This window comes from Gymnoscopelus braueri, assembly GCF_963280865.1.
Source record: "Gymnoscopelus braueri genome assembly, chromosome: 18".
In the NCBI taxonomy this organism is placed as follows: Eukaryota; Metazoa; Chordata; class Actinopteri; order Myctophiformes; family Myctophidae; genus Gymnoscopelus; species Gymnoscopelus braueri.
In genome coordinates this window covers 24109947-24245495 of record NC_137618.1, presented here as the reverse complement: position 1 = coordinate 24245495, position 135549 = coordinate 24109947, and the positions used below count along the sequence as shown (strand labels likewise).

Sequence of the window (135549 nt, the reverse complement as noted above, 5' to 3'; positions counted from 1 at the left end):
GAAGTGTAAGTGATACTGCACTTGGAATGCTGATGGCATTTGTCTAATGTCCTGTGGTGTAAAGTAATGGGCGGTGCTGCTGGGTTGATAAGTTCATTGTGCATCACAAGGACGCTATTCAATCAAAAACAGTCACTGGGTTTACCAGAGAGAGGGGCTTGTTTCTCTTCAATTCCCAGACGGTATGTTGAGGCTTATATAATGTACCTCAAAAGACTAATCATGTTTTCATACATACAAAACAGATATACAGTACAAAAGAAAAAAGAAAGAAAACTAGAAAATGTGCTCCTCGGAGCACAAGTCTCCGCCAGCAGACTATAGCAATTATATTATCATAGCAATAACTAATGAGATACAGTAGAGTAAAAGATATATACTGTAGTTAAATAAAAGGGTGTATGTTAAAGAAATATTTATTTAAAAAAAATGATTTAAAAATCATATTTTGTCTTCTAATGTTTAAAAATATGTTTAAATTTAAAAAAAAAAAAATGTTTAAAAAAAGATAGGATGAAAAAAAGAGATCAAAAAAATCTTAGTCTTCGTCTTTTGTCATTTAGCGATTTTTTGTCTCTGATTAATTTCATTCTTTCTTTATGATTCTTAGCTCTGTTTAATTGAAGCAATGCTCTGTTTACATTGAAGCAATCTATCATATGGGAGTCGTCATAATTGACTGGTTTGTTCAAATACTTGTCTGTCTTCTTCATCTTCATTGTCTTGAACAGTTTCAGCAGTTGATTGGTGTGTTTGATCAGCTTTGGCCTTCTGCGCCTTTGTTTGACCAATGTTAGGTGTTCTCAGAGGGACACACACACGCACGGACGGGTGATTTGGACTAGAAGATACTGTTCCAATCAAGACTGATTGATCCTGTCTTACCTCGCTTCAAAAACGTAAACGGTTTTTTGAAGTGACACACCTATTTATAGAATTGTATTTCGTCATGCATTCCTCTAGCCAATCAAAGGCATTGGTGTCAACATATTAATACGTATTAAGATTTCGGTCTTGTTGTGGGATCAATTCAACTCTAGTCCTCTTCTGTGTTACTGTTGTAGATGAGTATGCTTTCTTAGCTTTGGCCTTCTGCGCCTTTGCTTGACCAATGTCAGGTGTTCTCAAAGGGACACACACACGCACGGACGGGTGATTTGGACTAGAAGATACTGTTCCAATCAAGACTGATTGATCCTGTCTTACCTCGCTTCAAAAACGTAAACGGCTTTTTGAAGTGACACACCTTTTTATTATAGGATTGTATTTCGTCATGCGTCCCTCTAGCCAATCAGAGACATTGATGTCAACATATTGACACGTATTAAGAGTTCGGCTTTGTTGTGGGATCATTTCAACTCTAGTCCTCTTCTACGTTACAATTGTAGATGAGTATGCTTTCTTAGCTTTGGCCTTCTGCGCCTTTGCTTGACCAATGTTAGGTGTTCTCAGAGGGAAACACACACGCACAGACGGGTGACTTGGACTTACTGAAGGTACTGTTCCAATCAAGTCTGATTGATCCTGTTTTACCTCACTTCAAAAAGTAGAAGCTTTTTGAAGTGACACACCTATTTATAGAATTTTATTTCGTCACGCGTCCCTCTAGCCAATCAGAGGCATTGGTGTCAACAAATTGACACGTGTCACGTGGAGCTTGCCCAATGTTAGCTTGGCTAACAATGTTTGCTCACACAAAGCGAAAACATATTCTCCACCTTCGGCGGAGACAATAATGCATACTTGCAGCTTTGTCTGATGTTTGGCAAGTGCTTGTGTGGGTAGAACAAGTCATTCATATGTACCAAATGAGTATGTGTCATGTACAGTACAAGCATAGACATGGGTCCTGGATGCACAGACCATTTTAACTGCCTGTCATTGTGTTTTAAGGGTATTTCCAGGTTTCTGGTTTACACATACAAACACTGACACAAATACACGCTCACGCAAAAACACATCAGCTAACCAGCCGCTATGCAAGAATATATTGCACTACTCACATACGTATGTATGTCTGCATGTTGCCTTCAGTTCAAGCCCACCCATGGTAGTTTTGCGCTAGTTAATCAAATTCTAAAAGCAAACTCTAGCACAGGCAGGGTTGTGTCAGAGATGTCTCTCTTTCACCAGTGAGCTGCTCCTACATCAATGAGATTGCCTTTATCTGCCTGCTTGCAGCTTGGGCTCAGATTCTGCCCTCTGTATACAGGCGCTAGGTCGTGGGAGGCGAGTGGGCGAAGGTGTGTGGCATCCGGCCTAATGCACAGCCTGGAGAGAAATGTGAACACTTCATATTCAACCGAAGCCACAGTTGAGACTCTCGCATTTGGACTTTTCATTGGAGATTTCCATGAGTCACTGGTTTGAGAGACATTTCATGAGACATATAGTCTCATGAAATGTTGGTTAAAAGTGTAACCAACTGATTGGCGTGCATCCGTCTTGCATTTTCATGTGCACATGAGAGGGCACTGGGATTAGGAAAAGTGTCATCTGGCTGATTGCAAATGCAGTATTCAAAAGTTCTGCCACAAAGCTTTTCCTCCCCAGCCACCCAAACTGCCTTCTCTTTGACTCAGGATATTCCCTGCTGTACCACATTCCACTGTTGTTCCGTTATTCTGGCCCAGGTTCCTGCCTCTTCCTGCCAAAACGCTCCAATAAACACACGTCCAACCCTCAAGTCCTCACTCCGCAGGGGCATTCCAGAAGTGTTAGCTTTCCGAGCCCTCCTCCACATTCACGCGCGCACACGCACACACACAAGCCATACACACACACAAGCCGTGCAATTCCCTTTGCCCTGAAAAAAAAAAAAAACTTTCCCACTGTACTTACAGTGCACTTTTACAAAATAACTGACCATATCATCGAAAAAATAATACTCTGTTATTGTCCAACTTTGGTTCATTATATACCGTAGCCTGCTGCGTGATATCCTGTAGTAATATGATGCCAATATTTAATCCAAATGTTGGGGTCTTAAACTGTTTCAGTGAGCCCAACTAGGAAATTTAGTCTCTCACCCTGGGACCCATGCTCATTAAAACATATTAGTTCTCTTGTCATGTGGGGACCCACTGCCCTCTTCAGCCCTTGGCCCATGGTTAAGAAACCTGGCTAAAAAGTATTGTATGATACTAGTATGCACTACATTCGTATGTGATTTCCTACAGTGTACTGTACATTTGGTCAGTTTAATGTGAACTCACTGTACATGAGGAGTCATAGTGTCAATTGCCTACACCCCCCTCCACCCCCCCAAGTTCTCTTGTTTCTTGGCTCTCTTACGACAGTACCGCCCATGAGGTAATGGGAGTTGTAGGCCTCGTCATTTGGCCCTACACACAGCTCGCACTTGAGACACCGGGTGTCTCTTATCAGTCCAGTGGGTATGACTTCACTTCACCATCCTGTTTTCCTTCAGTTACAGTACATTTCCAGAGAGGCTTCAATTTGCTATCTAGTCATCTATTGCAATTTCTAACGTGACCGCCAATTATTAGTTCTACTTTGGTGCAGAACCTTTTTTTTCTTCCTTCCTCAGGAGTTCATGCGGTTACTCATAGCACGCTTATGGGGATACGGTGTGTGATTCTACATGGTACCAGGCGAACGGCTCACCACTTGCTCACTCAAATCTCCTCTGGAGCAAAGTGCACACACGGTACCCAATATGCACTCAGGCAAACTCCAAGGTGTAAAAGTTGATAAGTGAACTCCACACATCAATTATTCAGTCCCATCACCTAGCCTCCCCACTGTCTCCATCCTAGCCTGCTCTCCTGCTGCAGGAGGACCTGCCATGCAGACAGGCGTATAGTCAGGGAGGTGGGGGTAGCCCTGTAGATAGCCTGATTGGAGCCAGAAGAGGGCTGGAACAGGAGGATTCATTAAAGTCGCCCCGAGAGCACAGGCATAGGAGAGGATAACAAGACCCTAGGGTGGCTGGTGTGGGCCCTCACTCCTCCAAACCATAAATGTATTCTCCTTCATCCAGACAAATCCAGAGTCCTCACAGTCAGCAAAAACACACACAGAAACCACTGTCCCTGAAACATGGACTGTTCACTTTTTGTTTTACAGTGTATTCCGTTTTTATTATACTCGCCTTTTTACGGCTACAATAACGCAGTGAGAGACGCATAAGGCATTTGCATACAGTCTTTTTTTTCCTTCTCTCACATAGACTAATATCAGTGAGCAGACAAACTCCTGAAAACCAGAATATATTGTTTCTTTAGTGGGTTTTATATGGAGACATTGATTGGTTCTTATCCAATAACCCTCAGCTCCACGTAGTGAGAAAAGGTGGAGAGCAGCTTTTTAAAGAGCCATAACTCACCCAATCACTCCTGAGGGACCTCTCTGTCTGACTGACGTATGTGTCTCTGGGGTCGCCGCTCTTTAACTGCACTGGGCTGTTCTGCCTCATCTGGCCAGCGGCCTGCAAGGCCCCCGTACCTGGGGTCTACAGAAAGACCCCCGAGCGGTGCCGAGCCCAGTCGGACTAAGCGGTAAGCTGAAATTGAAGCCTTTTCACTGTGGTTAGTTAAATAGTTGGACAGTGAGAGCATAGGGTGGCCTGCAGTCAAGGCTAAGGCTGTTGGGGCTAGTGAGTGGAAACTCCGTACGGGCTATGGGGTAGGGAGGGGCGGTGGGGGGAGGGGGGGGGATAGGGGGAACATGCAGAATAATGGATTAGGAAAAACTCATATAGTGACAGGGTTCGATAGATTCACAGACATTTTGGTGGATAAAGAAGCTGAGAAATGGACATGATATATAGGGCTGCTATTCTGTTTGTTGGCAGTCACTGCTGCTCATGTTGGCTGGTATAGCAGCACAGTGGGAAGGGATATACAATGCATTACATAAGATGATAGACACAACACAGGATATACATAGCCCATGCTTTTCTTGAGATATATGTAAGAGCTTTACCATAATCAGCCCATAGATGAGATTAGACTGATTTTAAAGATTGTTTCCAACAAAAAGCTCTTCACTTCAGCAGATCTGTTTCCTCCTACATAAAAGCAGCGTGGCACCATCAGGTTCACATGAGTGAAAACAGAGTTGTCGCAGAGTTGACTCAATTTGCTTTCCCCCAAGAGCTTTATAATTGGTCGGTAATAATGCATTTGAAAATGCTGATCATATGGCGGTTGAAAGTTGGATGGCCTGTGGCTGGACCTCAGCAACAGAGTTGGGAGTGTTTATTGAATTACATAACTCTTTGGCAAAGGCTAAGGAGCAAGGGGGTGGGCTTACAAGGTCCCTCTACCCCCCCACGATTTGCTGGGTTTTTAACCACAAGTCCTGCCCACATTCTTCAGCCCCTGCTCCTTTTTTTTTTTTTTTTTAAGAAGATCTGTGTGCTTTTCAAGGGCTGATTTCTGCAAGGGGCGCAATCCAACATGAATAATACCACATCTAATTCATCACCAGCGAACTGCCTGAAAAAGTGATTTCATCCCTTGCCCTCAGACTCACTTCCAGAGTACACACTGAACGTATCATGCATGGTCGTAATCACGATATTGCCGTTTGCTTTTTCAGCGCACGTTATTTTCTATTTTTATGCACGTTGGAATCCCTACAAGAGAAACATTTTCCCTCATTTTTCCAGGCTACAGTGGATTGGCTGTACATAGTTACTGGAATGGTGGCTAGTGTTCCTGCGCCAAGTTCCTTTAAATCCATGGGGGTTCGTGCAGCGTATGGATCAGTCTTCCAACAGCAACAGGAGCCAAGACATCTGTGTGACTAGCGAGGACTGATCCACACTACCAGCGCACTGGGAATAGGAAAACCAGGATTATCTGGTCACAATGAATATTATGGGCGATAAATTCCCGCATTCAGTGGTGTGTGTCTCACCACGCTGCCTGATATCAATAAAGTACCTGGCACTAAAGTCATTATGCAATTCAAACAAGACGTAATGGGGGTCTTATTTGAATTGCATATAGGCCTTGATGGATTGTGAACACATTATTTGCAAGGTGGTGAACAGGCGTTGCAGTATCATGTGAGACCGAGTGAAGTATTGTGAGACAAAGGACACACTCAGGAAAATGTATCATTCCCTACAGGAATCCACTCTTTGTGTCGAGGTTTTCCACTATCCGCTGTGTGTCTGTGTGGCCAGTTAGAGTCTCACTAGCCTGAGGGTAGAAGGGTGGCAATGGGGAGGATGGGAGAGCAAGGCTTAACTATTTCACTGCACTCTATTTTACCCTTGCAATAATGATGTAAAAGCAGAGCATTATTTCATCACCGTGTTATGACGACTGCCACATTCCTTGTTTTTACGTTGTCGGCTTTGTAAAACACAGAAGAATTCACTTTCTGTTACTGTGGATTGCAGACTATTATTGTCATGAAAACACGGAAAATTGTGCTTTAGTGAAACAAAGAAATCAGCTGCTGTTATTGTTTTGACAGGGTGTTTTGAAAAGGGTTTAACAGAGATGTGCACTGTGGGTGCTGTGCGTGAGTGTGTGTGTGTGTGTGTGTGTGTGTGTGTGTGTGTGTGTGTGTGTGTGTGTGTGTGTGGGGGGGTTGGGGGGCTGGCGCTGTACAGTGTGCGCTTGCAAAGTGTGTGTATATAGTGTAAAGTGCATGTATACATTACGTGGATCTATGTTTGAGTGTACATTTGAATGTGCACACTGCACACGCAGGAGACTATACAGAAACGGTGGCTTGTGTTCTCACATACAGTATGTGACCTCCTGTGTCCTAGAATGCCGCCTCCACCCAACCACACCCCCTGGCGCACACACGCGCACGCACCCCCCCACACACACACACACACCCACACACACACACAAAGTAAGTATTCCGCCCTAGACAGGCCAGGTTGCCAGAGCTACACAAACTCCCACCCATTAGCGGCAGGATTCCAGGATAACCATGGCAACCAGTCTCTCACCCCCGGGGAGACGAGCAGTAGAAGTGAAAGGCTCCATTCAATTTCCACATCCCAGTACAGCACACACAAATGGACACACAAGTGCACTCGCATGCACCCGCACACACACACACACACACACACACACACACGCGCACACACACTGACACACGCGCACACACACTGACACACACACACACACACAGTATACACACACACAGTATATACACACACACACAAAGAGAAATGGACACATCCAACACAACCAAGTGCTCTACTAGCCTCCCAGTCACTCCAGCCTTCCCTGAGTGGGCGTTTGTTAGAGCGACCATGCACTACATCCTCACACCCACGCCCTTCTGCGCGCATGCGCCCACACACACACACACACACACACACACACAATAATAACACCTCTTTATTAGACCCACATTAAGAGATAGCTGACAGTCTCTGTATTTCACAGGCAGATTTTCCTGCTCTCTCCCGTAGAAACGACCCGTGGAATTGACAATCAAGCAACACGCTGGCTCATGTCACCTGAGGATCCGATGAGCATCTATATATTGACGACACGACGTGTCCGTCCCCGCTGTGTGATCACACACACACATGACAGCCGGCGTGCCCGTGTACGAGGAAGTGAGATCTGCATTGACTGGCTCCTGGTGCAGATGTGAACGAGAAAGGTTGAGATAACACAAGATAACACACAGGGCGGCATAATAAACTCATGTCGGTTGTATGATGAGAAAAAGCCAACTGTGGCTACGGCCTCGATTCAGCTTGCCTAACAAGGATGTAGCTATGATCTCTGGTGAAGGCACCCCCACCATACCACCCCCAGCCCACTTGAGTGAGTGTGATGTGCTCCCCCCCCCCACACACACACACAGGCACACATACACATTCTCCTCAGTCTGCAGCAGAAGATTTCACTCTGTGGTTTAACCAAGAGGAGAAAGAAAAGGTTAATGACGCACAGTGGGAAATCAAACTCTCCGAGTATCACACGGCGACAGATAGAAAGGAGAAAGACCTTGTTACGGCCGAGGGCAAGGAAGAGCACAGAAGAGAGCAGAGAGAGGAATACGGAGTGAGAAGGGAAACAGATTGCCGGGACCCTCAGAGAGGAAAATAGAGAGTGAGGGGATAGACAGTCAGACATACCAACAGACTAAATGACTGACAAACAGTGCCCTTCTCACTGCTCACATAAAAGTGCTCTGAATGGCTTGGGGACTGATTTCCTCACGCTCACATATGGGCCCAGACAGACCATCAGACGGCGAGCTTGACCCATTTTGGAAGCATTTATTCAATCTCATCCTTTACTTCACCGCTGCACGCGCAGGCGGACGGACGTGTGGTGTCCTCACCGCAAGCACCTGGCCTCACATGACCTTGAACACACAGAAAAACAAAGTCCATGGTTAGGTGTGGGGTTGTGGTTAGTTTTTTTCGGGTTGGCGCGAATCAGGAGGGTGATCATGGGAAAGCCTGTGAAGGTTTCATGTCTACTGGGATGGATGGATCATGGATGGAGGGGATTGCAATGAGAGAAGTCAACTAAACATTGAAAAAGGGTGTTGTGTGTCTGTGCGGCAAAGCAGGGACAGAGAGCCAGGATGAGTCTAGGACGGTGGAAGAGCAGAGTTTACGCAGGAACTCATAAAGGGTGCTCCCCGAGCCACAGACGTATACAGTACAGCTGTCTCCCCTCCCAATTTCAGCAGAAAGAGCATTCCACTGCCTGGACCGCTGGCGTAGCGGTCCACCTAGGCTCAGTGTAGCCTGACACTCTCTCCCCATTACCTGTCAGCCTACTGTCCTGTCAATAAAGGCATAAAAAATTATAATAAGAGCGTTGCACATCCAAAATCCAACCGTCTGAGCCTTAGCTCAGTTTCTGAAGCGGCATCTGAAGGGGGCTGGAAGAGATGGAAGGTGGCCGGTGTTGATGGTGAGCGTAAACACCTCTGGCCTCTCTCTGGCCTCTCTCTCCTCTCATGCACCGTATCACTGCGTTTTCACAGTTTCCCCAGGCTGACGTCAAACCATGTCGAGAGCACACTGACTCATTGCATGCATAAGCTCTGCCCACCGCCTCAGCTTTGTATCTTTGCCCTTGGTGGTCCTCCCGTGTTAAGGATGAACATGGAGACAATGCATGATGTCAATCACCTCACTGCACACGCCCCAAAGTCCCCTATCGCTGATGTCATGTACCCGAGTCTTACAGGCTTAACCCTGAGTACACAAAAATGTTGCCAGCAGATAATGTCAACTCCGGAATGGAAGAAATGAACGTGTCCGTGGCGGGTGTCTCCTAGGGACCTAATCCCTGTTATTTGCACTTTGATTTGAAGGGCCTGGATGTAGGAGGTAGGATGTGACTCACTCGTCGTCTGTCTGACCACCTCTTCTCACTTCATCTCCCTCTTGTTCCCTCTCGTGTTTGTGTTAACCCATTAAGACCGGGAACGCATCTGTGTAAACACTTTAACCATTATTTTATACTTTGGCTATTTAAAAGTAGCAGATATACAAGCTCATAGCGCGGCACCGAGTGCTGCGCTATGAGCTTGTAGATCTGCTATTTTTGAAAAATCATGAAAATGTGTGCAAATCTTTGAATATATATATTTTTTAAACGAACATTTGTTACTGAAATCTTTGCTTCTGGGGGTCCATGGAACAAAATAGTTTGAGATGGGGGTCCACCACCAAATACATATCCTTTTTGGTCCTTGACATGAAAAAGTTTGAGAACCACTGATATTATAGCAACATACGGTTTTCAGAAAACTGTTTATGATTTAGAAGACATTTGTAGATGCGTTCCCAGATCGAATGGGTTAATCATCGGTGAGATGATGCCGGCTAGGCAAGGCCAATGGGTAATGTGATTAGGGGGGGGGGCTCAGGCATGATGTCCCCGCTCTGATCACTCAGGTCACCTGGGACCGCAGCCACATTTGTCAGGAACCCTCAGCTGGAAAAGTGGCCTCAATAATATCTTGTGTCTCGTTACTTACGGTCTGTGGGCCTCCCCGCTTTTTCAACTTCGCTCTTATACAACGCGTTTCATGTGTATGTGTGTGCACCACGGAGCACGGAGGCCAGAGGGAATGGGGGCTGGGTAGCACTTATATGAGCTCTGCCTGTGTGTCTGTGTGTGTTCATACGTGTACATGGATACATTTGTGTGTGTGTGTGTGTGTACAAGGCACACTGTGTGTTTTTGCAGACCTCCAGAGTCCCCACAGACCCACAGATGAATGCAGCGTTGGATCAGGTAAGCCCTGCGATTCTCCCCCAGCCGGCCCCGGGGGATTATGGGTAGTGTGTCTGCCAGGCCGCTGAGGGGCGGTGGATGAGGAGGCGAGGGGGAAGAGTGACGTTCGTCAGGAGGAAGATGAAGAAGGATTCGACATGACAGGTGTGTCATTAATCACAAGATTCTCCAGGCAGTGTTAGCGGATCTACCTGCTCTCACTGGGAAACCAAAGCAAATGTAAAGCTGGACCAGTCATGGGAATAGTGAGTGTGTGTGTGAATAGTTCTGTGTTTCTTCTGTGGCTTCATTATTGTCCCACTCTCCATTCCTTGTGTCTTCTCCCGGTTTTGGCCGTGTGCCATCAGCCCCTCAGGCAGACACTTCCCTGACAGGTACAGGAGAGAGCAAAGCACTCCGTAGGAAGCTAAATCTGTCACCGTACTAACTAAAACATGTCATTGGAAGCACTGCGAGTGTATGCGTGTACACGCACTCGTGCATGTGCATGCTCCTGTGCGAGTGAGGTTCGTTGATTGGAATCCAAGACTGCAATACTGAAGAGTTCATTCCGTAGGCTTGGGTGACTGAGGAAGAGAAAGGGAACTCTAACAAGTCTATACGCACGCACATCTTATTTTTGTGGGGACACCAAACGCAACCTTTCATTCAAAATGCAATTTCAACTTATCCTGCTGGCCTAACCTAACTCTAATCTCAACCACGTCTAACCCTAATTCTAACCGCAAAATCCCTAATGAATATTTTACTTTCCTTATTGTAAACTTAACTCTAACAATCTTTTTGAACCCTTGACCCTTTTCCTCATGGGGATCAGAAAAATGTCCCCATGCAGAAGAACACTGGAGCTGGAGACAGAGGTTTATCGGCATAGAATAGGGGTTGGGCAAATGTGGAAAAGGAAAAGCAAAGGCAGTGCTCAACTGTGAGAAGGGGGGATTTAGGGGGGTATGTCTATGTGTGTGGCCCCTAGGGGGCCAGCTCCTCTCCCTGGACTAGATTGAGCCCACCTGAGTCCCTCCCGCCCCTCCAGCTGTTTCTACCCTTGTATCCCCACCCCCCCCACCCCCTCCATCCCGTCAACCTCTCCCACCTCCACCAGCAACTCTTCAACTACGAGAGAGCGGTTCTTTCTCATATGAGCTCGTTTGCCTCACCCGTGTATTGCTCCATTTGAGTAATGTGTGTGCTTGTGTGCGTGTTTTGCCTGAAACCCACATTATTGATTTGAATTGGAGATAACTGTACTGCCGTGTTGGTGTGTAGACTTTGTACCTGCTAACTGTATTCCAGTGTTGTCTGCTCATTTCACTCCAGCCTTCAGACTGCACCATGAAGCGGTGCATGCAGTTTAAATTCCCATATAAGGCAGGAGGACCCTTCCTAACAACGCTCCCTCCTCCCCACGCCCCACTCGTCTCTACCCTTTCACTCCTCTGTTCCAAACCCCTCTATAAGCTCTCCTCACTGCCAGCACCCTCTGCTCTTTCTACTGTGACCCTGGTCCAGTAACTTTCACTCACACACACACGCACACGCACGCACACACACACAAGCACACACCGCCCCATACACACACGCACACACGTTTGTCACCTGAAGCGCCGTTATGTTCAGCAAGTTATACACCATCACATGATGACAAAGACTAGAAAGTTGTGCTCTGTGGAACACATACTCCACCAGGCCGGGAGGAACTCCATATTTGGGTAAGTCTATGATGTCAATTATCCATGACGTTATCTATGACATACCATATACCAATACCAAGGCCCTCATTGGAAACAAGTCCGCAAGGACTTTTATGAACGGACCTGTTAGACAAAGTATTTTAAATGTAACTGTACTGTACATTTTTTTGCCTAATAAAATATTCAATCAATCAATCAAAACCATGATTATTTATTTTTATCTAAAAATATACACAATATGTGGAGGTACTTCCTTGGCCTACCAGCAGTGTGCACAAAAAGGTTGCCGCAGATTGGTCCAGCGGTGTGCGAGTTTAGCCCCAGAGAGACAGACAAACAGACAGTCGGAGGCAAAAGCATAATCTCTCCTCTTGCCTTTGGCCTGGCAGAGATAATTAGGACTGCTCCAAGCATGAGCAGAGAGACGTCTGACAAGTGTGTTGAAACGTCACGGTTCACAGGCCTCACGGAGTACTGATGTTTTGTTATGGCCCTGTTTAGCATTAATGCCCACCATCATTTTTTTCTCTGGAAATACCTGTCAAGAGAAACAGTATTTCTACAGCTGTGGGGGGTCCTCCTCCACGGCCTCGCAGCGAGAAAAGCATAAATGCACAGTAAATATTGTCGTGCCTAATTTCTATCAAAAGGCCTCAGATCAAAGCTCACATTTCCGAGGGGAACGTGAGGAGAGGGGAAGGGAGGGGAAGGCAGGGAGACAAGGAGGGAGGGATGGATTGAAGGATGAAGATAGGGAGGACAGGGTAAAAAACACAAACAGCGCTGATAAGGCCCTCGGCAGAGGAAGTGTCGTTCTTGGCCAATCCCCAGTGGAGTACCAGTATCCCACTGTTCCCCTGCTGCAGGAAGTGTCCGCGTGTGGGAATACGCCAGGAATGTGGCCTCTTTTGTTTAGTGTGCGATAGGCCCTGGATTTGGCGGTCATTTGAGTGTGCATGTGCGTGTGCGTGTGTGTGTGTGTGTGTGTGTGTGTGTGCACGCAGTGAGCTCTGGGATGTATTTGGCCTGTGTATGTGTGCGAACGCGTGTGTCTGTGTCTGTGTTTATGTGGGACAAGCTCTAGGCTTGGCGGTGGATGATCAGAGCGACACACCATTCTCCTCTGTGCAAACCCCTCCTATGAAAACAATGAGTGGGCACAGGACTGCTATCTTTCAAGCACCCCCCACCCCCACCTCTTTCCCTCCCATTGGCTGATTGGACCCTCCCTGGGTTCTTTCAGAGATTCATGTCCATAAAGTACAGATTAGAAAAAAAATCTAAGAAAGGAGCAACATGAAAGTGTTCTCAACAAACTCTGGAGGGTATCATTAGCAGTATGGAAAAACAATCGTGCATGTCCCATCGTGATAGACTTTCACTCGCATCTCAGCTGAATCAGGAGTCAGGCATCTGAAAGGTTTCCCGATCTTCCATTTACCACATTGAGAAGATACAGCTGTGCAGATGCTACCGTCTTCATTCATTGTATCGTTATTCTTACTATAAATAGCTACACCATTGTTGATTTTTACTTAATTTTTTATATTTATTATTATTTTATGTATTTATTATTATAATTTTGTTGGGGAAGCTATTAGTACAAGATTGCCACTGCAAGAAATGTTTCAAAGCTGTATTGTAACTGTGGGACAATAAAACCCTTACAGAGATTTACACTATAGAATGTTTGTACATTTAAATTGCTACAGACTTCAATGACAGCTTGAGTTAAATCGTGAAGAAAATTCTACAAGGGGATATTGCTTGTGTGTGTTTTTTTTTACCCCCACTGTTGTACCTGTACTGTACTTCTCTTTGCTCAAGGCATTTTAGAGAGAAGAAAATAAAAACCTCTTAAAAGGTCTTTAAAAATAGTGCACACACACACACACGCGCACACACACACACACACGCACACACACGCGCGCGCTCGGGGCTACATCCCCTACCTTGTAGAACTGTAAGGAAACATGATTTCTTTATGAGAGCTTATAGGAGATTAAAGACACTCAGAAATGAGTGGATAGAAAAAAAGGCATGTTGAGGTTTATTGAAGAACTTGTCATGATTTGTGTAGGCCCCATGTCAACAGAAAACACTCAATTTACATTGTCATGAGATGAGAGACATACAAATACTATTTAAAAGCGACAGCATTGAAAAAGCACCAGAAGAAAAATTAAGCGGTAGAAACCCTTAGCCAAGCAGAAAGATGTGCCTTATAAACAAAATTAACATCACCGTCATGTTCTTATATCTGCTGGCAATGGATGACAGAGACTTCCTCAAGTTTTGGCACGCACCAATAAGCTGAGAGAAGAAAATACATCTTGGGTTTGAAGGTTAAGCAAACCTGCTGATGGTCATGATTGTCCTTTTGATACACTCAAGTATTTATTGGCAGTATCTGATATTATTTCAAAGTAAGCAGGTTTTTGAAAATACAAAAAAGAACAGTGGTTGCACACGAATGATTTTGTCAAAGTAATTGTTGACTTTCAACAAGTCCAAAGATAAGCAGGGGTTTGCTTTACTCTGTACTGATAAAAAGGTTATTGCATTGTATTCAACAGTAACAGACAGAAGCCTTTGTGACACTCACAAATTGAGAAGAAAGCATCACATCTTTAGTTCCATAACAAAATTTGATGACGCAGACTGCTCCACAAATACTGTAATAATGCAAAACATATAGAGCATGAGCAAAAATAGAAGTATAGAATTGCATCCTACGCAGCCTTCAGTAACCTTTATAATGGACATTCCAGATATGTATCCACTTAAGGACAAACTGCAAAGAAAACCTACCATTCACTGTGGTTTCTAAAAAGGTTGGTGCAAACCTTTACAACGTCATCTCAATTATCGCAGAAACATTTCCCAGATGGAGATAATGTCAAGTTGGTTTTTATCAATTTAAAAAAATGTCCGGATTAGTTTCAGTATTTCAACAAATCTACAAGTGGGCTAATGTAAATCAGGTGAGAAAACAGCAATACCGGCTCTCAAATAGCTAATTAACACAGCTAATCAGAAGGTCAATTCCCAGGAATACATCCACTTATCTTTCTGTTTTATTAACTTCCTCAATTTGTTATCGTATTTAAATGTCCATTTATAATGTGATATATTTGTGTGTTAATGCTTAATGTTTTGTGTAAAGAATTTTTAATTGCCTTGTTGTTGAAATGTCCTATACAAATAAACTTGCCTTGCCTACGTTTGAAAACAAACAAAAAAAAGGGTGGGGCACACTGGTAGCTGACTGCATAGGGTGTCAACCACATTATGGCAACATAACCTGTTTGATTTCCACCTCAGCTTCCCTGTCAGTCTTTATTTTACAACAAATGTATATTTTCTTATCTTATTTTTACAGTGAAGAGCTTACAAATTGATTCATACAAAGTGACATTAATGGCAGGAAGATTTGATGGACACTGGACAGCCATGAAACAATCCACTATTTTTAAACAGACATTGACTTGGACAACAGGCGGTTTGGATGAAAATGGAGCAGAGTCTGAGCGTATTTCTTGCTTAAATCAGAATCACTGGAGATGATGAGTCAGACGCAGAGGTGGGATGAAACAAACTGAGTGGAGAGAGTGCCAAAGACACTCATGGAACATATTTGAACTCTGTGTCCATTGGGGTGTATGTTATATCAAGTAGGCCTATAGTGTCAGACGCATCTGAGTGTCTCAGACTCAGATGAGACAGCGAGAGGAACAACTTCACATTTTTGTTCTTCACATTTCCTGTTTGGCTTTTCTCTCTCTCTCTCTCTGTCTCAATCACTGTACACTGACACGCACGCACACACGTGCGCACACGCACACACACACACACACACGACAGCCCATGTGACCAACTGCAACGTAACCACATGCAGTGGTTGCCTGCTAGACTTGAGCAAGACAACATCATCATTAACCTCACAGAGAAATGCTGTCTGCTGATAGGCACCCCCCCCACACAGGAAGGATAGGAGTAAAGGATGATGATAGTGATCAATCAAATCTAGATCTAAAATAACATATTAGAAAATTGCCTTACATAATGAAGGCTATCAGGTCAGCGGACATTTGAGGCATAGCGTTTATATTCAGATCCTTTCTTATTCTGTTCTTTTAGTGCTTTTGCAGGGCTTGATGACATCTGAACAAGCAGCTGCCATAAGCGTCTGATTGTAGCCAAGACGACGAGGCGACACCTCGGTCAGTCACACAGGAAACTGAGAAGGCAGACAACCTCACATCCTGCCTGGGCTTTGGGGCGAAGCACTTCCTCCTGAGAATCAGCAGAAAGGAGTGCTAAGTATTTGGTTCTCTCACGCGTAAGCATGCAGCTAGAAGAAGTCCCTTTGTAGTGTGATACTGACAGAGGTGCCCCCCCCCCACACACACACACACACACACACACACACACACACACACTGAATAGTCTATAGCAGACGTGTGCCCAAGATGTAGCTATCCCAAGCAACATGAGGCAGTTGCAAAACTCTTTGGAGGGATCTTACATTCACATAATTTTCAAGTGTAAAAAACATGGTGATTAGAAGGCAGGGTGATCAACCTGTTGCATTGTCAATCGCATACACAGTCATAGGGAGTTCACAGACAATGGGGTATCTTTCGACTCCCAATATTATAGGCCTAACAGTTGCCCTTGAGCCAGAAGGATTGTGTGCCAACGGGCCACTGTAGTGCTACAGAACAGGGGAAAAGTGATTGTGAAAAAGTAAAGGCAGTGCATATGAAAGACTGGAGGAGGAGACGCATTTCTCACTTTCAGCAGAACCAGCAAACAGCCCAGTGATTACTCACAAAGATGAATAGCGATGCTGGGTATCTCAGTCTTTACCTTGTAACTGGCAGTGAAACGGATGAGACTGAGAGAACGGGGGAGGGAGGGGCTTTGGTTCACTAACAGCACCGTCTAGGGCTCATATAATTGAAGCAGTACTCCCACCACAGTCAGAGTATTGTCTGCTGACTAATAGCATACAGATATTTGCTGTACACTTTGCCTGTCTAAAAGGCCCAGACATCACACATTAATGAGAACCTTCCTGTCCTTTTTGTGCAGCAATAACAATGAAATAGACGTTGGGGCCTCACTGGCCTGCTTCAGAATTTCTCAGTTATTCAACCAATATTGGTTTGTTCGGTAATGTTACAGTCACTGTCTGTATGTCCATCTGCCTGTCTGTATGTTACCCCAGCAGCAGGCAGCCATCAGGGCTTCTTGGTGGCAGGTTTGGCTTTTCCGTTGGGCCCCGTTTTAATCTGGGTCATCTCCACATCTGCCAGGGCATCAGGAGGAAGGCAAGAACGCATACGCTCAATGGTCTTCTGGTAATTTGCCCTCTCCTGCTCCAGAGAGCGGATCATGTGCTTCATTTTGCTCTCCCGAGACAGGAAGCTCTCCACGTTTGTCTCCAACGTCTGGATCTTCTGCCGTGCTGCCTGAAGGACAAGGACACTTTAGCTCATTAAATGTAGGGGGAGGTGCTGGTACACAGCCAGTCTGGTGCAGGGGTGTGACAGGAAGTGAGGGAGCTATAAGGTATGTGGACACTTACTTATCAAGCACACCACCAATGTCTTGGAAATCAAAGCAACCAGGTGTACTTTAGTTGCAATTGACTTTGTGTTGTGGTGAGACACTTTTTATATAGTTCCTGTCGGGCAGAAACTTTCTATCTCCATTTTTTTCATAAATGAATTAATTCCATATTGTATATTTTGTTGTATGACAATATCACTCAAAAGTGGTGAACATAGCCAATCTACAAGCTTGGCGCGATGTGGCACGTTTTATTTTAAATATCTTTGCCTGTAATAACATGCATTTAAATTGGATACGTTTGTCTGTGGTTCTATAAATATTTAACAAATCGTAGTAAATAGCAGCATTATTGTGACCAAATAATAACTACATTGGATCCATTGGAACACTTTTTTCCATGCCCTGAAAAGTAACAGTTTTGGACATACAAGGTTTCCGCCCAACAGTGACAATATGTTGTACCAATAGCAACTAACCAACAGGATCAGTCTGAGTCCTTAGCAAGGTTTCGCTTTGTGAGTTAACAGAGGCAGACCAGGATTGTCTATTCTCCCCTGTTATCATTAGGCGCTTCGCTGCCTTATCTGATCTGGATCAATGATTAGGCCCTCAGTTGTGACTGTCACTGTCCTACTGTATAGATTCATCTATTATTACTGAGCCAAATGGAAGAAACATTTAGAAGGAAAGAAAAACAGAATATCATTCCTTTGTTTTTCCACACGTTAAACAGTTGAACTTTAGTGCCATCTATGGGTGGTCTGAGATAGTATTGGAGGTTGTTTTGTTTTTTTTAGTGAAAGGGTTACACACAGTTTGCACACAGTATGGCAGAAGCCGCTATCCAATCAACAGAGGGAAAATTTACAGGCATTTCTATACAGACTGACAACTCAGTACTATCTTACGCGTCAATCAATGATATACTGAGTCATTCCTGCCATCTTCCTAGTTCACTGAAACGTGACACAGACAGTAGGCAACAGAGCAAAAGGAAAGCTGGTTCTTTAGTGAGGGAAATGGAAAATAATGGTCCAGCTCTTTCTCACCTGCAATTTCTCCAGCAAGTCCATGTTCTGTTTCTTTAGCTGGACGTTGGCCTTCTCTAGCTTGTCTAGCCTCTCAGCGTCATCAGACAGAGGGCCGGCATCCACCATCTCATCCTGCAAGACGTGGTACTCCACCTCGTACGCATGCAGCTGCTTGGAAATGTCCATCTCCAATACCTGGCAACACACAGGTCACATAGTGGGACTTCATACGCCATCAATCCTCAAGTGGTTAAGTAAGTTACAACAGCTTTCATCCGTGTACTCCACCCAAAGGCGTCTATATGCTCATTTGCTGAATGGTGTAATTATCCACTCATTTCAATTTGGAGGAATTACACAACGAAAATGAATCATTGATATTTTTGACGCAGTAACTCTGTTGGGTGTACATAAAAACATCACAATCATGTGACAGTCCTGACATTGCCCCCCCGCCATGATGCGTCATGTGCTTTTTCTTTTCTTTTCTTTTTTTGTAAAATGGATTATCGCCATAAAACAGAATGGCTCCCTATGGAACTGTTGTTTTTACAGCCAGAGCTGAATACATAGTGCAATACTGCTGTTACCCAGAGGCACTGCACTGCAATAAAGAACACTCTTGTGCTTGGCCTTTATGACAAAAGAACAAACAGGGCTCAGAGGATATGTCTAAACAGGGTTATTTATGTTTTTAAGATTTTATTTCTTAATTTTTTCAGACAGCAAATAAATTAGACGCTACCAATTTTCAGCTCGCCATCAGAGCAATGTTAGTGTTAGACACTTGGTAGAAAAGCTACATTTTGCTTCATCGTACAAAGACCACAGACTCAGTTCCCCACAGCTCCTTCTCACAGTACCTTGGTGATGGTCTGCTCCATTTGTGTCTGAGTGAGTGAAGGGATCGTAGTTTTTAGGTAATCCACAATGGCCTCGAAACCATCACACTGCACTATCTGCCGTTCATGGCTGCTCAGGAGGCACAGGGCCACTTTGAAGATCACCTCAGTCCCCTGGGCAAACAGGATATCTAAAGGAAAATAAAAGGACAGCAGTGAAACACAGTAAATATTCAAACAATGCAGTGAAATTTTAAAGACCAGGAACTCATTCAGGCCTGGCCTTCCTCCTAGGGCATACCAAAGATACGGGAGACAAAGCTGAGGGGGAACTGGGAGGAGAAGAGTGTGAGGAACCAGGGGGCGGCGTAGAGGCTGGGGCAGATATCGTGCTCCTCCAGGTGTCTGTACAACTCCCGATGGTAGTCATGCAACAGGCGGGAGAGCTGGTACATCTGAATCTGCAATGACGCGTGCACAAGCACGTCCACACACAAACACACACAAGAAACAAGATGTAGACAGACAGCGGCACAGGTCAGTACACGCAGTCAATGCAACTGAGAAACTGGATCGGCAGGGCAAACAATATCAGAGAAAAAATTATCAATGTACTCATTTAGCCTTTACCTGGCCAGGAAACAAATTTAGCTGTAACAGTTTTGTCAGAGACTTGCTCAGACAGGCGCAGAGACAAAAAGCATTTCACAGCTATTGTGCAAATGAGTCCACACTGTAACATGTTAATGCTGTTTACAATGAAAAGGGAAGCAGAAGTTAGATCAAGTTTAAAACACACCCTTTTGTCAACACAATCTACTGTCAGTTAAGAGTAATAATACACTTTACCGTAACACGCTCGTACTGAATAATCACCAAGAGACAATGGAACAACTCTATGAACATAGGGTTGGTCTTTAAATACCACAAAGGTAGCACATTGCAAGAACTAGGCGGGCACTGGTTAGCTGAATGTCTACCTGATGAAGATTAAACATTACCATGCCTGCTGACGCTTCTAACCCTGTGAGGTCAGCTACTACATAGCTGAAACTAACAGAGCAAGCAGTTCTCTGTGGTTTGTACAAGGGGTGGGGACACCCGTACACTACTAGGGCAGGCTCCTATTTGTTGTTGATAGCTAACTGAATTCCTAATCCTTCACTCTTTCAAACACATTTTGAAAAGAAATTTGAGTGTGGTGTTCAGATTATACTTGTTTTTCAGTGGCATGCCTCCTTTAACTCTAACATCCTCAACATCGTTTGGTTTAAAGTGCAAAACTTGCCTGAATTCAGTTTGATTCCCTGTAAGTGAGGGTCACCCACTAAGGAAATGTAGGCATGTTTTATAACTACAATTCTAAATAGCTTGAAAGTTTAAATAGCTTCCACATTTTTATAGCAAAATTTATTTTCAGGATGCCTTTGCCAAAGTTCCAAAATGAAGCTTAAATAATCAAGCCATGACGGAGGTTGGTTAATTAGTTACGCTTGTTAATCTAGGCCTGAATTACAGTGCAATCCATTCATCCATGTACCTGTAGAGAGACCATGTCTGGTCTGTACTGGCGTCTGAATCCCAGGTCATACATCAGGAACTTGAGCATGTCAAAGGCATGCTCCTCACTCATGTGGAGCAGCAGCACACCAGCCACAAAGCTGATACCTTGGCAGTAGCCCACCTGTGCAATACAAAACAATGATTCATCTATGAGTCAGTGATGTGGCTGGACCACATCCTAGAGTCAAGATCTATCTATAATGGCCGATGGCCTAGTCTAGTGGTTAAAGGGCAAGACCACTTTGGTAGAGGTTTGGGTTGTGTATTTACCTTGCCATGGTTTAACATGTAAAAATAATTGCTCCATTGATTAGAAATTGATAATTCAAAATATGCTCCTCATTGACTTGTACGGTAAAACCACTCTCAAAGTCAATCTTTTAGCACATAAACGAACACAAACCAAGTTGATTCAGACAATATAGAACATCACCAAACCCAGTACTGTTTATTTTTTTGATAAAAATGTTAACTTCCTGCTGATTTTACTATTTGAAGATCCAGATCCGGATCTGCGGATCCAGTCCGGGTTTTCTTCTTAATACAAATCAACAAAATCAACAGGAAGGTAAATTTTTTATTAAAAAAACAAACAGTACTGGGTTTTCTGAGGTTCTATATTGTCTGAATCAACTTTGTTTGCGTCCGTTTATGTGCTAAAAGAGTGACTTTGAGAGCTGTTGTACCATACAATGTAAGTCAATGAGGAGCATATTTTGAATTATCAATTTCTAATCACTGGAGCAATTATTTTTTATTTCTTGTCCACCTTTGGAGTTACATCATGGCAAAGTAACTACACAAACCAAACCTCTACTAAAGTGGTCTTGCCCTTTAAGGTGCATACCACATATAGGCTCTAAAGCAGCCTGACAGCGAGTCATGGGTTCGATTCCCGAGTCTGACGACCTTTGTTGCGTGTCACTCCCTGTCTCTCTCTCCCTGTTTACATTCATGAGCAACAAAGCAACAAACAAAAAAAACCAAAACGAATGTTTGTCAAGTGAAATGTCGATTTATCCTGGTTAGCTTTTTCTCAAATTCCCTAACCCACCAGGGTTTGCAATCACCAAGTGGAATGTATAATCTGCAATAAAATGTAGATTACATTAACTTAAGTTACTGATAGTTGACAATTTTCCGGCCTTGTGGGGCGCAAAAAACTTTGCCCATTGACTCTCATTATAAGTTGTACATAATGCGATTAATCCTCTTCAATACAAGATAGGAGCTTGGTGGGTGCATGGCACCTGCACCCCAACAGCTCTGACTGCTGGTCACTTACACACTACCAACCACTGGATGGCAGCAGAGGGGTCTTCAGACATTCCACCTCAACTCATGGATAGCTTTGAATAATCAAAAATGCGCCGGAAATCCCACAATTCTCTGACATACCAACCCACCATTTAACTGCACACAACTTCCTCCAACAGCTTGACGTGTCCATACAGTATGTAACCACATGGAAAATCCCCACCCTGGCCAAGAGACATATGAGGCTTCAGGGCAACAGACAGCGCTACTCTACAACACATAGGCCACATGACTACTCTCTAGTGAGTGACTACCTCTGTGTCCAGCAGAGAGTAGGCTTTCAGGAGGTTGTAGAGGGACAGCTGCCCTGCTCCCAGCTGAGCTGAGAAATACTTGTGGGCGGGGAAGGTCCGTCCTGGGGGAGAAGAGAGAAGAGAGGTCACTGTTTCACTGTTCTTCGTGACCCTGTGAGGTACTGCAGGGTGATGCACTTTTCCATCAGTTGTTGCAAGTATAAAATGTTTCATATGATGTTTTGAAGTGTACAGTATACTTATTTATATGGTTGTATGCATGGTTCCTACTTTGTACATGAATCAAATCATCACATTTTATTTCTGAATTAACTGATTGGAGTGGGCCTGTTCTAATTGGGTTGTTATTCCCTTAAAAAATAACTGCAATGACAAGCGAACAAGTAAGGCATGGTGTTACGAAAGAAATGTCCATCTCCAGAACTCTTGGCATATGTAGCATTCTCAATAATTGATTTACACATCTGGAAAACTTTTGTTATCAGGTTTGTTGTGGCTGTATAAAACCTGTGTGTGCTGTGCAGTGTGCACACCTAGGTCCACCAGAATGGAGTGTTGCTGCGCACACAGCTGTTTCAGCAAGTCCTGGTAGGGGGTGTCTGGGGCTTGCTGGCGCAGGGGCAGACGGTGGCGCAGCCGGTGCTGGTGGGAAAGAAGAAGCCACACCTCCCCACGCCTGCTCTTAGGAACACCTGGAGACACAAGACAGGGAACAGGTGTGTTCCTGGAATGCATTTGCCACGTATATGACCCCCTGCGCAAAGAAACATGCACACACATGTACTGCACGTGTGTGCGTTCACTCTCTAGCCCCCTCACATGCACACACACACACAAACAGCTCTCTCACCCTGGCAGATTGCATTATGCATCTCCTCCTTGTCCTGTGGGACTGTGGTTCTGCCGGGAGCAGTCAGTTTCCTTTCCCATAATGCCTGGACATCGTTGGAGCACTGGCCTACTTCTTCGTAGTCCAGCTTCATCTTACGGATGTGCAGCTCGTCTCGGCTCGCTAGTGCAAGGTCAGCAAATGGAGGAAGGGCAGACAAAATACTTTTTTTAATTCTACGTGGTTTTCTGTGTTCACGTGGTGGAACTGCAGTAAGCACTTATAAATATAATGTGGTGATATGTCTCATGTGTCAAGTCATTAGTCTGGAGAACAGTTTCAGTTTGGCTACGATCAGCAGACCAGTTCATAATGGCTCAATGAGGAGGTAGGCCAGTAAATCAACACAGGAGGGTAACAGGAGATAAAACGGTACAAAGACACAAAATGCACTCTTGGTTGTGTGTTTGTGAAATGGAAGGTGACTGATTAAAAGAGAGGTCAGACTGCAGAGCAAGGAAGTCACCGTGGAGACAGCTCTTCTCGCCCTGCAAAAACCAGTTCCCATGGTAACCCACATGGACACAAGCTACAAAGCCACATTCATCTCACACCATTTCAAAGTTTTGACATGGGAGGCTGGGGGGTTGGTTGTCAAAATCAAGATAGAGGAGAGAGGTTCACAGAATGAGAGACACACCGACAATAGAGTATGATTGACCCTGAACATGCAAACACAAAGGGTTGATAGGAATATGAGAAACCTACATAATGTCACCAGCACCAATAAATAACTACATGCAAAACATCACCCTTGACCCAAGGGAGTATCTTTCATATTACTTACCTTCTATTCAAAAGGGTTATTCAGTTAGGTCCTCAGACCAGCATTGGTATCATAGCAAACAAACAAAGGGAGAGTTGTGTTGGTGCTAAGTGGAAAACAAAACTGCATGACAGTTGTTTACTCTGTGATGTTGGCCAACAGAGGGCGATATTTTACAAAGCTCTGTCTCGTGCCTCTGTACATTGAACATACTGTAGCTGCAGAGAACAATGCAATCGCTTTACATTTTAAATTAAACAGAATCAGTTCTGTGCACTTTAAATCCAACTGAGCATGTTTATGTCAGTGTGTATCTACTCGTGTGTGCATGGCATGCGCACATGTCTGGCCGATCCAAACATTCCTCTCTAAATATAGCCCCACTCCAGAATCCCAACAGGAGAAGGCAACGTTTGACTCGTCCCAAAATAAACAGTGGGCTCAAATGACACTTTAACGGGTAGCTAGCACTGGGCTTTCTATTGCTCTATCTCCTCTGAAAGCAGGCTACACATAAGAATAAAAAGGCTTCTAGTGTTACAGCATGTGTGTGGTGAAGAGTGACAGTGCAAACGTAGGTTCATCATGATGGAAGGCGATTAGGAACAGGGACGGTGGCAGGAATGGTTGCTGGAGTATTTCCATTTCAACAACTATTCTAAATGAAGGACAAGAAAATTCAAGAATTCATAACAATGGCAGCCAGTGTGTGCTGTGGATGTTTTTCATTTAAAAGTGCCCCTGTGACATAAAATATAAATACCTCCTACACTTTACATTCATTTTTACAGATATTTACAGTTATCATGAAAGGCCACTGAATGATCTAATGCAATAAAGAACATAGCATTCTTTATATGTGAGATTCATGTGACCGGAGAGCTAACTAAATCCAAGGACAATCATCAATAAGTCATGTGACCTGTGCCCAACTGTACTGTAACTCACCCTCCAGTCTCTGGTTCTCTTTCTCCATGCGAAGCAGCAGGATCTGCTGGTGAATGGCAGTCTTCCACAGGGCCCGGTAGTCAGGCCCGGTCCGTTTGGGCTTCTCCCCAGTCATGTGGACACCTGAGGGCTGGAGGAGCCTGCCTAGGGAGTCATGGCTCTGGTCCAAGGCACGAGGCGAGAGTGGCAACAGCATCTCTCTGACGTCACAGTGGTCTATAACAATAATGTCCAAATTACATCGGTAGACAGTACCTGATAGTTACTTTATGAAAGTGCAAAGTGCAAAAATGTAAATTTGGATTTGGTATATCAAGGTCTGTGGTTATTTTGGTGTGGGAATTAGCAGGGAGCCATCAAATGAACATACTTATTTTATTTATTTACACACATACATAAGTCACACTAATTCACTGCAAACTATTGTACTATACATTATCATTATTTTGTGACAATTAATTACACTGAATCTTTGAAAAGGTAAAATAAACATGCATTGGTAACACTTTCTCAATGGACTTTCCTGATATCTGACACTAATCTCCCAGCTGGTATTCCTCTGCGGTACATTTTAAAGAGGTCATAGTATTAGAAGAAATACAATGTGCTTTAGGCGAAAACAAGCAGACATATATCAGCGATAACTAAATACATATCATATTGCGTAGATATGGCTGAGATTTTCACAATAAGTCATTTTTCCGACAGCCCTTTGCGCTTTGTACTACTTCCTATATGCCTGTGGATTATTTAGTACCTGTTCTTTGTGTATCATGTTGTGCCTGGGGTAAATGTCAGTAGTGATTGTGTTACAGCAGGCCCTATGCGTGTCTAGAGTCACACCTGGGTGCTGCATGGAGGGCTTGTTCATGGGCGAGGCGACCCTCAGGAAGATCTTCTGCCTCCAGGAGACCCTGCGTGGGGTCAGTGGAGGAAGCCCTCCACTCAAAGAGTCGTTGCTGCAGCCCGATGATGTCCTCTTTCTGCCTTCCCCATTACTGAGAGACAAGAGAGCCCAGTCACTGACCATCAACACCCAATAAAGGTGTCATCTTACACTAGACTCTTTTAGCACCCTTTTAGAAGGCATACATTCAGGTGTGTGCGCGCGCACGCACGCACACACACACACACACACACACACACACACACACACACACACACACACACACACACACACACACACACACACACACACACACACACACACACACACACACACACACACACACACACACACACACACACACACACACACACACACACACACACACACACACACGACAGATGAAACCTTATACAGGTTTATCATCAACAACCTGAGTGAATGAGAAACAGTGAAGAATATTAACACCACTGCTGACAAAATGCTGGCAAAAAGGCCCACACATCATGTGACAGCATTACTCGTATTAATAAAGCACACAGGCTAGTGTTGCAGCACACATTAGTATATCACAGAACAACAATCAGACAGACAGCCAAGGGTGCGGTGCGTCATGCATGAAAGTCTGTTCATTTCCTGGAAAAGAGGTGGGTTTTGTGGGGAGAGTGAAGAGAGCATTGATAAAGAGCAGCTGGATCTGGTCATAAAGTGACTTGAACGTCCAATTTAACACGTCAACTCATATATGTCCACACACAAGATGCAAGAGCTGTTGAAATGTCAAAGACACACAAAGAGACGGCTGTGCTGTACAATGATTTGGAAGATCCTTTAACTTTAAATTAAAGGATTCTGCATGTTTCTGCATGTCCATCCACTTTTCAACACTGACGAGATTAAATGTAAATCCTTAATCCCAAGATCATCATGACAGGTCAGCACTGTTATGATCTGATCATGTGGATGATGAATAACAGGAAGTGATGTAAAAAAAGAAGCCAGGGTCATTGGTGTGATGTGGCTGTCCTGTAGAATTGACACCATTCCGTCTTTGGCTTCCCTTCCTCAACAGGAATGATCTGAATTCTTCACAGTCATTTGATACCAATCGAGGTAAAGAAAAAGTGTGAAGAAGTCACTTCAAAAGCACCACTGTGTGGGATAAGGCTATGTTCAGAAAGAGAGGAAAACACTGGCTACGTTTTTTCAGCTTTTCAGGTTATGGTAACCTAACCTTGCCTTTTAGACTTAACCAGGCTAAAGTGTCCTGAAATCTCTCCTCACCTCTTGCTGGTGACATTAACAATGCAAGAGCTTCTGGGATTGGACTGCCGTGAGAGAGGGAAAGCATCGCCAGGAATTGACATCCTACACTAGTCTGTAGAATGTCATTCATAATAGAAATGTTAACCTTTACTTTCCAACAACACACTGTCATTTCTTTACCATGCTAGACTGTGTGGGGCACGTGTCAATGTACAAACACAGCCAGGAGATGGTATAACAAATTCAACACTAATCCTTTGCCTTTTCCTTGTTAGAATGTTCACTGGATAATTACCACAGTTTAATGCCTAAGGGCAGGGTCACACATTCTCATTCGCATCAGCAATGTCAGTGTCCCGTTGCAGTGTGTCGAAGGCGTTGACCCGTGTCACGTAACGTTCAACGTGTCTGAAGCTTGGAATTCAACATTGGTGAACTTTGATCGGGCATCAACCAATAGCAAAGAAGCTCGTGGTTGACATGGTTATGGCAAAACTAAAACAAAAATTCAACGAGGCATATGTAACTCCAATACAGCATACAGCACTGCTCTCTGGCTGGAATATAGGGGTTCCGGTGCGTTTAGATGCGTTGGATGCATCCACGGTGAATGCACCATAACGAGGGGAAAATCAACTACCTGTGAAAATATTTCAGTAAAAATTCAACCTGAATTTGAGATCAATGCTGACAAGTAAAACACCAGTGAGGCCATAAGATGCAAAAGTGAAACCTGTCTTTAAAGCAGGGGTGGGAAAACACCAGTTTTGATCTACCAGGTAATCAGATTGGGCTATTGAGGTGATCAACTGAGTTGATCAAAAACAACCATTATTAACCAGTATTGTTTGTTGTTCAATACCTTTCTCCTCAGAGAGTCAGAATTTCTCTTACCTTTATTATTCAAATTAATTCATTCTTTGTTAGGTTTTATTATAAAATTATTGACTTGATGCTTGTATTATTCTATTAGCCACCTATAATAATAAGAGGCAAAATCAATGGTGGTTTTCACTGTCTGGCACTGGGTAATGATCCTGAGCCTTGGAGAACGGCTGGACCCAACACACCAAACCGACGTTGGCGTTGATAAGTGTTAGAAAGCGCGTGGGGACGAAAATCTATTGTTGAATAGGCCGTGTGAACACTGTCAGTCGGCTTCAATGATTTAAGCATGCACATGTTCACGTGTTCCTTGTTGAAAAGCCATATTTTTAGCACCTACTAGCCAACTGTCACCTTTCAACCAACTGATCTCCCGACTTCATTCGACTTAAAGTCTGTCTGTAGTAGTCTGGACAACAACGCTTAGTTTGTAGCCCTGCTTAAGTGATCTTGTGCCCGAAAAGGTTGCCCACCACTACTTTAAAGGATTAGGAACTGCTTTAGTTAAGGGATATCAGGAAACAGTGGCTGACAGTGTTAATGATAGGTTGATATTGACATTTTGCCATGCCTGCAAGAGAAACACATTTGCATGCAAATTAAACACAAGCACTAGCGTTGCAATGGAGCATCTCCTCCTGCTTCAGGGGAAAATAGGGAGCGGAAGTGTCCAGCGGACTGTAGGGAAAACAGCTGGAAACTCTTTTCTGTTAAGAAAAAAAGGCCGCAGATAGATAAGAATAGGTTCAAAGACGTAGGGACAAGAAGATAGATGTTAAAAGGTTTGACCAGACAAAACAAATATGGCTGCCACCATATGCACGGCCTTGATCACATACAGTAAACCCGCCCCCCAAACCCTTGGTCAATTCCCTGGCCGTTCCCTTTGGCTCTCAGCGGGGGGGTGGGGTGGTGACTGTGCACCTCCCTCTCACCTCTTAAGACTCCCACCGTCAGTCAGGGAGCTAAGGGAGCCCAGGGAGCCCAGGGAGCCCTGGTAAATGCTTTTCAGGAAAGTGGGAGCGGAGAAGGAGGAGGGGAGGCTGAAGGTGGAGTCACTCTCCGAGACGCTGCGCGTTCTCTCAGGGCTGGGAGAGCCAAACACATGAAACGGCCACAAGTCAAAGACAAAACACGTTATACAAAGAAAAGCCTCCGACTCCTACAGAATGCGGCATCAAAGAGTGTGAGGAAACCTGTGCTGCTATTGTTCAAGAGGACTGTGGGGCTGACGATGGGGAGATTTCTCAGAATAGATCACATTGTATGTGATCAAATAAATATTTCACATTAAGACAAAAGAGGTTGAGGAGAGGAAAATGATAAATGTTACTTCAAAACCAAACAAACAAAGATACTTAATTATACATTTTAAATGTATGATTCTAAGCCCCAGCAGAGATAAGAGCTGATCTGCTTCCTACAGGTTCACACTAGGAGAGGAAGTGACTTTGGGATATAGGATGAAGTGATGCTGTTGCTGTTATACCTCTGCAGTAGTTCGACGTTAACAGACTGCTGCCTGCGGAGCGGGGGTTGCCTGCCTTGGCTGGCCGGTTGGCCTTCGAAGGAGATGCGTTTCTTCACAGGGGGGTGGCTGAAGGTGTGGGCCCGCCGACGGAACTGAGGGGCGTCCGGATCATCATCAGGGAAACCAGAGGGAGACCCTGGAGGGGAGTGACCCGGGGATTCTTCGTCCTGCTGAAGGTGAGAGTGATGGGAGGCGGTGGGTCATATTTGTAATGCTCACACCGTGGCACAGATTTTTCATTTATTTATCTACTTGCTTGGGCATTGTTAACTTGACTTTGAATAGTTTTTAGTTGAACAAAATGTATAATAATAAATTGTATAACATTTAAAATAATATGTGATCAAAAGAAAGTCCAAAAAAAATAGCAAAATTTGTATTGAGGTGTAGAATAGCCTGGGTCTTCATCACCCTAGCCTCGCGAGCCAGTCTCTGATTCAACCTGCCAATATTCCAACATACAGTATATACATACACTGTACAAATACATGATATGTACAGAATACATTCAAATAAAGGTGCAAAGTTTCAATCCACATCATGCATATTAAAAATCCTACACAAATTCCTCCATGCAAATTCATACATGTAAGGCACATTAAAGTATGCTATTTTCAACAGGTCTGCACTCACCTACTGTAGCCCAGTGCCTTCTACAACTAGACTCAGTCCAGGTTCAACACAACACTTGTGGCCTTACTATCAACAACCTCATGCCTGACTCTCTCGGGCTCCCACGTCTATTGTATTCTAATCGCTGAGGTCCTGTGACTCATGGCGATACACACCATTGGCGGAGAGGCCCTTGATGGCTCAGCTCCCCACCAAAACCAGCCAATCTCCTCTCTTCACACTCTGGGACACCGCCCTCCCAGAGATGTGACATGGCAGCAGCGGGCGTAATAATATTTACAACATTTCCTATATTGTGCAAGAAGCAGCCGTGCCAGAATTGATGGAATTTGTAAAACACCACTATCTTAGAGCATGAGTACTACCTCAGAATGCCTTATCTCAAACACTGTGTTGACTTGTACCTAGCACTGTGCTGATCAGAGAAGACATTCCATCAGTGATTGTCTGGTTCCACTTACTCTAGGGTGCGCTAGATAAGATCGTCAAGCTTAGTGCCTTTCCGTTATACTGTATTTGCCTTCTGCATTGTATGGAATGAAATATGGGATAAGATAAAGAATTGCGTTAACTTTGTGTCAGGTCCTGTTTACAGGCTTCCACAAAGGAAGCAAGCATAGCCATGGCTCAGCAGACACACAGCACTGGACATCCTGTCCCATGTTTCCTGCCTGCCTGCCTGCATGGCGATCTGCATCCTGAAACGAACCTCGGACTATTACTTACTCAGCTCCACCACCGTGCAAAACAATTTTCTGTCGGATTCAACTGGCGGTCACAGGGATTAGACAACGGAGGTGGAGCTGAATGGAACAATAACATTTAAAAGAATAAGAATCATGTCTCAACATTTACACAAACCAGAAAGTAAAGATTCCCTCTGCATAGTGGGGTCTGTTTTATGTCTGTGTGTTCAGTATAATTCACATAGCCTCCCTGTATCCGATCTGTAATAAGTACCAATGGGGCCCTGGGGGAGACGCCATCACACACGCGCCTCACATTCTGCATGCCGGTGACATAACAGAGCCCACTGCCATCTAGCAAAAAAACTTGACAGCTCCACAAACACACTCCCTACCACGCTGTTTGTCTTCAGACAAGTTTACATATAAACTGTGGAGATATCTGGGGACTGACCCAACTGAACAACTGTGTGAGAGGATCACTCCTGGTAGCCACAATCAAAAGTGTCTTTTTAACCCATTAAGACCGGGAGAAGCATCTGTGTCATTTTTTGATTTGAGCTAAAAAGCATTATTTTACACTTTGGCTATTCAAAAATAGCAGATCTACAAGCTCATAGCACTGCACCGAGTGTCGCGCTACGAGCTTGTAGATCTGCTGTTTTTGAAAAATAGTGTTTTTTTTTGCAAATCTTTAAATATATATGTTTTTAAAGCAAACATCTGTAACTCAAATATTTGAGACCCCCATCTCAAAATATTTTGAGATGGGGGTCCGTGGCCAAATACATATACATTTTGGGGGTCCTTGACATGAAGAAGTTTGCAACAACTGTTTTATTTTTTTCAAAAAACAGTGTGTCAGATTTAGAAGACATTTTTGTAGAATCGGCCTCAGGTCTTAAAGGGTTAAGTGTGTAGCTCACGGCGGTTGTTGGCTTACCAACATGCCCTTTGCCGAGGACAAGTGGGATATAATACCTCCTACAGACCATGGTCTGAAGTGAGAATTCCCAGAGGTCCTGAGGGAAGCTCTAGGAAGAAGTCTCACAATCCCAGTCAAGGACACTTACTTTGTCAAAGCTGCCCATGCTTCCCATGCTTCCCAAGCGGCCTCGCATTCGACTGGCGCCCTGGTGAAACATATTATATAACATAAGCAAAAGTCAAACATGTTAGCAAAATACACATATAGTATGTCTATGCGAGGTAATTTCCGAGAAGAATGTAATGATGATTTCTGTCATAACACAATATTGAGTGCCCTTGAGGACAGGGTGCTGACAGGAAAATAGCCCAAAATGAATTTAGGGAAAGCTAAGCAACATGTATTTCAAGAATTGTAATGTACAATATTTATTTGTGATAAGAACTTTTCCTTTATTGATTTTTGAGATGCATAAACAACAATGTACACAATCAGAAAAATAATGGTAACAGAAGAATAACGCGGGATGCTGATGCTCAGCTAAGATCACTGTTAATGAGATACTAGTAATAGGATGACCTGACCACCAATCAACAGTGTGGGTAGTGTATTATTAAACATTGGGTTAGGGTTCCATGCAAAGGGGCAGCCACTCTCTGACGCCCTCCATAAAGAGTGCAACTGCGAAACAATGGGGGCGAACTCACGACACTGAGTAATGGGGAGAATAGAATACAGAAGATCTTGTATGGAGTAAATATGCTCTTCCAGAGCCCACCACGACACCAATGCCTCTGAAGCCTCCGACTGAAGCTATAGGTCAATAGGGGTCTAAGCTTACAGGCCCAATAATAGTGTTTACATTTCAAAAGAGAAAAACACCAGCCTGTCTCTCCTGATGCATTGCAGAGAGCTTGATGTGACGGTCGCTTACCTCACCATATATATTTTGTTACAGCTAATCTTACTCTAGTACTGGTTTGGTGACAACAGTACCATCTCTAGATTTGACGCTAAAAATATCAGAGAAATGTCTGTTGGTTACTCTGGAGACTCAGGGCCAGGAAAACAGCTAGGTCTTGTGTAGTGTAAGTAATAAGTCTATCTGGTTCTCTGCTTGAGAAATGATTCTCAAACGTGCATGGGAAGAGAATTAATTAACAAATCTCTTCACTTACTCCCACAAAATGCTCGGTGTCAGGTCAGAAACCGAACCCTTATGAACTCAGAACTTTCATCGCAAAGCAGCGAGTGATCAAAAACGCCATTAATGAACAAATGTTTACAGACTAATGTTGTTTACACAGTCAAGGCTCAGACACAAATAACAGATGGTAGCAGAGCAATTAGATTGCCTAAGATATTATTCTGCTGCCTCACTGGCAGCAGATATGGGTCAATCCAAATCCCATGGATGACAGTGACACAGAAACAGACGAATCGAGACAGAGGGCACAGACACAAAAACAGGGGAGGACGGCTATGTTCGATATGGAGCCAGGAGGGTTAAGGCTACATTTATCTTAGCGTATTAAAATACGTTGTTTTTGTGCAGTATACAGAAAATTTGCCTTATGAGACAGAGAGATGGGTGGACAGAGGGAGAGAAATAAATTAATAAATTTACTAGGCACAATATGACAATATGCGCCATATCGGTGTGAATGGTGCACCAAACATTTTGTTTTTAGGAACTTGTCAAATAGTTGCACATGTGAGAGTATCTGTTTACCCCTACTTCTGGCGCCCTTGCTTGGACCACACACATCTTTTAACCCGGCTTTCATCGCGATCTCAACTACACACAAGTTTTGTGAATTTTCTTGCGCGGCTGTGTTGACAGAATCTGTCCACAGACATATAAACACCACACACAGATTCACAAGGTGAAAACAATACCAGTCAGCCACGTTGTCTCGGCTGGTAATAACAAAGTAAGAAAAGAAAAAAAAGAAGACCTTTCTGTCAGCCGTAACATTACCCGTGAAAAGATGTTCTCCAGAGAGCTGGTGAGGGAGGAACGAGCTTTGTTTTTCAGGACATCTAGCTTGAAGCGTCCGCCTGTGGCAGTGCCATCTCCTCCCGTTGTGCTGTTTTGAGCATTCTGTCGCAGAACAAGAATGGACAGAAACAAGCTGTCAGAAGAAATGTACATGTAGTTGTGAAAATGTCTTCTGTGCAACAAAAACCTCACTACATGAACTGCAGATGTACAAAAAGTATGTGGTGGTTCTTGTAGCTTTTTTTATTTAATTTTTTTCATGCCAGACCAGCTCTAGAGTGAAACTTTCTTTTTTTGAGTCATGACAAATGAGTGGTTATCATACAGTAGTACACAAGCGCAGCTGGTCATATTAATATTATATCACTAGAGGGTGATGGAACAGAGGATATGCCAAGCTGCCACTGAGAATCACAACGTCAGACAGAGAGAAGAAGGCATAGAGGGATATTGTCGCTGTCGGGCAAACCTTGTATCTCGATCTATTATTTCTTGGACTGTATATATCGGCTATTTTAGCTACTTTTTTTTTTAAAAAGTGAAAGTAGTTAAGTCTGTCTGTGGGTTTTTATAAATATTTAATCAATGAAAAGTATTAAAAAGAGCTTGTGACTAAATAATAAAGTTATTATTGAGTTTTTTATTTTATTTTACTTTAATTCATCGGAAGCAGTTTGGGGTTCAGTCAGTGTCTTGCTCAAGGACACTTTGACCCTAAGCCAGGAGGGAATTGAACTGGGAACCTTCCGGGTCCCAGACAGCCGCTCTACCTTCTAAGTCACTGCTGCCCCATCTGCACATGTTGCTTTCCTGATTTGACAACTATCTTTTGAATCACGGACGTTTTTTAAGTTTATTTTACATTTGTTGGGATGCTGAAGTAAATCTTGACACCGATTTACTGTCAACTATGTTGGGACTCTTGGGAGGCAGCGCCCTATAAAATACACTGTCACTGTGACTGTTGTGGTGGTAAATTGGGCACTCTGCTTTACTACATATTTGAGTATTTGTGGACCTAGTTCAAAAGCTAGTCTTATGCACATAAGAATATAATCTGTCGCTGGTGCAGGACAAAGTAAAACATGTCAAAATAAAGGAAAGGTCTGCATAAACAGCTTGATATTACGAAAAAACATTCATTCAGCAAAGAACATTCTGACCAAACTTGGTCAAAGTGCTGTTTGCTCAATTTGCACAGTTTCACACGTTACACAACTATGGCTGACAATTTCAGACAGTGACGGAACCTTCTTACAGGTCAGGACACAGTTGGCCATCTGTGATCCTATTGACACAATGAACGATTTGACACAACTGTTACAACAGTGACCCATGCTTAATTTATGCCTCCACGGACCACTGGTGGTCCGTGAAGGTATTTCATGTGGTCCTCTGGTCATCCTTTCAATAATGTATAAAATGAAGATTGTTTTTGTTTGTTTGTTTGTCAGTTTATTTTGTTTTATTTTGGAGAAACTTAGTAATTTGGTATTTGTGTGATATGAGGACAGTGGAATTAAAAACCTTATCAGTGGTCATTGGAGGAGGCTTGTGTTTCAATTTCCGAACGTACTTCAAGCTTTACTACAGAAGAGGATCAGCTCATTGTCCACTGACTCTTTCAAGAGACATGTATAAAACACAGTCACTTGTGAAGTTCTGGATGAGTTTTCAGACAGTAAAAGGGAAATGTAATTTACGTTTTGTAACGATGTATCTCTGTGAGAGTGGTATTGCCACACTGGCATACCTGAAGAATGTTAGTATTATATAACAGTATTATGTATACAGGGCAAGGTTGGAGCCAGAAAATGACATGAGACTGTGCCTGACCACAACTATAGCCAAGAAAGGACAGACATGGACCACCTGTAATCATGCCATGGACCATTAGTGGTCCATGGACCACTACTTGAGAAGCAGTGCACTAAATGACCTGGTGACCTGTTTCAAAATCAGTTGAAAACCCCTGGTCTAAATGACAGCATATAAAGTGCAAATAAAAAAAAATATATAATACAAATATAATGAAGAATAAATAAATATATGAACTAGATATAAACAATTGCGTTTAGGCATGTCAATGTCAATGTATTAAACTACCATTTACTTTCACCCTTATCATTTTGCTAATTAAACATCAAGCAGTAAGAATGCATTCAATCTGAAAACTGTCATCAATAATGGTAGGTACAAGTTTAGCCTCTACCAGCTTAACCACTTAAAATAGCGAGAAAAGGCGATCTACTAGCTCACAATACGTCGTAATGCGACACAGGGTGTTCCAACACTGGTCAACCCTTTTACAACACTCGACCTGTTTATCCACCTAAACCCTTTACTTAGTTGACTGGATTCCCAATGACTCTATACTAGGCCCCCTCCTGTTTTCACTGTACACTAAATATCTTATTCGAATAGCCGCTAAACAAGCTCATTTTGCTATTTTCGCCGAATGTTAGCCCCAGGATAGGGACGCTAGGGTTAAAGTGGTTAAAACCCCAGTCGAGAGCTTTGTGTATAAAGGATTTGAGACAACCAAGCGTTGTTCACAATGAGAGACCACGCCCCCAACATGACTGCGGCGTTAGTGAGCTCCAGTGGGGACCAGGGATTAGACATTCAGTCACAGATTAAACTACCTGAGGGGCATCTCCGATGTGGAGGTGGGTCTCCTGCTTAGTTCCACACAGCTGTCTCAGATGCAGAATCACCAGCTCATTCTCCTCCTGATCGGACCCAGGCTTCATCCTCTGCAGACACGGACACGCGTGCATTTATTTGTACGGTAAAATGTCTTTACACACCAGGAACATAGCGACTAAACGATCCAAAAATGCATCGCTGACTATTTCGCATCAAACTATTCATATAGTTGACTCCTGCCTCATTCATACAGGTTAATGCCCTTTATTCGTGGTGAAGAATCAACCTTGTATCGAATACACATTTTTATACTTTATCGCAGCATAATATTTGCTGTGTGGATGTACTCACATATTGTTTTGTGACACAAACATTAGTTCAAAAAGTTATTCACACGAAAGCATCACTGCAGTGTGTAAAAACCTTCAGTGTATAAAATACAAACACACACATAGACACACTTCAGACGAACATTTGGTAACATATTACCCACAAGCAATAACCTATGCATTACAATTAACAATAAAAATGTTTTTAAAAAGTAAACATCACCAAGTTAATATGACATGAAGAGTTAAAATGTCACTCATTTTGCCAGTGAAGAAAGTGTCTCAACTGGCAGTAAGACATTACCTGAACACGCTCAAATATATCAGCTTGCTCATTGTCACTCAGCTGGGAGAGGTATTTTTGGATGGCTATCTTTGCCCTGGGTGGATAGAGACCTGGGAAACACAAAAAACAAAATGGAAAAAAGGATTGCCTCGCTTATGACCCTTGCAGGTAGACACTAAATGCATTCATGACATGTAGTCATGACTAAAGATAGTGAGAGTGGTATTTGTCAATGTACATTTGCACAAGTGGTTACAATTATTGTGTCCTTTCTGAGAGCAGTTCAAACAGCCTACCTTCGATCCTCTCGCACAGTTTGTGCAGGTTGTGCATGGGACAGGCTTCGCACAGCTGGATCTGCGTCGTGTTGCTCTGCAGGGCCTGTGCCGTACTGAAGGCCTGCTTCAGGGTCAGCATCACCTCGTCCACCTGGGACACACACAAACACAGTGGAAAAAGCTTGTAGTCACTGAAAACAGGGGCTTAAAGGTTAAAAGAAAGCCTGAGTTCCTCTCATTTTGCATGCTCCACACAACTCACCAGGGACTCACTGGCACACTGGAAGACATAGCAGACATACTGACTCGGACCAGTCTCTACGGGCTCCCGACAGATGAATCCAAAATGGTCGGTCTGCTTTACGCCCTGTATACATTTTGAAAACAATTAGAAAAAGAAACTAGCAAAGACTTCAATCACACTAGACCCTTGGGGGCTTTTGAATTCAGCCCCACAACGAGCATGGATGATAAAAGTGTACTAATGGGATCTCTACACTCTGCTAATGTACAGCTATGTTGTGATGCACAAACACACATCAATTATTGTTTATTATAGGTTTTCAGATTCTCCATAATGTTGAAATGCCAGTGGTAATCGATTCGCGAGAGCCAAACATGAGGCTGACTTGGTGACGACGAGCACTAATGCACAAGTAAACAAAAACAAAACAAAACAAAAAAAGAACACAGGTTTCTTCTGCAGAGAAGAGCTTGTCCTCTGAGTATGAATCTAGCTGGGAGAGGGGACACTTGTGACACTAGTGAAAACAAACTGACCTGAGAGCAGGACGAGATATCTTTGAAGACCTTTTCCAGCACAACAGTTTTACTGTCTGGACTGATGAGGTTCACTTCAAAACGCCCCACCTATGAAACACAGAACAGTATAGTACGATCAGAGGCAGAGAGACCACACATGCATGTACAGACAGACAGACAGAGAGAGAGAGAGAACAGTACAGTATGGTCAGAGGCAGAGAGACCACACATGCATGTACAGACAGACAGACAGACAGACAGACAGACAGACAGACAGACAGACAGACAGACAGACAGACAGACAGACAGACAGACAGAGAGAGAGAGAGAGAGACAGAGAGAGAGAGAGAGAGAGAGAGAGAGAGAGAACACACACACCCATTAGCACAAAGGGAGGTTAATAAGCAATCTGGCCTTCATGCATAGTTAATGTGGCAATTGTGGCATGATGTGGTACAGCAACTTTCAGGGACCCATTCAATGAAACACATACTGTAGAAACGCACATGCAAAAACAAGGTCAGTAGTCCGCAGAAATGATTTTTCCCTTAATTGACTGCAACAGGGAGTATTGTATTGAGCGCTGTGCTCTAGTTTTCTAAATTAGCTTCATGAGAAAATGGCCATAGTGTGCGAGGAATGGCAGCGACTGGCTATGATATGATTTATTTATTTTTTATCACTTATTCTTGTGCTTCACTTGACAAATATACATTTCTTAAGTAGCTGACAAGGTTTTTCACATTTTCTCCCCCCTGGGGGAATTTTTTTTTAAATGTTTGATGACTCATCCTGCACTTGGGTCCAATCCTCCAATTAAATAATGGTATAGAAGTTTTTTGGCCCGCAATTATTTATATAAAATCTATCTGTGGATCAAATCCCCCCTCTTCCCTATTTCTCCCATTCTTCCCTACAGTATGTAGTATGGGAGAAAACATTCTCTACCATACTACACTAAAACCCGGAAATACTCTCTACCTTGGTTTTCTCTTTTTAGTTGTTAATCTGTGTATATAAAATATATTTTTCTAAGCAAATATCTTAGTTACACCAACATTGTTCTTGTGAAGCAGTTTGTTTATGGTTATTTATTAAGATGATAAAGATCTCTAGTGTCATTTTGCAGCGCACTCATTTTAGCCAATAAATAGGTCATGTAGTTGCTCAGTATGATTGATATCACGTCTACAGCTGCTAATTTAAATCTTTGTTTTCAAAATGCGCTACTTCATACAATCCATCTGGCTGTGTCATGGGATCTTTATGTGAGAACCCAAAACAAACTGTCATCATGCAAGCAACAAAGCTTCAACAAATTCTACGATTGAGAGTTACTAACTCTTTATAAAGGGCAGTAACACAGAGTCTAGTAACTGACACCTGGTTTCACATTAAAATGATTTGCAGTACTGAGTCCTGAGGAGTCTAGGCTAAATGTAGGAGGAGATTGAATGACAAACAGTGCTGAAGCAAGCAAGCTTGTGTGAGTGTGAGTGTGAGTGTGAGTGTGTGTGTGTGTGTGTGTGTGTGTGTGTGTGTGTGTGTGTGTGTGTGTGTGTGTGTGTTTCTTGTGTGACATCAAGTGCATAGACCATCAAAACATACCACCAGTGAGTTTTAGAATTTACAGAGTCAATTAATCTCATTGTGGTTTAAGGGAACCAACAATTGGACACATCACAGCTCTCGCCTCTATTATAATTTTAACAAAAGCTGACGGTTGTCTATTAAGAGAGCAATTAAACACCTCAACATCACATCTGCCATCAAGCCCATGAACAAACAATACTGTACGTATTGTCTTCCAATCACTGGAATTCAAATGGAATTGATTCCTTGTGACTGCCGAAGCATGCAAGTGAATATGCAGAGTCACATGTTCGACCACGTTCCAATACAAATGTTGAGATGAGGCTCTTAGACCCCATGGGGATTCTCTACAGGCTGATGTGTGTACCTATCAGCCTTTGCTCTTCTTACAGTCAACTGGACTGTAAGAGAAGAAAGAAGTTCTACAGAATGATCAGTTTGAAACCAAGACGAGTAAACGCTACCATTATGTTATACGACTTGTGGCATTTTTTGTCGCATTGCTAGACAAGTGCGTCGCACATTGTTGTTTTGGTGTACCTGAAAGAGCATGGTGCGGTTCTTGTCTGTGTCGGAGGGCTGGACGTTGTTGGGCGCACTGGCGTGTCGACGTCGCGTGGGAGGGATCATGGCCCCATCTCTGGGCTTCCTCTGCACACTCCCTGCCAGGCTGCTGCAGCGCGTGCGGAACTCCTGCTGCTCCTCGTAACCAGAGTCCTCCAGGATGCACTCTGGGAAAGCTCCCCTCAGGCTGCTCTGGCTGGCGCTGCTGGAGAGGCCCTTACCTGAACCGCACACCAGCCTCACACGTTATGGTCATGGCTGCTGCTACAGAATATATGCCATTTTCTGATGATTTGTTGATATGCAAGTTTACATGGAAATATACAGTACTTTCACTGTACATGTTCATGTTAGGATGGATTAAATGCAGAGGTCAAATTATGTGTAAATGTACTTGGCAATAAATACACTTAAATTAACACTTATCTACCAGTAGCTGTTTCTGACGCTAAATCAATTAAAAAAAGCTGGCTTAAAACCCGTGCAACAAGGGGTTCATTCATACCTCCACCGTTCCACATGTCATCCACTCCGAGGCCGTTGGAACTATCCAGACTCTCATTCAGGACAGAGGACAGGGGGTCTACATCTCCCCCGACGATAAACTCCACCGGGTCATTTTCGATGGAGCTCCGTTGGCCGTTGAGCAAACGCAGGCGCTTGCGCTCCAACTCATGCTGGCGGAACTTATCGATGCAGTCATCGATGAGGGTGCCTGGAGCCTTTTTATGTCCAACTGTCACCTGGGGTTATTTTTATATCAGACGAATAGAAATGGATTCAGTTCACTTATCAGCAGGAAAGGTAAATAGTACACTACACTGTAACATTCTGAGAGTTACCGTAGTTTAACTCTGAGAGAGTCCAAATGGACCTGAAACAGTCAACTTGTACACTCTCAGGGCCACATTTTAACACGAAACTTTGCGCCATGGTGCATGGTGTTAAAGGAGAATTCCGGACAAATTAAGTGTTATCTTTGATGTCTCGTTACTCACCTACCGATGTGAAAAGTAGCGTTCTTTTTTTTCATATATTCCCCTGTCGTCATTTTTTAAACACCCTCCGTTGTTATAATGGGAGCCGCTGGGTTAGTGAAGTTCGTCTATTATAACCGATGCAATGTTATTTTTTTCTCTACTACGATTCATTGTAGAGTCTCATGATAGTCAAACATGCGCTGAAAATTCCTGCGAGCCTGCCGTTAATGGCGAACGATTTAACACTGGTTGCTTGTTTCTTCCAGAACCTGGCAACTCGTGTTGCCAGAATCTGGAAACAAGCAACCAGTGTTAAATCGTTCGCCATTGACGGCAGCCTCGCAGATAGTTTCAACGCATGTTTGACTATCATGAGACTCTACTATGAATACTAGTAGTGAAAAAAACAACTTTGCGTCGGTTATAATAGACGAACTTCACTAACCCAGCGGCTCCCATTATAACAACGGAGGGTGTTTAAAAAATGACGACAGGGGAATATATGAAAAAAAAGAACGCTACTTTTCACATCGGTAGGTGAGTAACGAGACATCAAAGATAACACTTAATTTGTCCGGAATTCTCCTTTAACTTAACAGCGTAATAGCTATTTAAAGGACGCTAAATGTGGCCTCTACAGTAAGTGTCTGCGCCCGGTGCTAAGGGCCCTGAATTAGTCATAGGTGTGTTTTGGGCATTACATTCATAAAACCTGCCGGGCACGTTGTGAGCTTGTGGATATTTTTGTTGCATATGGCACGCAACTACTGCAAATGAGGCATACGTACACTGTATTTATTTCCATCACCGCTCATCTAACGTTTTCTTTTAATTCATAGTGTCCGATGTTTTGCTGCCGAAGATTTGCTGCTCCATTCACTTCTTGGTTAACTTATTACTTAAAAATGCTGTATCTCGGCTCCTGTGTACTTTTCTTTTTTTTACTATGTATTTTTGGCCGAGACATGCTGTTTTCAAAGGCGTATAAAAGCGAACGGGAGGTCGCGATGTTTTTTGTTTTTTTTTGCGGAAGCACAGTGAAACCCTCTGTGATTAGCAACCATCAGGGGATCGATCATACTGGAGATAAATATTCTGTGACTAGTTCAAAAGGTAAGAAAATCGCTGGCAGTGGGTGCACGCAGCTAGAAATAAGTCTGTCAGTGAAAGAGTTAAGACCAACACGCCCCCACGCGCAAAAGTGATTTGGTATCAAGACAACGTGGGCGCAAAGCACTTGCATCGTGGGGATGGCACCATAGCACTCGACGCTAAACCGGTTTAGCGCCGTCTTAGATAGAACATAGGACCCTTACAGTTAAATTACCTCTCAGGATTCTACTATATACGTAAGATGTGCTTAATGGGTTCTACCTTGCCGCAGTAGAGCACCTCAAACTTCTGGGAGTTGTAGAAGGCCTCATCCGTCTCCTGCTTGGGTTTATCTTCCTTCAGTGCTGATTTGGATGCCTGGCGAATAGTACTGATCACCTCTGGAACCTGAGAGACAGGGGGAAGTACATGAAGGTGAGATTAAAATGATAAATGAGGTACAATTTTAAAAGACAAATGAAAGCAAACAGGAATTATAGTCAAGTCAGGTTTATTTATATACTGGAGCACATTTCATACGACAGGTGTAGACTCTCTGTTGTTATAAACACAGCACCAGAGGTGGAGCACATTTATGAGAATAGTTTAACATAAGTTCTCTTCAGTAGGTTTGCAGGAAAGGATAGCAAAATAAAACAACAAAATGCTACTTTAAATGCTACATGCTCCTTACTTTGCCTGAATTTACATACTTTTTATATGCTGGATGTTTTCACCTGCACAAGAAGCATTTCTGCCTTCTGTAGTGCCATCTATCCATTGCTAATGTTTAATTATGCACCTTATGTATACTGGACTTTGTATATTTGATTTGACCGTGCCTTCCTGCTATTTGTTTTGTGTTTCTTTCTTCTCTATTTTCTATTCTAACTCTTCCTGTAACTGCAAAGTTGAGCTTGTACAAAAAGGAATTTCACCCACTATTGTACACCTGTAAGAGTGCATGATGTGACAATAAAGTTGATTCTGATTCTATATATCGAATTACAGGTTGCCCGATCTCAAAAGACTAACTTGTAAAGCCTAAATAAAGGATAACTGAATAGAATACATAATCTCAATAAAATAGTCTCAATTAAAATAGGCATGGCCATTTGGGAGTGTTTGACCCCTTATACAATAAGGACTTGAAAGTAGTGCAAGTCACCTGGGTGGCAATGTACTGCAGATACACAGTAAAAGCCTTACATGTCCATTTTTACTCTCATAGTTAACCACACTAACCCAGGCGTCCCTATTTTGGGAATGTCATTAGGGCTAAAATTAGCAAAAATAGCCTAAGCCTATATACTTAATAATTCATACTGAAAATAGGCAATCTACAAGCTCACAACGTGTTGCAACTCAACGCAAACTTGTAGAATGGCTATTTCTCCATGTGACATCGTTGTACAACAAAGTATAGAAAAGATTTAAGTGGTTAGACTAACACTCAAGTTCTTACTTTGTATAAGCATATAAAAAGACTGGACATGGTCAGATCTAAAGCTATTTGTATAGTCGAATTGCTATTGATTTGCACTTGAGATGTGGTCTGGCTGCCGGGTATGTCGTCGTAAACAGAAAGGTTTTCTGAGTGTACAGTTTTTCTAATAACTTGAAATAGTTGAAGGCCAACAGAATAGCACACATTTTCACTGTAACAAAGGACTAGTCAACAAAGGACAGGCCAAACAGCATAATGTTGTCAGAACTGGGAGAAAGGCCAGGGAACGCCCAGGCTCATTACTGACTCAAGACAAAACAGACCTAGGCTAGAAGAAACAAGAGAACTGAAGGTCAGCCGCACTGCTTCTGCTTCCCTGCTACACAAACTGAAAGTGCAGACTGTTGCATCCATGCCAGAGAGCACAGGGAAATTCTTTGAATCGAGTCAAGGAAGGAAGGTAAACGGCACAAGTCAAGGCAGAGAATATAAGACTTCTCTGGGCCATTCTTTAGCAATACTGTGGAATGTGTGAACTGTGATTCCACTTCTTCATTCATTTGTCCCTCATTTGTCTTGGTTTGTCAGACAGGACAGAACAGAGACAGGAAATCTAGCGAGGACAGAGGGGGAAAGACATGCGACACGTGCAGGTCTCCAGCCGGAAGTGAACCGGGGACGTTGCGATTATGCAGTTGATGCAGTATCCGGTCAGCTACCGGCGCGTGCCCCTTCAAAACATTTTCACTCCTGTAGATGAAATGAGAAAGGTCTGACGTCAAGAGACCACAGAATCAATACACTCTTGATTTAGCAGGCACAGCGGAAGAGAAGGGAGACACTCGTTGACACTCGCTCCTTAAAAAGCAAGAGTGATCTGAGCCAAGGTTAACTGAATAACTTGTTTTAGCACCAATGAGCGCTAAAACAAACAGCTGCTCTGCATTCTGCACACAAATCTATCACAGTATCTGATAACAACTACAGGTGGCCTGTTGCGCAAATATGCTTTGGTTTTAGAGGAAGAGAAATTACGTAACAACTACAAAACTGCACTCTTCTGAGTGCAGATCTTTGCCAGGCAACATACGCTGCAACTTTATGCATTTGTGCATGCCCAGTGCTTTTGGACGTGTGCTCTATAGAGGCCCGTCAACATGCGGGTTGATTGGATGTTGCATTAGTGATATATAGCATTTTTTGTATCAAAACCCTGTTTGATGGTCATTGTCACATGACTCACCAAACTATTATGGTGAAAATAAAATAACATTTCTGCAATAAACAGTGACATTTGTAGCATTTGTTTTGCCCCCTAGGGATGTAAGTGATGTCGCTTTTGGCTCTCTGCTGTTTAGAGGCCCCTCGATGTGTAATTCAAATTCGGGGTAGATCGGTTCAAGATCTTTGGCATTTTTTGGAAGGCAATCATAGCCAATCAGAATGGAATATGAAAAATCAGAATGATACATGTTGATCACAAATCCCCAGAGATGATGTGTACCAATCTTTGTTAGTTTTGGACAAAATCTGCAGAAGTAAAATGTTTGTTTTGAATAAAAGGTTACGCGGAAATGGCCGTGATCCAAGGAACCCAGGCAGGAAAAATGTTTTGACCTATGAGTATAGGCCAAAACGTAGAGTGGGCTATTATAGTGCCACCATTAGACTGATTTGAAATATTTGGGGTAGAGGTTCTTCCTTGACCTGGCGAGTGAGCGTACGTGTAATATTTGACACAAATTGGTCCAGTGGTGAGCGAGAACAGCTTTACACATACAGATGGACACACTCACAGCCACCCACATGGACAGGGGTGAAAACATAATCTTCCTGCCTTTCGAAGATCAAAATGCCTCAATCCTACTCTGATGGTATGAGCATAGCAATACAGAATGCAGGAAATAATACAGGAAAAGGTAGGGAAACAGAAATCTCCAGTAAAAGGTGAATGAGAGTTTTTGTGTGGGAAAAATAAAATGCACCCCCCCATCTACACACAAGAAGCCAATTCATCCAAACGAGACAGGGAGATCAAATATTTTGCCTGACCGACTCCATGTTGTTGCTGTGGCTACTTGGGCCATTTTAAGGTCAAACATTTAAAGTGCCTGCCTTCCCCAGAGCATGCAGGGCTCGAGACAGAGGAGTGCTTTAAGATACCGAGAAAAGGGGAGTACATCATGTACATATACTAAACCATCTCTCTTTGCTGACACAAAGATCTGACTTGTCGAAGTAAAAGTAAGGGTGTGGTTACGTTGCATTCTGTCAACTGGCTTATTTCCCAGGAGTACTTGAAGTTTTCCAGTCAATATCTGGAGATCACAGCTAGACACAGGCTGTAAGACAAGACTCACACCCAAACATGTTATTAAGAATTACCACTGGAAAAAGAAAACAAGCTAGGCTACATTTTGGGTTTCCCTTAAACCTGATTTATGCTTCAGCGACAAAGTATGGCGTGACGTGTCACTCGACAAAAATTATGTATAATCAACTGAAGAAAGTGTTATGTCGTGTTGAAAGAACGTTGTGAGTGACACGTTGCATGACTCTGTCTCAGAAGCATAAATCAGGCTTTATAGGACATAATAGTCGAACTACATGCACAAAATATGGTGGCATCAGGAAAAATTGTCCTTAGATTGTCTGTGCGAGTTCTACTGTGTGCTCCTCTGTCTGACGAAATAATCAAATACATTAAGTGCAGCATAAAAATAGTAATAATCATAAATCTGCTAAACTTAACATAATTACACAAACAAGTAACTTATTTGGTTACTTCGAGCTTGTGAAATTAAATGCTTCCAAAAACAGATCAGTTTAATGTTATATGCCATCAAGATAATGCAGAGAACCCTGTCGGGGAAATCACAGTCAAGGCAACAAAGCACTGTGTTATGTCTTGCACCACTTTGCCGTTGATATAAACATGACACATGGTGTCAGCTTAACATTTAACAACCCAGGTGTATTATTCATAAGTAAGATGACGCCACAGCAGCATTTGATCTGATTAATTATTTGCAGTAAACCGAATACAAGGACAGTGGAGGCAAGGGCAGAAACAGAGGCAAAAATGGTGTGTAACAACAAAGGAACAGCGAGAGCTGCGTTAAAAATGTGTTCAAATGCATCCTCTCACTGCAAATGTTCCCCTGGTTGTCTTTAGTGCCAACCTGCACCCACGCGATTCTCTCCCTTTAAGCTTAAGAGAACATAAGCACAAGGAATGGCAGAGCCGTGAATGCCTTTAGTAAGTAGTTTATCTCTCTTTACTTCCTTACAATAGGCCTAATGGTTGTTCTTTCTACCTTTATCAACACCATCATGCCACTTCACAGGGAAACTCAAAACCCACAAGGTTTCTCTACAGAACCTGTAATTAACCAAATGAGACTTTTTCAACATCACTGGTTTATTGTTTTCAGTATAATGAGGTTGGAAATAAAGGCTGAGGAAGAGAGAATTCTTGTGTATGAGACCAAAGGGCCATCCAAAATTCACAATAATTAAAATAAAGCACCAACCGTGTACAGTACTAGTGCTACTGAAACTAATACAACAAAATCAAATCCTGTTGCCAAAGTTAATTCATCCAGAGTTAAAACCTCAAAGACATTTTTAATGAGCAAAAACTACACTACATACATACTGTACAGAGATTCCTGGAATGTATAAGCGTGATTGCCTTCGCTTAAGTAAACTTAAGCACCTTACACTAAGCACAAGAAAGATCTTGCTTACTTCTTGTGTCCATTGTTTAAGAAAGATATGATTTATCCCCCAATGTGTACTAACTAACTACTGTAGCTACTAGCCACCCTAAACAAAGAGGCAAGTTGGCCAATGTAAGATAAGTAATCCCCGTCATTTGTAGCATAGTGAGAAATTTAAAAAAATTGTCTTTTGCACCTTAGCCACAATGGGAAAATGATGTTCACAGAAAACATATATTAAATGCTGAATTGAGGTTAAAGACATGTTGTTTTGGGAAATAGCTGACAAGTCAAACAAGTCGATTTTCTCAACAAAGAATACTTTTTGTCTGATGGTGGTGTCAGACTCACTGCCCTGTGTAGGTAGGGAGGACCTTAAACGCACCTGTTTTACGGCATGCTTCCAGCTGCACCTCAAAACAGTCACAACACCCACTCAGTGCTTTTCCACCTGTCTGAGTGGACACACCAGAGGAGGCAAGATGACAAACATCTTGTCCCAAGTCAACACAAAACAATAAGACACAGGCTCCCGTCTCACCCTGATGAGGGTCAAAAGCTCATATCAGACAGAAAGTTCTCTCTACATACCTTTGCACAGATTATTCATCTTACTGTGGCCTACAGGTTTTGTATCATATAACTATTAACACGTTCAACTTGGTGTCCCTATTAGCGCATGTCCATTATAGGTGAACATTTTCACAAATAATTCAAATGTTTTCAAAACCTTTCAAAAAAGAAAAGCTAAAATAGGAGATCTATAAGCCCACAACGTATCAGAAATAGAGACTTGCGTGTCATTCACTATATTCAAATACAGCAAATAGGATAAACACTGAATTTTTGAATACAATTTGTATGGCTTTGGACAAATTGGTTTGCATTTGGGGAAATCCACCACTGTAGAGTCGACAAAAACTAGAAAAAGAAAAATAAATACTCTGATTTACACTCTGTGACAGCAGTACTCAGGTTACAAAGTCCACCGTCCTACCGTCCATACATCATGTCATGTGTCAAGCTTGGTTCTCTTTATTCGTATATTGGCAGAAGAGGCTTCTTCAGGTTCACAAATACTGACCACACTAGGATTGGTAAATAAAATGGTAAGGTTTCCAGAGGAGATTGTGTGCACAATACATCTTGTACCTGTATTTAGCCCAGGTGCTGGACATCAAGGCAAGAATCAAGAAGGTGAAACTAGATTTTTGCCTGATGAAGACCTATAAGGTCGAAACTTTGCGCCATTAATAAAATACGTTTTGGGAGCTTTAAACCAGTGTGCGGATGTTTTACCTTCTCCTAAATTAAATGGTAACCCATTTGAGTTTTTCCATGGACAACAAGCAGTGGTTACTCTTTCAAACTGTAAGCCATGGCTTAATAGGCAAATTTGGCTTGTGAAATTTGGCATTTCACAAGCATACTATATAGTTATCTTCAGTGGCCAGTCAGGCTCTTCATTGTTGCCCTCACTTGGCTATTTGACAATCTGCTAGTGTCACTGGGTCCCTTATGGCACCGGCTCAAAAAATGATTTTGGAACACAGCAGGGAGTAACTCAGTCAGAGGTCTTGGGAACGGGAGAGATTCAACAGTGGTCCTGTTCCAAGTCAGAGCACAGGGGAAAAGCCGGTGGAAACAGTTTAGACTGCAGACAACCTCAATCTGTCCATCACGGAATTAATACTGGCATGAATGCAGTGAGTCAATGTTCTATTTGTACCTGCGCTGCTATGCCAAGATCTAAGTGAGTATCTCAGACTGTGAGTCAGGTAAAAGGTTACAACCTAATGCCAAATGGCAGTCTGGTCTTTGTGGTACCAAGGAAGAGTGGGCACCTCAGTGATAAATTGGCTATTTTTTCCAAAATGTAAAACAATAAAGTATTTGGAAAATGTTTTAAGTAAAGTAAAGTATACATGATTAGATAGAACATGCTTAAACATTCGTCAATTAAGGTCTAATATTTCTACAATTGCTACAAAACTTCATTTTGGGGCATCAACAAGAGGTTGAAGGACAACATTTGGTCTGATAATGATGTACCATGCATGTTCACATAGTGTATTTACATTACTTAAGACCATTTTTCAAATATATATATTTTTTACATTTTGGACAAAATAGCCAATTTTACATCGAGGTGTCCAGATGCCCCTAGTGCCCACCTATCCTGTATCCCTTGGTGTGTGTGTGTGTGTGTGTGTGTGTGTGTGTGTGTGTGTGTGTGTGTGTGTGTGTGTGTGGCACTAAATGTATTAGTGCTGCAATGCACTGATTTTCAAAGTTCAACAAACCAGATTTGTGCCCGCCGATGGCATGAAGTTTAAAGCACTTTCCTTCCTCCCATGCCTCCAAAGGAAACGCACCACAAGGCATGGTACTTTCATGCAAAGCTTATTGTCTGTCAGCAGTTGTTCACATTGGACTTTATTGTGCCCAATTGGTTACATAATATAATTGCGTTCCATGAATCATTCCTCCTGTCAAGTGAGCCCCTTTCTTCAGCAAGACATCCTCTGACAGCCAACCAGACTTAACCTTTCATATCTTATCGACTGATGGAACAAATATGCCTTCAAGCTTTATACACTCTATACCCCTGTCAACTACCGAAAGCTAATAATAGATTCACAAGCATGACCCTCTCCTCCTATCCCTCTGCCTAAAAATAAAGTAATACTGTGGTGTAACTTAAAAATAACATAAAAGTACATCAGCAAAAATAACTTGATTTCACAAACTGGCGTACACAGATTTTGCTGTGTAATGTTCTGCTCTGTGACAGTGACAGTGTGGAGTACGGTTCTCATTGGATGAAGGTGCATTCCTTGTGTTCCATCCTGCACGTGTTGCTACAGTAGCAGCTGAGCTACCAAACCAGTTTTTCTTGCGTAACAACACACAGACTGAGGTGACTTTGTTACATCCATAGTATACATTCATGTCTGAAAAGAGAGAGTCGGCCTTAAACATTAATCTGTCTCAAAACATGTTGCCCCTACTCTTCTCAGCTTTCAGCAGTAGACAAATGGTGGACTCTGGTCTTGCACCTACCACAGGAAACTTCATACTGACTTTTAATATCCTTAAAATATGTGGCTATTGCTATATGTTTGCATAAAAGCAATATTTGCTGGTTCAAATGGAAAAGCATGACAGTTTGACTGATTGAAGTTTAGTTGTGTTCCTGATCTTGACATGGCTCCTCACCACGTGATGCATGTATAAAAAACAGAATAAACATGCATAGAAGCCTTGCACCATACATGTTATTAACCACGTGTTCATTCTCTCTCCCTCACACACACTCCTAGCCATGGTTCACATGACGACAGTCATGTTTCAGGGCTAACACACTCCCAGACACACACACACACACACACACACACACACACACACACACAGACACAGACACACGCACAGGCAGCTGCTTCAGTACAGTCTTGTCTTGTTATGTTTCATACCAAGCATTTCTGCTGAGAATGCTTGCATACAGACAGACTGCATGCTATCTACTCCCACCTTATTGAATTTCAAATGTGTAAAAGATATTTGTTACTCATTTATTAAGCACTGGTGATCAGTGCAGAGAAAGTTGCCGATTCAATATTGTGAGTGTGGTGCCAGGGATTCCCTACAAGGGGAACATAGGGGTAGATTAACTTTTCAATAAATCCAGGGTGCCCAGTTGCCCACTGCATTATCCATACAAACAAATGGGTGGCCTAAATACTGTTAATACCAAAAACAAACATCTTTTGTCCTCTCAGTAATCTCCCCAGCGCATTGGCCTATATGAAATTTCCTTCTTGAGATACACATCCTGGTTTTGCATGACATTGACATCACTTTTGGTACGAATTAGTTCATTTAAACACTACCATAATGAAAATAAAGCAAAGCCACAGGCAATGGCTTACACTTCCAATTGTCCCACGTGTGTTGCATGTAGGCCTATTATTGTTGCGAGCCACATTTGATGAAACGTAGACTTTCATCCTGTACTGGGGAAATCCCTACCTGGTTGGGGTCACAGGCCTTGAAGACGTGACAGGACATCTCGGACTCGGGATTGTCAGGCTGGGCGCGGATAAGGTAGGCGAAATACGTCTGGTCGTTGCTGTTGTGAATGAATCGAAAGATGAACTGCACTTTGTGCTCGAATATGAAGACCGACGAGTTGGCGTTGTTGCAGGGGACGCATCGGATGACCGGGGGGTTGAGCACCAGCTGGACCTCTCTGGCCTGGACGGGACCACTGGAGTCGTTCGTCTTCTCGCTCTTCCTGCGGATCTCCGCCACCAGCCACGGCAGCATGGGCAAGGTGGACCGTCTGTCCAGCGAGGACCAGCCGATGTACCATAGATTGAATCTGTGGACCTTCGCCTTTTCATCCTGACACTCCATGTCGTCGGCCCACAACAACAACAACAGCAGCTCTGTGTCTGAAGGTTTGATGACAGCGATGCCAAACTGTCTTGCTCACTGAGAGAACTTGGATCAAGGCTGTGTTCAAAGATGACGCCAGGCTATCATTTCATTTTCGTAAAGTGCATATTACCCGAATAGGTGACCTGATCCAGAGCTCCACGTTTGTGCCGACTATGTGACAACAGTCATCACGTCCATGTCCCAGAGGAAAGTTACAGCAACAAAGGCGAACATGTGCTCATCAACAGTCAGGAACAGCGCAGTCCTTCACCCAGCACACCAAAACCTCTCAGGATTTTGTGTTATTATTTTTTCCAGGGTGACATTATGTACTTATAATTTGGTCATCTTAATTACAACTCTCTCTCTCTCTCTCTGCTCTGGCGATTAGCTATAGGAATGAGTCAATGTGAGTGAAACAAAGCCCAAGTTTCACAGCTTGCCTGCAGCTAGAACGTGGCGCTGGCAGCAGCCTCCAGTGTAAACAAAAAATGTGACTTCTTGAAAGCCTTTCTCTCTCTTCTAAACGAGCGTAGAACTGGACGGAGTGAATATAGTTCTAGTTCTAGTTTAACATCCCGCCGTGGACCATCCCTGGCTATTGTCTGTGCCCGTAGACTAGTGCAGAAGACATCATTTGATGCTTGTTTATCGCGTTGCTGCAGTCTGTCTCCCCTCTCTGTGTGATCCATTCCCTTCATCCACAACGCCGCCTTGCAGGAGGAGTGGCCGGAGCGCGCTACGAACCCGCCCACCCCGCTGCATGCATGTGCACGACAAGTGGCTTGCTTGTGCACATGTTTTTTTGTTTTTCAAGTGACAGGACCAGTGGTGGAAAAAGTACTCAAATGTTTTACTTTAAGTATCAATGCTGCAATATAGAAATACTCTGTTACAAGTAAAAGTCCAGAATTCAAAATGTACTTGAGTAGAAGTGGAAAAAGTGCTCAATTTCTTTAAGTAGCAATACCACATTATAAGAATACTCTGTTACAAGTAAAAGGCCTGTGTTCAAAATGTTACTTGAGTAAAAGATGAAAAGTACTGGCATCAAAATATACTTAAAGTACCAAAAGTAAAAGTACTAAAATGTTTGAAAATAGCAGATCTACAAGCTCGATGCGACGCGTTGTGAGCTTGTAGATCTGCTATTTTCAAATAGCCTATGTATAAATAGGGCTGAAGTGGCTATTTATATATAATAATGTATATCTGCAAAGTAACTAGTAACTAAGTTTTCAAAAAATTGTAGTGGAGTAAAAGTGCAATATTTGCCTCTGAGATGTAGTGGAGTAGAAGTAAAAGTATTGGAAATTGGAAATACTCAAGTAAAGTACAAATACCTCAAAATTGTACTTAAGTACAGTATTTGAGTAAATGTACTTAGTTACTTTACACCACTGGTCTCAGGGCCACTGGCAACAACAGACTGCTAAAAAGTGTCTTTCCCCGTGTATATTCACCTGTTTCCTAGGCTGTGTGTTTTCCACTTTTTTTTCGATTTGATCCAATGAAATCCAATGAAACTGGTCAGATGACCAATGATATCCAATGAAATTGACAGGAAGTGGAAAACACACAGCCTAGGAAACAGGTGAATATGTCACAGGGAAATTGGCATTCCAGGGAAATTGAAAGAGGAGCGCTCGCTTTTAGGCGCGGGGCTTCGGCGCGAGGCGGGGCTTTTCGAGACAGGGTTTTTTACGCGAGGCTCGCGAGGAGGAGGAGGCGCGAGGCGGGGCTTTGATACGAGGCAGCACAAGGAGGAGGAGGAGGAGCAGGCACAAAGCGGGGCTTTGATACGAGGCGGCGCGAGGAGGAGGAGGAGGCGCGAGGCGGGGCTTTGATGGAGGCCGACCTAGCTTTTGTTGTTCCCCCCACATAGCAACCAGGAAGCTACGCTAGGGGAACGCTGAACACGCGTTCACACGCACACGTGATAATAGTTATTGTCCATGACGGAGGCGCGCCGACTCAGCAGAGCTTGAGGCCGAGGAGGCGCGCGAGTGCCCGCGCCGACCGTCCGAAGGTCTGCTAGTCGAATCTGCGCCGTCCGAGTTGTGAACCGATAGGGGGAGAATAGATCTTTTCATGGGTTACAGTCTATGGTTACTATCCAGTGTCCACGACGACACACATGTGTGTGTGTGCGTGTGTGCGTGTGCGTGTGCATGTGTGCGCATGCACACACGCACACGCGTGCACATGCACATGCACACACGCATGTGCATGCGTGTGGCTTGCATTCATTGCCCTCTAGTGTTGGTTATACAGAATTGCCTGGGTGGGTGGTAAAAACAAGCGCTCCTTTTTCAATTTCCCTGGAATGCCAATTTCCCTGTTACATATACATAATCAGGCACATGAACAATCTGACAAGAATAAAAAATAAAAATAAAAAAAAGGAAATGCTACCCCCCCTTCACACCTCCCCTCTCCTGTCTTTCTCTTGCACTTTAATTGAACTGTTAAACAAAAACTAAACTAACTGTTAAACTTAACTGCTGTATATAGAATATAGGCTACTGTGAAGTTGTTTACAAAAGTAAAGTGGCAGCTATATAAAAACGCTGATATGCTTTTATTGTTTTTATTATTATCATCCTACAAGTGTAAAACTACTGACTTTTTTTTGCTCTTGTGTTTTCACTCTTTTTTTGTTCTTGACTTATTATACAGACTATTAGGCTGCTGCATTGTCTGAAGAAAGCTTCACCTGTATACAAGATGTAACAATCAAACTGAACCTTGAACAACCTTATGACCCATGCCTAGGGAAAGTAAACCATGGAACATAGCAAAAACAAGGGAGACGCAGTGTAAAAAGTAACTTTAGTGTTAATTAATGATCAAAAGACAAATCAAACAAACTAGAAATAAAGAGATGAGGTGTGGAAATCAGTAGTCAGTAATGTAATGCGTGTATTGATGAGTGGATGGTGTAGTGTGGGTGCGAGTGTTGTATGTATTAACATACATGTTGGAAGGCGTGCGGGTCAGATGGTGCAGGAGAAGACATGGATCTGCCACAAGAACGGGGAGCAGGCTTTTTAAAGGGGCGTGAGCACTCGAGCCCAGGTGCACGCCAATTAGCCTGATGACCTGCACCACTCTGCTCCCCAAATCCTAGGAACCAAATAGAAACAACAATTAGAAGGGCCAAGCAAACACAACTCATAACCACATAACCTAAGTGAAACATATGAAGGTGAAATACATATAGCAACTACACGACATATAACCTTTGATTGATTGATTGATGTACTTTATTTAGTAAGACATGAGAACAACAGTACATGGAAGTACAAATTCACAATACAAGGTCTACTAAACTGGAAGACTCATAAAGCACTAAGCTTGTTTAAAATGAGATCCCCATGCACACAAATCATGATGACATATAAGAGACAGACAGATATACACACTACTATACAGAACGTCATACAATCAGCTTACAGGTTACTGGTATGAATGTATGAATGAGAAGAAAAAAAAGGGGAGGGGGGGTGGGTGGGGGTAGGTTAAGACTTAGACAGGGGCCATTTTCGAATTGCAGCCTCCTGAAGGTGTATCTTTAGGGCAGTTTTGAAAGTGAGTAGGGTTTTATACTCCTTTACTCCTTTTGGTAGGGCATTCCACATTTTTGTTGAATAGCATGAGAACGAGTTCATTCCCTTTGTTGAGACAAATCTGGGTTGAACATGATTCGTGGAGCTGCCTCTGGTGTTATGTTCGTGGACTTCATTAACGCTTTGGAAGTATTTTGACAAATACAGGGGGATCCCAATGTTGTGGTGTATCTTGAAGACCAGGCCCATAGAGTACAGAAGTCCTGACGTCACTCGTTCATCCCCAGGTTCGTAAAGTAATTTCGCTATGGAGAATAACATTGGGTCATCATAGAATCGTCTCATATAAGAATTGTGGTCCAAAAATAAACAAACTGTCTCGGCGATATTGTCAGGGAGGAGGTTCTGTATCGTTTATGATAGTCAGTCACTTATATTTGATACAGTCTGTTTCTGGCGAAAATTTTACTAATTCGGCGGAAGTAACATTAGCGTTTTCTCACCGTCAGTTGATGCTTCATATCCATAAGAGTAAAACCGCCGGGGTCATTCGTTTATTTTTGGAACACAGTTCTTATATTCAGAATGGGGGTGGAAAACCGCGAACCAGGTAGACAAACCTAGGATGTGTAAATTACGTCAGACTTCGGTGCTCTATTGCAAGTTGCTGTACTCTGTCCTCAACCCTAAGCCATCCAATCCTAGCAAAATGAGCAGGGGTTAGATGGGTTTTGTGATTGAGGCCAAGAAGTAGCCTTACTAGTTTGTTTTGGGGTGTTTGGAGCCTTGTTTTTAAGGCCTTGGTGGTGTTGTGATACCATGAGGAGCATGCATAATCGTAATAACCTTGTATGAGGGCCCCTGCAAGAATCTTCAGAGTATTCTTACTGACTAGACGGCCAATCCTATACAAAAAGCGTGTTCTTTGGTTGACCTTTTTGATCACTCTTTCGGCCATTTTGTCACCGGAGAGGTTTGCCTCCAAGATGGAACCCAGGTAGGTAATTTCCTCCTTTCTTGTGATAACATCATCACCCGCTTTGATCGTGAAACTCTCAGCCTTGCTAAGGTTAGAACTGGACCCAAAGAGGATGGATTCAGTTTTACCCAGGTGTAATGATAGTTTGTTGTCGGAGAGCCAGATACAGATCGTGTCAAGTTCAGAGCTGAGTTTTCTCAACCTGCAACCTGCTGGTCTCTGTCCGAGACCAGCAGAGCAGAGTCATCTGCGAACAGGAGCAGTTTGCAGTCGCAAGCTGAAGACATATCGTTCACATATATCAGGAACAGTAAAGGTCCTAGTATACTTCTTTGCGGAACACCACAAGTCACCACCACAAGCCTAATATAGGGAACCGTCACACCAGTAACTTGTGTTGTCTTTCAGAGATGGGACATTTAATATAATGAGTAAATAAAATAGTATAGTCTATCTACTGTTTATACAGTATATAACTATCACAACAGTTAATATAATGAGTAAATAATAATATACAGTCTATCTACTGTTTATACAATATAACTATTACAACAGTTAAAGGTAGGATAAGTGATTTTCTTTGGTTAAAATAAGTGTTAAATAGCTCTATATTCTGATAGAACTCATTGCTATAGAGTCATTAGAGTGTTTGTTCAGTAAAAGGAGTCTCCTTGTCTCTACAGCTCTTTATTAAACAGAAAATGCATTTTCGTTTCAGTTTCAGTTTAATTTCCAATTTTATCCAATCAGGATAGAGAACTCAACAATCAGGATATAGATTAAACAAATGCAATTGGAAGTGATGACACTAAGAAATGAGCAGGCAAAATTGGAACTGGAACACTATAAAAATGAAGCTTAAAAATGGGTACTTTCTCCTGATTGGCTGAGATTTTGACACCTACCGGAAAATGTATTTTCTGTTTATTAAAGAGCTGGAGAGACGGGGAGACTCCTGTTACTGAACAAACACTCTACAGCAATGATTACTATCAGAATATAGTGCTTTAACCTTTTAACAAAATACTTTTTGTTTTATCCAAAAAATATCACTTACCTTCAATATAATGAGTAAATAATAATATACAGTCTATCTACTGTTTATACAGTATATAACTATCACAACAGTTAATATAATGAGTAAATAATAATATACAGTCTATCTACTGTTTATACAGTAGGCCTATATAACTATCACAACAGTTAATATTAATGAGTAAATAATATACAGTCTAGCTACTATACCAGTGTTGCTCCCTAACTATAGTATAAACTAACTAACTAACTAACTATAAACGAACTAACTGACTGTAATCACTTTGCAAACATCTGAATCCGTTCATCTGTCTATAGTCAAGGGCCTTTGTCGCCCTCATGTGGACAAAATGAGTAAATACAAGTGGAAGTCGTCAATAAATAACTCTTTTTATAAAACATTAAAACGAGATGAATGCAGCATGACACCAGATGAGACGCATTGTGAGCTTGTAGATCGGCTATTTCCGGCGTGAGACACCGTCGTAGAACAGAGTATTTAAGAATAAAAACTAAATTAAAAATATTTTGAAAAAAAAAAAGGAAGCGCTCACGTTGCGTTGTGTGTGAGGCTTGTCCATAGGGTTAATCAGAATACTGATATTATTGATTTCAGCTGTTACTGGGCACCAAAACATTCTGGCCACTAGGGACAACAGGGCACCTTGGACATGTGGGCACCTGGAAGAGTGGGTACTTCGGGGTGGAGAAGACTGGACACTAGGAAGAGTACTATGGGTACTGTGCCAGTACCCACACATCTGAAGGTAATCGTAAACTCCCTTATACATACATGGGACACATAGTATGGAATCATTAAAAAAAAGGTTTCAAATATTTATTTTTACTATTTACATGATCAAGTTACAGTGGATACAAGTATAAGAACAAACAAAAACAAAGGCTGCAGAGGTCTGTTCAGGATAATATCCATATCACATGACCTGTTATCTGACAAAACACACAGTGACTTATAAACTTATGGCATACTGTATCTGTAACAGTCATCTAAAGTGGCAACAGTCACTATAAGTAACTTCTCCATAAAGGAGGGCAGTTTTTGAACGACAATCCAGAGCCTTTACCTCATATTGTTGTCCAATAATGATTCCTTGTAGGAAGGGGGTTAAACTAGCCAAAACAAAAGCAAACTGAGTTTTTGTAAACAATAGATTTTCAAAATCCTTTCTTATAAGCTATCCAAACTAGAGAAACGGTACCAAACTAGTGCAAAGTAGTAAAGTATATTCTTATATTATTTAAGTCTTTGTCTATCTGTGGTGTAATACGTAGGTAGTATGCAGTGTATAGCTGGAAAATTGCAAATAGATTACAAACAAAAGTAGTCCATTGTACAAAATAGAAGCACTCAACAGTATTGTCTAAATGCATTTTCCTTCTTTTACAACTGAAAAGTACACCATGTTAAAAGCAAAAGTACTGATCAATGCAAACTATGTCATCATAATCAATGTAAACCTTATCAATGTGAGACATAGCCGTTGAAACTAATGTCGCTCCTCTGCAACATAGATCAGGGTTCTGTAGAAGCAATATTTCAGTAACATGAGGAGATGTTCATCATAGAGCATTCTACTATATTTTGCATATTAGGGACACATAAAACTCATTGACACTATAATGTAGAGCCATGCCAATGAGTAACAATATTAACAATATATATTTATAGTCGTATTTGAGCAATGCTTTTGTCACAGCAAAAATACAGCATCTTATGTCAAACATGTGTCACACGTTCATTAATAACGAAAGGTGAATTCTGCAATCTGCAGTTGCAATCATCACACAGTCTCCAAAACAGCAGCCATCTCCTTGAACTGCTTGTGAAAGTTCTGCAGCGGATGTAAAGAAAAGATCGAAGTCAGGCATGATGTTTATCAAACCGATTAAGGCTTTCAACATTATATCATATTGCAATGCTAATTAATGATGCAGATGCTTTATAAAATTGTACTCAAAGCAAGCACTGGATTCATAGGGCACATCCACTCAGATACGGACCTGAAACTGGGGAATGGTCATCTCAAAAGATCTCTGACAGATGTGTCCAGAGGGATGTGCGATCTTCAGCAGTAGAGACACGTAGGGAGAGTTGAGAGACCGACAGGTGTCAGAACTCACTGCCATGCCAAGTTTCCACTGCATGTCCACTAACTAGATAGAAACAGCAAAACACAAGACATATCAACACCAGTCATCTGCCACTCTTATGTCAGAAGAAGATGTGCAAAATAATATAGCAATATCTGTGTTCATGTTTATCAGTAGTACTGTCAATTGCATTCATCTACAAAAATAAATGATGTCATACCTGGCCAATGCTGAGAATGGCTTGGGCATCTTGTTGTGCATGGACTAGCGCCCCCTGATCACTCCACAGCCTGTGCATCACTTGCAGAGAGGCCCTGGGCCACTTCGTGCAACCGTCTTCCAGCCTCAACACTAGTTCATCCCCAGAAAGGTTACTTTTCCCAGCAGACCTAATACAATACATAGCAATCAAAATGTTTGGTATCGGCTTATGCAAACAATTATGTGTGATTAACCTGTGAAGCCAGGGAAAAAAAGCACACTTGATATTAAAGATCATCAGTTTTGTTTGGGACCTCCTAATAAATAATGCAATCTACTCCAACTGCACAAACTCAATGCATATCACATTGTGATGCCTTTACTATATCAAAATAAATATAATGCCAGTAAGTACAGTAGGACACCTTGCCATTACATTCTGTAGGTGGCTAGGGGCCACACACCATTACATGGGACAAATACAAGAGGGCAATTACCTGAATGTTAATAAGAGATATCTGGTAACATTTTGTATAGTGTCCTGGTCGAGGCTAACTCCAGCTCTCTGAAACCTCTGTCCAGAACAAGAAAAGAACTTATGAAAGAGGGACAAGTGAAGATAATGTGCTGAGAGCAAAGAAATGTTAAGACATTTTTACTCACATCAGCGATTTCTGTTGAATCTACACCCCTAGTGTGTCCTTGAAGATAAGTTAGAATCTGCTGACACTGGAGATGAGAAGATTAGTTCTCAGAACCAACATCTCTGAAAAGGCAACAATCCACCATGCAATGCTAATTCCACACTGCATGAATACCTGTTGCGCTATACTGTAATGCCAAGCAAGATTTTATATTCAACAAATCAACATCACACGCACTGCTACTGAGGTTGTTGCTACATGCCATGGATATATAGCCAGTTTTCACCAGAACCATCAGTGGACAGTGTTTTGCAACGATTTGTCAAGCAGTGTCACATGAGCATCATACCGTTGCTATATGCAAGCTTAGCTGACTATTACGTCTAATGTGTGGGAAAAGGGTAGCAAAAAGTAACGTGGGAATGAAATCTAAGCTTAAATCTATAACATAAATAACACCAGGATTTCAGTGCCTGGCTTTTCAAGCCATGATACTTAGTGCTTGTTCTATAGTTGCTATCTAAAAGGTGTGTGTGTGTGTGTGTGTGTGTGTGTGTGTGTGTGTGTGTGTGTGTGTGTGTGTGTGTGTGTGTGTGTGTGTGTGTGTGTGTATATGTATATGTATATGTATATATATATATATATATATATATATATATATATATATATACACACATATATGGAGAGAGAGAGAGAGAGAGAGAGAGAGAGAGAGAGAGAATATTCTCACTGTTTCAGCCAACAGATCTGGAGAAAGCCTTCCAATGTTTTCCACAAGTTTGTGTACATCTACAAAAGAGGAAATAAAAGGTAAAGCACGCGCTTAAATGTGTGGACGCTGACAAACTTAACAAAGTTACACACGAGTCATGACAACAAATGAAATAAATACGTCCTTGACAGACAGTGACACCGTTATAACCATCAGGTTCTGGTATTATACAGCTGTTAATCTATCACTCCATCATCTCACAGACAGTGTTGGTCTCAGCCCAAGCTAACGTTACCATCTAGCTAAGTTATTAGCTTTGTTTAGCCAAACCCCAAGTTATAGTAAGATCAGGTGGTGTATTTTGCACTACTGAATGCATACGGATTAGAAAACGTCTTCGTTAAGTAGGGTCACCTAAAACGTAAGTTAAAACCCACCATATGATGTGTCTAGCCCAGGCATCTTCTCTGAATAACACCGCTCACAGAAAACTGAAGCAGACAGCAGCAGAGTGTTGCCAGATTCTGGGAGACAAATAAGCAACCAGGTCCAGGAAAACAAGCCCAAACGAAGCAACTAGGCCACAAGAAAAAAATCTTGAAGAAAATGTGAAATGTGGATTGTGGATTTTTTTTAAATGTTTTAACAACACAAATCTTGTATATTGATGATTGGTATAAAATATTTTCAGATGGGGGTCTGCAGACAAATACATATTCATTTGGGGGACCTTGACATGAAAATGTTTGAGAACCACTGGTTTTAAAACAACATTTAGAAAGCAAGCCCAAAATAAGCAACCCGCAACTCAAATATTTACATGCAACTTTACAGTCATACTTCCGGTACGTGGATTTCAAAATAAGACTCAAGAGTTTGTTTTATGTTTTTATAATAATAATAATTATTATTATTACATTGTTATTACTGTATTATTATTATTTTACTTTACTGAAAAACTAAATTAATGATAAAATATTACTACCTACCAAAAGGGGAGGTAAACTCCCATTGAAAGGTGATGGCATTCACTGCCTACAGTTTCTTTTTTCTTATTTTTTCCATTTTTCTACTTTGTACATTTGCTGTCTTATATTTGTTGATGATGGCCTATGGCTTATTTCCATTGAGATCCAGTGTATTCAATTCATCGAGACATTTAAAGACAAATAATAATATACAATAATATGCAAAACATCATATATACGAGTAGTAATGAAAAAGCAAAATATGGATTTAAGTCCCCAGACCTTTTCTGTGTTATCCTTTTAGCTCAAATGTCTGACTTTACCTTGTGCTGTTTACATTTCTGTCTAATAAAGTATTTCAATCAATCAATCATATCATATTTTTCGTTTTTATTTTGAAAGCAGATTGGTGGCACTCAGTTACTCAGTACTCAACAGCAACAGTGCCTAGGCCCAACAGAAGAGTACAACAGCTCCATCTTGTGGATTCCCTGCGTCAATGCAACATAAAATTTCGCACATACACTTAAAAAAATATGAATATAACAAAAGAAAACCTAATATTAGAATATCGCAGAAACAAGGATAAATCAGTGGTGTAAAGTAAGTACATGTACCCATGTACTTAAGTAAAATTTTGAGGTATTTTTACTTTATTGGAGTGTTTCCAGTACTTTAGTTTTACTCCACTACATGGGGCAAATATTATACTTTTACTCCAAGTCCACTAGACTGATTTGAAAACTTTAGTTAGTTACTTTGTAGATTTGTATTATTAATACAAAACGGTCATTACCCAGATGATCAGCCTATACATTTCGGCCATTTGAAAATAGAGCAGGGGTCTTCAACAGGGGGTCCGGGACCCCTAGGGGGTCCTCAGAGCTACTATAGGGGGTCCGCCATATCTTTGTGTGATAGGATTTAGTTTTTTTTTACATTAACCACTTGAACCTTAGAATTCCTTTTCTGAGGGGAACATATTAGCCAAAAATAGCAGATCTACAAGCTCTCAACGCCTTGCTTGTAGATCGGCTATTTTTGTAGAGGGAAAAAAGAGCAGACTAAGTTAAAAAATAATACTTTATACAATATAGAGTAGTAGGGGTCCCTGCTTCATCTCTCTCTCAGCTAGGGGGTCCTTGGCCTGAAAACGTTGAAGACCCCTGAAATAGAGGATATACAAGCTCAGAATGCGTCGCATTGTGTGTAATAATACATTTGAACTTGTGAAATGGGACATTCTGCATAATGATTACTTTCTACTTTTGGTACTTTAAGTACATTTTGATACCAATACTTTTGTACTTTTACTCAAGTAAATTTTGAATTCCGTCTTTTACTTGTAGGGTATTTCTACATTGGAGTATTGATACTTTTACCTAAGTAAAATAATTGAGTAGCCTACTTTTTCCACCACTGCAAGTACACCGGTAATGAATGGAAGAATGAAGAGACAGGCAAGCGAGTGCCCCACACAGTCTGACTGTACTCTGCGCGTCACGCCCATGACCCCGGGATGTTCCATTGTTGGTATAGCATGGGTGTATTTATAATTAATAACGTATCTTTCCCTCGACAAAAACTCAAAGAAGAGCTATTTTTGCGTAAGAATATATTCAAGAGTGTACTGTATGTTAAATATATGTCTCTGCCGTACACAACTATGGTCTATTAATTAAATTGCAGAGTTATGCATAAAGTCACCACCCTTTGTGGTACTCGGCGTTCAGTTCACTTCAGTGGTGCCATGTCCTTTTATTATAAGCGACTTTGGGCTTATTTTTCTTGTTGCTTGTAAATATTGGTAGTTTTTTTGGGCTTGTCTCTAAAGTGTAGTTGCTAATTTGGGCTATAAATTATTTTAACCAGTGGTTCTCAAATAGGACCCCCAAATTAGTATTTGTCCCCCATATCTGAAAATGTTATGTGCAAGGGTATCCCTAGAATGTCTGTGATCTTACATACATTTCATTATTATATTTTGAATATATGAAATGTAGTAAGATCACAGACATTCTAGGGCTAGTGCCAGGGTAGCCCTAGAATGTCTGTGATCTTAGTTTACATATATTTCATATATTATATTTGAAATACATGAAATGTATGTAAGATCACAGTCACAGACATTCTAGGGCTAGTGCCAGGGGAGCCCCGTACCAGATTTGTACTGAGAATGTTTCAAAAATATTCCAAATATTCCACATTTTATTTCACGATTTTTTTTTTAAATTAGCAGATCTACAAGCTATGCGACGCGTTGTGAGCTTGTAGATCGGCTATTTTCAATGTATACAGTATATTGGTTTAAAGTGCCCAACTGCCCATATAAAGTGCCATAGTTGCTTCTTTTGGGCATATTTTCCTAGACCTGGTTGCTTATCTCTCTCACAAAATCTGGCAACAATGGTTCACTTCTAGAAACACGGAAGCGCGTGTCGATCAGCTGTCAAACATACACAGTCATCTGCTTTGCTGCCTGAAAGTGTAACGTTGCTCAAGTCAAGTCTAGTCTGTTGAAAGAACAACTGTTCGTTCAGAATGGATGGACAACGCTGGTTGCCACTGGAAGCCAATCCGGAGGTATGTATTGTCAGTTTTCACATGCGTAAAACAAACTGTACAAAGGATATTAATTCACAGACGCGTGAGTGAATGCTAACTCATTGCTAACTATTCCTAGCTGCCGCTAGCGTGAGAACAAAAGCTGCAGTGGGTCGGCGTGGCTGGCTAGTCTGCTGAAATAAAACGTGTTGGTTAATACCGTTTTATTGGGGGCTGTTATTAATTTGTTTTTCTGTTTTTCCTTTCAGGTCATGAACCAGGTACGTGTCTCTCTCTCTGCACTGCAAGAAGGTTAGCCAATTATAAATTAGCCTACATTCCCAGGTGTGTTTTGAAATGCCATCTTTATTTTAAGATTATGCTAAAAAACGATGCGCTTTCTTTAGCTGTAGTATACAACCCTCGTAGACGTATTTATGATTCTGACGTTTTCAATCTACGAGAGTTGTAGGGTGCACTTCCCATAGTGACCTGGACTTTCTGCACTATGCCCCGTAGACACTCCAAACATTGTACAAAATGAAAATAAAGGCGCTTACCGCTGAGCCCCAAATGTTAACTGGCTCTACGGGGTAGTAGTGTAATGTAATAATCCATATCTTTCAATAAAGAAGTGTTTTAATGCCGTCTGTGGCCGATTCTGTCGGAAGTTCCCAATGGGCGGTAGTGACGTGAAGTGAGGGGGCGCATCCGGTGAAACCCGGAATTACACTAAATGTAAACAGGAAGTAAACGAGGGTGAAAAAATGGCGTTCGGCCACAGACGGCATTAAAACACTTCTTTATTGAAATAATGGATTATTACATTACACTACTACCCCGTAGACCCAGTTAACATTTGGGGCTCGGCGGTAAGCGCCTTTATTTTCATTTTGTACAATGTTTGGAGTGTCTACGGGGCATAGTGCAGAAAGTCCAGGTCACTATGGGAAGTGCACCCTACAACTCTCGTAGATTGAAAACGTCAGAATCATAAATACGTCTACGAGGGTTGTATACTACAGCTACGCTTTCTTATAGTTGTATAATCGGTAAACGTGGTCATCATTTCCAGGGTAGATATGTCATGTATGTATAGTATAGTTAAATGAGACTCTTTACTAAGCTACATTATGACAAAGTAAAAAGGGAAAGTGGTTGTTTTCTTTATAGTATAATCGCACTACTAAGCTTAACGTTCAGTGTCTCTTTAGTTCCTGTGTCAGTTAGGTTTGCTTCCAACCTGGCAGTTTGGGGATGTATATGGTTTGGATCCAGATCTCCTCGGCATGGTACCAAGACCAGTGTCTGCGGTTCTCCTGCTCTTCCCTGTCACAGAGAAGGTACGGTCTCGTTTCTGCTTTCAGGTGGCTAACAGTAAAACCCTGAGTGTTTAACTCTTGAGTGACATTGTGTACAAATGTACTCAATGAAAAAGGTGTCACAAAGTGACAAAAGGCACGCACATGATCCTGTCCTGCTGGGCTGGGTGCTGGATCAAAAAATTTGACATGAAATAACAATAAAAGGTCGTGCACACCAAAATGCTGCTCCCATCGTGGGTGGGTCAGACCTTCAGTAAGGTCTGAGGAAGAGCTTCCCTCGAAACGTTTCCAATAAAGAAAGAAAAAAACACGATGGGAGCAGCATTCTGGTGTGTGGATTTTATTGTTATTTCATACAAATGTAATCAACCCTACACACACTGCCTACATAAGGATGTGCAAATGTTGACTCTTCGTTCCCCTGTCCAGTATGAGTCATTCAGGCTCGAGGAGGAGGCGAAGATTAAGACACAGGGACAGGAGGTGTCTCCTGCAGTCTACTTCATGAAGCAGACCATTGGAAATGCGTGTGGAACAATAGGCTTAATTCATGCTGTGGCGAACAACCGAGGACATCTGGAATTTGGTAAGTGCTTAACAGTAACAAGTGTGTCCCTTCTTAGGTCGACATTCACTCTCACATTGTTGTAACTTAGTTTGAACAGCATGTTGTTGCCCGGGAATTTGAATTTGGGAAGATACTGTTCTGTAGGTATGAGAAAATGGGAGTTTAATAAAACGATACATTGGGAACTCCAGTGATGTTTTTGCCTTTTTAAAGTTGTCAATTCCCCTCAGAGCCTGATTCTCCACTGAAGAAGTTCTTGGAGCAATCCTCTAAAATGAGCCCAGAGGAAAAGGCTGTCTTCCTGGAAAAAGATGAGGTAAAATTAAGAATAGATTAAATAACAATTCCATTACTAAAACTGCATTAATTAACTATATGATAATTCACCTGCTTTGTCATTTGTGACTTAAAGAAACCCCCCCTCCCCTTCTCTTCCAGAGTATTCGTGTTACACACGAATCCAGTGCACAGGATGGACAAAGTGAGGTTAGCATTAAAGGACCGTTTCAACCATTTTCAACCTTTCATATAATTGGTCGTCACTATTGCTCATTATAAGATAAGATGGTACCATTTCTGTCTACTCGCTCTCTGTCTCAGAGGAGGGCTGTGGACAGTTCAGATACCTGCTTACCAGTGACATTATTGTTAGGCAGATTTCCCAAATGAAAAAAAGTGTTCTAGCTTCTATTTCAGTATGCTAACTTTACAGGAAGAGAGAGGCTGGATTGATTGAGCACTTTATTGAAAATGAATTCAAAAGGATAAATACACACGAAAGCCAGAGGGCTTGTTTCTATTGTTGTCCTTTTTGGGGAAATGTAAACTAAATGGTTACTATTAGCTTGGAATCCCCATCAATTATGTCATTGGTGCGAGCAGCGTTTTACTAAACGTTCGCAGTAGCCCCGTAGGGGCCCTACTGGGTGAGGCCCCGTAGGAATGGTGGGTGTTGTCAGATTCTAATACAGCCCGAATACCCGACCTTAGTACCGGTCTCAGCGGCTTGCCTCGTTAATCACTCGCCTCCCAACCCACACCTCCTGGGTTCAACTCCCGCTTAAGACATAACTTTTTCCAACAACCGTGGAATACTTTTTTTTCGCCGAAGTATAGTTTTGGACCGCGACGAAGGGGCGCAGTCTCAAGCGAACTTGAGCCACGAGAAGCACCACCGAGCGTGCGAGTTGCCGTGCTGAACGTTGCGAAGTTAGCTTGAGCCTACTCAGCCCAGTCAGAGTTATGTACCGATAGGCACAGAAATGTAAATTATCGCCCCGCCCCCCCCCCCCCCCCCCCAAGGCAATGCCAGCGCCAAGCATCATTTTCCACCACGGAGTACTGTCCTCCTGGCCCCGCCCCCCGCTACTGAGAGCGGTTAGTAAAATGCTGGTCGCGTCATTGGTAGGCAGGTTTCTGAACTGTCCATAGCCCACCAACGAAGTGCTCCTTAAGCTTCAGATTATCTGTATTTTCATTTATGTGGCTTTTAATTAAGTAGAATCATTAAGTCATCTATCTATTGTCTAATATACATTTACAAGCTTGATTAAATGGTAAATTATTGTGAGGTATGTCCTATGTGTAAAACACCTTGTGGAAAATGGCCACATGCATGTAAGATGTGTGCATGGAACTGGATGCATTCATTTAAAAATGCTCTCAATTTTAACTGCAGTGTAAATGTATTACACTTCAGAAACAATGACTTGATCTCTGTTTATTGTTTATCTTAGGCACCAAGTATAGATGAAAAAGTAGATCTACATTTTATAGCATTTGTGGATGTTGGAGGACAATTATATGAACTGGGTAAGTTATCAGCTTCTGAACTTTCTTTTTTGATATTACAAAGATCCAATATTTTTTTTGTTTAAATTATATGACTGCTTAAGGGAGCCAATTAATGCCCTCTGCAGTGATATTAATCAGATTCGAATACGACCCTGTCTTGTCTCACATACTGTATCTCTCCTCTCTGCTCTTGGTTTTCAGTCTCTCCACACTGACATATCTGAAATAAAACATTAAAATGCCAAACATAATTCTAAAAACGCAAAAACTGCTGACTACTCAACTTGAACTACCCTACGATTAATGTATTTGGTTTTAACAGGTTATTTACTGCAGTAAAACATTAACATGTCTACCTTTCATGTATGCAGATGGCCGCAAGCCTTTCCCTATTGTTCATGGGAAAACCTCTGAAGATACCTTCCTTGAGGTAAGAAATTAATGTAATGACGTAATAATTACAAGTACGACAGTGAAAAACATGATATCGTTGCCTGTTTAACAGCAATTCATCAATTGTTTCTCTTGATCTGTGTTCTCTCTCTACAATAGGATGCTATAGGGGTGTGTAAGATTTTTATGGCTCGAGACCCTCAGGAGCTTCGCTTCACCGTTGTTGCCCTTTCCAAAGCATGAAGCTACTCTTCTTATGACACTCCCTTCTGATCACAGAGAAAAGCAAAGAAAAACAACTGCCAATCATTCTGAAGTGCTGACTTTATTAGAAGGTTAGATTTTTTTTATTTTATTAGATTAGCCTGTGATGTGGGGATCATGTTCAAAAGAAAGGGAAATCATTCTAAAGTAATGTTCCACACTTGTTATGTTGCTGTTAAGTTGTGCACTCAGCAAGGGAGTTAAAATGTTGCCATGCAACAAAAATTCGTTGGTGTACGATCAAAGTTTCCCATATTACTTGAAACCTGCACTAAAGTTTGTTGATGTAGTGTGTTTGGCACTAGTTGTTAAGGCAACAAAGGTTTGGCAATATTTTCTTGATGAGGCTGTGCGAAATTGATTTCATTGCTATGGGCTTGAAAGAATCTGGCAAGAATTTCTTGCATGTCTCTGTCTGAAGTCAATGGCATACAAATCAGTTTTGTAAGATGTTGATAAATAAGTTAATTAGAATACTTGCTTTGAAAAGACGTAGGCTTAAAGCTACTGTGTGAAGTAATGGTGTTAAAGCTGATAAGTCTACCTGCTATGCGAGGCTAACTTGGGGATTTACAAGATCAAAATGTAAATGATACATCTATGCGGAATGTGCCTAAAATTTTGTAATTATAAGAATTGGATGTTCTGTCAAATAAACACAAATTTATAAAACGTTTCTCTATGCTTTTGTACTTTAAGATGGACAGTATTTCAGGTTGTATTAAAACTACTAATAATAAATGGTATTAACATGTATATATTGAGTAACTTTATATAGTTAGTGTATCTAGTGTAGATTGGAAGAAGACTGCCAATGTAGTAATATTTTTGATTGCCACCATTACCTCGCAGTGGCAGACGCAGTGATCTCAGCAGTGGAAGAAAATCCAACTTGAGAGAGATCTTCTATCCTACCTGTAATAAATGTGACATGTATTAATTTGCATGGCAGCTTAAGTAAAGAAGTCTAAATAATGGTTGGTTATATATAGCAAACATTAAAAAGCAATAGCTTGAGTGTCGACATGCTGATTCAATTAATGTCATATTTTGTACATTCTTTCCAAAAGAAAATGTTTCTTGTCATTACTTTATTTCAAATCGTGGTATTAAATAGCCCTGAAACATGACTGTCATAAGCATCATGTGAACCATGGCTAGGTATTAAATAGACATGTTAGTTTTTTTTTAAGGTAACTGAAAAGGACAGCTACTTCTCACTAATAAGATATTTATTGCAACAAGCATAACATTTGTGAAGTAAAGATTTATGTCTGTGTTTGTGTATATCCATTGAAAGCTGGCCATTTAGTGTGACCTCAAAGAACAGCACAGCACCACATAATTGCCACTGGGCGGCGTCTCAGGAGAGTACTATCGTGCATGGAGTTTTCAGGAGAGAGCGAGAGAATTAATGCTGCCCTTTTTTAGAGTCCCGTTGTCTGCAACGCAACTTCAGATGAATAGAGTTAGCAGCTCCACTGTCTCCCACTCCTTTAAAAAACCAAGTATTTAGCCTACTTCTTTACTTCTGCGCGTCCCCGAAGACCCGTTTGGTTGCGGAAAGGTGGAGCGGGCATAAGGGATTGTCAAAGAAGTAAAGGTGCGTCAGAGCAGAGGAAAGCAGGTAGGCAACAGAAGTTTAATACACCTCATGCATTGATCTTGTTTCATGATTAGCCGAGCTAACTCAACTTAACGAAAACGTAGTTCATCAGTATTTAGTAGGAGAGGGCAGGCTAGTAACCCCCAGGTGTTAATAGGGCGATGGCTGCCTGTCACCGCTTGATGACTGAAGGTGTCTATGCTTGTTTGATTTACAGTGTGTTACACTCAGTATTGCCAGATTCTGCGAGAGAAATAAGCAACCAGCTGTATGAAAACAAGCACATAAGAAGCTACACGAGCACTTAGTTTGAACCCGATACATAATACATCAGCCATTTGAAAATAGCCGATCTACAAGCTGTGATGTGTTGTGAGCTTGTAGATATGCAATTTTTTTTAAAGTGATAAAACAAATATATTTTTTACAAATTTTAACAACACAAATCTGGTACGGGGGTCCCTGGCACAACATATTTTAGATGGGGGGGGGGGGTCCGTGGCCAAATACATATTAATTTGGCCAATATACCAATACTACCAATATTTACAAGCAACTTTACAGAAAAACAAGCCCAAAGTCGCTTATAATACGCGGACATGGCAACACTGGACCACACTGTCACTGATAAATGCTGGGTCGGTAGCTGCTCGGTATGAATTGAGATCGCACTTCGGTCACTTTGATGTTATTCAGGTGGATAATTTCTTGCGATGGAGTGGCGTGAGCAATCAACTGTCGGCTGCGACGAAGCCTATCTGGAAGCACAGAGATGGGTTGAGGTAAGAGCAACACGCAATCGTCATATAGCATACTTTTTCTCGGTTGAGTTACCCTTACTTTGTACCATGTTTACAGGTGTAGGTGTGGGGACTCAACAACACCTGTTTGTTTATTTAGTTTATTTATTGAGACTGAGGGGTAGGCTGCATTGAGACCCAGGGGTAGGCTGCATTGAGACCCAACGGTTACAATAGGCCTACTTATTATAAATGTATAATGTTATTAACTACCTAAAACTGTGGTTGGTTGCTTGCCTTACCTTACTTACTTTTCCCTCTTACATTTGTGAGCGACCTCAGATTCAGAATGTAACGTCACAACAGCTGGAAGTATAGGTTTTGATTGATTGATTGATTGAATACTTTGATTAACTGTTTGCAAAAACAAAGCACAGAAAGTATAGTTCTATACAAGGTCTGCTAAAAGGATTAAAACCCAAGAAAGCACTATGGCTTGTTTCTATTGGGGTCCATGTGTTCATTCAATTCATCGAAACATTTAATGACAGACAAATACAATACTAAACATCATATAAACGAGTTATAATCAAACATATAAATATATATGGTAAGCTGTTGGGGGGGCCTGCTGGTTCAGGCTTGGACTTTTTACAGGGGCAAGTTCCGAATTGGAGCTAGATACACACGGTACATCAAACAGTGTATAAAGGCCAATGATGTTTACTTCACCAAGCATTGTGATATCTTATTTAACTATATTTTGTGTATTCAGCACAGTGGTCTTTTCTTTTTACCCTACTGTATATTCTGCATCTGTCTGTCTGTTCGTTCTCTCTCTCCCTCCCTCCTTCTGTAGTGCATTATCCTTAGTCCTTCAAACAGGTATTTGTCTTTGACCCCAGTTATCATTAGTGTGAGCCAGGTCCTTTGTCAGATCTTGCCTAGACCTGCTCATCAGATCTTTGAATGTTTTCAGCTTATGGCTTTGAGGCTCCAAATGCAAACAAACAGTGAGGAAGAAAAAAACAGACCATTAATTCATTTGGTAGATGAATGATAAAGCTGTTATGCAACAGAAGATAAGTTTATGTGGAAAGTCAGCCTGACTCAGTAGAGTTTCTGGGGTTTGGATTTTTGCCTAGTTTATGTGTTACAATAAACATTCACACTCAAATACAAACACAACTAGCGTATTGTAATAACAATGGTTTTGAACTTAACTTAACTTAACTTATTTGAGACAATGACACAATATGTCATGTTTGATCATTTTGTGAAACATGCATGTGTGTATTCATGTACAAGAATTGTAACGGATCAAGAAGTAGAACTGCAATATACATATCCTGTGCTTTCAATTACACTTTTCTACCTTTTAAAATGTCAAATTATCCCAAGTTTCCATCAAATATCCAGCCAGCTACCCATTCTTTCTTTTTTTTTTTCCCCGTTCCCTCTCTCTTTCTTTGTAAGAGAGTGAAATTATGTTTCCTGGCCTCATGAATTCCCTTCTCAGCAGGGCGTCAGGGAGCCGGTGCACCGGCTGTAACTAAACAAATATTGTTCTAATTTCATGAGGGGTGAATCTGAATACTTTCTATGTGACATCAGCGTCTCTCACACTTGCACACTGGCCCATTGTAGCGGCTTGGCTCATGGACTTTGGCAGGGGCATGATCACAGGCCGGAGCAGGGAGGGGGGGTAGTGTGTTTTCTTTTTTTTGGGGGGGGTCAGGTAAAAAAGTGTGGGCTGAATAGCTAGTATCGATATATCTGCACTGACGGGAGCAATACAATAGTGTGTTGAGTGATTTCTGTGGCAATTTTAGAGAATCTATTCCTTCAAAGGCAGAGTTTCGCTGGCCGTGGGGTCTTTGCTGAATGATTTACAGGGTGCTTGGCTTCACAGCACTTTTTTAACAGTGGCATGTGTTCATGGCTAGGTAGGTGGTGGTGTTAAAAACTAGACTTAAATGGTCTGGAGGTCTGTCACATGGATGCATTCCTGCATTGGCTTCCATGGCTGTGAGCATAGCCCTCCTCCTCCCCTCGGTGCACGATGGCTGTCAGGCAGTTCACTTCACTGTTCCCTACAACCACAGGGCTTTGTACGATAATGAAGGTCCTTGTTAATTGAATAGAAAGGTCTTTGACAACTTACTGTTAGTGTCAGCTCAGAAGAATATGCATACCGTGACAAGTAACATTAAACCATTGTTTGTGTGTTTTCAATAGTGTATTCTTATTACTGTTAGCTTCCTATTGAGCTTGACATGTGATACTAGACTTTGGTGACACAGTGCCGTTTTGTAATTATGTTGCAGTAAACCTTTTTTCTATGTGTTTGGAACTGTTCTTGTTGCAGTTTTTACTGTTTGTGAATGTTCTTATTACATTTATTACAAATATTGTGTCTTAAAGTATAGGTGTCTTTAGCAACTGTGAATTGACATACATTTTGTTCTCAAGTCAATATTTGAATGTTAATTTAATTGTAAAAATTCATAGGTCAATGTTTACACCTTCAGTGTTAAATTAACACAGGATTTTGCTGTATATGCTGGAATACTTAGAATAACCCTTAAAACAATCTTGGGCATTAGGCAGGAGTTTGGCATAGTCAAGATGGAAGGCAATTTAACAATGCAGGGGCTGATCTTTTCAATATCAAGTTTCACATCTAGCTTTGATTATTATTTTCCTCCTTTTGTGTCAGAGCGGCTGTTTGAAATGGCCTGTAGCTTCCTCAGATTCCTCGTTAGATTGTAGGGAATTAAGCCATCAGAAAGAACAATGGTATTATCCTCCTGTTATGTGGAATTCCTCATGTTGTTGTAATGGAAATATGCCCAACCCAACACCTGCAGTAATGGTTTTCAAACATTAAACATTTTGTGCCCAAGGCTCACCAAAGGGCAAGTCAAAATGTTTTAAATCAAATATGTCTACCCCTTGTAGAATATTTGAGTAATGATCATAATGATTTTTTTAAATATCTTTCCATAATCCATTCACAACCCAAATACATCTGTCTCTTCGGGTACCCACACTGGCAGTTGATATAAAAGGCTCGTCCAGTGACCCAATCTTATAAATGGCCTATACATGACATAAAGTGTTGTCTTTCACACTATGAGTTGTGTGGTCCTCAATAATGTCATTATATGGCTGCATTCTGTTTGACGACTCTTTTGACTGAACGCAATGACCAGTCATCTATGACAACATCCATTCAGATGTACTCATGTGAGGCAGGGCCTCACACAAGTAGACATGTACTACTGTATACAACAACTCTGACAGAGACACTGGACATCGCGTTCACAGTTTGTGTGTCCTGCAATGATGTCACTACCCATAGAGTTATTTGTCACACTATCTCTCCTCCAAATTGGTATTTATTGATGGTAGTGCCTGAGCTATTTGAACCATGCCTTTAGTTGTACAGCAATGCCACTTCTCTGCCCTCTGCGGAAGGAGTAAAGAATTTTGGAATAATTAGTGGTGGGCTGCATTCCGTGCGTCCAAACAAACCTTGAATGCTGAGTTGCCTCAGTGCCTTGCATGAATAAACAATAGCTGTGGTCAGAGACCCAGGACCCCCCTGTTCTGTAATGATTCACATCTACTGACACACAATACCACGATTTACGACTGACTTGGTGCATTTGCGCATTATTGGATTTACAGCACGTTTCTCACATGGGGTCATGCAGTGCCGACCCTGTCCATCTGGGGGCCCGAAGCAGGTTTAGGCAAGTCAGATTTAAGACTTTTTCAAATAAAATACTTTGCTAATACCACTTTAAATGATGGGGTCATCCATTTCTGTTCATCGGACAGAGAAGTGGGGGATGTCCACATCGTGCTCCCAGTGCAGTAGCCCTCAGTACATTTGACAGCATGCCTCTGGAGCACATTGAGGAGAGTTGAAGGGTCTGAAGGAGGGCTGTTTTTTCATATCTCTGCCTCTGCTCTAAGTCTCCCATGTTTGGCCAGAGCAGTGGTATGTTGCTGCAGATTAAACTTCTAAGCCGACATGGCAGGTTCAGCAGAGGAGGGAGGGTAATGTAGGCTGTGTCGTAGGGGACTTTAAACCAGTGGTTCTCAAACTTTTTCATGTCAAGGACCCCCAAAATGATATGTATTTGGCTGCGGATCCCCATCTCAAAAATAGCAGATCTACAAGCTCATATCTGCTATTTTTGAATAGCCAAAGTAGTAATTTTTTTCTGGGGACCCCCTGGTACCCCCCCAAGGTCCCCTGGGGTCCCCGGACCCCACTTTGAGAACCAATGCTTTAAACTGCTAATGATGACGATACAGAGGAGTAAAGGAACTCATACAGGTTAGTCACTGCTCAGGAGGTAGAGCTGCCGCTTTGGAATCGCAAGGTTCCCGGTTCGATCACCTACGCCTAAGTGTTCTTGAGCAAGACACTGAACCCCTAACTGCTCCGGATGAGCAGATTTGTGCCTTGCATGGTTTCCTCTGCCGTTGGTGTGTGCATGGGTGAATGTAATGCACACTGTAAAGCGCGTTGCATAAAAGTGCTATATTAATGTACCATTTACCATTTAGGTAGGTGCAGCTGTACAGTATGCGTCACTGCCAGGCGTGGGTCATGCCTTTGGGTCAGGAGATGGCAATAGACAATTCCGCTCATTTGATACAGTTACAGGAGTTAAGTGACTGGAATTTGGAATAATGGCAAACAACATAGTGTCAAGGACATACAGTAAGAAGACAGCACTGTTAGATGGAGAAAAAAGTGTTATGCTGTCTGCCCTCAATCATGTTTTTTTTCTCTTCATAACAATAATAACATATTAATAATAATAATAATAATATTCATGTTTAGTGTTTATGATCTTTTTGTTGTTACTTCTCTGAATACAGAATAGTTACTGAGTGAAACCCAATGAAAGCATGTTTTCGAAAGTAACAGTAGGGGTCAGGATTTCATCTGCCAAAACTAGGGTGTGACTGGTGTCATAAGTTACTGCTCTGTGTGTGTGTGTGTGTGTGTGTGTGTGTGTGTGTGTGTGTGTGTGTGTGTGTGTGTGTGTGTGTGTGTGTGTGTGTGTGTGTGTGTGTGTGTGTGTGTGTGTGTGTGTGTGTGTGTGTGTGTGTGTGTGTGTGTGTGTGTGCGCGTGCGTGTGTGTGCGTGTGCATTTGAAGCAGTGTGTATATGCATGTGTCTGCATGGGTCTTCTGTGTGGCTGCCTATTTGTCTGTTTGTCTAGGTTTTTAGCATCTGGTTCTGTATTTTTGTCAATGGAAGGTGGGAGGGGGGTTAGTCCAATTCCTTGGTGTGTTATGGAAAGACAAGTATTTCATAACAATGGCTACATCATCAGTCACATCATCTATTCTATTTTAAAGACATTTGAAGTCTGAAATGTTTGCAATGAAAATAAAGTGGTCCTTATTCACAAATAGACTTACTGTACAAGCAGATCTATCTGTATCTGGCAACATTTCCCTGTATGCATGCTACAGTGCACATGTACTGTGGCAAAATATGAATCTTATAATCAAATATATTACGTGGAGAGGGGGTGATAACAGAAATTAAAGGTATCCGGGTGGCGCAGTGGTGAAGCACTTGGCCACCACCAACGCCGAGGCCTGAATTTGAATCCCAGCAGCAGTGGCTCCAATGTACACAAATACACAAGCCAGGAGGGGATGGTGTCCTTATCAGGGCACCTGTTCAGCAGGGCGGGGAATTGTGGAAGATAGCGTGAACCTCTGTGCAGTGTGCACGTTACGATTTCCTGGTGAATCACCTCTGTCAGGAGACACATGGCTGTCTACGCCCTCCTCAGGATTACTTTGGCGTTTAAATAATTGTCACTGCAACATATTTGAAAGCCAAAAGGACAAAAGCTTACAACGAGACAGAAGCTGATGAATTTGGTTTGTGTGTATTGTTGACCAGTGTATGCCTGTACTTACTGGAATGAGCATTGCATTCGCATCATTTGTGCATAATTTGTATCTCTGTGAATGTCAGGGTAGTAATTCCCACACTGTCAGAGGCAAACACAATCATTGTGTCTTGTGTTCTTTAACTTTTTAGACGAATAAATAAATGGTTGCTGGGATCTGCCCTTTGAGCAATGGATTTCTTTTTTACAAATGTATTTATTTTAACAAAAACTAAACTAAAAACACAGTATGTTCATAAATGATGGTAATTGTTTTGGAAATTAATACTCAAAAGGTAGGCATTATCAGTTGATGGAGTAGTGCACCTCCTCCAGCTGTAGCTACTTGTTGTTTTTAAAACCTCAGGTATTGGTGCTCCTTGAGGGAAAATCCCAGAACAGGGAACAGGAAGCTGTTAAGGAGTGGTTATTGGCGTCAGTTTGACATCCTGTAATCCACTCCCACTTTTGTATATTATAATGTCTCTAGTCACGTTAATTGCCTTAGACGTGTCTAAATTCCACATAGAATAAATAAGTCTTCCACTTTTGCGAAAAAGTTGAAGAAATGCCAGCTGTTAAAGTTTTTAAAATGCAGTTATTGTCATCAGTGGCCATTACATGTGCAATTAGGTCTTAAAATCAAGGATGTAAACACTGTGTGTGTGTGTGTGTGTGTGTGTGTGTGTGTGTGTGTGTGTGTGTGTGTGTGTGTGTGTGTGTGTGTGTGTGTGTGTGTGTGTGTGTGTGTGTGTGTGTGTGTGTGTGTGTGTGTGTGTGAGGGTGCATGTCATGCATGCGATGCGCGTATGTTTTCCTGCCTAATGGGTCTTAGTGGTTTGAGATCATGGGAAAGGCATGAGGCTATAACACGGCACTGTGTTTCTCCAGCCCTCCAGATGCTCTCATAGCCTTGTGGTTCGGGCTGCCTGGCTCCGACTCTGTTTAGCAAAACTCTCCTGTTTACCAAAGTCTTCTAGCACTGAAGTGAGACAAGCTCAGCTATGCAGGACTCCAGGAATACCTGAGGAACTCTCAACCCTGTGTCCTGGAGAGACACTGTAGGAACGTGGGAGGAAATACCACTGACTTCCGTAGCTACTGTTCTCAACATCCTACCTTTCTTCTCCAACCACCGCCCACCCCCCCAATCCCCGTACCCCACCCCTCTCTGTTTTGCTCTCTATCTTTCTGTATCCTTTATTTTTCCAGGCGGTAACCAAGAAAGAATTTGGGGGCACCAACTTCCGATCAGCACTGGAGAATGGAGTCCTGTTGTGCGAGTGAGTACTACGCTTTTTTCCCAGCCACCTTTCTAAAGCCACTCATTCATTGGGAAGTCCTCTCTCCTCTCCAGATCTGCTCGCCACAGTAAGTGTTACTGAGATTTCCCAGGGCGCTTGGCAGATCCCTGCTGGGCGAACATTATTTGTTGGCCATGCTAATTGAACCAATGTTTTCAGACTACACAACAGAGGTTGCATTGTAGTTGTTGATGTTTTTAGTGTCAAACCAATGTGGGCTTGTTTGAGATTAGGCATTCTCTGATCTATTTCAAGAGGGATCGCCTTGCCTTGTTTGACAGATGTTGCTGAGCTGTGGATGGGAGTTCCATTTTTACTTTAATGAGTGCTGTGTGAAGCTGCGTGGTAATTGGAAATCCTCTAGCTGAGACCACATTGGAGAGCAAGGGAACCCTGCTTTCTCATTAGACTGAGTACATTACAAATCAGTAGATATGATGGGACAGAGAAAGAAATAAATTTAGCTTCACAGAACAGGCTTAGCATCGTTTGACTGGCCACCATTCTAAGTTGTGTGTGCGTGTGTGCGTGCGTGCGTGCGTGAGTGCACATATACGTGTATGTGCACATTTATGTTTCTGTGTGTGTGTGCGTGCGTGTGTGCGTGCGTGCGTATGCGTGCATGCGTGCGTGTGCATGAATATGTGAGCCAGTAGATGGACACAATAGTGTACTTTGGGTGAGTCAGCAGGATGCAGTAATTACCACAGGCCCATGCAGAATATCCCAGACCTCTCCTATCTATTCTAGGAACTGTTCTTCATTCTGCTGATCTGAGCCTGACTCCACGGTTTCATCATTCCCAGAGAACAGCAGACACTTTCAGGGAGCTCTCCATGTTTTCTCAGGGTGAGATAGAGGAAGCAAAACTACGGAAGATATAACTTCTGTGGCCCGTCACTGTGGCATTGTGGTGTGCTTATCACAAGTGGTCGGAAACAATTGTTCTATCAGACCTTTGTAAGCATGTCACTTAGGTCTTTATTAAGTATTTTCTATGGTTTATCATTACATGAGCCATCTATATGTGTTATCTGAATGACAAAACTCTCATTTGTTTTTTGAACAAATGTTTCTTTATAGTTTCTGTCATGATGCTGATTAACTTGGCCCATAATGTTATCAGTAGTGGCAAAACAAAAGTCAACAAAGGGGTCTCAACCCCCCTCTGAATCTGTCTGCAGATTGAACTGTAGAGATACAGTATTCTTAAGTGTCAGACACGGTTGTCTGGAGAGAGTTCTTATCACATCCATTACTGCATTGTTAGTTGCATTTGCTATTAGTCACTTGTTCCTATTTTGGCAGTTCTCCACTTAATCAGTAGCATAATTTCAATGCAACATATAGTGTGATAGACTATAGAGTCTGTGTCTACATTGCATCCTCCCATTCAAGGAGGTTGTGGAAAGATTATCTTAAAGGGATAGTTTACCCCAAAAACTTAGTCACCCCATGGAGATTTGAATTCATGGATATTGTTTTGTTTTCGTCGCATTCCTAAGCCAATCATTTGATGACCGGCAGTGTTTCCGGCACTGGTCATCAAATTATTGGCTTAGGAATGTGACAAAAAATAATATGTCCATGAAAAAATATCCATGAATTCAAGTTTCCATGGGGTGACTGATCGATAGAAAAAAAGATTTTCTTTGGTTGAACTATCCCTTTAAGCACATTGAAAGCGTATGTATTTTTGTGTGGTGGTTATGTTTCAGCAACAGAGATCTTCGTGTTTACTTCGTGGTGCTGCACTGGCCATTTACTAAACTGGAGCCAGGTGGCCACCATTAAAGAAACTCGTAAACACACGGCACAGAGACTTTGCAACTGTTTTCATCCATTCCCTGCTAGTTGTAGCAAACTAACCAACGACCAACAACTCTGACTCACTCTCTCTCCTCTCTGTTTCCCTCCCTTTCCCTCCAGTCTGATCAACAAAATCAAACCTGGTATTATCAAGAGGGTAAACAGGCTCTCCACGCCTATCGCCGGACTGGTGAGGAAAACCTACCACTCATACATTCATACTAAATTTGACACTATTTTTTACATAGAATGCATTTGGCTGGCTTAACTTGACTAACTTGATTTTCTGTTAAAAATGTCAGTTTAATATTAAAACATTACTTCAGTGTGTTTAGTGCCTGATCGTGTCTTTAGGGCCTTTAGTGTCTGATGAAGAGCGTGAGCTCGAAACTTCACTCTGGCACTCACTGGGTGCAATTTCTTTTTGAACTGTGAACAGTTTTCTTTCGTTCTAAAACATGATTTGTTAGCTTAACTTACTTCTTACTTGATAAAAAAATGTCCTTTCGCCACAATTTTGTCTTTTGTCATGTACAACTTTTCCATGATGTACTGGGGCTATGTCTGTGGCACAGGGTGTGGTGAGATCTAAGAGAGGGTAGTCTGGGTCGCAGGGCTTGGGTTGACGGATGACAGAGGCATGGCTGCCAGTGAGCAAGAGATGTGTGCCTCAGTGAATTGTCTGTCTTCATATCCATCCACACTAATAAGCACATTGAATGTTGAGCTGCTTGAAATGCCAGTGGGCACATTGGAGTGCACCCTAAATGTGATGTCTGCCATGCTTAAGGCTGTGTTCAATCAAAACCTTCATCCAAGACAAAAAGTCTTTGTACTGGGGTGGCAATTAGTGTTTTGACTGAGTAGTGGCAGGTCAGGCTGGGGTAGAGTTCGGTGTGAGTAATTACCTGTGATGAAATCAGCGCCTCTCAATCTTTTGGGCAGAGCATCCTTGAGAATGCACTTATATCACAGTTGTTGAGTTGAAATAAATGTTTGGCAATTGTCTGCATACAAGCACTTTAGAAGTTGAGGGTTGAAACTAAGTCACCTTAAACCCATCCTTCTTGTGGGTGTAATTGAGTCCAGCTGCATAGGGAATAGTAGCAAAGAGCCTGGGTGAGTCTGGGTACTTGACAGTAGGCTCAGGAACTCAACATGTTTGGCAAGACTGGCAAGTTGGCGGTAGTGGAAACAGACTGGCACACAATCCCAGTTCCAGAGGGCTAAATGTACACAGTAAACACTGTATTTACTCGGCCAAACAATGTACCACCACATCTGTGGTATGATACAAATCACATTGGCGGGCAGTTTGTTTTGGAACATTTTTCATTTAACTAGCTGGACACCTGCGGATTTAATGAAGATAAGTATCTTCTTTATCAGTAGCGTTGTGTGAGTGGTATTTCGGAGGCTTGGACTCAAACCCAAAACCACCTGACCATAAATTCTTCAGCAAATGGAGGAGCTGCCTATTGGCCGAGGGCTATCAGTTACTGCAGACCACATGGGCAGTAGTGGAGCACACTTCAACTGAACATGACGCACTCTGTTTGCTGTGGGAATATCTCCCTAAGTAGTGTGTTGGGAGTGTTTTCCCCCAAGTGGTTAATAGTGCTCGGTTATATCTGTCTTCTCTATAAATAGAAAAGTGTCTGTTCTTTAAATGCAGTTGGTAATACTTTTTTTGTATCTAAAGGCTTGGAAGTGATTGAGGTCTGCCTTTTCTCAAATACCCAATTCTAAGATTCCTGTGCATTCTTTCTGATGGCTGAGGCTGAAAGGGTATTGACTAAGGCTATGAATGCTCTTAGAGTGGAAAGAGCTGGGAAAATATTTTTGTTCTGGGGTGCTGAACTTACATTAGTGCATATGGAGGGAAAACACAATGGACAAAGAACAAGAGGAATGCTGTCGGGATTTTTTTGTTGTTTGTAGCTTGGATATGATTTTAATCAGAGCTGAATGAAAGCCTCTTTACAAGCATGCCTCATTAACGCTCAAATATGAAAATATGCTGCCATTATGGTCATATCTGTCTTTTTTAGTTTTGCCTTCAGAATAATTTCACCACTTGAAATCGATACCAGGCTCCAGCTTTGGCAGAATCAAAGCTTGGGGAGGCAAAAAAAAAGGGAGAAAAAAAGGAAATCTCTGGTTTTGTGGAATATTTAGCAACATCGGCCCCAGATCCTGGTCCATTCTTTGGTTTCACTTGTATCCAAGAGTATGTTTCCCATGTCAGCACACATCTCTCCTTGTCCTATCCACGCTGAGCACTCAGTGAGCTGTGGGTTTGGGTCTTGGTGCCCTGGTGCATGATGGTCCTGCTTTTTTACCAGTGCTGCAGAGGAAGCCTGCAGTTGTGTGGTGGGGCTGCCGGCCACATGAGAGGGGCCCCCAGATTGAGGCCCGCTGGGCTGAGCCCAAGGGGACGGAGTTAGAGATGACTCCATAGGCTTCTGCCCACCGTAAACACAATGTAATTGACGTGGTGCAGGATGTTCTTGCACACACTAAACTCCTCTGTGAGTTGAGGGCTGCATAAAATAAAAGATGGAAGCAGATAGACAGACATTTTCATTGGCCCCTGAGGGCATTCTCTGCTCATTCAAATGTCTATGCAATAATCTTTGTAATGACAGGCATTTGACCATGTTTTGTTACAGTGTTTTTGTTGTATGGGTCCGTGTTTTGCCTGGACCTAACAGTTGGGACAGGAGGGTTTTTATGGTGTCTCTTTTGAGAGAAAGAGCATTTAAGATATTCCATCTCCTCTCGGTTTATTGTGACAGGATTTGAAAATGTGTAGCCTGATATTTTAACTACAGTTTAGATAGACTTATGAAAGCATTGCCTGCCAGGGGTCAGCTGAGGATAATTGCAGAGTTGGTCCCTCCTAGAAAAGAATTTAGTGGAATGAATAGAATGACCACAATTTTAGCAGAAAGCATGGTGGTCTTTTGATACCAAATGTGACACCTAATGCGTAAGACCCCTTCCCGGTTTCTTCCCTCAAATCAGGATCCTCTCATACTGTATGAGTGGATTAGAGTCTGCTGTATGGGAACAGCATAATTAGCAGGATTAGATGCAGAAAAATCAGAATAACATTCCTTCAACATCATTATCTTTGCAATGGCCTCACACTGACTGGAGGCCTTTCTGGCTAGCTCGTGAATCATTTCCAATTAATTTAGTTTGCCTTTGTTAGAGTTCTTTAACCACTTACTTTGTACTTTGAAAAATTGTGAAACATATCCACAAATCTTGAATATTTTTTATCCTAGAGGATATATATATATATATATATATATATATATATATTATATTATATAATATAGAACGTCTAGGGTGGTTAATGTGGGTGAGAACTTGGGTGCTGAGACACGAGAGGGTGTGATAAGTACAGAGCACAAAGAGACAGATTGAGTTCTATGTTCGTATCAAGTGCAATGAGCCAGGAATTGGAAACTTAACATGCATGTTATCTGTAGTTCCTCATTGTTTTATGGTGCAATATTGTCGTGTCAGTCAACATGATAGGGTGAGGTAGGTGCGGTGGATTCAAACATGTACTCTTGGCTGTGTCACCTGTTAACTGTGGTCACTGTACATACCGTACCTGTGCAGAGTCATAAAAGATGGTGTCACTGAAGAATGTAGGAATTAATTATGTTACACACAGTCCAACAAGTCAGTCAGTAATGTTTTATTTGTTTGTATAAATGTTTTACATAGTTACGGCTCAGCCATCAGAACATGGAACTAATGTGCTGCACCTGGCTACAACAATGTTTTTCCTCTTACCCGAGTTAGGCTTTTAAATATACAGTATATTTAAAAGTAAAACTACAAAAGTGCGCTCCTTAGAGTGCAGATCTCCACCAGGACCTGCTTCCCTACCAAGGGCTGTGTCGTGGGGTGCAGTCATCAGGATACGAGGGAGCTATGGGGGAAAATAGTATGTATGACAGAAAAACTGTTCGAGTTCGTAGCACCCCCTATGGGCAAAAGTATAAGCGGTTTTGGAGGTGCGCTCTATAAAGGCCCCTCAACATGTAATTCCAATTTGGTTTATGATCATGATATATGGCGTTTTTGAACGGTATATGGGTTATCAAAAAACGGTTTGATGGTCATTGTCACATGGGTAACTAGACCATTAGTAGTGCCCCCTATGGGTGAAAGTGCTTTTGGCTCTGCATTGTTTAGAGGCCCCTCGATGTGTGAATCTTCGGCAGTTGGGATGCTGCATTCTCCTCCCCCCGCAAACGTTGGAATCTCATGATTCCAGAGATAATTTGTACCGATTTGCATGAGTTTTGGACTAAATCTGTTGGAATAGTAGCAAAGGGTGTGAATAAAGATCTCGGAAAATCTTGTCAGGCGGAAATGGGTGGGCCTATATGAGGAGTTGCATCATGATCCAAGGAATCGTGGGGATTTTTTATGATTGTATGACCTACGGTTCAAGAATTACAGGCCAAAATGTAGTGCCACCATGAGGCCTATTTGACCTGGGGTGGAGGTTCTTCCTTGGACTACTGGGAGTGTGTGTGCAAAGTTTCACAGCGATCGGATCGGTCTAGTGGTGCCACAGACGGCCAGGGGTGAAAGCATAATCTCCCGGCCGTTCCAGCCTGGCAGAGATAAGAAAAAAAGAAGAAGAAAGTATTCACTTAAATAAAAGTTACAAAAGTTAATTGTACTATTCATCATGTCTGAGGAGGAGGGCACCAGCCTTCCATGTGCTCTTATCTGTTCTCAATCTGAGAACAATCAGAAAACAGCATACAATGTTAAAATGATGGTTGGCTAAAGTCCAGATACAGCTCTGGTTTGTTTTCAGCCAGCACTTAACCTTTGTAGTAATTACTTTTATTGTTTATTAATTCTGCTAGCACCTGTTCCTGTTTAGACGTAGCAAATTAGATCATCCCTCTCATAGCCTAAATAAAACCAGATAAGTGAAGAGCTAGTGTATCATTAGAAGTAAACAGTAATGCCTGATTACTTTGCACACCATGTCACACACTGAAAATTGTAGATCTACAAGTTCACAAATATGAATCAGGTTTAACCCCAGTTGGCCCCGACTTAACAGGAATGGGGTTTGACCTTTGGCATCTAGGGGCCCCGCAAACCGATGTTTTGGCACAAGCAATAGCTGTTAAGAAGAGTAGCCGACATGGAGAGGTCAACTGCCATTTGCTAATAAGCATGTTTGCCATTTAAAAATAGAACTAGCTACCCCTTAATTATTTCAGCCCATGTTGAAGCCATGTGTCATTACATGACAGCCTGTTGGAAAGTAGTGTCCCAATGGGAAATGCAGTAGTAAAAACAAGGCACTTGGGAGTTTGACATAACATATATATATGATATACATAACCATGAAGAGGAGTGGTGCTGCGTGCTTGAGAATTGTTTGACACACAATAAACGTTTTAAGGCATGTAAACTGTAATTATAGAGCCATGTGGAATTTCATCACCTTCCAGTGTACTCTCTCATTTGCATATACACAGAGAAATATACAGACACACGCACACACACCACTATAATCCAAGAGAATCAGCAAAGTTTAAGAAGAGAAACTCAGCTTCCACTCCCTCGTTTTGCGCTCGGGGGAAATATTTGTCAGTTTCTGTCACCCGACCTCCTGTTTCATAGCAACCGCATGTCTCCAAAATACTCCACCACCCCATAGATTCCACAGGTATTCTCCAATAAAGGATTTGGCAGGGAGGGGAGGGGAGTGGATGGTTTCAGGGTGTGAGTGGTAGCATACTTTAGGCTCCTGGGTGGCAGCCCTTTGCCTTGCATGGCTGGGTGGGTGGGATCTGTGTGTCGCTCTGATGTCATTCCTTCCTAGCTCAGGCTCCATGTCCACCCTAACCCAGCCCACAGGTAGTTTTAGCACTGTCAGTCACAGCCTGTCACACAGCCCTGCCCCCTCTGTATTTGTGTGTGTGTGTGTGTGTGTGTTTGGCATTGTGTCACTTTTTATTTGCTACACACACATGCTCCTCCCTGTCCCCGCTGGCTCCCTGGCGATATGAACTTTGGAAGCAATGAGCTGTGGGCTGTGTCTCTGCCGGAGAATTCCTGAGTGATTATTCTTTTTGCCTCAGACCGTGGACGAACCCTTCTCCCTGCTCTGCTCTCTCTGTGCAGGACAACCTCAACGTCTTCCTCAAGGCCTGTGGGAAGATCGGATTAAAGGAGGCCCAGCTGTTCCACCCAGGAGACCTGCAAGACCTATCTACAAGAGTCACAGTTAAGTAAGTCCTAAATGACATGAACACACTGACAACATGAGAATGTTGGCTGTAGCATTTTTGACCCATGTTCTGGGTTGTAGCGTGGATTAAGACTTGTCTGTTACTGCGCTGACAAGTCTTACTTAACATACTGTGCTGCCCACTGATGTGCACAGCATGGGGAAATCCATGCTTCTGCCCTCAGGTTTACATGAAACTTCTACACCGTATTTCACATCTCGTGGCTCCTCATGTGCAGTATGTGTTATGTTGACTAGAAGTTTGCGGGGGGTCAACGGAAGACATATTTGCTGGTATTTTCAGCAGGCCCGCTTGCACCTGCGCTGTTGCTAGGTGTTGGTAAACACATTTCAGCGTAGTGCTGCTGCATGCAGCCTACTGTATTGTAAACATTACAAGGGAACAGTGAAACCACACAAACCAGTGGAGCAGGGAGAAGGTAAAGAGAATGGTCCCTTGCCTGTATGGCACTGTTTGGTCTGACAGTGTCATGGAGGAATAATGTCCCATTGCTTTCACTTCCTTGTAGTTTAAGCAAATCATGACCTCTTGTCAGTTGATGTCTGAATAAACAAAGCATTTCATTAGTGTCAGGTGCACTTGGTGAAGATTTGAAATAGTGTCTCTTTGAGGGGGAGGAGGAAGTAGAGATACAGTATCACTATGTAGTATCACTATGTGTAATAGTTATTTTAAAATGGCATTGTGCCTGTACTGTTTATTGTTTCTGTGTGTTTTTGTCAGTTGCTCTTGTGTCACCTGCGTGTCGAGCAAGGATGCATGCGGTATGTTGAACAACCTGTTCAGTTTTCACACAGGTGTGCCCTCAGGAGGGTGGCGAGGTGAGGCGAGGCACAGCCCTCCGCCCGGTCCATCCGTTCTGACACGTTCTCCAAGGCAGCACACCGCAGTGCTCCACCGTGCCAGCATAATGGTTCATTTATACATATGAATGAGTCTTTAGTGAGGCTCCTTCAACAACAATACTGGCAGTAATTGAACTCACAGTTCACAGACGCTATACAGCAGTACTTCACAAATGCACTTCAAATGGTGACGGAGTGATGTTATGAAATAGCGATCTGGTATGAATTTGATTGTCTTTCAACAGCACTCTAGCATGAGTCATTCAGTATTGCCCAATAATCTAATTATGCTCATTTTAACCACTCCTTTGATATGTTGGCACAACGTGTGTCATGATATTTTTTCTTCCCATGATCCACTCTAGTCAGCCACTCTGGTCCCTGGTCCCACAAAAAATGTGGTCTACACCACACTCATACCAAACACACGCACACACACGCACACGCACACACACACACACACACACACACACACACACACACACACACACGCACACGTGCCTGTACACACACACACACGCACACACACACACACACACACACACACACACACACACACACACACACACACACACACACACACACACACACACACACACACACACACACACACACACACACACACACACACATTACAACATCCACACAAAGTCAAAATTAACAACTCTGCTTAACTATGGCCATGATGGCGCACCCTTTAACCAGCCCTCGCAGGGCATTCTGATGAACCATACAGCATGATAAAGCAGTACTAGGTTATGCAATTTATTTGACCAATGACCAAAAGTTTTGTGTACACTGGGAGACACCCTCTCTTTAATATGTCATTTTGCCATAGCAGGGGTAATGTTGGGTGAAAAAAAAGCTAGCTAGATCTGTGAAACCCCTGGTCTGAAGCTAAACGCCCACTGCCTATGTTCTCTTGGAGTTACTGTAAGTTCAGCTCATCCCCCTCTTCTAACCGGCATGTGTTAGGGGTCTTGTACAGAGAGGCTCACTGGGTTATTATTAGGATGTGTAGGGTCACTTTGAGCCATTGGATTGATTGGAATGGTGACAGGACCCATGGGAGTGGGCCTTTTTATAGAGTTCACTTTCTCCTCCCACTGCATTCTCCCCTGTATCAGGTGGTCTTGAGTCTGTATGGTGTGACAGGTTACATGTGTGCCCGTGGTGGGTGCATCTGCGGCATTTGGAAACTTGAGTCGGGTTGTTAGTTTGCAGGTTTGCACGTTTGGGGTTGAGGAACCATTCATGCACAGCTGTGGTCCACTCACACTGAACAGGACATGAATAGGTTGTGTGTTGGAGCTGATCACTGGAGCGCAACTTTTAATGTACTCAACCATGCAGGGCATCCACGGTCTCTTATCTTTTAGATGACTTTAGCTATGGCCGGTCACTGGCCATAATACAATAATGTGTGATTAGTCAGTGGATTGATCATGATGTGTTTTAAGGATGAGATGTCTTCATTGTCTTGGAATGTGACTCCTCAGGTTAGAGTTGATAATTACAGCTGACCTTGTCAGACCTCATCAGGCTAAATCCTCCTGCCCCACAGAATTCTTGTCAAACGTAAAGAAGTTGAAAAAATGTAACCCTATAGCTCTCTGTTGTTCTCCGACCGGGGAACTTACAGCCCTTAAGGAGATACCAGACATAATGTCAAAGGGAGCAACATGAGGACATACACCTCACTCTGATCCTTCAAGGCTGCAGACAAGCAACCAGTAGCTTGGTTGACTTTTTATCATCAGGGCCTAAGCCAGAGAGAGACAGAGAGACAGAGAGAGAGAGACAGAGAGAGAGACAGAGACAGAGACAGAGACAGAGACAGAGACAGAGACAGAGACAGAGACACAGACATGTTTCTACCTCTGGTGTATATCCATCCCACCTGCAGTTCCTTTAACTCAGGCTGACAGGTGCTCTGCATAGCCTCCCCTTCCTGTACCATAGCACCAACAGCAATATGTCTGCTCTCATCCCATTGGTATGTTGTATGTAGGCCAGTGCAGCATGTTCTTGGCAGCATCCTGTACTTGACATGGAGCTGAATTAATGTGGTACCGCGTGGCGTAGAAAATGGACAGCCGTTCACAGACTGTGGATTGACAGGCCTCACTTTAAAAAATCGTGCTCGTGGGAAATACTGAAGTTGTTGTTGTGTTGACTGTAGATTGTGTATAGCTGTTGATAACACCGTCCTTTACGCCGTAACTTCGTTTCCTGTGTTGAATTGAAATGATGCATTTGCCACTGCGACGTCGACTGCGATCGCAGTCAGTTCACTTCACACAAGTTCACAGTAGTGCGTTTGTTGTCACGACAACCATAAAAGGTAATAGCGGAGCCTGCTTTGACCTTTGAGCTTCACCAGTTTGTTGTGGTATTGGCATTATCCACCTGGTGCTTATATTGTTCTATTGCCTCATGTTATGCAACCTGTCCTCTGATAAAGACGGTTATCTGTCATAGCCTGCATACTTCGAATATCAAAATTGTCGTATATCATGCAAAACTGTTGTGATAGAGAAGATAGAGACTGATAAGAGTGCCTGAGATGATGTGGGGCCTCAATATGATGTGTGAGCCATACGTGGAAAGGTCTGGAAGATTTCCCGGCTTCATCCACCTGTCATATAACAGAGTGGTCCTGTGCAACTGCCCAGTGAATACCCAGAGGTGTCATGCTGACCAAATTGGATTTGCTTCATCATTGGAGGATATGATTCACAGACTACTTTGGACCATGCCTTCCAACAGCTGCCCAGGAAATGAGGCCATTTGAGTGCATTTAAGTGCTATAGACGAATTGTGGCTTCTGGACAGACCCATAGCACAGAGGACTACTCTATTTTAGCTTTAGCCACTTCCTTTTGACCCTGTTTTTAGCTGGCACACTGTGATCCATCAGCAATAGCCCAGAGTTCAGACCAACCCAATGTCACAGGCGAGAGCTGCTGAGAAGGAAAATACATTTTTTTTACCCCACTGACCCTCTCTGTCAACCCCATTGCTTTATGTACCTGACCTCAATGCATTATTTTCACTCATCTAATTGTTCACTTAATCTTTTTTTTTTTGGGGGGGCGTAAAGGGCAGAAATTACAGCAGACAGTGCCAATCATACACAGTTATTATCCCATTACACACTGTTCTGTTGGAGCTACTGAGGAATTCACATGCTTACTCAGCTTAAGTGTGTGAGCTGAAATAACCCTTAGCCGCCGATGTAAGTTCAGACATACAGTGTTTTCCTCGCCCCTATACTTAAGGTTAGGAAGGAATTATAGCATATCTGATCCTAGATCAGATGTGTCTGTCTATTTGACTGACGTGTGAAGTGTAACTGTCCCTCAGAGTCAGCTTCTGTTTTGTGACCGGCGAGCGGTAACTGACAGAATGAACCCCCCACTGAGAGAGAGGTTCAAAGTCTCTCTAGTGGCGGTCGTCTGATTGAGCAAATTATTGACAAGAACTGGATACCTTTCAAGTCAAAAGTAGGGAGCTGTGCGGGACATAGATCAAAACTGTTTGGCCTTTGAGGAATTTGAATGTTCCCATCTCAACAATAAATAAAGAGGAGTGTCTGTTATAACCTGATTTGATTATGAAACTCCATACCTGGCTGTTGACCAAAATTACTGTTTGAAAATACCTGAAGGAATGTCTTGTTTCCCACGCGAGGGTGAGCTGACTGGCTCATGGTTATCATAAGAAGAAACATCTGCACACTGTGCAGACAATAAGCTCCTTACAGTATTTCACATTAGGATGCCTATTGCCTGACTGCCTGTCTGAATGCCTGTCTTTATCCTGCACCTGAACCCAGTTAGGTTGGATGCGCAAACCAGTTCACCTTTTCTGATATTATAATTCATTGAACAATGTTCCTCAAGCATGTGCATTTTGTCATTTCAACCATGTTGGCAGTCTCATTGTTTGAAAACGTTTAACTTCACATGAAAGAGAAATAGACCAACCTGTCTTATTAGTATTTGGGGTGTGGCACACTGTGCTGGCACTGCACACTTTCATGGCTGCAAGTATGGCACCACCGTCACTTCTTAAGCAGTGATGTGTGCAAACTGTGGGCAGATTGTGAAAGAAGCCAAAGGACTGATGATGGTGAACCGCCGTTAAAGTCTCCCCTCCATGGTTACGGCCCTGGCTGAAAAGGGCCCAACACAAGGACTATATTTGTGTTCGCTGGCTGTCTGGAGAGAGAAATACCAGCCTCACCCAGTGTCCCCGCTCACAGTGGCTGCACTGTCTCTGATAAGCATGACACAATGCTTCCCAACACTGTCTCTAGCTGATGCCTTTATTTAATCGGACTCGACTTAAATGCTTGCCTTCTAAGCTCAGTCCAGCGCTCCTGAAAAGCGCTCATATTTTCTATAACTCCTGATGAATGCAGAGTGACAGGGCAATTTCAATGCGGGGCGTTTTATTTTCTAAGAGGCGGACAGAGAACATTCCATGTGGTATTGAATGCAGCAGAGCAAAGTGATCTTCATTGCACAGGTATGCTCATGAGTGTGCACACCCATTAATTTTAAGCTTTGGTATTGGGTTGGTGATTGCTCTGTTATTCCTAGAGTCTAGGGAGTGGGCAGCAATGGGACTTGGCTCAAGGTCTTATCCTGTCTTTGTCCTTGCAATGTTGTTGTCTTAAATAAGGGCGTGGCTGGACTGGGTTGTATTTATTAGCATTACATAGATTAACACTTCTTGATGGGCTCCCATGCAGTAGTATTGTTGGTTAATGAATGTGTTCAATAGGTCTGCAGTATCTGTGGTTCTGTGCAAAAACACAAGCAAACTACAACGTTTTGACCATGACCATATTCCTTTTGATACTGTTATTTATTTTGTCCTGCACCAGTGTCAAAACTGGATCTGCATAACATTTTCTTTTGATCTGTGGTTCTACCTCTATTCCAGAGTAGCCAGAGAGCCAGTGGGAGCTGACTGACTAATGTGACTTGAGTAAGATCATTATCAGGCATTACTGGTGGATGTGCCAAAATTATTTACTTTGGATTTTGCTAAGACGTTATTTGTCTAATATTTGAATATTAATGAGCCTTTGAAGCTAAAGTTTAAATAGCATTTTCATCACAGTATTCTTTAAACAGACAACAAAAATTATAACTAACGCACGTAAAAAGGTTGAAGATAAATAAAGTAAGACTATAAGATAACATAAAACAGAACAAAACAGGCCCTAACAACACAGTAACGTAAATCTTATTTCACGTACAGAATCATGTAACGTATAAGATCCTATAGCAATTAAACTGTTTACGCATAAAGTTATCAACTTTGATTGATGGATCCGGTGTGATGCAGTAGGTGCCTGTGTTAACATAGACCACAGAAGCTTGTATTTCTCCCTTAGGGGTTGAACTACTTAAGAATGCTGTCTGGTGTCTTTATACTTCCACTGGCGGTTGGAGGACAAGGAAGGATGTAACAAACCTGTGCGGGTGATTGGTTGCCGGTAACCCTTCGACCTCTCCAGGAGCGTGGAGATGTGAAGGCTCTTGTAAGCAAGCAAAGGTTGAGCCGCGTGACTCAAAGGAGATGCTGGAGGAAGTGATGAGAAGTTCCTGCTAATCTGTCAAGCTGAATACTGTTCTGTCAAGACCACTGTGTATCTAGAAGACCACAGGTTAAAGGTGTGGGTTCACAGCCTTGGCAGATCTGTTTGTTTTCGTGGCTGAGCTCAGTAGGTGATCTTTTCACTCGATCGTCAAAGAACAAGGGTTCACGTTCAGGACCGTGACGTTTTAATTGCTAAATAATTGTTAAACCACCTTAAACCACTTACTGTCACAAACGTTGTGGATTATGAGATGAACATGTTGACACCTGCTTCGTTACAAAGGTCAACAACTCTTTTGTTCCTTGTACCTGAGGTGCACGGAAATGAAACATATTACATATTGTGGAAAGCAAAATAAAATATCTTCAAATTCCTTTTAGGCTTTTTGACAAAATCATCAGGACAGGCTTTTTGAAATAAAGAGCATTTGTATATGGAGATGAATTGAAAGATTGAACCAGCCTCGTGGCCTATGCGGGTTTCTAAAATGTTCAATGATCCCGGTTTCCCTTTGTTCAGGAGTCACAGTGTTATTCCTAGTCCACCCTGTCAGTACAAAACCTTGCGTATCAGACTATAGCGACGCCTTTGATCGTTGTCTTCCTTCATGTGAGCGCTCAGCTGATGCAGACTCCTGCACAGCCCTGAAGCTCGGCTGGCTGAAGAATAGCCTTCTTTATCCTCTGTTCCCCTAAACAGGCCCTCAGCTATTACCACTAAACATAAATTAGCATTAGGTAACCAGTGCTGTGGTAATTTGGTCCGCTACACCCTCCCTTTGGACCAGGCTAGTACTATAATTGTCGATGTTGTGACTGTGTTCCAAGCCACACAAGAGGAGGTGGCTTTACGCTCCCACTACTTTTATTGGGCCCATAAATTTGCAAGATGTGGAATTGGTGTACTTTTATTTCAATTTTCTCTTGAAGTTCTTCTGCGTGATGGATCACCCTGGTGTGAAATGACGCACATTGGTGGGCGGGTTGATCACACTCTAATTCACTCTGCTGCATTGCTTTGTCAATGCTGACTTCTGTGATCCTCGTGAAAGCAATAGCTATCATGTTATACCATGAACAATGTGATTTCAGTTGCACCTTTCTGCTTTCTCCCAGCTGCTTTTCCGTCGCTCTGAGCACCTGTAGGAAATATGAATATTTTTTGATCGACTGGCAGCCGTCTCAGCCCTCAGAACAGAATGTTCACTAGATGCCCAGCAGGTGCTCCCCGCTTTACCCGTTACATCGCATGCTGAGAAAAGGCTACAGGATACCCAAGTACTCAATGGTGACGCATGTGTGACTATTGTATTACTGTATGATGGGAGGAATGTGTAGCATGAAGCTGCGAAGTAGCCATAAATCTCCCTCTGTCACAGCAGTTAGTTAGTGTAGCACCTTATCACAGTCAGTAATGCCTTTTAAATAGATTACACTGGGGCCCCCGAAGCAGTAGATTGATTGTCTACCTGTGAGATGGTGTTCTCAGGTTAACAGGGAAGCCTGTGGGCTGTGTTACTGTATTTTCATTTTTCCGGTGTAAAGTGAGCTGGCAGTTCACTGGGAAAGTGATTTAACGACACCCAGGTCAATAGCCAGACCCAAGAATAGAACTTCTATAAAGTCTGACTCTTGAAGCTGTGACAGAGGAGACCTTGTTTGGTTTTTTAGAGAATCATTTGTTGAACTGATATTTATCTATTATGTTATTTATCTGTTATTTATCATATCAGTAACATCAAGAGCTCTTTCTGTATCACCAATTATTTGTATGGCTTCATGATTTTGTGATAGTTACAGTATACACTCCATTATACAGATTTAACTAATGTGAGAGTTCACAAGGTCTTGTATTCAGCTTGGTGAGGATATCTGGAAAAACACAGTATGTGTACATGAGCGTGCGTGCGCGTGCGTGCGTGCGTGCGTGCGTGCGTGCGTGCGTGCGTGCGTGCGTGCGTGCGTGCGTGCGTGCGTGCGTGTGTGTGTATGCATGCATGCGTGCATGTGTGGGCGCGTGCCTGTGCGTGCGTGCGTGCGTGCGTGCAATCCGTGCATGCGTGCGTGCGTGTATTCCCTCAGCCTTTGTGTTGTTGTGTGAGGTAGAAGGGGTGATGCACTCTGGATTGTGCTCTGAGTTTCCAGCCCTTTCACTGCAGAACACAGAGCCCTCAAAATGCCCTCCATTCTTTTATTGTGGTTTAAACCTCACAAACACACCTGTCCCTTCTGCTCTCTCTCACAGGCATCAAGAGACCAACCGGAGGCTGAAAAATGTGAGTGAGATTTTTAACGTATGCTTCTTTGGATGGTTTCATTTGTTGAGAGATTAACCAAATATAATAATAATAATAATAAACTTGTATAGCACCTTTCATGACATGAAATGCAGCTTACCGAGCAAGAATAAAGCACAAGTGCTTTACAGAAAAAGTACAAATAAAAAGCACAAATATGAAAATGTTCCTTCAAATACAGTTATGTATAGTGCGGTATTTTATGAGCGTTACAAGTCAATGGCAGGATTATAACACGGTATTCTACTCAACTACAGAATACCACATTATTTAATAATATAAGATGTATTACTTTTACTCATAGTATAACTTTTTTTTTAATGAAACATTTCACATCAATGCTTCATCAAGGAGAGTTCTTCCGAGAGTGCCTTAAGGAGCTACAGCTGCAAACTATTGCCATTTAAATGATGGTGGGCTTAGTGCATAAAATAAAACCAGAAACATAAAAAAGGCCAGAAACGTATAACACCACAAACTTAGGGGTAGCGCCGCAGTTGTGTTTATGTACTTTCTCAACGTAGTACCTGTCCATCCCGTACACACACAGACAAACAATAACAGACCGTTCTGGATGGGCCAGCAAACAAAGAGCATACCGTACACTGCAAAATCCAAAGTTGTTAATGTAACTCTGAAAGTGGGGAAAATGTACCCTTAAGGGTCCATTTTCACACTTTCAGAGTGTTAAATGAACAACTCAGGATTTTACTGTGTAGTACTGTGCATGATATGACCTGCCGGAACGGGACTATAACGATGATAACCATCACAGCTTTCACACTTTGGAACAATACATTGAGCACAGAGGGTGAGTGAAATGACAAGAAGTGTGGCTTCATATCGCACCGCGATCAGTCCTTTGAAGCAAACCACATACAATACAGTATGTGTTGGCTGATGATGAGCTATAGGCGTTTTACTTCCGTGTAAGAGCACAGAGCGTGCACAATAAAATGTGTACACGTTAGTGATGTGCGGGTCGGGTTTTTTCACGACCCGCCCCGCGAACCCATATATAAATCTATGGCTCAACCCGCCCCGCGACCCGCGGGTCGTACCTATAATTCTGTAAAATCAAGTATACACCCCAAGTGTATTCAAACTGTTTTTTATTGTTATTATTCTTATTCTTATTAGGAATAAAGACAAAACAAGAGCATGAGATTTTTTTATTTTTTTTGCGTGTGAGAGCGGCTGACCCGCTCACCCGCAGCCCGCATAATTGCCTCTGAAATCCTCACTCGACCACCCGCGCCGCGGGTTTGCCCCGCGGGACCCGCGGGTTACGGGTCGGCCCGCTCATCACTAGTACACGTAATGTACACTCTCAGAGTTAGAAATGGATACATTACTGTATCCATTCATTCATGCGGTAGGTTGTATGACTACTGTATGTAATAAGCCTTTTTTTTACTCTAGGTGCTGATTACCTTATACTGGCTGGGTAGAAGGGCTCATTGTGACCAATTCTATGATGGACCTTACCTGAACCTCAAGGCATTTGAGGGATTATTGGGAACAGCACTAGCCAAGGTAACTTGCCAAATAATACTGTTAACAAGAAATCTGCCGGGTCTTACAGTATGTGCTCTAACACGTAACAGAACAATAATTAATCTGCAAAAACTGGCACTGTGAATGAAATCGTCTTTTACAACTGTTTTACAACCATTTCTGTATCCTTCCTGGTATGTAGACTATGTGCGGAGGAATGGATGTGATAGGCTGAGGAGGGCCTCAGAATGCTGGCCACTGAAACCATAGCTACTTTAAGTCATAAATGAGCCGATCCCTCGACTCAGCTATTTTAATCTTGTTTACCGCTTGGCAGACAATTCAAATCATGCTACACTTTTGAAAATAACCCTGCCTCAAGACGCCCTTTGCCAGCCCCTTGTCGTGCCAGTGTTGAATTTGACACTTTGTTTACACATAGATTTATAGGTGCCACGGCGTGTTGAGCCCCTGTAATTCCACAGCATTTTGGGCTTTTCCATAATAGCAGTTGCTTACGACACGTCTTGTACGTTTATCTACCATAATCCAAGTTCATTGGAGCAGGGTAAAGCTGGGCTTAGTTAGTGGACTCGCGCTGTCTGCCAGGACTCAGGGAGATCGCAGATCTGAGCACTGTTTTCTTTGAAAGTGGCTGACGAGTTTTCGCATGTTTATAACCAACCCGGGCTAAAGCGGCTCCATGGCTTGTTTATGTGTTTATGCAACGCCCCTCTTTTAGGGGGCGGTAAACACAATCATCTAGAGGACATGGATAACAGCACTGTTTGTTTCCAGTTAGATGACAGTGAATAGAAAACAATGAGGTATTGCAGTTGAAATTGCAGCATGTGTTGCCCTTGTACACGGCGCCTGTTTACAGTCACTGATGGTGAGTCTGCAGGAATGAGCGTGGCCTGACGAGACAGACTTCACACTCTACATGGGAGATCTCTCTCTCTCTCTCTCACACTCACGCACGCACACACACGCACACGCACATGCACGCACACGCGCACACACACACACACACACACACACACACACACACACACACACACACACACACACACACACACACACACACACACACACACACACACACACACACACACACACACACACACACACACACACACACACACAGACGAGTTAAATGCTGTAATTGGCATGCTACTAACTGACCGTGTGTGTGTGTGTGTGTGTGTGTGTGTGTGTGTGTGTGTGTGTGTGGCAGGCTCTCGAGGATTCATCCAGCCAGAGAGGCAGCAGTGTCAGAGACAGTGGTTTTGGAGACAGCTGGTACTCGGAGCGAGAGGAGTTGTTCCAGCTGAGAGGAGGAGTATTAGGAGGAAGAGGAGGAGGACACAGGAGAGAGGACTCACTGGACAGCCTAGACTCTCTGGGCTCCCGACCCCATAGCGTCTCATCTGACACCACACTTAAAGGCAGCAGCGAGGGTAGGACCACACCTGCCAATCACAACCATGCTCACACACATGCTTGCATACTCACACACATGCTTGCACGCTCACAAACACACGCATGCACACTCACACACATGCATGCACACTCACACACCCGCTCAAAACATCCTATTAGTTGAGTTGTTTAAATCACTTTTTTAAATATTATTATATTTTACCTTTGAGGCTTGGTCAAATTTATAGTGTAATTTTTTGTACCCTGCTTTGTCTTTGGCTGTTGTACTTTTGCTGTATGTCTTTTAGAATCTTGAGCAGAACTGACTTGCTGAATGTGTTTGAGTTACATTTAGTTTGAGTTCAATCAAAGATTGTCTTGTCAAACTCACCCGGCGTGTGTTGATGCAGGAAATATACTCGTCAGTGATAGACTATGCTAATTGAGGTCAGAGTGAGAGCTTTCCAGGATTTCTGCTTGAAAGGTTTTTTAGTTTTTTTAAATTCAGTTCATGTGTAGAAAATGAAATATTTGTAAAAAGGCAAGATATGCAGTTCAGAGCCAGAAACCAAACTCCCACTTGTGAAAACAAATGCCCATCGCCACCTAGTGGTTTGTTGTTGTAAATTAATTCCACCTTGGAAAATTCACCAGGTTCAACTAAGGAGAAAAATATTGAAAGAGAAGAAAAATATTTGTTAATTTTAGCTGATGAGGGTTTTTTTCCTTTGTGAGAGGGGAGTACGGGACTTTTCCTGGGAAAGAGTTCCTCAGTAATTAGAGAGTGACTGCTCCCCCTGGGTGAGAGGCCAGTGAGACATTCCACAGTCTTCCACACAGTCTTGTAAATGAGGAGGCCTCCATTCTCCACCAACACCCCTCTGTTCCTGCTCCAGACTCATACCAGGAGGAACAACACAGTCCCCTCACTAGACCTCCACTGTCTCCCCCTATTATCACCCTACTCCCTACCACTAAACTTGACCACTGGCCCCTCTTCTATTTACACCTGACTCCCCTCCCCCCTCCCCTCTCTTTCCACTCCGCGTCTCCTCTCTGCTCCAGGTTGTTGCAGTGACGCGGAAGCAGAATCCCTCTTCAGAATGGCGGAAAACAAAGAGTCCGTTAGTTACCGCCGCTCTGCGATCGTCGCACCCAAGCCCACCGCCCAGTTCAACCAGTTCCTGCCCACCAAGGACAAGGTCTCAGCCTATGTGCCTGCTCCACTGAGGAAGAAACGGGCCGAACGCCACGAGGACAGCCGACGCAGCTGGGTCGGGCCCATGTACACAGAGGAGGATGGCACATTCACCAGGTACAGTCACAGGAAACGTCACTTCACATGGCTCTGCTCACAGGTGCTGTATGTCAGCCTGACAAAACTCCACTCTTGAGAGTCTACAAATGTTACAAAATGTACCTGATATGGTCCATTTGGACACTCTTGGTGTGTATACAGGAGTTACATCACTCCTCTCTACTGTAGTCTACAAATCGACAACACAGACCATAACCATGTATACTGTAGGTGTGATAGCCCCGGTTTGTACCACACAACTAGTGCTCTTACCCGATGCTTCTACCATTGATTGATTGATTGAATATTTTATTAGGCAAAAAAAATTAACAGCACAATTACATTTATAATAATAATAAAAGGTCCGTCCAAAAAAGTCCTTGCAGTCTTGTTTCCATTGGGGTCCTTGGTATTCAATTCATAGACATACAGTATATAGTAGCAACCAAACAGTTCAAATATCAACACAAACAATAACACTATATGTACAAACAAAACAAAAATGCAGAAAGAAATTAAATAACATATGTGCAAAAAAATGGGGGGCGGGGGGGGGGTCGTCTGTCTAACGGGAAAATGGTACTACCTCCTCTTTTGGCTCTTTAAGGCTATTTTAAATGAGCCCAGCGAACTGCATTTTTTGAGGGATGGGGTTAGACTATTCCAAACCTGGGTGGCAGTGCTGTAGAAGGAGAATTTGCTGGAGAATTTGCCCATGTTTGTTTTATGGGTGGGTGGTACCAGATTGTTGTTAACGCTCCCTCTAGTTTTGTGACTGTGGGTGTCACTAACTTTTTGGAGGTATTTAGACAGATATGCGGGTATAGGGGGCATTTCGGGCAAATTTGCATTTACAATTTTGAAGACCAATCCCATTTTTTGTTAAACCATAGCATTATTGAACTTCTCCTCTCCCACTGTTGTTGTGCTGTGTGTTACTGCTGTGATTGATGTATCCATGGCGTTGTGCTCTGTGGTCATGTTTTGTTTGCGATCGCTCACTATGGAACGATGACTTCAGTGAGTCAAGGCCGTCTTCGGACTCCTGCGACACCGGACAAGCATCCCAGAGCGCCCTGCCTGCGCCCCACCTGCAGTGGGCGTACGAGTACGAAAGCGGCAGTGATTCTGACTCAGACCGACCGGACCCTGATCTGGTTCTGGACGACCTGGCCGGCAGACGTTTCCAGAGCCCCTCTCCCGCACCCCCCACCAACTTTGCTGTTCCCACCGGTCCAGCGGACGGCGGAGGGGTGTCAGGGGGGAGAAAGGGTCCCTGGCCCAAGGTCACTATGACACCAAAGGTCGCCCCTCAGCAGAATGTGACCTTACTCAGGTCAGCGCAACACACAACGCAAGAGAGTGACTTGGATTTGCCTGCTTGATGAGGGATCAGATTAGAGTGCTTCTCTTACCTTCAGTTTGCATGGTTAACCATAACCATGAGCAAGGCCTTTGGTCTAGTGTGCTGTTTCTAACCGAGCTGGAAGTTTGTCAGCCCTTTGTTTTCTTTGGTTTGTTGTTTGCCTTTCTGCTCATTGATTTCAGTATGAATTGTTTTGATTGAGCTTGAGGTTCAGCAAGTGTTTATTTGCCCGTTCAGAGTTTGATGAGCTGTTGAGTGGTTTGTTGAGTGGTTTGTTGAGTGGTTTGCAGTCATTTCATCTTGAAGCTTCTTGAATGGGCTTTTTTTTTGCCTCTTTTACTATTTGAGTTTGGTTTTTCAGTTTGCGTTGGTTTCCTAACCCTTCGAATGCTCTCATTGGAGAATTTTTGCACCTCAGGAACATACACTCTGCTCCTTGCTGTGTTGACTGGTGTGGTGTACTTCCTGATAAATATCTTTGACCAGTTTGAATTGGCTGTCCCTTGAGCAGCAGCGACCACTGTGGGGCTCCACAGCCCACCCAGCAGGACTCAGTGAGGATGGACCACCATCGGCCCTTGTCCGCTGACAGCCTCTTCAGAGAGATGTACGATGACTCAGACGATGAGGATGATGATGTGGGCTACGGCGACCCTGTTCACGATGACCTCTATGCCCGTAAGGTGGGCCTCACTTCCCAGTCCACCAGCAACACACCCTACGACAAATTCTTGCCCAAGTTCTGGACTCCCGAAGAAGACATTCATATACAGAAGATTAAACTGGGCTCTCAGAGGAGGCCCTGGTACAAGAAGATGCAAGGCTTCAGGTGTGTGAATATACAGTGCAACTATCCAGTGTGAGATACGGTCCATGCAGTAGATATATTAATGATATATCAAATAGCTCTCTCTGTTGTTCTGTCTGCATACTGTAGCTGTCATCAGCATGCACTGCAGGAACATTCTGTATGTTCCACATACAGTGTGGCAGACTATTATCATATCAATCGGCAAGTCACAAAATGTTCACGTCGAGGGAAGATATACTGTAGCTACAGACTACTTTGAAAAGTGACAGCATTGAATTGATTAAATATAACCTACTTCCCACTATTTAAAATTGCTTCCTTGCTTGCATATTTCCCTTTTTCTTTCGGTGTGCTAGACTGATGGACTAATGCCACCCACTTGCATGCTACTTTATATATCAACCTCAGCTGTAAGACATTATTGCTCTCATTCAATTGCATATCTTCTGCTGGGGTTAACTGCATTTCCCTGTAATGGATTCTCCCCGTCTGACCTATGTTTCTTTCTTTCTTTTCCCTTTCTTCTTCTTTCCCTGTAACTTTACCTCCCACTCTTTCGTCCCTGTATCCATCTGCTGCCTTCCTCTCTTCCTCTACTCCCTGTCGTCGGTGTCTGTAGCCATAAGAAGTCGGGCTCTTCCTCTGAAGACTCAGACTGTGACACCAGTCCTTGGCGTTCCTCAGCCTCCTCCCCCGCCGGTCCCTCTCCCTCTCACTCCCACACACCTGAGACTTCCGCCCACACTACCACCCGTGTTGTGGGGAAAAGGTCGATACAGCTGCATGACTCTGACGATGCAGGAATGTTCTAGAGCCATGCTGACATAATAAGAGGAATATGAAAGGCTCTTACTGTGGCCAGATATTTTCTAATAAGCTGCCCCCCTAACACACTAATGACAATAATCACAAAACTGTGCCACTGATGTCGCCCTAACACGCTTGAGAAGGCAGCTTGCTTGCACAGACTTTGCTGGAATAAAGACTGCACAAACATTTAGAGTGTGTTTTTTTAGATAATATTTCATAGCTGCTAGCATCACGCAGAGTGATTATACAATCCTTGTTTGATCAAATTTGTTGTATTTGAATCAAATATCACCACTTTGGCTGCTCATTTTATCCCTTCCTCCTTTTCTTGCTCTTTCTGTACTTTCTGGTTCACATGCATGCACTCATCATCTCCTATATCCTTCTCTTTCCCTCCTTTTGCCCACCCCTCCAGTCCTCACGTTCAGCTACACTCTGCCCCCCTGCTACCCAAGCTACAGTCCCCTCAGTTAGAGACCCCCCCTCTGGTGTTTGCCAAAATGGACCCCACCTCAGGTCCCAGACTCATCAAATGTGAGCAACGACCCCTCTTGGGCCGTCAAGACCCCAATGAGCCCCCTGACCCCGTCAACTATGACAGCATTATCCCTGACATGGAAAACGATGACATGTTCACCAGGCGGACCCTGGCCTTCCAGTCCAACACAGACCTGGCCATGATGAAGACTCGGCTGTGTGCCAGCCGCACCCCACGTCACCTGTACTCCTCGGACCCAGAGCTCAACATCGTAGTCCAGCCACAAGGCCTCGGCAGCGCCAACATCAAGGACCGGCTCGAGTTCCCAGACATCGAGCTGGACGATGTCGTGTACCGTGCCACCATGCAAGCTCAGCCACGGAGGCCACTCTCAGGCGCACCTGACAACTATGCCCCAATGCCAATCCCAGAGCCCTGGGCACTGCCCCCACATCTCCAGGCCAGGCTGCTCTGTCCCCCATGCCCTTTGACCCATGAAAAAGAAGTAGATAAGAATCAGGGGGAAAAGGAGGAGGTCCACCCCAAAACCGATGACATGCTGCTCCGTAAGCTAGGGTCTATCCTTGGTCAGGGGTCATCGAGAGGCAATCAGATGTCTCCGTCACTGCCGAAATCCTGTAGTGAAGGTGACCTGCTGAAGATGCAGGCAATCAGGGAAGCCAGTCAGCTGAGGTTTAGGAGGAAGCTTTTGGTGGAAAAGCTAGCAGCTCTGAGATCGTAGAAACAAGTTGTTTTATGTTACAGTGCCAGTTACTTTATCGACACTGCAGGTTGTGTATTAAAAAAAAATCTTCATTGATTATTATTCCTTTTCATCTTTTGTGTGAGAGCTCCCTGATGACATTTGGCTCTTGGAGCTGAAGTGGTCTACAGTATGTTGCATGTTGTTGTACATGAACCACCAGAACCACAGAGATGGGGAATCTTACCAGTCAAAGCACTTCCTCCTGCAAACATACAGGTGCCTTGTATACTCCCTTAATCAATTGCTATTAATATAGGAATATTGAAACACAAATCCCAGTGGAGGAAATGCAGCAGAATGATGTACATCATACTTGATCAATTTTATGTTTGTGTTGGTTTGTTGTTACCTCTGATTTGTAAAAAATATGCATTTGCTGACCAGGTTGATTGTATACAGCCTCCATGTGGCCTTTCATTATACACTGTACAATAACAAGGAGAGAAATGCAAGGCACCCACAGTGGATGGCCTTACTGTTCATGACCTACTGCTGCTACAGTGTTTCTGTCTTTTGAAGTGTTACTGTTAAACGGTTTTTCATTGTTCTCTGAGCACAATGACAAATAAAATATATTTCTAAGATGTACAGTACATACTGTACAAACAAAATTGCATGAATTCTCACAGGATCTACCAAAAATATACCCATTTTTTATATGGGTAAACAGACCCAGATTGTTTTGGTTTTCATAATGTTCTTGTTTTCTTCTCCTTGGACTGAATTTGCCTGTGAATGGAACCATTTTTTCCAAGCTTAATAAAGAAAACCTCAGACTTCAAGCTTTTGTGATGGAATGCATTGGACCTGACCTCTCCATAGCACTTACACAGGTATTAGACAGAACAAATAGTTGTTTCCTTGGAGTGAAGGGAACTTCACACTGACATGGAAAGCTGATGTAATGTGCCATAGTACTGTAGAAAGCTTTACGGTCTGAGTAAAGGCCAAATTTAAACCAGGGAATGCCCTGAACACACTACATCAAGCGGAGTCATTATTACATGTACTCTACTGAAATTTCCCAATGCTCAGCAAGAAGATGAAAGTTCATCTTTAACTCCATAGTAATATGGAAACACATCTATACCACAGAGACTTGAACACACGCACGTACACACACACGCACGCACGCACGCACACACACACACAAAGCAGCCATTTAACCTGACCTGAGGCCATCTGGATTTGCTTCCCTTGTATATGGAAAGCTGTGTTTCCAATTACATCATGTCAGAGTATGTTGTAGAGAGGAACCACTGGTTCAAAGAAAAACGTTTTATAAAAATCTTCAGGAGCTGAATAGCAGGAAGAGAAAGGTGGTGCAGTTGTACTGCACAGGCTTACTTCACTGCACATACCACCTGAAACTCTTTACATATACCTGAAACACTATTCAACACCAACAGAGAAAGTCCAGACCAGGGAAATAATATCTTTGATCTTGGATTTGCTTTGGAGGTGGAAGCTGATTTTCCTAATTGACCTCTGTCAGGGAGTCCACGCTCTTGACCTTGATCTTAAGTAATAGCAGTCCACTCTCTCAGACACACCGACAGCAATCAGCTTCCACCATTGTGACCTTTTTTGTCTTGTGGTTCTCTTTGGTTTCCTAGACTGCTCCAAAAGCGTGATGGTAGCGACGGGTGAGTTGATACGGGGTTCCAGGAATGTGGCACTTTTCCTCTGCCTTCTGCAGTCATACCCCCACAGCTCCTGCTTTTGTGTTGCTGCGCTCACTGTCTAGTTGCTAAACGCTGACGCAGAAGGTTGTTGTATGGCACAGGGCCAAGTGGGGGCGGGGGGGTATTGCTCCACAAAGCTCTATTGACAAAGCAACAAAGTGAGGCGTGATGATGCATACAGCACCAATACACGGGGACATCTGCCCAAACGCTACAGTACTGTATGTCCCAGTGAGCGCTACAGTCAAAGTTCTATTTGCACCTCTAAAATACTCTCCGACACTGATAGCAATTATGTGGAATGCCTAAACCTTTACAGGTAAGTGGGAGCGAACGCTTTGGCATTCTGAAAGCTTCGAAAGACTTTGTGTTTGCATGAAGGGGATGGTTCATAGCTGTGAATATATACACTCTACTGTACTGCAGCATGTTGTACTGACTCCTAACCCATTCAGCTTGAACTGCTCTGCGGTTTTGTGTGGTTGACCTGTGTGCTGTGTTTGTGCACTAACACCTGTACACAGATAAAATGATTAACCTGGCTTATTTTCTCAATGCAAAACACGTGGATGTGATATCTTTTGCCATTGACTCTAGAAGACATGGTATTGTTCAACACCTTTTTATAGCATCATTTAATGAGTGTATACTGTAGAGGTATAGTCTTCCAGTTCTCAAAGCTGCATGAAAACGATCCGCGTGGAAATATACATTTCACATCCCATGCACACCTTTCGCTCAAGTTGCTTGCTGGTCCTGATTTTTTCCAAAACTTGCTCTCCCGTCTACTTTCCATACATCCCACCGATCACAGGAGCAAGTCGATGAGTGACATCCAAGTGGACCCGGCCGTTCTGCGACAGGTGCGTCAAGAGGAGCTGCAGAAGTTGCGCGAGACGGTGAAGGAGACAGACGACCAATGGCAGGATGTGAGTACCACTCGAAAGCCTAGACTTATACTTAGTTGCGCGCTGATGTTGCATGCTGAATATAGCAGATCTACGCAACGCGTTGTGAGCTTGTAGATTGGCTATTTTCAGCATTTTGACAACCAAGTATAAATCAGGCATAACACACACACACACACACACACACACACACACACACACACACACACACACACACACACACACACACACACACACACACACACACACACACACACACACACACACACACACACGGTGCAATACACCTGCAAGATCCCTGTTTGTCACATAGCAGCCTTGTTTCTCCAAACCCAAACATCCCTTGTGTGTAAACTGTTGAATACCTGTAAGCTGACCTAAGCTTATGATAAAATTGTGTACCTAGAAATTGAAAACAAGTGCACTCTATTTACTGTTAGAGCTACATAAAGAGAACAGGTGTTACGGTGCAGCCAGAATGGCCCAGTGGCCACAGGGTGAAAGCAGAGCTGTTTAGACAGAAGGTAGAGAGGGAGACAGAGCTGATTAGAGCGACACTGCCCTCTGGCTATGGATTGCCCTCATTCCAATTTGCAACCATGCTCTACACTCAGGAATATTGTGCAATGATGCTGTGATGTAATGTCTAGAGATGATACCGAGACGTCTAGTGATGCTTAGGATAGATTTAATTAGGCTAACACTATCCAAAACAACATGACATCTGTTCCACTGTCGAGTGAAAATGCGGTGCACTTTTGTACCTGAAAACAATGTTCTTTGAAGGAGGCCAGCCTATCACTCCAGTTTTGAAGGAGGCTGTTCTCCATTTCTCACTTAGTCCTTTTCAGATTCATTAATAACCTCTTATCCACATGTAGTTACAATGTGGAAAAGTCAATCAGTGGTCTGATAGTACAGTGTCAGTGTAGAATAATGGAGTCTTAAAGCAGCATTTAGGTCACACAGAGTCCCAAACACTCGGGGGACGTGAGCCGGGAGGAGCCTAAAGCACACAAATAGAACACCTTCAAATGTAGCCCTTTCTCCCTCTCTCTGTCCCACTCCTTCGCTCCCTTTTCCTTCTCAACTTCACTTCAATTCTGTGGTGTTAACCACTCAACAGATTCCTTCCATCATCCATATTGGGTGAACAAGCTAGAGTTTAGTTTAGTTTTCATACAGTGCGTATTTCTGCGATGGTGGTTGAGGTAGTCTGGTCTCGTGTCTCTGCAGGACCTGACCAAATGGAAGAACCGACGCAAGAGTGTCAACTCTGATATTGTCAAGAAGACAGAGGAGAGGGGGCAAGTTGAGCAGTCACCTGCGGTCACCACGAGCAACAGAAGGTCCAAGACCTTCAAGGAGATGCAAGAGGGGAGGTATGGAAAAACACTGGATAATGTGCAGGCTTCACTGAGTGTACTGAAGAACGTTGGTGCAATCTTGGTATGTCTGCTCCAAACTATTTGTTAATGGTTGTTGTGATTTTACCTAATGGCATTAGGAAAACGTAATTTATCTTTAATACTCGCTGAAGGAGAAACTTTGCTTCTTTTTTTTATCAACAAAAAATAAATCTGCTTGTGCAAGGATTGGAGTGGACATCGGATCCTGTGGTCAGAGACACTGAATGGACTAACTCTCTAATTGTCCCTCTGTGAAAGTGTAATCTAATAGTGACTTATAACTCGCCTCCCTACCTGCCCTTTCTCTTTTTGCCTCACCTCTCTCCGCTCTCTCCCTTTTTATCCTGTGTCCCTCATTCCACTCTCCTCCCTTTCACTCGTTCCCCTCCTGATGTCAACGCCTGCTCACCCCACCCCTGTACTCTTTGTCCCTGCCCTCCGCATCTCCCTAAATACTCACTGCTTTCCCACCCCGTCCGTCTTTAATGTACCTGTTACTGTCCATTCCACCACTTAACCAACCCCCCACCCCCCTTTGTCCTCCCCACAGAGAGAATAAGAATAGAGACAGAAGTTCCATTGGCAGTCGCCTCAGCTCTCTCTCTTACCTGGACGAGGACGAGGACGTGTTTGACCACCCCATCTCTTCCCGCACAGTCCCGGTCAGAAGCAACACCATCGACATTCCCTACTCCTCAGCGGACCGTCCCCGCATCTCCTCGGAACCCTCTCTGTTAGAGGAGGACACCCCCGCTGCTGCGCCATCTACTGACAGGGCTGCCTCCCCTCCCACCACACAGGAAGTTAAGGTTGTGAAAAGTCCTGCTGGCAGCGACACCACCACCACCACCACCCCCAGCAGCTATACCTCCATCCCCAAGCGCTACTCTGCAACCGCGGCACCTACAGAGATGAACACCGGGCCAGCCCTGGAGCACACCAGCACCACGGCCAAGTCGGAGGAGTCCCGCAATGCCGCCTCCGCGCCCCGCGCCTTCCAAAAGGCGCCGGAGGCAAAGCGCCCCTTGGCGGCTACGCAGGTTGAGAAGAACGAGGCCCCCTCCTCCGGTTCCCTGTACAAACAACCAACACAGTACAACTCAATGGAACCCAAGCCTCCTGGGGTGTATCGGGTGTCTGCCTCCCTCCCCAGGAGCTACCAGAGATCGGATAGCGCGCGTCTCAGCTCAGTCGTCACACCCAGGCCCTTCGGGACCCAGTCCACCCGCATCGCCTCCCTTCCCCGAGCCGTCACCGTGAGTACTTGATTATTGTGCAGCTTTGTGCAGCTAAAGATAACCTGTACCTGTCTTCTATCCAAGGTCTGTTCTGTGCAGTAGTTTTAGGCTGAAGGGCATCTAGCAGGCAGGCTGGGACACTGTCTGTATTTGACATTAGGAGAAACTTGTTTTTTTTTAGGTGTGTTATAGTGTCATGTATTGGGCTGTACAGTAGAGTAACTCACAAGTAATATCTGATTACTTTGTCTGTAAATAATGGATGTTTTTTCTTACTATACAGGACTAACTCACTGAGTATAGACATTCTTGTCAGCTTTAAATACGTTATTTAGACAAGTCCTTGAATGTCTAACTGCATTTCATGTACATATCATGGTTATGCCATCGTTATAGTCTTAAGTCTTGTACTACTCTACATCTGAAATGCATTTACAGTACAACACATTTACTGTGTAGGTCATATCTGGATTTACCCACTTACTGTAAACACCTTGTAATGATTAAAAGATTATGATTATTCCTGTGTCTTTTAAATTGGAATGTTGCACCCTGTCAAGTTTGAGACTTGTGTTCTCTGTACTTAACCCGCTCTTCATTTCCTCTGGGGCAGATGGATGACCCTCACAAGCGTGTGAACGGCGATGTAAACATCTCCAAGAAGTCCTCTGTGCCAAGCCGCTACCACCAGTTCATGACCTCTGAGGACGAGGCTCAGTCTCACTCCAGCTCAGCCCGCAGCAGCGAGGATGAAGAGGAGGATGACGAGACCAGAGAGAAAGGCGTCAGCTCCACACAGAGTATTTCACCTGTCCCTCCCCAGGTCAAGAGTGAAGCCCCAGTCAGTCCTGCTCTGGCCAAGGATACCAACCAGGTGCTTGAATTACAAACTGTTGACAAAGCACGTCGGCTCTTATCCACTGGCTACAATAGTAGACTGTGACATATAATAATCCTGTAAGAGATTATATTATGAAAGCTGAGCTTGAACACTGAATACATGATTTTTAGCCGCTGCCGCAGGTGTTCAAATGTAAATACAAAACTGTCCTTACATGGCCTGCCTGTTTAAATAAAGGCTACACAACAAGACTACTAAATAATAATAATACACACGCACACACGTGCACAGGCACACGCACACGCGCACACACACACACACACACACACAGCAGCTACACAGTAGGTACAGTACAGTACAGGATCCAAGCTTGGCTGTATTAGACAGACATAAATCATTCATACATACAGAGAGCAACAATGGTTCGGCTTTCTTTGGCTCTTGGAGCCTAACCAGCACAGGCCTGCTTCCACATGCGCACAAAACCTGACATGCCAGCTCCTCCCCAGAGCAGAGGAAAGTTATGGAAATGGAAAACATTGAAGGCTGTCATATTAGATAGATGGAGTGTGTCTGTTCATGTCAGTCCATGGGACTCTGTTTTGTGAAGCACTTTGTAACTGTGTGTGTGTGTGTGTGTGTGTGTGTGTGTGTGTGTGTGTGTGTGTGTGTGTGTGTGTGTGTGTGTGTGTGTGTGTGTGTGTGTGTGTGTGTGTGTGTGTTCTAGGAGAGCTACTGTGACATGCGGATTAATCTGAATCAGAAACCCAACAGCAGCAGAGACTTTGGTTTCCAGGCCGACTGGGACTCGACCGGGGCTCACGTCTCGTCCATCCAGACAGGTACACTTTGCTTAACGTCTGAACACATAGAAATGTCATTACAAAAAAAGGAAACTGTCTAGCCATGAATTCAAAAATGGAGAACAAAATTTGCTTTCCATTTTAATATTTTATACCAAAGATTCTACAACACCGGTCCAGCATGGCTCAGTGGACAAAGACTCGCAAGAAATGACCCTTAGCGACTTGTTGGGTTTAGAGATACAGCGGTAGTATTGAAAACCTGTGTTCTATCTCTGTTCATTATAGCAGTCAGGAATTAAAGCCTAGTTCTCAGATCGCCTTGCGGCGGGGGCCCATTGCAGCGGGTATGCCAGGCCTATGTAGGGCAGCATCTATCTGGGTCAGATCTGCTGGGCCTGAGCCTCTCTGTCTCTTTGCAGAGTCTTCTCAACCTCTGTATCAAGGCTTTTATTATGCATCAGCTGAAATAAAGAGTTTGATCACGCTTTTTGTTGGTGGCAGTGACATTTGTTGATGGTCATAGTTAGTTTCTTAGTTAGCAAATCTGTGTACAGTGAGGTGATACTATCTCCCATGAAGGTAAGGACAGATAGTGTTGTATTGTAACAAGGGAAGGGGTTACTTTGAACGGTGTTAAAAAGGCCGTATTAATAGCTTGCGACATAGTGCTCCCATGACTCCGGCCATGTCATCTCTGGGAGTTTCGGTGAAACTGGGCTAACTGCGGCGGCTTCCTGCGAAATAGTGGTTATCCAACCAGCTATAACAGACCATGTAACCTAGTTTTAGGTGTTAAAACGTATTAACAAAACAGCCGGCTCTCAACCAGCTGTATTGCATGATATCTGTAAAAAAAGAAATAGTGGCTCTCCAACCTAACTGATCTAACTGATCAGCTAGTTGGTTGATCTTTAGAACAGTGAGTCACCTGTGTGCGTGTGTGTACAGGGTTGAGTGTGGGTGTAGGTGAGAGACAGGCAGAGAGTGAAAGAGAGAAAGAGAGACAAATTGCAAGGGAGTGAAATACTTGATCCAGTGGTGGAGAGAGAGCGAGAGAGAAAGAATGCAAGAGAGAGAGAGAATAGCAGAGCTGCTGCTGAACCACTTAAAGGATTGCATTTCTAGGGTGACAAGGTTGCTTATGCTGGGTGGGTTGCTAAACGGTTTTGACACTCTAAATTGGTCCGTAAACTGCTGTGAAACCATCCGTGAATGATCTCATGACAGTTAAATGGTAAAGGTCTCATAACTGTTTTTCTTTCTATTTATTTCTATTCTGGGAACGGGAGACAATTTTCGAGCTGATGCTGAGAATTAAGAGACCACTCTATCCTCTGACTGGTGTCTCTTTGTGTTCTTAATGTCTGTCCCTGTATTTGTGTCTATTTGTTCATGTGCTTTCTTAAAGCTTGATTGACGTGCGACATGTTGCTCGACAACAGCGGCAACGTATTTTCAACTGGAAAAGTGTTGAAGCGACACTTTTTCAGTTGAAAATAATGCACGTCGGGCTTTACACTCTATGAATAAGCTTTCCTCTGTTTCCAGTGTGGTGTTTTAGGAGAACCCTGCCCAGGCACCTGGTCCTATGAGTGTGTGTTTTTCTTGATTAGAGTGTTAATATAACAGGCTTACCCGTTCTTATGCAGATGTCATTCATTATCACTTGCTAACATAATATGCCTTCCAGCCTAGTTGAGTGAAACTGAATAGTGTTTGTATAGGTCCCGTGTTGAAACACTCTATTCTATAAGGCTAGTGTGGGTGTGAGCCTGTTAGCAACACTGTGGGGTTTGTGGCAGCTTTGGTATAGACTGCATGGCTGGGGAAGGTGGTTTCTCTCTCAATCCCATGCTGCTCTCTAACACCATAACAGCACCTTCATTTCCTCGCTTGATAACCATGTCAGGGCCCCATAGTGATATAATAGACAACATAATGTATAATGTTGGGTTTTCCCTTTGACATATAATATACCTGCATACACACAACACAACACAACACGCACGCACACACACACACACACACACACACACACACACACACACACACACACACACACACACACACACACACACTCTGCATGTAAAATGTTTTATTTATAGACCATACACCATATTCCAGCACTGCAACTAATCTATAACAGTAAACACACATTTTGTGCATTAACTCACACAAATGCACCTTCTTCATGTACATGTACATGTCTATGTACATGTCCGTTCCAATTCTCTTTCTGTTGCTGCGTTGTGTGCATGCAGACTGGGACAGAGACCTACCTTCCCCACCATTTAAAGGCCATAAGACCATCAATCTGACCACTATGGATCATCCAATATTTGTAGGTGCCTCCGACACAAAAACGGTCAACACCAGCTTGGATTTCACTTCACGACTACCCACGGACACGCTGACATCCCAGGAGGTGCCTACCCACTCAACCATTGTGAGTGACCTAGGATAACTGAAGTTGACCAACTAAAGTAGTACATTAGTTTGTGAGCTTTGTTTTAAATGTGTTTCTAGTAATGCTTGGATGTGGACAGATCAGTGAGTATATTATTTAGATGCATGTGTTCATTCCCTAGTGCCTTTTTTTTAACGAAGTTCCGCCATAATGTGTCTCCTTGCAGGACGTGGCCTCCAACGGAATGAATGGCGGTTTCCGTAAAGAGCCAGTGACCATGAGAAACAAAGGTAAAGGGCATAGTAGCGCATCTTGATGGGATATATTAAAGTAGAATATCAATCCTTAATGAAAACATAGAAGCATTATCTATTTTGTGTTGTTTTTTTAGGGTACTGTAAATTATTGTAGAAAATACTTTGAAGTCATTGAAATCAAATCAGCAGGATGTTTTACTTTTGTCGAATCTTGCTTATATCAATTGTTGAATTAAATGTGTTAAAGTGTTATTTACATAGGTTCCTACTTTCTCTTCCTGTTCTCCTGTTCTCCATTTCCCATGTAGACTCAGAACCCATATCTATGAAAAACTTAAAACGGAGGTCAGAGTTTTTTGAACAAGGTAAAAAGCACTGACCTTAGCAGGGTTGTCAGTGTTGGGTTGAGTTCTGTATAATCTGGTGGCTGGGTGCTCCATGCTTTCATCTTGCGCAATCCCACGGGGTTCTATTGGGCTTATTGTCTTTTATGCATGTTTTACATAAACCAATCAAGACCTCATGTTCAACTGTTCAGCAGTGTGCTAACCACTTAAACCCTCTACTTAGTTGACCAGAGTTGGCTCTTTAGCTATATTTTGGTCCGCTAATTTTTTCCCTCTCTTCGCCTTAAATAGGGAATCATTACGATTATAACGTGTTGCGGCACAATGCAAGGCGTTGCGAGCTTGTAGATCTGCTATTCTCTGCGAATGTTCCCTCCAGAGAGAGATAAGATAAGACCTTTATTGATCCCGCTGGGGAAATTCAGTCGCCAAAGACAAATTTGGGACGTTAGGATTCAAGTGGTTAGAGATGAGTTGATCATAGGTCGCCTGAGGACTGAAATAGAAACAAAACTGCAAAAGTTTGAGATCCTCCAGGGTTCCAACTTGGGGTCACAGCTTTTTTTGTCTGTCTGGTCTGTTGTTAGTATGTAACCCTTTCTGCTCTGCCCCCTCCCCTCTTCAGGCTGCTCAGGGCCCAGTGTCAGTGCGCTGGTCTACCTCTGTGGTAAACAGGGTTGAGTGTGCGGTGATGTCTTCACCTCCACTTGGTATAACCTGGGATACTGACATGCTGTCAAAGCCAAGGGAACACAGACATATAGTGTAGTGGTTGACTTAAGGCACACTAAAGGCCAAATTATGCTTGCCGCGTCTGCGTAGGCGAGTCCATGTAGCAATGTCATGTGTCATAAATCCGTCACCAAGTAATGTCCGCGCCCGCGGGGACATCTGCCTACATGCCAGACAAGTGTAATGACTGCACATGTGCTAGAAAAGAAAAACGGACGCTCTGTTTGAGGAGATGAGAGGAGTTTCTTTATAAATCCAATTTAGGAGACGCATTGCTACCTGCTGTATTATATTATGTTACAGAATAGAAACCTGAATAAAACCCACTTATCAAAGCTCAAATTCATTAGTATCTGAGGTCTTCAGGGAATAACATGAATGCACAGAAATAATTTACACAAGATAGAGAGTAGACCACTTCTCACAAAACTTTAAAGGGTCTACACCATGAAAATCACTTTTTTCTTGTTTTTTTGTATTTTTTGGGGTCCCCAGTGTCTCTTGTACCCCAAAAAATGTTTTTTTTTAAAATTCAGTCATTCCTTCTCATTTCATGGATTTCCAGAATGGGCGTGTCTGAACAGGCGATCTCAGAATGGCAATGTTTCTGACATCACAAACATTAATGATGGCAAACCCAATGTTAAATGAAAAGTGCCCGAATCGCTCCGAAACTTTTTCTACCCCCCCTAAGTGGGGGTCTACGAACAAACAATTCGGGCTCGGATTTTGGCTCCGCCCCCCGGAAGTGGGTGAAACAGGCACCTCAAACACTTGGTGGAATTGTTCAAAAATGTTCAAAGTGTTTTTTTTTCGATTTTGTATTTTTCTTAGATGCTTCTTTTTATGCAGAATCTTTCCATTTTTTTTTTTTTTTTTTTATACATTTTTAATATTTTTTTTTATTAACAGACAGAATTGCTCAGTAGCCCCCCCCTGCCCAAGAGGACGTTTTGGTATTGCAGCTGAAAGTGCTGTATAAGCCAGAGACAATTGACTTGGGATGAGTATATCTGAGTGATGATTTAGGCTCAAACCTTTTGAAAAAGGTTTGAGGGACATACACCATATGATATTAAATATCAAATATTTTTTTTAAATTCATGGTGTAGATCCTTTAATTTGTCTGGAAGAAGGTTATTAGATTATGCCTTGTGCTGATTGCAGCCTGTGTGGACCTTGCTCTTGAATGCATGTGTCTGCAGACACCAAATTGTAGTATAATTAGAATTACAACCATGTTACGTCCACTGTCCCTCACTGACCCTTGCACCTACATGGACACGGCAAGTACTATAATCAGGCTTGACCCCTTAGTGTGAGCTTAAAGGGATATTTCACTTTCAAAAAAACTTTGGGTCATTTTATCATCTACACAGGCTTTTGTGAACTCCCCAGAGAATTGATATTCATTTAATCAGACACGCCCCCTTCCTATACAAACCCATTATAACTTCAAACTCCATTTTTTACATGTTAGATTCATCAAAAACACCCGTCCTTGGTTCTGGTGACTCACCCTGCCCTCCTAATACGCGAGGGGGCTGTGTTTTTTCGATAACCTTTTTAATTTATTTTTAATATTTTTTTGGGGAAATGAAAACAATTAAATACAATAAAAAAATAAAATAAAATAAATAAAAAAAGTCATAAAAAAAACACGGCCCCCTCGCGTATTAGGAGGGCAGGGTGAGTCACCAGAGTAACAGATCTAGCCCCTAAAGCTACACAGCATGCCAGACACTGTGCCAACATATTGACCACAAATACAGATCCTCGTTTGATCTGTATCTTGCTGTGTGTGATATTTTTGTATGGTTTCCAGGTTAAACACATTACACTTTTCATTGTGCTGCTGTGCACGATGATGAAAGCATTTTTGTTGCACTCGTGTTTGACTACTAATAGTTTGCCTGCATGCATTGGATGAAGTGCAGTTTGATGATTGGTGACTGTATACTTTGCATCTTGTGCATGTGCCCGGTTTGTGGTTTCTGAAGTGTTTTTTGTATGATGTTACTTTGTTTGTTTGATGTTATTTCCTCTACAATCAATGTAATGATATATTTTACCCACAAGACATCAATGACTATTACCCAATGTAAATGTCAAATTGATAATAAATCCGAGGAGGTGAACTAAAGGGACCTTTTTTTGCTCCAGGCTTTTTAAAAACGTCAATTATCGCTGTGGTGTTAAATTCCATTACCAAAAGCGAATTTGCACCAGACTGCAAATAGTGCTTAGGTTTTAACGTGCCTGTAAGCTGTTTTTGTGATTGTGATTTGTTCTGCTGCTCCAATAGTACATACTTGGTATTCATTGAACCATTTTCTGTCTTTTAAAGGGGGATCAGAGACGGTAATATCCGATGTGAGTAATGTTTTATATACGTATATAAAAGTATGTTTTGCCTCTTTTCATTTATACTATTTTAGTGTGACTGTTTTGTTTGTTTTTACAAATCCCCTGATAGATTTTTGCACACAGTTAAACAGGTATTTTTTAAATTGTGACAGCATCTTTGAAAGAGGATACCATGATCATTACAGCGCCAAGGCCCATCATCAACCACTGTTACCCTAGTGCCCATTATTTGGACATGTCAGAAAATGATAAGCTCACAATGCGTCACGCAGCGATGCGATGCGTTGCGTTGCGTTACATGAGCTTGTTGATTGGCTGTTTTTGAACATTTTTGAATAGGGTTTAACTAGTTAATCGTGTCATACAGTTACAGAGATGGGTGCTTATTCTCCCTTTTAAGCTCTTGATTGCCTTGAATACAGCATTATAATGGTAGACATTCCACAGTATCATGTGAACACAAAGCATATGATTGTCGGGGTCTGCTGTTGTTTTTAATGGGTGCTGCCATTTCCTTCCCGCTTTGAATATTGAGAAGAGAAATACTGAAATGTACTATCAGATGCTACTGAATAGGTAACCAAGATGAGTTTAACCCCATAAACCCAAGCTCCCTTTTCTGGGCATGTCATAATAGGCAAACATTCTGCAAAAAGAGCAGACTGGCTATTTTTCGCGAACAGAATTGGTGTAGAGGGGAAAAAGGAGGGGGGCCAAATATAGATCCCTTGGGGCACCGATCAAAGTATATAGGGTGGTTAGTGGTTAAGAAGATGATTGTCATCATGCAGTTTTCATAATGACATAATAGTCGTCTGTAATGTAATGTGTGTTGATTGACACTGGGTGTGTCTGCTCTCTCATTACCAGCTAGTACAGCTACCTGTTCCCACAATTACTCCCTCCTCTAACCGCTGGTCATGGGATCCCGAAGAGGAGCGCAGAAGACAGGAGAAATGGCAAAAGGAGCAAGAGCGCCTCCTCCAGGTACACAGGGTCAGATTACCAGTGTTCATGTGTAGCCACCTGGATTTGAACCTGGTTCTCCCATTTGGGAAGCCAAGCATCAAACATCACCTGACCAAGGGATACAATTTATTATGGGTCTGGTCTTCACTCATGGCTACTATTCTGCCTTCACTCCGTTTTGACCCCCCACCCCCGGGAAACCCGAACCCGGACAAGCTCCCACTTCATCCACCTGTATTTGAACCCTGACGAAGGGAGATATTAGGCTTTTGATCTTAAGGCAAAGCTACACTGCTACACATTTATACCTCAGTTAATGTTTCAGGAAACAGGAGACAGCTTTGTTCAAGGCTACTTACTATTATCTCACTCAGAATTTGCTTGAATGTGATGTCCTCACATTAAAGGTAATACTTCAGGCCAACAGTACAGTATTCTGTATACCTGCTGCTATGCTCACGCACCTTTATGTCTTACCTCAGCTACTTACTGCACCTTATGTCTTACCTCAGCTACTATGTGTAAATATGTTGATTGCCCCTTCTTCTTCTTCCACAAAAAAAACGATGGAGCTTGCACACAAACGAATTTCACCCACTGTTTTACACTTGTAAACCTACCTAGCTCAGGAGGTAGAATGGCTGTCTTAGAATCAGAAGGTCCCCTGTTCGAGCCTCTGCTCCTCCAGGCCAGCTGCTCACAGAAAAAGCCACTGCTGGATCAATACAAATAAGTCATTTCCCCTCGGGATCACAACCAATCCTCCTTTACGGTTTCCTAATGGTCTTAGAATACTACTCCTAACACATCATTCACACGTGTGCATATAAATGCACTCTCTCTTAACATCTGTGAAGAGAGTGTTGCTGTAGCTGGAGAGGCCTGCTACTCCTGCACATCTTTTTCCCTGTTGGTCAAACGGCCTGATTTCTTAACCCATTCAATCCGAGAACGCATCTGTGTCACTTTAGATTTCTTATTAAGAAATATCAGATATACAAGCTCATAACGTGGCTGTATGAGCTTGTAGATCTGCTAAAAAAAATTAATTGTGAAAATGCAAAAAGTGCAAATCTTTGAATATATACATTTTTAACAAAAATCTTTGCTTCTGGGGGTCCCTGGAACAAAATATTTTGAGATGGGGGGGGGGGGGGCTCCGCGGCCAAATACGTACCATTTTGGGGGTCCTTGACATGAAAAAAGTTTGAGAACCACTGATATTATAGCAACATGAGTTTTTTTCATAACAACTGTTAGGGGCTTTAGAAGATATTTGTAGAATCCCCAGAAGCAAAGATTTGAAAATGTTCGCTTGATTTGCACAAATTTTCACGATTTTTTCGCCAAAAAATAGCAGATCTACCAGCTCGTATGAGCTTGTAAATCTGCTATTTTTGAATAGCCAAAAGTGTAAAATACTGGTTATAGCTAAAAATCCAAAAGGACACAGTATGTGTTTTCCCGGATTGAATGGGTTAATGAGGTGGAGAAACAAGTTCTTCTAGGTTAGACTGCTTTCAGGACAGTGTTTTGAAGATGATGGGCTCAAGTCAAGGGAATGTTTGGAAAGTAGTGTATTAAATCCATGTTCCAGAGAATCAATTTCAATGTTTGTGGACTTCAAAGGTGTGTGTATGCGTGTGGTTGAGCGCGATTCAAGTCGGTGACCCACTTTCATTGCCTCTTGTGTCCAGGAGAAGTATAAGCGTGACCAGGAGAAGATGCAGGAGGAGTGGCTTAAGGCCCAGCAGGAAGTGGCAACCAGCAAGGAGGTACAAAGATCCACTTACTGCCTCAGACTACACAGTCAAATATGGAGTGTGAATTACCTCTGAAAATGTACAAATGCATCATATGTACTTTGCACTTTGTATTAGTTATAAATCAGTTCTGACACATTATCAGACTTAATTAACCCATTAAGAACGGGAAAACATCTGTCATTTTAGATTTTAACCACTTTGACCATTATTTTATACTTTGGCTATTCAAAAATAGCAGATATGCAAGCTCATAGTGCGGCACTGAGTGCCGCACTATGAGCTTGTATATCTGCTATTTTTGAAAAATCAAGAACATTTGTGCAAATCTTTGAATATATATATATTTTTAAAGCGAACATTTGTAACTCAAATCTTTGCTCTGGGGGGGTCCCTGGAACTAGATATTTTTAGATGGGGGTCTGCGGCTAAATACATATCATTTTGGGGGTCCTTGACATGAAAAGGTTTGAGAACCACTGATATTATAGCGACATAAGTGTTTCAGAAAAATGGATTTAGAAGACTCGTAGAATGGGCCTCAGGTCTTAATGGGTGAAATATCACGGATTGTTCTTTGACTCCCTCTTCCAGCCTGACGTCCAGGAGCCACAGGGCCTCCAGGTGAACAGCCACCCCGTCAGCCCGTACTCTCCCCTCTCCCCCCTCACCCCCATCTCTCCCCTCAGCCAGCCCTCCTCCTGGGACAACCAGGAGGAGGTGGCGGAAGCCCTGGAGAAAGAGGAGAGAAAGAGGAGGGAGGAGCAGGAGTGCCAGAGGCAGGCGGAGGAGAAGAGGAGGCGGGAGGAGGAGGAGCGCGAACTGCAGCGCCTCCAGGAGGAGAGGAAGAGGCGAGAGCGGCAGGAGGAGGAGGAGAGGAAGAGCAGGGAGGAGGAGGAGCTGAGGTGGCAGAGGAGGAAAGAGGAGGAGCGGGTGGAGGAGGAGAGGAGGCGCCGGGCGGCGGAGCAGCAGGAGCAGCAGCGCAGGGAGAGGGAGAGAGCACTGGAAGTGGAGCAGCAGCAGCAGCAGCAGCAGTGGTCAGTACAGTCAGTGTCTCTGAAGAAGTCCTGCATTCAACATTTAACTTGAGTAAAAGTACAAACGTATTGGCATCAAAATATACTATAAACAGTGCTGATTTATGCAGAATGTCCCATTTCACATAATTTAAAAGAAAATGTGTAAAAAATATATATAAAATGGGGCTTAGGTGGTTAATAATAATGTTTTGTAATGCTAATCTAAATTTGCACGGTAACTAAAGTTTTCGAATATTTGTAGTGGAATCAGTTAAATTAATCAATCAATTAAAAGTTAAAAATTATACATTTATTGAAACATTTAAATACTCAAGTAAAGTAAAAGTACTTCAGAATTGTACTTCAGTACAGTACTTGAGTAAATATACTTTAGTTAGCACTGCTCCGAAGCCTATGTACTTCATCGTATGGCCATGTGATGCTCGCTGAGAAGTACTTGTTAGATTTTATTTAATGCGAGTGGCAGGGTCGTACGACAAAGTATAAAGGTCATGATTCACACAAACCGTGTAAAGGCTTTTTTAATTGCGTATTTTCAACTGAAGAAAGCGTTGACACTAAACACTGAAAGTCAGTTGAAGAGTGTTTGTGTCAAGCGACACTTGCGACTAATTAAAAAAAGTGCTTAAATGTGCTGTGTTCATCATGCCTCGCCTATGATGCTAATGTTAAGAGAATTAACCACTAACTTTAAACTGTAAGCTGCCTCGTTGTCTGTGCGTTATTGTGCCTCCCACTGATGTGTATGCATGTGCTTTTCCCTCCGTCTGTCCGCTGTAACACCCCCCCGCCCTCTCCTCCTCACCCCCACCTTTCACTCCTGTCTCTAAACCCTAACCTATCCCTTCACCAAAGGGGTGGGGAATCCTATGGCTTTGTCAATGTCCAGCCTGAGCTATCATTTGCAGACAGGTTAGTGCATGAGAGCATGCATGCATTCTCTACTTACATATGCTGGTTCAGCTCTCGTTGTATATCCACTCCACAGCTACTAGCTAAATCACACTAATTCCACTAGGGAAACCCTTGCATGTAATATTTCAGAAAAATAATTGCTAAACGTAAAAATAATTTGTCATGTGATGACAATGTTTCGGTTGCTAAATGTACTTTTTTTTTTAATGATTGCAAAATATATGATATAAATGAATGTGTCAAAGCAATGCAATGTAGGCACCATCAGCTTATGATGATCTGTGTGGCTTTCTGAATTGATCTGTTTCCACTATAAACTGGATGAAATATCATGAGCTTGATTGATTTCCTCAAATCTATTTTAATTAACAGGGCAAAGTCTAAATCCACGCCTCACCTCGATGAAGTGGAGAAACCGCAGGGCAAAGGTCAGTCTTTCCGATCCAATTCCTCCGATTAAGACTGAGAGATGTTATAGATCAGCTGCAGTGCAGGAATGGGTGGCTGTTCCATGAAAAATCCTTTGACGTAAACATGTAATTGTATTTGTAACGTGCGTGTGTTTGTTTGTGCGTGTCCTGAGAATATCTGCGTGTGTCGGTGCATTTCTGTGAACAATCATATCTCCATGTACACTTCGGTCAGTGTATAGGAACGTAGGATTGCATATCCATGTCCTAATAAGGATCCTGACCTAAACACCATACTGTGGGGCTGTACCACAGGGGTGTATGGGCAACCGGGGGGCATGACCCACTGGTTGGTGGAGGAGGAGTTGAGGCGTAAGCGTGGACAGGCACAGATTCAAAGGGCTGCATCAGAACTGGAGCTGGAGAGGAGACACATCCTCAATGCCATGAGATACAGACAACCAGAGAGAGGTGTGCCGAGTCACAAACCTGCTCGTCTCCAAATCAATTCCACCGTGATCCACTCAATCGTCTCTGTTCATAAACTGTAGTCCCAGTTTTCAGAAGGTGGCATACTTGGCATACCGTGCCAGTTCATTTTCCCCTGGCGTTGTTTGTTTGAGTGGCCGGGCAGCAGGTTTGAACCGTAAACACACAACACATGTGTTTCTAGTTCAAATCTGCTCCTCATTTGTCTCCCTGAAAAATGCCCTTTTGGTTTCAGAATGTTTGGAAAATGTGTGGCTTGTAAAGAATGGGTCCAATGTTTAGTTCAGTGACCATGGGGCTAAAGAATGGGTCAGAAGCTGTGTTCACAATCACGTCTCCCTTTGGAATCAGTAGACTCACAACCTACTTCTGGTCCCCTAAAGAGGCGGCCACTTAGGTTACACTAATCTCTCAAGAACAGCTTCTGCACTGCGTTGGAATCTGTCGGGGAGGTTCGTCATAACGAGTGCGCATTCAGATCAGGAAGTAGGCCGCGCTTTACCCAATCACATGTAGTGGGCGGGATTCACATGTCCGTCGATCTTTCCCCCTCGAAACAAACCGAAACTAATTTAACAATAGCGTCCGCGGAGCAGACAAAACCACGGAAATATATTCACATTTTAACTTACTCTTTCATCATAGAAACAAGTGGGCTTATAACCAAAACGATCCATGTTCTCTGGGAGAAGTGGTGTTAGTGTTCCGTGTAGAAATATTGTTAGTGGGAATGAAAACATAGTCGCACCAACCGGAAGTGATGCGCTGAAGGCGCATCACAAACACCGGTTTCCTTGTGCTCTGGTGTTACGTTATCGTCCGCCCAGAGCCAACAGACATAGAACAAACAGCAGAGGGCGCTGTTTTTCATTTTCAGTTGGCGATGGGTTCCCAGATTGAGGTTACACAGATATGGAAAGGAAAGCGGAGATAGGTTTTCAAGTGTTTGTCTTGGGCTGAGCCAATCAAATGAGACTATGGGAAGATGAATTGAAACAGGTATACCACCTTCTGAAAACTGGGACTACAGTTATGCACAGATCCAATCTGGAGAATCTCACCAATCAATCAATCAATCAATCAATCAATCAATCAATCAATCAATCAATCAATCAATCAATCAATCAATCAATCAATCAGTTACCCAGAAAATTACTTTGAGTGCAATATTGGTATTTTATTGACCTACTGTATACCTAAATGTTGCTTGTTCTCACATTGCAAGTTTTTTCATACATGCTTTTTGCATCCAATATAACATTGTGGTTGCAGTAACTGCGTAAAGTGAACAATAACATAGTACTTTAATTGTCCTAAAGGTCATTCTCTAATGACCACAGACTCTGGGAGCACCTTTCAATGCTGTCCCTCAATGCTATCCCCCTCTCTCCGTCTCTCTGTCCAGTGACAGGCAGTGGTGTGGGGGAGACATCATGGAGAGACTCTCAGAAGAAAGGACAGTCCCAGGCAGAGCATGAGAGACAGCAAATTTTGCAGGAGATGAAGAAGAAAACCCCCATGCTGACGGACGGCAGCTGGATCCGGCAGCGTGCCGCCACGGCAGTCCCCAAGGAGCCCATCCACCTGCCAATGCGCAGGTACACTACACTGCACTACAGTATCTCACCCATAACACAAACATTACGTTGGTAAACAGCCAACGGGACTGAATTAAAGGCATTTGGTAGGTATGCCCTTATTTTCTGATGGTACACTGGGCTTTGTAAGTGTATTATTGTGTGTTTAACCACTTAACCACTTAACCACAAAACTTTTATAAATTATTTCTAAATTAGGAGATTTACAGTATAAGCTCACAAGTCACAGTTTATTTTTGCCTATGGCATGACCAAAATTGGGGACGTGTATTTAAAGCGGCTAAATAACCATAAACGTGCTAATATTTTCAGTGTCTCGATAGTATGCTTACATTTTGTCTCTTAAAGCATGGATGGCTACCAGTCTGCTTTTGTCCAATCTGGTTTCATCATTCATTAACTGGAACGAAAGATTCAAAGAAATGTGCATCACTGTGGGTACAGATGAAAGCTCTGAAAATATGAAAAATGTGAAGGAAATGCTCCAAAAACCAAAATATTTATTTATAGCCTTAAATAAGCCCCCTTTACAACATTTTGATGTATACCTACAGACCACTTTGCAATGCGTTTCAAGTGTCCAATGCTCAGGCAGAATAGTTTTGAGTTGACACTTTAAACGCATTGCTAAGTGGTCTTTACTGTAAGTACATATAGCCGTTAGGTCTGAAGGCCTACTCAACTACTCAAAATGTTGTAAAGGGTGACCTATTTAAGACTATTTATAAACATTCCTTTGTGGCATTATGTAATGGCTTGTCATCACATTTTTCACATTTTTTGACTTTTGCCTGTTTGGGAACTGTATCTTTCACTTTTTGTGGAGTAAAGATGAAGACTGCCAGCCAGTCCATTCTTTTAGGAAATGCTTCTACTAACTGGTTAACATGGGCTGGCTTGGGTTGGCTTTGCAGAGGAGAGTCCCTCGACAACCTGGACACGCCTCGCAACTCCTGGCGGTCGTCGTGGACGCCAGGAAGTACCACCTCCATCCCCAACTACAGTCGGCCTCACTCTGCCCTCTCCGGCAGCACTTCCTCTTATGGCGTCGTCGGAGCCGGGCAGGGGGTGGGGGCACGCCCCAGCTCAGCTACCCTGCCATCCTCTTACTCCATGGGCTCCCTCAGAGGTGGGGCAGGAACCCCCTCGTCCCTGTGGTCTCAGCATTCGTCTTCCCCAACCCCATCATCTCCCTCCCCCACCACCTCCCCTGAGCCCTCCTCTGAGCCACGCCCTCCTCAGCAGCGGAGCAGGTAACAGCCAGTAAAAAGCTCTAATGCAACTTTGCCTCTAAACCCTGACTGATACTGGACCGATTATAACCCAGTAATAAGTATAACCCACTGATGCAGGTGTGGTTCCATAACCCTGGTTTTGGAGTGGTGGTAAAAGGGAAACTTGTATGTCATTCCATTTATTTTGTCAAACTAATATACATTCGCTCACTTCAGATCCAAATGATTGCATGGAGGTGATTCTGTATAGTTGTCTGATGCCGTCTCCCCTTGGCTTTGCCATTCAGTTGCATCGATTTTTGGTGTGTGTGTGTGTGTGTGTGTGTGTGTGTGTGTGTGTGTGTGTGTGTGTGTGTGTGTGTGTGTGTGTGTGTGTGTGTGTGTGTGTGTGTGTGTGTGTGTGTGTGTGTGTGTGTGTGTGTGTGTGTGTGTGTGTGTGAGAGAGTGTGAGAGAGAGAGTGTGAGCATGCGCACATGCGTATGCATATATTTTCACACATGCATCATTTCTTTGTAATTAAATGTTTTTTTTCCAATTTATATCACACACAAAAGAACAATACATAACACAACACAACACAGTACATTCATACATGTATAATTAATACATAGATTGCATACTGTATTTCTTAGCTCCTCAATCATGGTTTTACATTCTGCAATCTAGGTCAGTGAGTGGCAAGAAAATCTGTACGTTCTGTGACAGCCCACTGGGAAAGGGAGCTGCCATGATCATCGAGTCCCTTGGGCTCTGTTATCATTTGGGCTGTTTTAAGGTGAGAGTTTAAAGTCCACATTGGACCACCTTGGCCTGGAGATTCTTGCCCATCTTGGTCGGTCCCACCAGAAACTAATCTCGTCTGTTCACCCTTAGCCTAGCCTTAATTATGCTCTACTAACCAGATGGGTCGCAATGGAAGCTGATCCCTTTTACTGCACTAACACACTCTTCATCATGTCACACTATTCTGTGAGCCAAACTAATCAATTCCCTCCATTCTATTTCTTCCTAACATCCTAACACTTGATTCTGGTTGCTGATCACACTCTTCATCATGTCACACTATTATGCGAGCCAAACTAATCAATTCCCTCCATTCTATTTCTTCCTAACATCCTAACACCTGATTCTGGTTGCTGATATAACCTGGAGCTTTGGTTGTTACTAGGGTCTCTGAACTGTCGGTCTCCTGCATCTAATTGGTTATCATGGCTGTCATCCTCAGGTGTCTGTCAATCATTCTGGTGTTATTTCTTTCCAACTTTGCTGTTCGCGGTCGCTGATCAACTTCTGCAGTACTGCACTGTATTATATATATATATATATATATATATATATATATATATATATATATATATATATATGTATATCCCAGAGCCTTCAGTCAGTCTGTGCTCTAAAGCCCTCGCACGGGGGTGTCGCACGCTGAAAATAGCATACCTACAAGCTCACAATCCACGGGGTGGGTTCAATGCGAGCTTATAGGTCTGCTATAGGGCATAGCAGTGGCGGCCATTTTCTGGTTCCACTCCAAAATAGTCAATGCATTTTTCCCATTGACATTTCCAAAAATATTTATATCAATTCATTAAAGCCTAGAATCAAGCCATCCAGGGTGCTGGTGAATCATGACCATAAAACAATGGATTTTTCTGTGATTTCTATTTTATTTTATATTTAATTATATGATATACTATATTTAATAAATACCCTTTGTTTTGCCGTTTTCAAAAAAGTTTTTTTCACAGAATCAAACGTTTTATGGTCATGATTCACCAGGACCCTGGATGGCTTGATTCTAGGCTTAAAATAATTGATATAAATATTTTTGGAAATGTCTATGGGGAAAAATGCATTGACTATTTTGGAGTGGAACCAGAAAATGGCCACCACTGCTATGCCCTATTTCCAGCATGTAACAAAGTATAAATTAGGCTCTACTCCTGTGGAGCAGGACATTGAAAGCTATACGTTACACACTGTTAATTAAACAATTATAATTAAAGCCTAATGTACGCACACATAAAATCCTCAATGTTCATTTAACTCTGAAGGCGGTTACACACCGGCGAATATGCGAATATACGCAAAATTCGGACTCGTTCCGAATAATTAAAAGACGCTTTTTTCGCTCCGCGAAACTGGTGTGGAAGCTTGCATTGACTTTATAAGGTTTTAAAAAAAAACGTATTATTCGCATGAAAAACATCGCCCCGGTGTGTAAGGACCTTTAGAGTGTATGAATGTAAGCGGGTACATTTGGTCACGCATGTACGCTCTTGGATTGACACATGGATAAATGAACACTGAGGATTTATTTTTACTGGGTATACTTTGTCATAGGAGGGTGTTGCTTTTCACTTGAGCATCGAGCGATCATACGTCATACGTAGACAAAGTATAAATTAGGCTTAATCCTCTGGATTGAACTGTGTAGGTCTGATTAAGCGGAGTCTCCTCTCTGACCCTGCCCTCTCCTAAAACCCCACAGTGCATCGACTGTAAGTCCGACCTTGGAGGATCAGAGATTGGGGCCGAAGTCAGGATACGAAACAGACAGCTCTACTGTAACTCCTGCTACATGCGACTCAAAAGTGAGTACATTAGCCTGTTAAGACCTGAGGCCGATTCTAAAAATGTCTTCTAAATCCTAACCTTTTTCTGAAAAACGGATGTCGTTATATCAGTGGTTCTCAAATGTTTTCATGTCAAGGTGGACCCCCAACATTATGTATTTGGCCGCGGACCCCCATCTCAAAATATGTTGTTCCAGGGACCCCCAGAAGCAAAGATTTTTTGAAGATAAAATATATATATATTTAAAAAAAATATATATGTATTTATTCAAAGATTTGCACACATTTCCACGATTTTTCAAAAATAGCAGATCTACAAAGCTTGCAGCGCGGCACAAAGTGACACGCTGTGAGCTTGTATATCTGCTATTTTTGAAATAGCCAAAGTATAAAATAATGGTTAAAGTGGTTAAAAACTAAAATGACACAGACGCTTTCCCCGATTTTAATGGGTTAAGCACCACAAACTCTGTACGGCCAGCCGTTTCAGGCTTGACCGGTGTCTGTCATCTTGTTGTTCCCTTCCTTGTAGCTGGCCAGCCAACCCCCATGTGATGGGACTGCTCTCCAGCAGATCGATGAAGAGACTACTCTGGACAACAACCCATGAACGACGCAGCCATGGAAACCAGGCAGGACACCACAGCCTAGATGCACTCGCATTTATGATTCCACAAAGCCCCCCCCCCCCCCCCTCTTCCTCGCTGATCATCATATTGATTCTTTTTACAGTGTGTGTGATTGTGAGAGGGTAAGCATCGACAAGGTTAGCAACGTTAATGTGTTTATATCTTAATAAGTATTACAAGTTGTACAAAGTATAAGGGATGTGCATGCACCAGAGAGTTTTTAGATGTTTAACCAGAAAACACTACTCAAGTGTTATATTGTCTTTAAAATTATTGAGGCAGATCATGACCGATTTTGATAAATATTATTGAAAGATATCTGAGACAGAAGATTAGATTGGGGGAAACCTGCACCTTCATCTCCTCTCATCTAGGCCTTATTTCTGCTGAGTCTTGCGCTATAAAAATGTTTTGTCAACTAAGCTGTGCTTACCATGTCTATGTGCCTTCATGTTCCTAACAAGGGAGAAGTAATAGAGGTGAAATTATTTCCAAATGTATTTAAACATTTTCACGGTTATTTGGAGAGCACTTATCATGAGTTTTCACTGTTGGAATTTACAATCGAGAAGTTTTTCCTGAGAAAAAAACATATTGTCTGGAATGATATTGAGGCAAACTTTCTTCAGTAACGTTTGTAAATAAAATGACCAAATGCTCATCTTGTCTGACTGTGTATTCACTGAACTGTAGGATTGCTTTAATGTGGTTATATTTACTCTGTGATGCTTGGATCATCCTCCCAGGATTCATTTTTCTTTCCATTCCGTCTCTCTCTCTCTCTCTCTCTCTCTCTCTCTCTCTCTCTCTCTCTCTCTCTCTCTCTCTCTCTCTCTCTCTCTCTCTCTCTCTCTCTCTCTCTCTCTCTCTTTCTTTCTCTCTCGCTCTCTCTCTCTCTCTCTCCCTCCCTCCCTCCCTCCCTCCCTCTCCCTCTCTGTGTAGTTAAGCAGTGTTACTGAAAGGAATTTCAATGAGCCTTTGTGCAAGGACCTGCCTGCTCCATGTTCTCCAAAGCCAATTTGTCATGCATATTTCCGTCAGCGTGCATGCATTACCCTTGATTACTCTGTGATAAGCTGTTCTCCTAATATATTCTGCCATGCAGCTGTTTAGTGAAATGACATCTGCATAAAGATACGTTTCAATATGCATATGTGAATGAGTGGAAACTCCTCTGATTGCTCCATTCCGAGTTCCCAAGTGCATTTGAAAGCTATGGTAAGAATATGTCCTCATGTTCCCCCTATATGAAAATTAGCTCTTTTGAAGTGATGGATTGAAATAAGTCAAAGAGAGCATTGAAATGGCCTGTATATTTGAGAGGGAGCACCACCAGTCCCAGGAGGAAAGCATTCAAATTCTTATTTATTTTTAAAGATATTTTTCTTGGCTTCTGTTGTGGGGTTATTTTAATTCTAACGCTTTGAAAAGATGCTGGGCCTGCTCGGCACAGAGAGTAGATAACTAGCCAAGAAATATAAAAGTGTTGTACTGTATGATAAGCTGCAGAACCCATCGCTGTTCAAAAGCCAAGGCCACAACCAGGCCCTAAGATGAGGTTTTTGACATGGAGAATCGAGTAGTCTGTATAGCATGCATCTTAAAGGCATCCACATTGTACAGAATGCTGATGCTAAGCTTTTAACGAAAGCCAGGAGAAGAGAACATACTCTGGAATGACCGGCCTGAGGAGCTCAGGCTTGCTAAATCAGTGTTGCCCAACCTTGTTTTGATAAGTTCTTTATAAATAGAGTTATAATCTTATGACATTTTTTAAAAAAAACACTCAAAAGAATGAAGTCTCTGATGTGATTGAACACAGATGGAAGAGCTCAGACAATACCGACCCATACAGCCAGGTCATCCACCAAACTCCTAACTAACTTTGTCAAACAACTCTGTTATAGTCGAACACAAATGCTGTATTGCTTAGAGAAAAGATCACAGCTGTTCAGAAGGTCTATTCAGAGGAGTTTGATCCCATTCAGACATACTACAGTGAGTGAGTTACAATGATGTTTCAATATCACATGCATGGTTCTGTTGGTTCAACCTTTGGCATACAAGCATTTCAGTCTAGCCAGAGGGGGGCACTATGTTCTTAGATGACAGTATAAAATATTGAAATGACCAAAGCTGCACCTTTTAGCTAAATGACTGCTGTTATCTGCACAGCCCATGGCATGACACATTACATATTTATTTCTATGAGAGGATATACATAAAAGTTTCAATACTAATACTTGGACTGTACTGTATTGAGCCGTACTGTTCTATTTTAGCTATTAAGAAATTCAGTGTCAGTCAGTCGTCTGTCATTTTGGATTCCTGCTGTGGTGTTTGGTTGTGTATGTGTCTGTAATTTCTGTTACAACATAAATAACTAATAGCTGACAGTGTATTCATCTACAGCTACTTACTACTGCTTGCAGGAGCACCTTTGACACCAGACACTAATCCACCTGCGATCTGAATTGTTTCTATAATTAACCGTGTCGTTACTATCTCACAAGACCGGTTGCTATGCCTTGCCAGTTCCATGCATGCTGACTTGATCCACTTGAGCACTCTATACAATAATGTATTTCATTCATTTAAGGGGGAAGGTGTGTATATCATGGTTAGATTCAGATTCAACTTCATTGTGACATCACAAGTTTAAAGCCATAAAATAGTGGGTGTAATTCTTTCTCATAGTGGCTCCCAACATTTTGCAGTTTAATGAAGAGGGCAAAGAATAGAGAAGGAGAGAAACAAGTAAAACATAGTCAGAAAACGACAAGGTTATATAATATCAAATATCAAATATCAATAATATAGTAAAAGCAATGTCAAATAAGGTGCATGGTTAAAATGGTAATACAATGAGGCAGACTGTGCAGGTAGAGAAACTTTTGCAACAGATGAAAACATAGCAGCAGATATACAGTATACAGAATCACAGTCACTTAGCAGCCGATATCAGATAGTAGTGTAGGCTATACGTACAAGTGGCAGTGCAAGTGCCAGAGTGGAGTACAGTCACACCTACACACAACGATAATGCTTGTGTGATGGCCTGTGTTGTCAAGACAACATGGCGACAGGGCAAGGTCCACAAACCATCAAACTAGCCTGCATACGTTTATTGTATGTGTGAGTCTTCCTTTTAAAACAAGACTTTCCCTTGATGGAAGACTGTTCCATAATACAATCGACCTATAGAATAGCTAAATTAGGCCCTCTTCATAGAATTGGATTTAGGTAAAGTTATCTGTCTCGCCTCTCAAATGTGTTCCCTTGGTGTGAACAGACTGTGGCTGGGGTGGTGAGTGTCCTTGATGATCTGCTCACCTTTGGCTTGGTTATACTATGTCGTCCAATGTAAAAAGCATTAAAAATGCCATGCTACACACACTAACACTATGTCGTCCAATGATTAAAACAAATAAGTAAAATGTAAAAACGGTTAAAACACAATGCCATGCTACACTATGTCGTCCAATGTAAAAAACATTAAAAACTAGAAAAGTGTGCTCATCGGAGCACAGGTCTCCGCCAGGCCGGGTTGCTTATCCAGGGCCTGCAAATTTTGGAAGACAGTCATAGCCAATTGGAATGGGATCTAATAATTCTGATGTTATATCTATATGTTGCGTCATGAGCCAAGGAATCCAGAGAAAAATATGTTGAAAGTACGACCTACGGTTCAAAAGTTGGTCACCCAGTGGATTCTGCTCTTCAAGCTGGTCGGCCAGCTGTCTGGACTGACCAGCAAAGCCAAGAGGCAGGCAACATGGAACAAATGTAGTTCCTCACCATCCTCTCAATAAAGGTGAGGGTGACAGGTCTCCTGTCGTTCAGACATGATACCTTGATGTGTTTGGGAAACCAGCACAATGGTGGTCCCCGAACACTGCTTGGGAGAGGTTGAAATTATTCCCGGACTCTCCCACCAGCTGATCCGCACATAATTTGAGGACACTGCCTGGGATGCCGTCAGGACCAGTGGTCTTACGGGTGTTCACCCGTTGGAAGGCATTCAAAAAATCAGCATCCGAGATGGTTAATGAGCTGGGCTACAGGTGGTGCTGACTCTGGCTGGTTGGTGCTGTTAAACTCGAACTAGTCTCGAACTAGGCGTTCAGCTCACTGGGAGGGAGGCAGAGGGGTTCTCTGCACATGCTCCTCCTCATGTTGCCACTGTTGAAGTGGAGTTCCAGTTTGACCTTGTAATAGTTCCTTCTGATAGTTCTTTGGTGTTCAGCTTGGGTGGTACCAGGTATCTTAAAAGTACCTAAGATTTTGTATATGAACTGTATACTTATCTACTATATCTCGGCTGTTTTATTAGTCTTTTGTCCATTCATTGTAGAACTGTCCAAGTTCCCTTTACAGACAGATTCTGATTAGATACTTATTTACAATGTTCTACTCATTCTGAATTACAGATGATATACAGTGTACAGAAAGAAACAAAGTTACCAATCTTTTTCATTTTTATTTGAGATCAATACTGCATTACAACATATCTGCAAAGAAATAGCTGCAGGTAATTGGTGATTAAATATGAGAAGACTGTGTTACTTGATATAAATTCCAACCTTGTTTGTATAACAAAATTTAAATTACACATATGGCCATAATGGATTACATTTTATTTTCTGCTACTGGAAGATTGTGGAAAATGATGGGAGCTATTTCCAAGTACCTTTTGTTATACACCTCAGTAATTGTTTACTGTCAAGGTCAAAGTGGCTTAGAATCATTACAGACACATTTCTATAAATGTACATTTCATGCTTCATTGAATAGTCTCTTGAACTGTAGTGCTCAGTGGAATGTTATTTTGCATGATGTATCCAGGGATGTAACGTAATCCATGTTCTCCCTCCCCAAAGTTGATCATTTTTACTAATACTTAACTCAAGATTAATTAATGGAAATACAAGGTTTCAAATGTGAAATGGAGTCATCTTTTAGTTTGTCTTTCTTTCTGGGCCCTACATTAGTAGGCAGAGCATGTGACAAATTGGCTATTACTGGAGTTGAGTCAAATCTTTTCTTTGATATATGACCATGCCACTTGCTGAAAATAACATATTTTCTTTTAAAGAATATCTTTTGGCATGTTGCTTTACTTAGATTGGATGGTGTAGAGAGACGGAAAATTTAGGTCAGAGAGAGGAGACATGTGAGATGGATTCAAACTCGGGAGCATGTGGTCAGTGCACTAACTGGCTGTTCCAGGCTGTGCCAGTTAGTGCAGTGCCACCCCAATAACAGAATTCCATGTGGAAAACATAAATTAGACCACTTAACCATCATTCGTTGGCAGGGGTCTCCCAAGGTTCTGTACTTGGCACCTCCTTTTTCCCCTCTACACCAAATCGATTTGTGGAAAAAAGATCTACAAGATCTGCTATTTCTGATGAATGTTTGCCTATTATGACATGCCCAGAATAGTGACACTAGGACTCGTGTAATTAAGGACTTGTGTAATTAAGGTTTCATTTTGTCATGAGGGTGCCCATAGTGAAAGTTATTTGATTTTAAAATGTCCGCTAGTGATGCACGCCTGGCCCAACCCGAAAAACCATTTGTAAATAACAACACGACCCGACCTGAACACGACCTGTTCCATTAATTTTATTGTGGCTGGGGCTGACCCACCCGCACCCGGGATAATTGCATCTGAAGCTTACCCGAACCCGCCGACCCGCGGGTCAACCCTTGGGTCACGTGCATCTTGATTATGTTTCTTTACCCTCTGGTGGAACTCACTGCTCTGATAATCAACATGGATAAGAAACCATTTTGTCACTTTCAAAGAGATATTGGTCTGTGAATTTTTGTTCAATGAATGAAATAGCCAAAATCCCTATCCCTGCATTTCCTCATTATGAATGCTGACTCTTATCTCTGGCTTACAAAAGGGCAAAATGCATTCAGAAGAGATTGATCTGCACAGTCTGAATGGCAGTGGTGGAAAGTAACCAAGTACATTTACTCAAGTACTGTACTTAAGTACAATTTTGAGGTATTTGTACTTTACTTGAGTATTTCCAATTTCCAATACTTTTACTTCTACTCCACTACATCTCAGAGGCAAATATTGTACTTTTACTCCACTACAATTATTTGAAAACTTTAGTTACTAGTTACTTTTCAGATATAAACTATGATATAATGAAACATACTTTAACCACTTTAGCCCTATTTTATACATAGGCTATTTGAAAATAGCAGATCTACAAGCTCACAACGCGTCGCATTGCGACGCGTTGTGAGCTTGTAGATCGGCTATTTTCAAATATTTAGTACTTTTACTTTTGGTACTTTAAGTACATTTTGATGCCAATACTTTTGTACTTTTACTCAAGTAAATTTTTAATTTTGGATTTTTACTTGTAACAGAGTATTTTTATATTGCAGTATTGGTACTTTTACTTAAGTACAGAATTTGAGTACTTTTTCCACCACTGCCAGTGAATGGCACTGACAATGTTTATTCTCGGAGGATGTTTGTGGCCTACTGTATGTATTTGTTTTTTAAGCAGCCAGTAGCAGAGTGACTGTGATGCAGTGAATCACATGACTCCCTAACACTATATTTTCTAGAAAGATCATGTCACCTTTCTGTGGACAATCATTATATCTGACTATTGACGATCTACAAGCGCACAGCGCATCGCAGATGCAATGCTTTCTTAGCTTACAGATCTGCTCTTTCCGGTACACAACGATGGAATGGATCTGCACACGTGTTCAGCCCAGGTTTAGGGTTAAACTAGGTAGTTAACCCCTCACAGATCTGGAATATGCAGATGACACCACACTATTCTGCTCCACTCTTGATCAGTTACAAT

General features: G+C 42.6%; 4 protein-coding genes across 8 annotated transcripts; 2 read left to right on the top strand and 2 right to left on the bottom strand.

Annotated features, from left to right (window-relative positions):
* Window positions 1-13934: 13934 nt before the first annotated feature.
* Window positions 13935-52750, bottom strand: tbc1d4 (TBC1 domain family, member 4). Of its 3 annotated transcripts, none has more exons than XM_080412541.1 (23): window positions 51650-52750; window positions 42734-42859; window positions 40885-41122; window positions 40356-40600; window positions 38241-38330; window positions 37723-37827; window positions 37479-37611; window positions 37201-37292; window positions 36564-36674; window positions 33898-34020; window positions 32062-32121; window positions 29628-29839; window positions 29074-29226; window positions 25945-26099; window positions 25102-25317; window positions 23349-23510; window positions 23032-23190; window positions 22499-22599; window positions 20905-21048; window positions 19666-19825; window positions 19386-19555; window positions 18541-18717; window positions 13935-17388 (listed from the first exon to the last, which is right to left on the bottom strand). In XM_080412541.1, exons 1-23 carry the CDS (start codon window positions 52034-52036, stop codon window positions 17158-17160), a joined length of 3750 nt encoding a protein of 1249 aa, XP_080268667.1. In that variant the 5' UTR covers window positions 52037-52750; the 3' UTR covers window positions 13935-17157. The 3 variants fall into 3 exon arrangements, with proteins under 3 accessions (XP_080268667.1, XP_080268668.1, XP_080268669.1); XM_080412542.1 differs by having other exon boundaries at window positions 29628-29836; XM_080412543.1 differs by lacking the exon at window positions 29074-29226.
* Window positions 52751-58466: 5716 nt separating this feature from the next.
* On the bottom strand, window positions 58467-61803 carry commd6 (COMM domain containing 6). The gene is made up of 7 exons (XM_080457008.1): window positions 61750-61803; window positions 61331-61389; window positions 60620-60685; window positions 60454-60530; window positions 59976-60144; window positions 59666-59818; window positions 58467-59496 (listed from the first exon to the last, which is right to left on the bottom strand). Exons 1-7 carry the CDS (start codon window positions 61772-61774, stop codon window positions 59446-59448), a joined length of 600 nt encoding a protein of 199 aa, XP_080313134.1. The 5' UTR covers window positions 61775-61803; the 3' UTR covers window positions 58467-59445.
* A 2931-nt stretch (window positions 61804-64734) lies between these two features.
* uchl3 (ubiquitin carboxyl-terminal esterase L3 (ubiquitin thiolesterase)) lies at window positions 64735-69831 on the top strand. 3 transcript variants are annotated; one of them, XM_080457159.1, is made up of 9 exons: window positions 64735-64863; window positions 65094-65105; window positions 66039-66167; window positions 66579-66735; window positions 66948-67033; window positions 67156-67203; window positions 68454-68529; window positions 68883-68941; window positions 69064-69831. In XM_080457159.1, exons 1-9 carry the CDS (start codon window positions 64822-64824, stop codon window positions 69145-69147), a joined length of 693 nt encoding a protein of 230 aa, XP_080313285.1. In that variant the 5' UTR covers window positions 64735-64821; the 3' UTR covers window positions 69148-69831. The 3 variants fall into 3 exon arrangements, with proteins under 3 accessions (XP_080313285.1, XP_080313286.1, XP_080313287.1); XM_080457160.1 differs by having other exon boundaries at window positions 64761-64863; window positions 65094-65136; XM_080457161.1 differs by lacking the exons at window positions 64735-64863; window positions 65094-65105 and adding an exon at window positions 65116-65169.
* A 759-nt stretch (window positions 69832-70590) lies between these two features.
* lmo7a (LIM domain 7a) lies at window positions 70591-129362 on the top strand. Its single transcript, XM_080412162.1, has 35 exons — window positions 70591-70795; window positions 71471-71556; window positions 78663-78733; window positions 80684-80753; window positions 86747-86853; window positions 95581-95611; window positions 97055-97168; window positions 98367-98589; window positions 99617-99866; window positions 100870-101184; window positions 101726-102043; window positions 102645-102794; window positions 103251-104051; window positions 105696-105725; window positions 106579-106693; window positions 107909-108054; window positions 108632-109337; window positions 109933-110193; window positions 110888-111002; window positions 113132-113412; window positions 113600-113663; window positions 113939-113995; window positions 117057-117082; window positions 117947-118063; window positions 119743-119820; window positions 120403-120872; window positions 121704-121760; window positions 122136-122191; window positions 122347-122363; window positions 122416-122713; window positions 124068-124260; window positions 125175-125513; window positions 126163-126271; window positions 127988-128090; window positions 128605-129362. Exons 2-35 carry the CDS (start codon window positions 71488-71490, stop codon window positions 128625-128627), a joined length of 6180 nt encoding a protein of 2059 aa, XP_080268288.1. The 5' UTR covers window positions 70591-70795; window positions 71471-71487; the 3' UTR covers window positions 128628-129362.
* Window positions 129363-135549: the final 6187 nt, after the last annotated feature.

What these genes read in the sequence shown, in the direction of transcription:
- tbc1d4 (XM_080412541.1), bottom strand. Translation starts at nt 52,036, where the DNA reads ATGGAGTGTCAGGATGAAAAGGCGAAGGTCCACAGATTCAATCTATGG. An exon ending in ACTCTCTGCTGGACACAGAG is followed by an intron (nt 21,049 to 22,498) that starts GTAGTCACTCAC and finishes TGTATTGCACAG; the next exon opens with GTGGGCTACTGCCAAGGTAT. An exon ending in CTTTGTCTCCCGTATCTTTG is followed by an intron (nt 19,556 to 19,665) that starts GTATGCCCTAGG and finishes ATTTTCCTTTAG; the next exon opens with ATATCCTGTTTGCCCAGGGG.
- commd6 (XM_080457008.1), bottom strand. Translation starts at nt 61,774, where the DNA reads ATGCCTGGGCTAGACACATCATATG. An exon ending in CAGATCTGTTGGCTGAAACA is followed by an intron (nt 60,686 to 61,330) that starts GTGAGAATATTC and finishes TCTCATCTCCAG; the next exon opens with TGTCAGCAGATTCTAACTTA. An exon ending in TATCTCTTATTAACATTCAG is followed by an intron (nt 60,145 to 60,453) that starts GTAATTGCCCTC and finishes GTATTGTATTAG; the next exon opens with GTCTGCTGGGAAAAGTAACC.
- uchl3 (XM_080457159.1), top strand. Translation starts at nt 64,822, where the DNA reads ATGGATGGACAACGCTGGTTGCCACTGGAAGCCAATCCGGAG. An exon ending in TCTTCCTGGAAAAAGATGAG is followed by an intron (nt 67,034 to 67,155) that starts GTAAAATTAAGA and finishes CTTCTCTTCCAG; the next exon opens with AGTATTCGTGTTACACACGA. An exon ending in CTGAAGATACCTTCCTTGAG is followed by an intron (nt 68,942 to 69,063) that starts GTAAGAAATTAA and finishes TCTCTACAATAG; the next exon opens with GATGCTATAGGGGTGTGTAA.
- lmo7a (XM_080412162.1), top strand. Translation starts at nt 71,488, where the DNA reads ATGGAGTGGCGTGAGCAATCAACTGTCGGCTGCGACGAAGCCTATCTG. An exon ending in GAGCTATCATTTGCAGACAG is followed by an intron (nt 121,761 to 122,135) that starts GTTAGTGCATGA and finishes TTTAATTAACAG; the next exon opens with GGCAAAGTCTAAATCCACGC. An exon ending in CCTCCTCAGCAGCGGAGCAG is followed by an intron (nt 125,514 to 126,162) that starts GTAACAGCCAGT and finishes TCTGCAATCTAG; the next exon opens with GTCAGTGAGTGGCAAGAAAA.